The 129,426-nt window shown below is 45.6% G+C and overlaps 6 protein-coding genes, 1 long non-coding RNA gene, 1 other non-coding gene and 2 pseudogenes across 10 annotated transcripts; 3 read left to right on the top strand and 7 right to left on the bottom strand.

The window, feature by feature from the left end:
• The first annotated feature begins 9,821 nt into the window (after nucleotides 1–9,821).
• Nucleotides 9,822–26,778, top strand: LOC120661832 (187-kDa microtubule-associated protein AIR9-like). Of its 2 annotated transcripts, XM_039940822.1 has the most exons (38): nucleotides 9,827–9,963; nucleotides 10,137–10,896; nucleotides 10,989–11,054; nucleotides 11,268–11,333; nucleotides 11,453–11,524; nucleotides 11,608–11,673; nucleotides 11,764–11,826; nucleotides 11,935–12,000; nucleotides 12,475–12,574; nucleotides 12,953–13,054; nucleotides 13,481–13,704; nucleotides 13,817–13,931; nucleotides 14,275–14,395; nucleotides 14,513–14,688; nucleotides 15,217–15,349; nucleotides 16,096–16,196; nucleotides 16,286–16,333; nucleotides 16,436–16,620; nucleotides 16,747–16,864; nucleotides 17,495–17,622; nucleotides 17,723–17,891; nucleotides 21,643–21,761; nucleotides 21,933–22,101; nucleotides 22,254–22,338; nucleotides 22,411–22,484; nucleotides 22,589–22,708; nucleotides 22,979–23,165; nucleotides 23,252–23,373; nucleotides 23,459–23,666; nucleotides 23,847–23,920; nucleotides 24,040–24,178; nucleotides 24,255–24,436; nucleotides 24,988–25,143; nucleotides 25,307–25,438; nucleotides 25,550–25,608; nucleotides 25,895–25,927; nucleotides 26,011–26,142; nucleotides 26,241–26,778. In XM_039940822.1, exons 2-38 carry the CDS (start codon nucleotides 10,228–10,230, stop codon nucleotides 26,415–26,417), a joined length of 4,956 nt encoding a protein of 1,651 aa, XP_039796756.1. In that variant the 5' UTR covers nucleotides 9,827–9,963; nucleotides 10,137–10,227; the 3' UTR covers nucleotides 26,418–26,778. The 2 variants fall into 2 exon arrangements, with proteins under 2 accessions (XP_039796750.1, XP_039796756.1); XM_039940816.1 differs by having other exon boundaries at nucleotides 9,822–10,896.
• Nucleotides 26,779–27,159: 381 nt separating this feature from the next.
• LOC120661846 (photosystem I reaction center subunit psaK, chloroplastic-like) lies at nucleotides 27,160–27,926 on the top strand. Its single transcript, XM_039940832.1, has 2 exons — nucleotides 27,160–27,433; nucleotides 27,528–27,926. Exons 1-2 carry the CDS (start codon nucleotides 27,275–27,277, stop codon nucleotides 27,768–27,770), a joined length of 402 nt encoding a protein of 133 aa, XP_039796766.1. The 5' UTR covers nucleotides 27,160–27,274; the 3' UTR covers nucleotides 27,771–27,926.
• Nucleotides 27,927–27,951: 25 nt separating this feature from the next.
• LOC120661854 lies at nucleotides 27,952–28,736 on the bottom strand. The gene is made up of 2 exons (XR_005670108.1): nucleotides 28,473–28,736; nucleotides 27,952–28,368 (listed from the first exon to the last, which is right to left on the bottom strand). It is a non-coding gene; the product is annotated as an uncharacterized LOC120661854 (long non-coding RNA).
• A 6,209-nt stretch (nucleotides 28,737–34,945) lies between these two features.
• Nucleotides 34,946–35,048, bottom strand: LOC120696396. The gene has a single exon (XR_005684169.1). It is a non-coding gene; the product is annotated as a U6 spliceosomal RNA (small nuclear RNA).
• Nucleotides 35,049–43,815: 8,767 nt separating this feature from the next.
• LOC120661871 (glucan endo-1,3-beta-glucosidase 13-like) lies at nucleotides 43,816–48,609 on the bottom strand. 2 transcript variants are annotated; one of them, XM_039940863.1, is made up of 6 exons: nucleotides 46,496–48,609; nucleotides 46,221–46,339; nucleotides 44,848–44,975; nucleotides 44,397–44,738; nucleotides 44,247–44,277; nucleotides 43,816–44,146 (listed from the first exon to the last, which is right to left on the bottom strand). In XM_039940863.1, exons 3-6 carry the CDS (start codon nucleotides 44,903–44,905, stop codon nucleotides 44,053–44,055), a joined length of 525 nt encoding a protein of 174 aa, XP_039796797.1. In that variant the 5' UTR covers nucleotides 44,906–44,975; nucleotides 46,221–46,339; nucleotides 46,496–48,609; the 3' UTR covers nucleotides 43,816–44,052. The 2 variants fall into 2 exon arrangements, with proteins under 2 accessions (XP_039796797.1, XP_039796804.1); XM_039940870.1 differs by having other exon boundaries at nucleotides 43,833–44,146; nucleotides 46,221–46,671.
• On the bottom strand, nucleotides 46,547–48,565 carry LOC120661860 (annotated as a pseudogene).
• A 512-nt stretch (nucleotides 48,610–49,121) lies between the features above and the next one.
• On the bottom strand, nucleotides 49,122–53,140 carry LOC120661886 (CSC1-like protein ERD4). The gene is made up of 6 exons (XM_039940882.1): nucleotides 52,522–53,140; nucleotides 51,861–52,039; nucleotides 51,298–51,573; nucleotides 50,346–51,196; nucleotides 49,987–50,242; nucleotides 49,122–49,874 (listed from the first exon to the last, which is right to left on the bottom strand). Exons 1-6 carry the CDS (start codon nucleotides 52,793–52,795, stop codon nucleotides 49,494–49,496), a joined length of 2,217 nt encoding a protein of 738 aa, XP_039796816.1. The 5' UTR covers nucleotides 52,796–53,140; the 3' UTR covers nucleotides 49,122–49,493.
• A 20,646-nt stretch (nucleotides 53,141–73,786) lies between these two features.
• On the top strand, nucleotides 73,787–74,775 carry LOC120695853. Its single transcript, XM_039979072.1, has 2 exons — nucleotides 73,787–74,277; nucleotides 74,368–74,775. Exons 1-2 carry the CDS (start codon nucleotides 73,888–73,890, stop codon nucleotides 74,689–74,691), a joined length of 714 nt encoding a protein of 237 aa, XP_039835006.1. The 5' UTR covers nucleotides 73,787–73,887; the 3' UTR covers nucleotides 74,692–74,775.
• Nucleotides 74,776–80,189: 5,414 nt separating this feature from the next.
• LOC120694959 lies at nucleotides 80,190–86,524 on the bottom strand (annotated as a pseudogene).
• Nucleotides 86,525–117,560: 31,036 nt separating this feature from the next.
• On the bottom strand, nucleotides 117,561–118,172 carry LOC120694960 (atherin-like). The gene has a single exon (XM_039978298.1). It carries the CDS (start codon nucleotides 118,170–118,172, stop codon nucleotides 117,561–117,563), a length of 612 nt encoding a protein of 203 aa, XP_039834232.1.
• Nucleotides 118,173–129,426: the final 11,254 nt, after the last annotated feature.

The raw sequence follows: 129,426 nt of genomic DNA on the forward strand, positions 1-129,426 counted from the left end.
TCACTGCTATGCATTAAATGCTAGTGGGTTTCGTCACCATACATAATGATCTGGCATAGTTGCAGCCAGCGGCGGCGCAGACCATTAGCCTTTGCAGCTTTGCCTGCGGGCCTGTTTAGTTCTCACCCCATAAACCTCGTAAACGTAAAAAAGAAAAACCGTAACATCGAATATTTCGTTTAGTTCTCACCCCATAAACCTCATAAACGTAAAAAAGAAAAACCGTAACATCGAATATTTCGACATATGCATGGAGTACTAAATGAAGTCTATTTACAAAACTTTTTGCATAGATGGGCTGTAAATCGCGAGACGAATCTAATGAGCCTACTTAATCCATGATTTGCAACAGCGATACTACAGTAACAATCTGTTAATTATTGATTAATCATGGATTAATTAGCATCATTAGATTCGTCTCGCGATTTATAACCCATCTGTGCAAAAAAAAAATTATAAATAGACTTCATTTAGTACTTCAAATTAGTAAGATTCCAACGCAAATTTTTTTTTTTGCGCTGGAACTAAACAGGGCCTCATTCATTCTGATTTTCTGCGAGTTCAAATAAATGGGAATGATGATGGCTTTTGTACGCTAGCACTTTGTTTTGAAGGAAAGAATGTAGTTGAGCTCGCTCGTAGCGCAACGCAACTGGAAGTTGCAGATGGCGGCAGTTGCCATGAACAAAAATACAAAAACCATTGTTCTGTTTATTTTGTTGTGCATGTCCCACTATCATATCATATTGTGTCCCCTTCTCCGGCTAGCTCCAACCGCCGGAACGAGGACATGGCGAATCATATAGCTGCAGGTACCACCTGTAGGCTGTCGTCGTGTGATTCCGTAGCTAGCTAGAGACACACGGCCGGGATCGGCCAGCGTAGAGAATAGCGCTCTGCTACCGCTAGCAGCGATGCTGCATTTGGGATTGGTCCATTCAGCAACTGAATAGTACTCGTATTCAGCACAAAGATGGAAGATTGATTCGGTCGACGTTATCCTGATCCAACGCAGCACTGTGCCCCAGCGCCGCCGTGTCGGCGGCGTTCCCCACCAGCTCGCGGCGCCGCCGCCGCTGGATGACTTGCGGGGCCCGGCCGCCGGCACGTCGCTTGCTGGCCGCCCGGAACCGGCTGCGATGCGATGCGACGCCTCCGAACGGCATGCAGGGGCCAGCGCAGCATGCAGGGCCTGTTTGGTTGCTGCCTGCCAGCAGCACCGTCCGAACCTAGGCTGGCGAAATCCAACGCATAAGACTGCTGCCTAAGCCAGGCAGCTTTCCCAGGGTCCCAACCAAACAAGCTCGCATTGCACACCCGCACGATCGATCCGTAGCTGTAGGCCCGTGTGCCCCGCGTGCGACATTCGATACGTACCGTGTCCTCAACTCCTCAAGCACACGCCATACATTGATCGGCAGTCATTGGTTGGGCTGGAGCTGAGCCACCCAGGGCCTGCTCATGGTTTTCAATGGCCCCAGGGCGAGCCATGCACTATGGGCCCTTTAGGTCCTCCACGGCTCCACCATGTTGTTGTAGTGATTTGAAAACAAAAGTCTCGAAGTGAGTGAATAGTCATCGACCTTCCAGAACTGCAGTGTATAGATGATGGGTATAAAGCTATCAAATATGTTTGGAACCCACATCAAACAAAATAATATTGCTTTTAGTTTTTCTCTTCCAAGACAAGTTGTAAGCGGTAGTTGGCGAGGAGAGCTGATAAGGATAATAATTTTTTTAATGGAATTGGCACATGCGCAAATTTTTGCCTCGCTCCACATTTTCTTGGCATCGCTTGAAATAAGCATCGCCTTCCACAGTGTGTAAAGTAATGTCCCAATCCTCTCTTTCCTTTTTAAGCATCACTCAAGCCTTCATATTGTGGAAGGTCTTAGGCCATCTATTATTTATTTAAGATAGCAATTAAAAGGAACATAGAAATTTTAATAATATATGTAATTCATGCGGGAGTTTGGAAGACTGACTGGCCTCGTGCCTGATTGCTTACTCGTATACTACGAGTTGGGCTAAATATTACTACCTACTACATACTAGATATTGGGCCCCCCTACTCCATGGGCCCCGGGCCGTCTCCGTGGCTGCCCTCCCCTCTGAGCCGGCCCTGGAACCACCGAACTAGCCCTAGGCGCATTCAGCCAGCCCAGCCAGCCAGACCAGCCGAACAAGCGCATTGGATCGGCCCGGTCGGTTCGTTGTGCCTCCTGGCTGCTACGTACCGATCGGGGCGTCAACCCGTTCATGATCGCAAAGAGCGCATGAGGTGCGCTTCCTCCATACTAAATTATTAGTCGTTTTGGCATTTCTATGTGCATAAATTTTAATATAGATATATCATATCTAGATGTATGGCAAAATCAATATATCTAGAAAAGTTAAAATAATTAATAACTAGCGAGATGGCCCGCGCAAATAGCGCGGGTAGCTAGATTGTCTAAATTGACATCAAACCATCCTATAGCGCCCATATCCTGCACGAAAACTAACCACGCTAATTGCCAACCGTTGTTGAATGTCTAGCTCTAGATCCCATCTCGATGTTGTGACTATGCCAAATGAATAGAACTACCGTCCATCTTATCACCATGGTCATAGATTTGTCTATAACAAAAAAAAGTGAGAATATATGTTGAATTTGTTTGGAAGTCTATATAGTAGTTTATGTATTAATCTCTCACTAATGTAGCAGCTGCACGTCTTTAGCAGCTCTATATAGAATGACGGAGTTTACACATAAAAAATCAGAATCAGATAGAAAACCAATTTGCTATTGTTTAGTGTTGAACAAAAACACACATTGCATAGGCTGGATATATAGGTTTGTTGAAATTATTAATTGTCAATTGGTAGGCCAGCAGCTCTATAAAGCGGTCTGCAAGCCATGTCAGCCCCCTCCCTCCCCTCTGCATGTGAAATGTGATAATCTTTAGGTGCTCGAATTGTCATATATAACTCAAAAACTGTACGGAGCTATCTGTTGCACACTCAAAATTGTACAGATGAGCCATCTGTCGCTATTGTCAGCACCTAAGCATCTATTGGAATAATTGACCTGGCCTCCTAGTGGTATATTTTGTTAAAGTCAAATTTTTCATGTTATTAATTTTATTTTATTTTAATTCTAAATATTTATTTATTAGTGGTATTTTATATTGACTCTTTAGGCTAGTCTACACCATTAGATCCTTATCTATATCCACTTTCTAAATTATTGCACATAACGTTTCCACCTAAATTTTTTGTTAGGTCGTCTTGTGTTAGTGACAGGTGGATCTTAGTCCATCCCATATGCGAGTCGGACCAGCCCTCCGTCTGCTACTCGGTCACGTAGATTTCTACAAATTAACATACTATACGTATCTGATACTTATACCAGATTTGCTCGTTGCAACGCACGCGCATATTTGCCTAGTAATTTCTAATAGTGTATATTCTTCTCTTTTTGATGTGCTAACTTATTGAAGATCTTCATAAAGTGAGAAAACTCTCTAAATACCTGTGATTCAATTGACGAATCACTGTCCAAGCTATTAGAGCTATTCTAGCCAGAATAAAATGGAAAAAATCCTTGCTCCTAGAAAAGTTAGTGCAAGACAAAATTAACTGTAGCAATTGTATTTATATTCTATCGCAAGAATATATGTGTTTATGGTTGCAAGCTGCATGGGCTACGCCACCAATTCACTGAATCCTGCATACTCGTTCGCATCACATATCTGTTCTCGGCTCCTACATCGCACGACTTTGTGATCAACGGCCGTGTTGCCATGGCGATCCAAGCTATGCCGTCTTGCTCGACCGCTCAACCACTCGACCACCGCTACCTTCCGTTTCTAAATATGTTTTGTGTCCATCCTCTCCATCACCGTCTCTTATTTTCTAATTGTGATGAATACTTCATTGCCGATGCATGATTAGTGGCGCTAGCTTATCCAGACATGCATTATTCACGTGCACATGCATGCTGGCTGCCTTTTGAAACCTGGCATGAAACGGAGCATGTCGCCTCTTTCTTCTTTTTTGAGTCCAAGTCTAATATCTCATCAAACAACCGCAAGCAAAAAGGTCATTAGTCTGATCGAAATCAACAAAGACATGGGCAAGAAAATAAATTTTTACTGAATTAACGAAATATTGTCTTTGTTACTATCTTTTTCTTTTCAAAACTTATGGAGAGCTAACAAAAAATAATTAGATTGGATTTTGTTTCAAAATATCTCTCGGAATAGATCTACACGTTGTAGTTGATTGACGTGACCTTCTTTTTTTTTATCCTGGCCAGAAACGGAGCTAGCATGTTACCTTTTTTGATTCCTAGTACAACTAGACCTAGGCCGTGTTTAGTTACAAAAATCAAAATTCCAAAAAAAAATTCCGGCACCTGCATGGAGACTTAAATCTAGACGAAATAAAAAATGCATTGCGACTGCTGTCTGTAAATGGCGAGACGAATCTAATGAACCTAATTAGGCTGTAATTAGATGCTAAATTGCTACAGTAATGCTACAGTAAATAACCTCTAATGACGGATTAATTAGGGTCATTAGATTCGTCTCGCGATTTACAGACGAGTTCTGCAATTATTTTTGTGATTAGTATATGTTTAGTGCTTCAAATGTAGAAAGATGCCTTTTCAAAATTTTTACAGAGTGCAACTAAACACGGCCCTATTATGCTGCTAAAATAATGGAGTCCAACTCTAATACGAAATGCAAACTTTTTATCCAATATGGATAAATTTTTGTTATATGGTTTTGTTATATGATACAAATTTTTTAGAATAATATAGACCGTTAGATCTTCATAAAATCCAATGGTGCAAATTTTTCTTTTTTTAGATTAATATGAGAATTTATAGACCCTCTCGGCGAATGTGGTGGCTTTTTTTAACACTATTGTATTAAGATAACGGAAGATTTAAGACGGAGTTGAGGGCTCAGCTCGCCGCCACGGTACGGGTCAGCTCGGGCTTCTTTGGATTAATTTATGAGATGAATCTAATAAAAATAATTAATTTATAATTAGCGAATGTTTACTATAATATTACTGTAACAAATTAAGAATTAATCAGACTCGTTAGATTCGTCTCGCGAATTACCATCCATCCGTGCACGATACTTCATCATGCTTCCAAATCTCCAACGCAACAGTGACTGATCGAGCAATGCGGCGAACTCATGCAGTCATGCGACGTCAGGCTTGCAGCTTCCTTGGCTTGGGATAAGTCTCCTCTGCAGTACTGCAGGGAGACTCTCCCACTGACTTGTGGCTTTCTGAACCATAGAGTCCGCAGGTCAGTGGCACCGAGTCCTCTTCGATACTGCAGGGAAACCGGTTCCCTTGGCTTGTCCTGCTCGGACTTTTGTGTTTCCGTGACGGACCCGGGGATGAGGGAGGGCATCATGCCAGTACTACTGAAAACGAGGATTCGGCCGGCCGGCCTTGGCCCCCACGATGACAACAATAACACGAGCACAGCCGCCCAACCATGCAAATGTGGTGTCTAGTACCACCTGGCTCCGGTTCATTTTAATTTATTTGTCGTTTCCCGCAAGCAAATTAAACTGATCCGGCCGCAACTCATCAAAGTCTGTGTTTAGTTTCTCCAAACTTTCCAAATTTTTCGTCACATTGAAATCACATCAAAATATTAAATATAACAAATGATATATGCATGAAATACTAAATGTGGGTAAACAAAACAACTTATTGCACAGTTTAGATGTACGTTGCGAGATGAATCTTTTGAGCCTAGTTAGCCTATGATAGAACAATATTTATCACATACAAACAAAAAGTACTATAGTAATTTTCAGCTTCACTTTTCGCATCTAAACACAGCCAAAATTCCTGTCCGCAACGTCAAATAATATAATGATATGGAGTAGCAGTAGGCAGTAGCACAGCAATCTACCTCTGCCATCGCCACATAATTTCAGAAAATACATGGGCGCATACGTGAAAACAGTTGCTCAACCGGACCGGACCGATGGTCCAGCCACAAAAGCCACTCAACTAGTCGTAGGGTCTTTAAGCCAAATCTTCTGATTTTGATGACTCATCATTTTTGCCTTTATTTGCTTCCACCTTCCTTTAGTTTTGAGCGGCGCTGGAAAACTTTGGTTTTTGCACTACGTATTTATGGAATGAGTTGTCGATGGTGTATAGGAAGTTAAGGGCTTGTTTGGTTATCAGGATTTTTTTAAGTCACGTCATATCAAAAGGAATCTTAATATTTTATAGTATCAAATAAAATCTATTTATAAATGTTTTTTAACAGCTGAGTGCTAATTCGCGAGACGAATCTAATGAGCCTAATTAATCGATAATTTGCTGCAGTGATGCTACAGTAACCATCTGCTAATCATGTATTAATATACCTTATTAGATTCGTCTCGCAGTTTAGCCCTACAATTCTACAGTAAGTTTTATAATTAATTTTTATTTAATACTTCTAAATACTAAAATTCTACATGGTCTAAAGTTTAGCTCCTGGAACCAAACGACCCCTAAAGCTACCAGCAATTGTTGAGGAGGCCCTTGCAACGAATCAGCGAGATGTACGTTTACAATGAGCTAAGCACCTCGGCGCGTGTCTTCAATGGGTTTAAATTTCATGAAATCAGGTTGATCGACCCAGAAGTTCTCAAACATGAACACATTAGCTTTGGGTATCATTGTATCAATTTGGACCATGCAAGGAATATGATCTGAGGTTGGCTTTGACAGAGGAAGAAGGAGGGTATTGGGGTATTGGGAGATCCAATTTGTAGATGTGAAATACCAGCCAATTTGCTCTAGCAAAGGTTCTTGTTGCATGTTGCTCCAAGTATATTTTCTGCCTTTCAGAGGAATTTCTTGGAGACCCAGATGACTGATAAGTTCATTAAAGATAAATACATCATTAATGTCCCCTCCTGGCCTATTTCTATCAGTTAAGGATCTGTAAAAGTTGAAGTCCCCTATGAGCATCCAATTTTCATCATCCTGAATCTGCAGATCATTTAGCCAGTTGACAAAGTCATCTCTTTCAGTTCCTTGGCAAGGACCATAGACAGTAGTTAGGTTCCACGATTCATTGTTGTGAGTTGATGTAAATTTCACAGTGATTGCAAATCTGAGGTTGTGAATGATCTGTCCAGAAAATAAGGAGTTGTTCCATCCCAAGAGAATACCACCGGATGCACCTTGGGAGGGGGAATAAGCAAACTTGTCAAATCTCTTTGGTGCAAAATTTCTAATGAAAGAGTGGTCAAAATGATCTCTTTTTTTCTCTTGAATGCAATAGATAGCACAGTTGCTTTCATCTAGCTTTGATATGATGGCATTGCATTTATCTTCAGAATTAATGCCCCTAATATTCCAGTTTAGGACATTCCAACATTTTCTGTTATTTTGAGAATTCATCAGCACTGATTGAGAAGGGTTTTTTGCTGATGTACCAAAGGAAGACAGCATTGCAATGAACTGAGTATCTTCTACCATTTCCAGTTTGATCTCACTGATGTTGCCCAAATGCAGTGGGATCTCCATTATTCAGTTATGAAGTGGCAACATCTGTCTAACCTGCTGAGACGACAACGGGAAATATAGTGGCAACATTGTGTTTGTGAGGCAGTGTGCCCTTCAAATCAAATTTTTTTTCGTCTTTAATCAAATTCAAATTCTTTGATACAATCTTCTTACTTCTGAATTCATATTATCCTGCAAATGATCTCCACCACATTGCTATATCTGTGATTTACAGATCAAGAATGGTCCGTTTTCTTTTTCTCAGTTTGCTCTGACCACTGAAAACAAAGGCTTTTGCAACGTCTCCGATGCATCTCCGGCTCGAGCTCGCCATGGCAGGAAACGAGAGCTGATATGCGTTCAGGAGGGCCTGCAGAGGGAAGATCGAACAAAGCGCATCCAATTTGCAGGGAAGCAATCGCGATTTCCCGGCCAAATCGAACCCACACCGGCTCGTGCACGGCATGCTCGGGAGCTCGCCGGAGGCCGGCGGAGCGCCGCGGGAGGACGACTCGACGAGGGGGCGCGGGGAAGAGCCCCCGTCCGCTTCGCCAGAGTCCGAATCTGGTGTATTATGGCCGTCGGATGCGGATCGGACGGCCCTCAGCTGCCCGGGTGGACGGTAAATGAAATACCGTCCACCCCCGGACGGTAGTTGGGAACCGTCCGCCCCCTGGTCGCCGTGTCCGGCGGCAACGCCGCCCTCCGGCGAGCCGAGAGCACGCTCGCGAGGCCACGAAGGGGAGAATTCTCTGGAGAAACCTCTAGGAGCGCGGGAGAGGCATCCGCCGCCGCCTGCGTCGGCACCAAGCACCGCGGCCTCCGTCCGCCCAGTTGCGCGCGCGCAATGCCGTTCTGCAGTGCGTCCTGTAGCATTACTGTTGCAAATCATGGATTAAGTAAGTTCATTAGATTCGTCTCGTGATTTACAGTCTATCCATGTAAAAAGTTTTATAAATAAACTTAATTTAATACTCTATGCATGTGTCAAAACATTCGATGTTTACATGTAAAGATCTGTTTGGTCTCACGCAGTCATGCGACGTCAGGCTTGCAGCTTCCTTGGCTTGTCCTGCTCGGACTTTTGTGTTTAGCCCTAGAGTTGTGCAGTTAGTTTTATAATTAATCTTTATTTAATACTTCTAAATATTAAAATTTTACATAGTCTAAAGCTTAGCTACCGGAACCAAACGACCCCTAAAGCTACAAGCAATTGTTGAGGAGGCTCTTGCAACGAATCTGCGAGATGTTACGTTTACAATGAGCTAAGCACCTCGGCGCGTGTCTTCAATGGGTTTAAATTTCGTTACACGTTAAAAGCCCTTGTATTTCAACAAGGACAACGTTAGTTGTGGGCGCTCCAATTCTATGCCCGTTGAGTTTCTCCGACACCTTAGTTGCAGAATACTAGTAGTTCATTGAGAAAAGAAAAACCTAAAAAAATGAACAAAATGATCGTCGTTCAAACAGCGAGACCACCTAACCACGGCGATTTACTCCATTGGCATGTTGGTAAGGCTATCCACACGATAGCGAGACCACCTGCAGTATGTGATACCGTACCGATGGGCTGCAATGGGGAATAATAATTAATAAGAGAAGAAAATCTTAATGACTAAAATGAATTACATGATGAATTTAAAGTACCCTAAGCAAAATCAAACCGCGAAAGCGGGGGCGCGGGACCTCCTGGGGTCTTTTCGCGTTTATGCGCACCCCCCCTGGAAAACAAATCTATTACGCCCACACCCTCGCCCCTCGGATACTTCTCCCCCTGTGCCACGTTCCCCCTTTCCTCCCCGCCCGCTGCTGCCTGCCCGCCTGGCTCCCCCGCTCTGCCGCTGCTCCCCACCTCCCTCGCCCCCCTTTCTGAATTTTCAAGTTTTTGTTCCTGGTTGGGTTCGCCGCGGCGTTTCCTGAGCGACTGGTGCCCCGGCGGGACTGCGGCACCGGTTCCGCGGGATTTCTCCGGGTTTGGGTGGGTCGCGCCGTGGTGGCTGGTCTGGTTCCGCCGGGGAATTCTCGGTTCCACTCCCGCGGAATGCCGGAGAGGTTTATGTTATCAGCCAGTGGGCGGGCTAGGGTTTTAGAGCCGCCGGGACTCGATTTTTTGGGGGAGTGATTTGAGCTTGTATTTGACGCCTCTCGAGTTCGTTTGGTTTGGGATTTCAGTCGCCGCGCCGAAGTTTCGTTTGATTTCGATTTTGAATTCCGACCAAAGCTTGCGGTCACTGCACTGTTGTTTCTCTCTCTCTCTCTCTCTCTCTCTCTCTCTCTCCCTCCCTCCCTCCCTCTCTCTCTCTCACTGATTTTGTGCTTATTTCTGGTAAGCTTTAATGTTCCGAGTATATTTTTGTACGGGGCCATGGGCACTGACATCGTGCTTGCACCATCGTTCCGTCCAACCGGCAATAACTTCATCGAGGCGTTGAGGTGTTGACAAGTCCGTTGGCAGTTTCATGTAACAGACAACTGTTTGATTGCTGGAAGTTTGTGGTTGTTGCATAATTGTTGGGTGGACGGGCAATAATTCATCTTCATCACCCTTCAAAAAAAATCATCTTTATGTCACTAACTCAGGTGTTCCTTTTTTTTTCGGCAATCAGGTCACATATGCTTCTACCATTGAGAGATTCCGGGCTTGACTAGGACGCATTTGGGTGGATCTGTTGAGGTTTCCGTTGTTGTTGGAGGGGAATGGAAACTCCATCAGACGCCTCAAACTCAAAGGCGGCGGCTGCTAAACCAGTGAAGCCACGGCCAGTGGCACCCACTGGTAGGTTTGCGTTGGGGACCGCCTCGTCAATCAAAAAGCGGGCTGATGGTGCGGCCTCAGCGGAGGTGCCCGCTTCCCGGTCTTCCATGATGAAGTCTACTTCATCGGTGAGTACCAGTTCGGTGCAGAGAAGAAGCAGCACAGGAACGGTTGGGAAGCAACAGGACAATGGGAGCTCAGTTGTTGCTAAGAAGGCTAGTCCGACGCTGTTGGATGGGGCAAAAAAGAGTAAGCCGGTGTCCGCCACCACTGTCAGCTCAAAGCCGGCAGTGGAAAAGAAATCATCATTGACTGAGAAGGCAGCAACAGATTCGGTGAAGAAACATGCTGTTAAGGCATCCCCAACTTCAACACTGAAGAAGGTCCAGTCAAAGACAGAGAGCTCCAATGCCAGCAGTGTCAGCACGAGGAGAGTGGCATCCAATGCTTCTCTGCAATCACCACGTTCCGTTACAAGCACTGCCATGAAGAAATCGGGTTCTCTGACATCATCGTCTATGCCTAGTCGGAGGAAAAGCTCAACTGCAGATAGCCGTGATTCAAGGTTCATGATGCTGCCACAGGTGGATTTGAAGGCTAGTGATGAAGTGGTTAGTGCTGTTCTTCTGCATCTTTTTAAACAGTCCAGATAACAGCATGATTTGGTGGTTTAGTCTGTTCAACACCTTTTCCCTTACTGTAGAGACTGGATTCAAGAGGTCATAGAGTTCGTAGTCTGAAGCAGTTGAGATTATCATCTGCTCTTGAGGTAAGCTTATCCAGCTTCCTATCTTCTCTTCTATTTCCTAGTTCTCTCTGCTTTCTGTTTTTTGGTTTAAAAAATGAACAGTATAATGTGCTAATTTTATGCAAGGTTGTAAGTAGCATTCTATGAAGTATGCATTAAGAAGACAACCTGCATTAGTTATATCCATAAAATAGCAGGAACTTCTGCTGACCAAACTTTTTTTTTTGTTTCTAGTTTGTGTATCTGAGGGACAACCTTTTATCAAGTTTGGAGGGCATTGAGATTCTCAAGGGGGTAAAGGTATTCCTTGAGCTTAATTTTATTGTTTTTCGGTTTTCCCACCATGTGTCATTCCATACATAGGCTAATCGCTTGTCTGATTCTGGGATACTAGCTTATGTCTGTTGTAACACTTGCAGGTTCTTGATTTGAGCTTTAATGATTTTAAGCTCCCAGGTTTCGAGCCTCTCAGGAATTGCATTGTCCTTCAGGTTTGTGCTATCCCCGTCATATCGATTGAGATTATAGATGGGTTACACGCACTTAACTTTTTTTTGTATACTATACCATGTAGCAACTCTATCTTGCTGGAAATCAAATAACTTCACTTGCTAGCCTTCCTGAACTTCCTAACTTGGAGGTATGCCACTATTGCTGACTTGATCCTAGCAGTTAATCTTCTCTTACTTTGACATTTAACATCTTCTGCTTATCTCTCTTGCTGCATCAGTTCCTTTCTGTTGCTCAAAACAGGCTAAAGTCACTCTGTATGGCTCATCAGCCTCGACTTCAAGTGAGTATGCTAATTGTTTTTCAACTCTCTCTTGCTCGCTCGCTTCTTTTTGCCTTAACATATCAGAATCTTCCGTGATGGCATTAACTGCTGTTTCTCTTCATATAGGTGTTAGCGGCTAGCAGAAACAAAATATCAACTTTGAAGGGATTTCCACATCTGCCTTCTCTGGAGGTCTGTTTTCCTATTTGAGTCTCTGTAGTCATGACCCATGAACCATTTATATCCTTAGGTTGTTATTATTGAACCAGTATTTCCACAAATATAGAAATCTCGTTGATTCTGGCCTTTAACCACAGGCTATTTATCCACATGTTATGTAGTAAGGTGACACATGAAGACTAAAGCTTACTATTGTTGCTAACAATGCATGGAATTTTGAACGTAAATATTAGGTAGTCCACTGATTAAACTGGACAGTGACTCTTTTGTTCTTGAACTATGATGTTATGGACAACTTATATGCATGAATGGGACAACTCAAATTATCTATGAACACAAGCTACCAGTCTTTATGGGGTTCAAACACTTTGAATCATAATTTCCTGTATAAAAATTATGTGGTTGAATCACTAATATTGATATGCCTAGATGCTAGTCTGGTACAACATGCTCACCTTGGAATCTCGGATGTTGAACTGACTGCAGCATTTACGCGTTGAGGAGAATCCACTGCTTGAGATGCCACACTTGGAAGCAGCTTCTATTCTGCTTATAGGTCCTACTTTGAAAAAGTTCAATGACCGAGGTATTTCCATACATCTTGTCACTGTTTGCTTGATCGTCTGATTTCGTAGTGAGAAATATTCATCTTAATGCCCTAACAGCTTTGGGTCATTATGCACATAATCCATTCAGATTGGTACTAGTGGGGATATATCCAGATAATCCAGCTTTTTGTTTGCATAAGAAAGGTTGCACATTATTGTTGTGATTTTTTGGAAAAGCAAGGCAATTTCAATGGTCCATCTGCATATCCATGAGCATGGCATCAGTAATGTCTACTATAAAGCACCAGCTATCGACAAAATTGCTATTCACGCCCTAAGTTGTCTGTGTGCATCTCGAATGTCATATCTAATTACTTCTATACATTTCATATTTCTGAAGTGGACATCTGATGCAGATCTGAATCCCAATGAGGCAGAGCTATCGAAGCAATATCCTGCTCATACAGCTATCTGCATTCGTGATGGCTGGGAATTTTGCTCCCCTGAACTTGCTGCTGGTATGATTTACTGGAGAAGAAATACTCTTTGCTGACATTTTCTTTGTATCATCAAGAGCTCAAGGTTGATCCCGCTATTTCATTACTTCAAAACTGTGTTTTTGGTTAGAACCGTCTTCATTCTAACACAAATGGTTTGGGGAAGGCAGTAGTTAACCAGTTTTTTTCCCCTCTATGCATACAGACAATTGTGTTGTGAGATAAGAACCTCATGTCCATATAGAGATTAGCAGGCATGTTTCCTAGTTTTTCTTCTTGAAAAGTTACTGGCTGTTGTATTCCTTTACTTTTTTCCATCATGAATCAAAACAGATTGTTGCATGACAAATCTTGAAGTCATTGAATGGACCAAGGTTGTAAATATATGTCTACCTAGTTTCTATGTGTCATTGAGAGTTCTGAGTGCAAATTATGTTGCCTGGACAGATTCAACATTTTCTTTCCTAGTCGAGCAATGGAAGAATAAGTTGCCTCAAGATTACATGGTGAATAAAGCTTATGTTGACCATCCATTTGAAGAGGATCCATGCCATTGCCATTTTAGCTTCACAAATCTTGGTAGTGAGGGTGAGTTAGCCCTCAAATACCAATGGTTTCTGGGCGGCAAAACACCAACTGATTTTGTGCCTATTCCTGAAGCATTGAGCGAGGTATGATACTCCTTTAAGTGATCTGCATCAGACAAAAACATGCTTTAGACTCCATTTTGCTGTTATGCAACCTTTTTGCCAGCTCTAAACCCTTGCTATATGTAAACATAAGGTGTACTGGCCGAAGCACGAGGATGTTGGAAGATGTTTGAAAGTTGAATGCACCCCGATACTGAATGGTGCTGAATTTCCGGCCATTTTTGCTGTATCTTTACCTGTATCTCCAGGTACATTAAAGGCTCATTTTATAAGCAGTATTTGTTAAGCCAGATTTGTCAGGCTAGTTGTTTGATAGAGGCCAAGTTTGCATATAGAATTGTATATAGTAGTATAAGTCTCCTATTGTAAAATTATGAAACCCTTTCAGTAGAAGTACTCAGAAAGTTCATTTGCTGTCCTACAATATTTTGGGTTCTTGTTAGGGAGGTGATTTAGCAATCTTATGGGTGGTAATTGTTTTGCTGTCCTGCTGGCTGCTGCTAGCGGGTCACTTAGTATAATCGATGCACCTAATCACTTTGAATCAAAACTGTAAAGTGCTGCTATATCCTATATGTTCCTTAATCTCAGGTACTGGATGTCCAAAGGTCATCAATTTGACAGTCAGCGGTGAACTAGTGGAAGGAAACATACTAACTGGAGTTCCTGAAATTGCCTGGTGTGGTGGGACACCGGGAAAAGGTGTTGCAAGGTTTGTTTACCCTATTTATTCTGTATCTATCTTGGATAAATGAACAATCTAAATGTGCTCAATTCTAAAAATTTCATGTCTAAGAAAACTGATTTGTTAATCCTCTTTCGAGTCTAGTTGGTTAAGGCGAAGGTGGAACGGCAATGCTGTAGTAATTGACGGAGCGGAGGGGATGGAATATCAGCTGACAGTCAATGATATCAATTCAAGTTTGGTATTTATGTACACCCCTGTTACAGATGAAGGCGTCAAGGGGGAGCCGCAATGTACAATGACCGATTTTGTAAAGGCTGGTATAGTATTTTGTCCCTGCGATTATCCTATGTTTGTGATAATACTCTTGTAGTCTTTTAGTTTTCTAGAATTTCCCCTCTATTAAACTAACATGTATGCTACATATTTGGTTGGGTCAAAAGCTTCTCCTCCATTTGTAAAAGGGTAGCGATGCATTTTAATTAAGCCAAAAGAAATGGGTTGCTTAAATTGTTTCACGTGATATATTTTCTCGAAATCCTTCTGATGGAAGAAGTTCCTCCTTTTTCCTAGAAAAGTCTCGAGAAAGTATGTTTTCAATAATATATGTACATTTGCAGCATTGAGCATTGGCAGTTGAAAAGTGGCATCTGGTTATAGTTATCAAATCTTCAATTCTTTATAGAACTGTTTGCTTGTTTCGATATTTAATATAATTTTTTATATGGGTACTCATGTCAGTCTCAGTTTGCAAGTTCAGGAAAGCTGTTTATGCCTGTAGGGAACTGTTACCAACCGTTTATATCCTTTCTTATGTTTATAGCTGTTTGCCTATGACATTGTTTCAGCAACACCATCCGTCAGCAATGTACATGTTCTGGGAGATATTGTTGAAGATAACATTATAATAGGAAAGGGAAAATACTTTGGTGGCCGAGAGGGACTAAGCAAACTCCAGTGGTATAGAGAGAAGGAAAATGGGTATGTGCCACTACTTGTCATCTTAAAGTATTGAATAGAGGAAAAACTTATGTGTTGGCTAGAATTTTCGTCTCCAGCAAGCATCAGAGTTCTTAAAATCACTGGCATTTTATGATATACAAGGATAATCTGTTGTGGGCTGTTGATAGCACACATTTCCATGCTTCTTGAAGCATTGATCCTGCTTACACAATGAAGTATTTCCTATATTTACATTATACTTGAAAAATCTGTAATGGTTGAACAATTACAAGTTAACAACTAAGAACACTTGAACAAACAGTGCAGCTTAATACTTAGATAGAGATGTCCTTTGGAGACTTTTGTGCTGCCAAAACCAATTCATCTTCTGATCTTCATGATTGAAAGGAACCATTCGTATGATTTCACTAGAAATGATTGAAAGGAACCATTTTGTGCAGCAACTATTGTTGGAGTTGTCCAAATAGATTGGTAGACACAGCAAGCAGTATCTGTGGACTGAACCTTTTTATCTATACGCTTTTAAGGAGCAGCTTCTGACAACTAAAGTCAACTTTGGGTCTGCTGAGTACTGATTTGTAAACAAAAAAGGGGAAACAAAAAAAATCATGTGTACAAGTGGACTGGACACCATGTAAATAACATGTCTTGTAATCTGAACTGCCAGAGAACTGGATGAACACAAGTGCAAAATCCATATAGCTAAGTTGAATGAATGTGGATACATATTTTGTGCTAATGGGCAATTATTTGTTTGTATTCAGTGAATTTCTTCTTGTGCTGTCAGACAGCATGGAGTATACACTTACTAAGGATGACGTGGGCAGGCACATCAAATTTGTATATACCCCTGTCAACCTTGAAGGTCTGTTGAACTGGCAGGCATTAGCAGTAACTTGTCTACTGCTTCGCACAAAATTATTTTGCACTAACATATACTGATTACTTCTCCAGGCCAGGAAGGTGAATCTGCTTGCACGCTAACGGATGCAGTTAAGAAAGGTACTAATGTAGTGCTTGACATTTGTGCCAGTTCTGACATTTTTTCCTTTTGGGATAAGACTGAATATATGTGCAATTGCTTTATGCTCGTCATTTGGTCAGCCCCTCCAAAAGTATTCAATTTAAAGATTGTTGGGGAAGCAAGGGAAGGAAGCAAGGTATCTGCTAGTGCTACTGTTACAGGTGGAACTGAAGGGTCCAGCAGGGTTCAATGGTACAAGGCATCTTCCTCTGAATTTAAGAATGAACATGAGCTTGAAGCCCTTAGTACATCAAAAGTTTCTAAGGTAAGATCAGCTTTGTTCTCTACTACTATCATTGATGCACTGCTCAAAACTCTAGCCATTTTTGTTTGTTTTATTATGTTTAATGTGATAGAACTGAATTGCAACCTTCTTTCGATTCTACATTAGACATTCCGCATTCCTCTCGGTGCTGTTGGATATTATATCGTTGCAAAATTTACACCTGTGGCACCTGATGGTGAAATCGGTGAACCAGCCTATGCTATATCAGATGGCGTTGTGGAAAGTAAGTGCATATCAGTCAACCTTATCTTTTTTGCTAAAAGGCTTCTATTCTGTGTCCATTCTGGCAATTATGTTTATTATGTTCACATGTCGTGGCCATTCGTACTTCTTCCCATTGGTCCATATCTTCCCACACTCACTGGCTTGTCTGTGCTAAAATGCTTTGTTTGAGTGTTCATTCTGGCAATTATGTGTTCTATGTTCATAAATCATGGCCATTCATAGTTCTGACTGGTCCACTATCTGTCCACACTCAATGGCAACTATTGGGATTATTTTATCTGAATGACCTAGTAGGGGAGAAATGATAGTGCTTAACTGCTTATTCTTCTACTGGAGTATTTCCATAAATTTAGGTACCAGTAATTTTTCCTTGGATATTGCTGTTGCTGCAGCACCATTTGAACTGAAATTAAATCAAGACTTAACATTCAATGTTTTGCAATATATAGGATAAGTGAAACTCTGAAGATAGGTCAAATAATCTGCAATCCTTTTTCTGTAGAAGTGACTTGTAATCCTTTTGTTTTTAGCTGTCAAACCATCATTTGGGGAAGCACAAACTTGTGGTTTTGCAAATCGTGCTGCCATTTCTATCTTTAAACAGCATCGTTCCCTTTCCTTGTTGCAGCACTGCCACCGAGTCTGAACTTCTTAACAGTGACTGGCGAATTCTGCGAGGGTCAGATATTAACGGGATCTTATGGGTATATTGGGGGACATGAAGGAAAGAGTTTATATTGTTGGCATCTTCATGAGGTATGTTATGTATGTACTGTATTTTCTTGGTTTCTATTCAGTGCTGAGCAGCAGTGCTTGTTCTTTAGCCACCTTGCTTCACTGATATAAAATTTGACAGACTGAAGATGATGAAGGCAGTCCAGCTTCGGAGGCTTCTGGTTCACTACAGTACCATGTTTCAAAGGAAGCTATTGGAAAGTTTGTTTCTTTCAAATGCACACCTATCAGGGATGATGGTATAGTTGGTGAGGCAAGAGCATTCATAGGAAAGGACAGAGTTACTCCAGGTGCTTCTGTTTTCTATATCTGTCTTGAACAATTTCTTTGAAATGGAAGACATCATTCTATGTCATGAAAGAGATCTCTTTATTTGCTTCCTTGACCTGGATGACAGGAGATGCATATTTAGAAACTAACTACTGAATGAACTTGGATTCTCTATGAAATAGAACTCAAAGAACAACAACAACAACAACAACAACAACAACATACCTTTTTTTCCCAAGCAAGTTGGGGTAGGCTAGAGATGAAACCCGAAAGAAATAAGTTCAAGGTTCAGGCACATTGATAGCTAGTCTCCAAGCGCTCCTATGCAAAGCTATCTCTTTAGAGATATTTCAATCCTTAAGGTATCTCTTAACCGGCTCATCCCACGTCATTTTAGGTCTACCTCTACCCCTCTTTACATTATCGACCCGCTCAAGAACCCCATTACGCACCGGCGCCTCAGGAGGCCTTCGTTGAACATGTCCAAACCATCTCAGTCGATGCTGGGTAAGTTTCTTCTCAATTGGTGCCACCCCGACCCTATCCCGAATAACTTCGTTCCGGACTCTATCCCTCCTTGTGTGCCCGCAAAACTACCGCAACATCCGCATCTCTGCTACACTCAGTTGCTGGACATGTCGTCTTTTTGTAGGCCAACATTCAGCACTGTATAACATCGCCGGACGAATTGCTGTCCTATAGAATTTGCCTTTTAGCTTTTGTGGCACCCTGTTGTCACAAAGAATGCCAGAAGCTTGCCGCCATTTCAACCAGCCAGCTGAAATTCTATGCCTAACATCTTCATCAATGTCGCCATCCTTTTGTAGCACCGAACCTAAATACCGAAAAGTATCCTTCTGGACCACCACTTGCCCATCTAGACTAACGTCTCCCCCCTCATGCCTAGTTGCGCTGAAATCGCACATCATGTACTCGGTCTTTGTCCTACTAAGTCTGAACCCTTTCGACTCTAACGTGCGTCTCCACAACTCTAACTTCCTATTAACCCCTGCCCTACTCTCGTCAACTAGCACCACATCATCAGCAAAGAGCATACACCAAGGGATCTCACCTTGTATATCCCTTGTGACCTCATCCATCACTAAAGCAAATAAATAAGGGCTCAATGCTGACCCCTGGTGTAGGCCTATGTTAATAGGAAAGTCAGTGGTGTTGCCATCACATGTCCGGACAAATGTCGTCGCATCCTTGTACATATCCTTAATGAGGGTAATGTACTTAGTTAGGACTTTGTGCTTCTCCAAGGCCCACCACATGATATTTCTCGGTACTTTGTCATATGTCTTCTCAAGGTCAATGAAGACCATGTGCAAGTCCTTTTTCTGCTCCCTATATCTCTCCATCAATTGTCGTATTAAGAAAATCGCCTCCATGATTGACCTTCCAGTCATGAACCCAAATTGGTTTTGGGTCACACTTGTCACTCTTCTTAGGTGATGCTCGATAACCCTCTCCCAAAGCTTCATCGTATGGCTCATCAGCTTAATCCCACGGTAGTTAGTACAACTTTGAACATCGCCCTTGTTTTTGAAGATAGGTACTAATATATTTCTCCTCCATTCTTCCGGCATCTTGTTTGACCGAAAAATGAGATTAAAAAACTTAGTTAACCATACTATTGCTCTATCTCCTAGGCATCTCCACACCTCAATGGGGATACCATCAGGGCCCATCGCTTTACCTCCCTTCATCATCTTTAAAGCCTCCCCGATCTCTACCTCCTAAATTCTCCTCACAAAACGTCTGTTGGTATCGTCAAAAGAGTCATCTAACTCAAGGGTAGGGCCCTCACTCTCCCCATTAAACAACTTGTCGAAGTACTCTCTCCATCTATCCATGATCTCATCATCCTTCACTAGCAGTCGATCTGTCCCATTCTTAATGTATTTGATTTGGTTGATGTCCCTTGTCTTCCGCTCGCGGATCCTAGCCATCCTATAAATGTCCTTCTCCCCTTCTTTCGTGCCTAGCCGCTGATACAGGTCATCATACGTCTTACCCTTTGCTACACTCACAGCTCGCTTTGCAACGCTCTTCGCTAATTTATAGCTCTCGATGTTGGCTGCACTCTTGCCAAGGTGGAGGCGCTTGAAACACTCCTTCTCCTTAATAGCCCTTTGCACCTCGTCGTTCCACCACCAGGTGTCTTTCCCCTCCTGTTTGCCTCCACTACTCACGCCAAACACCTCTGAGGCCACCTTCCGAACACATGTTGCCATCTTTAGCCACATGTCATCTGCGTCTTCTCCTTCTTCCCAAGGCCCCTCATCTAGCATCCTTTACTTAAACGCTTGTGCCGCTTCCCCTCTAAGCTTCCACCACTTTGTTCTCGCAATCGTGGCACGTTTGTTCCGGTGGACACGTACCCGAAGACGAAAGTTCGCCACCACAAGCTTGTGTTGAGGGACAACACACTCCCCAGGTATCACCTTACAATCTAAGCAATCACGTCTATCCTCCCTCCTAGCAAGGATAAAGTCAATCTGGCTCGAGTGTTGTCCACTACGAAACGTCACAAGATGGGATTCCCTCTTCTTAAACACGGTATTCGCTATCAACAAGTCGTAGGCTAACGCGAAGTTCAACACATCCTTCCCCTCTTGACTCCTGCTACCATACCCAAAACCCCCGTGCACTCGCTCGAACCCTACATTAGTCGCACCCACATGGCCGTTGAGATCTCCTCCTATGAAGAGTTTCTCGCTGGTAGGCACGGTACTAACCATGCTATCTAGATCTTCTCAGAATTGCATCTTGGTGCTCTCACTAAGGCCTACTTGAGGGGCATAGGCACTGATTACATTCAAAACCGAATCTCCAACTACCAACCGGATTAGGATAATCTGGTCGCCTTGCCTTCTAACCTCTACGACTCCATCCTTAAGGCTCCTATCAATCAAGATGCCTACACCATTCCTACCCGGAGTTGCTCCCGTGTATCAAAGTTTGAAGCCAGTATCCTCAACCTCCTTCGCCTTCTGGCCCTTCTATTTAGTCTCCTGAACGCATAGAATATTTACACGCCTCCTAATTGCTGCATCAACTAGCTCTCGCAACTTACCCGTTAGGGACCCTACGTTCCAGCTACCTATACGAATCCTAGTTGGCTCGGTTAGCTTCCTTACCCTTCGCACCCGTCGAGGGAAGTGCGAAGATCCTTGCTCATTTTTCACTACACCCGGGCGTAGATGTAGCGCGTTATTCAGGTGACGACCCGACCCTTGCTCACTTATCATCGTACCCAGGTCACGATACGACGCGCCCTTGGGGGGATGGCGACCCGGCCCTTGCCCATTTATCACCACACCCGGGTTCCGATGTAGCGCGTCGCTAAGAGGGTTACGCCCCAACGAGTTTCTTGTGGATTTCAAATCCATTAGAGTGGCTATTTTTTATGCTGGTTTGCCAAAACCTAACGCAACCCTCCTCCTTTACCCGGGCTTGGGACCGACTATGCTGAGACGACTCAGGAGAGAGAGTCTTCCAGTCAGCATAGGCGGAGTTAGAACTCAAAGATAGAAAAATAAAAGAAATAGAAGAATGATTGTACATTGTTAAATTACTTTGTAGTTTCCTGCTTACTTCTGCTCTTTTTTGTGTTCAAGAAAAAAACTTCAGTTGTTCTATTTGTACATATGAATCCATATGTCTTTCCTTGGTTGCTGTTGCGTTACGGTCTTGACACCTACGACTGAACAAAAATTCTTCATACATAACAACTTTGTTTCAATTTCTTTGCGCTGCTGACAGGAATGCCAACATTACTTTCTCTTGAAGTAACTGGTGAGGCCATTGAAGGAAAAACTATGGCTGCAAGCAAAAGATATTGGGGAGGAGAAGAAGGGGACACAATGTTCCGCTGGATACTGGTAGGCTGCTCTTATTAAGTAGTTAAGTACTGCTTTTCCTTTTTACGTGGTAATGTATGTATTACTAATAACCAGATTATACCTTGACCAATTAAATCCTCCATATAAATTCTTCCTAGGTTTCAACTCTTAGGGTACTTTGGACTGAAAGCTTTGTTGTTGTTGTTGTAGGCAAGTTCTGATGGAACTGAGAAAGAAATTGAAGGTGCAACAAGTTCATTGTATACCTTGAAATGTGATGACATTGGCTTCTACATATTTGTGTTATGCAAGCCTGTTAGAAATGATGGAGTTCATGGTTCTTTGGTGTCGACAAAAATGATTGGTCCTATTATACCAGGTAGATAAGTTGACAACTACTGCATATTTGGAAAATATACATTTTTCTTTACTGTGTTGCTTGTGCACACGCGCACTCGCATGGGTGACTAAAATTTACACCGAGTGAACAAACTCTTCACATCTTTGTGTAATGTATGTACTTATTTACAGGGCCACCAACATGCCAATCCCTTGAACTAGCTGGCTCTATGGTTGAAGGTGGTCGTTTGACCTTCCATGCTGAGTATACTGGAGGGTGAGATATACACTGGTTTTCCAGGTTATCATCAATATTATATACTTGCTAAATTCTTTCTTCTTATTCTAGTTTGAGGGGAAGTTGCATCCAAGAATGGTTCAGACTACATGGTGATGGTCGCAAGGAAAAGTTGACTGCTGATGGTCAGTTCATTGTCTTGTTAGGACATATGCTATCACACAAGACTCCAATATTTTCTGTCCTTTTCTCTTTGCAGAACTAACAGTTAATTGTTTTCTCAAAATAGAATATTTAGATCTTGATCTAGCTGATGTCGATTGCCGGATTGAACTGGTATATACACCTATACGAGAAGACGGATTACAGGGATCACCTAGGAGTGTTATTTCGGATACCATCTTACCTGGTTCGTGTTTTTTCACAAATTGCCTTATTGTAGTTGTAAAACATGGCTTCTAACTTTGTACGGTTTGTCACAAAAGGCTTATTATTTTTTGCTTGGGGGTAGGATTACCACAAGATTGTGGCATAAGCAACCATTTTACGTGATACAGAGATATAAATTCTGTGGTCTGTGCTGTGTACATACATGATAAGAATATAAGATAAAAACAATGTGAAACAATATCCTTCTAGTCTATGTATTGATTATATGTTAACACGCCCTTTCATGCAGGGGAGCCCAAGGGTGTCAATCTTATTCTACCTGAGTGTTTTGAGGACAATGAAATTTCTCCCATCAAAACCTACTTTGGTGGCAAGGAAGGCACTGGAAAGTATACATGGTTTCGAAATAAAGAGAAACCTGATAACTTGGAATTTGATCTGATCGCTGCATCTTCAGAACTTGTTGGAGAAACCTTGTGCGTTCTTTTACTTGCTGTATCAAATTTGTAAGTGTTGGATGATTCATATAAGGAAGTAATCCCTTGATGGATTTTGTAAACAGAAAATACAAGCTTTCCTTGGATGATGTTGGTTCCTACCTGGTTCTTTATTGGGTTCCTACGCGATATGATGGAAAGACTGGTGACCCAGTGATGGCTATCACTGATGACCCAGTCATGGCAGGTTGCCCCTTGATATGTTCCTGCTTGACATTTTTGTATGTTTTTGCACTGCCTCCAGATCCTAACTCTTTTCATAATCCATGCAGCTTTTCCGTCTGTTTCGGATGTTCACTTGGAGCAGAAAAATTCAGACATATATTGTGGACTAGGCATCTATTATGGTGGATATGAGGGATCAAGCTTGTATAGGTGGTACAGGGAATCTAGTGATGGAACCAGAATTCATATAGATGGTGCTGATTCAGTCACATATGAAGTGATGGATGCAGATTACAGCTGCCGCCTATTGTTTGGGTAAATTACTTTAGTCCATGTATTGTATTTACACACTTTTTATATGACTCAGATGCATTGCTATATTCCATAGTAGTAAGGTAAAACTATCCATATATGCATTAGTTTACAATGAACACTATATAAAACAGTAGAACATTCTAACAGGGTGACTTAATAAGCGATTTTGTCATTTGGCAGATATACTCCTGTTCGCTCAGATGGGATAACTGGTGAAGAAAAGCTATCTGAACCATCTGATGTAATTTTGCCAGGCAAGTCTCTGACCACCACCACGCTTACAGCTGTATACCCCAACATAACTTCTCTGGCCCTGGGCGTCCCACATCTTTGCAGTTTCGTGTAACCACATGTATTATCAATTTCCTTTCAGAACCACTCAAAATTGAGACACTTGTTTTCAAGGGAAATCAGGTTGAGAGAGAAACACTAACTGTTATTGAGCAAATTCCAAGCAGTGAGGTCCAACAACATATATGGAATAACTATAAGAACGAGATGAAATATCAATGGTAAGAAGCAAATCTCCCTCCCTCCCTTACTTTGCTAAATGTGTATGTAGCACTTACTGTGAATCTCTGGATGCAGGTTTGTTTCCAGTGGATCAGGAGAGAATCAGTCTTTTGAACCATTGGCAACCCAGTGCTCTCGCTCATACAAAGTACGCTTTGAGGATATTGGTCGTTGCGTGAAGTGTGAATGCTTTGTTACTGATGTATTTGGAAGATCTAGTGAGCTGGTATCTGCTGTGACTGCTCCTATTTTGGCAGGTCTTTTGTTTTCCACCTATACCTCGTTTTTCTTAATACCAAAATAGCTTGCATTTTACAACTCATGAAAAATTATTTCTGTAACGAGAAAAGATTCTACCTTTGTGAAGCGTTTTACAATTCATGAAAGTTATTTTTCTAGACCAGTATGATTTGGATTTTAAAGAAGTATGACTGACTCAAAATAGGATCTGTTCTACGCTGATACCACTGCATCCTTGACTATCTGTTAGGGTTTGTATGTATTGTATTTTTTCAATCCAATATCTGTAGGTCCTGTCATCTTCACCGAAGTTCTAGTTACTCTAGCGCTTTATTTTGAACTCCGATTTTTTTGTTAGTTCAGTGTATACATGCTTCTGTCATATTTCTTGATGAATCTGAGCATACTGCAGACTAAAGAAAACACTCTTGGCTTAGTGTCTATGCAACGTTGAACTCTTACTTGAAAGTCAAATTACGGTGATTGCATTGTTTGTCACTATGTTTTATTAAAGAATGGTGGAATATGTATTATTATCATTAAACAGTTTGATATTTGGTTTTAATAGGAAGGCCTAAAATTGAAAAACTGGAGATTGAAGGAAGAGGTTTCCACACTAACTTATATGCTGTTCGGGGTACCTATAGTGGAGGCAAAGAAGGCAAGAGTAAAATACAATGGCTCAGATCGATGGTCGGAAGTCCTGATCTCATCTCTATACCTGGTATGACTTTGCTGTAAATATATAATGCTAGGGATGTGTGTACACTTTAACTGTATTGTAATGTTTAACTTTAATGTGCATGAATGTTTGCCCAAGTTTTGGTGCTTGTATGCAATATCCATGTACTTTGAAGTTAATATAACTGAACTAACTTCTTGTGCAGGAGAAATTGGAAGAATGTATGAAGCAAATGTTGACGATGTTGGGTATAGACTTGTTGCAATTTATACACCTGTGAGAGAGGATGGAGTTGAGGGACAACCTATTTCAGTTTCAACAGAGCCGATTGCAGTTGGTACAGTCAAATCACCTACCATACCGTTTCCTGTTCATGTTCATTTATTGTTGATTCCTGCAATTTTATCTGGTTTTAAGCACTAAGTGCTACTGCTGTCATCTTATGCAGAACCTGAAATTTACAAGGAAGTGAAACAGAAGCTGGACGATGGTTCAGTCAAATTTGAGGTGACACTTGATTTAATTTATAATGGTGTTATTTGCTGGTATTTTAGAGCCATCATAGTGAGCTATAAGCACTGCTGTTGGCTGTTGCTGAGAATGAGCGTTTCTTAGTCTGTTATTTCCCCTCCAAAACCTAGTGCTGATAGACTCCACTCCACAGTAGAGTGGCCATTTCTTTGAAAAGCAACAATTTCAAGCCTAATACCGCCCAGTTTGTGCTATTTCCACAACAATTCTTTACCTATCAGTTATCTTCAATGTAATTTATTCTTTGTTTCTGCCTGAACAGGTTCTGTGTGACAAGGACCGAACACCCAAAAAGGTTCGCCATGCCATAACCTGCACGCTCACCCTGGACTTAAGCTATTCCTAACAACTAACACTTCCATTTTGCAAACACAACAGGCGCAAGTAATGGGACATTTGGAGCGCAGAGTTTTGGAAGTCAACCGAAAGAGGATTAAAGTAGTAAAACCTGGATCCAAGACATCATTCCCCACTACTGAAGTACGAGGAGCATATGCTCCACCTTTCCATGTGAGTTCTTCAAGTGACTAATAAGAATCTATTACAGGTATATATTTTCTCGACTTTTAGATGTGGAGATGATGGTAAAAATCAATTGAATCTTGCAGGTCGAGCTGTATCGCAATGATCAGCACCGCTTCAAGATTGTTGTCGACGGTGAGAGCGAAGTCGACCTGATGGTGCAGACGCGGCACATGCGGGACGTCATCATCCTCACGATCAGAGGCCTCGCCCAGAAGTTCAACAGCACCTCCCTCAACACGCTTCTCAAGATCGAGGCATGAGGGAGGAGGAATAGGGATGTCTACCTGAAACACCTGACACTGTGAAACCAACTAGTACTAGGGATGTTGTACCATATTACAATTGCCGGTTAGAGTGCGTGTATTTAGTAGGATTTGAAGCGTGGCAGACTGTGTGTGTGGCCGTGTGGGATGGCTGTGCGTGTTGCCTTACAGGTTTTTGCTGGTTGATTTATGGAATCAGGAGCAGCATCAGCTGGTTGCTCCTCTGACTCGTTGTGAAATGTACATAGGAGTGTCAGAGTGAGAGAGTGGTGTTGCTTGGTGCTGTATTTATGCACAGGTTGTGTGTTGTCAGCTGCCATTTCTGACTCTAAGCATTTGATGAGGTAGTTTTGCTAAATTTTCTGCCATCTCTGTATTTGCGTACGTGTTATGCGGCGAATGTAAACTCATCTACTTCGTAGGAAAAAAAAAAGCGAACTTGTGCCGGCCAATGCGAGGTTGTACATTGAAAAGCAAGGCTTATTTTCTGTGGACGCTAATGGCATGAGACATTTTACTTTTATACTTACAACAATTCGTGTTACATCATTTTCTTGTGTCTTACTTTTATAATACTTGCATCATTTCATGGCACACAGACAGACAAAGACAGCATCAGCGAGCAATGTGAGAGCAGGATCTTATCCAATCCGACGTGGCAGCTCCCCTGTTCTAACCAGGGCGCGCCACGTCAGCGCCGAGGATCCGGAACCTATCCACCAGTGGTCGCTGCAGGCCACAAGCTGCCCCTGTGGCTCTCATCTCCCATCACCCGTGTCCAAGCTTTAAGACACGCCACTCCTGAAGTACCGCACGTTCAGTTCAGGCAACAGAGCAGCAGCACAGGCGTCGCCATGGCCTCCCAGCTCTCCGCCGCCGCTTCCATGTCCGCCGCCGTGCCGCAGTTCCACGGCCTCCGGGGCCGGTCCGTGGCGGCGCTGCCGCCGGTGAGGGCCGGCAGGAAGCGCGCGCAGGGCATGCGGTGCGACTACATCGGCTCGGCCACCAACCAGGTACCAACGACCAATCAATCCTGAGCCAGCCTTCGCTTTTAATCCGCCGGCGCGCAGCAGTGAGTTAATTAAGCTTGGTTGGTAATGGCGGCAGATCATGGTGGTGTCGACGACGCTGATGCTGGTGGCGGGGCGGTTCGGGCTGGCGCCGTCGGCGAACCGGAAGGCGACAGCGGGGCTGAAGCTCGAGTCCCGCGACTCCGGCCTGCAGACCGGCGACCCCGCCGGGTTCACGCTCGCCGACACGCTGGCCTGCGGCGCCGTCGGCCACATCATCGGCGTCGGCATCGTGCTCGGGCTCAAGAACACCGGCGCGCTCGACCAGATCATCGGCTAGGTCCAGTGTCTGCCTTTGCCGCTCTCGGCGCCGGCCCGGTGCCCATGTAACCTGCGTGTGTACATCGACTCCGCGCTCATGCATCTCGTTCCAATGGACATAGCTTGTTTGTTGCTCCTTTGGCCCCAGAGTTATCAGGTTCACGTTCTTACATTCTTTTGATCGGTGCGAGTTTACAGAATTTTTCAACAAAGCAGTTCAAAGTTTTTCAAAAAGTTATCGAACCAAAGAGTGTATTAGTGTAGAGAAGGTGCCATCCAAACAAGAAAAAAAAACGCAAATAGGTCAGGAAAATCAGAATGGAGAAGAAAGATGACACTCGTCCTATGGAAGACAATCGAGGAGTCAGAGTTGGATTGATAAGTCACCATAGCAATCCGCCATCGACACGGACCGTATGACTGGGCGTCAGTACGATTATCATCACCCTCCTCGCTGTCCTCCTCACAAATATTTTCCACTCGCAACAGACAAGTTAACACCAAGGCAAACAAAGGCCAGGAAAAAAAAAGCCGTTAAGCACAAGTGCAGAACACACGCAAAGAGAATACCTCCATTCCTTTCGAGGTATCAGAAGCTCGTTCTTCATGAACAGCAGCTGCAAGAGTCATGCCCATGGTTATGATAAATCATCAGCAGTCGTCGTCAAGAACACGAGAAAGCAAAATCCTAAAACAAAATGAAAGGAAAATTCACGGTTACTTGAGGAAAAACACTCGTTTGCCATCAAAGGACTGAAAACCGAACGAAGAAGCGCAGCTTTTGGGCTCATCTTGCACCGAAGATCATGACCGAAAAAAAAAGGACACGTGGATTAAGCCCGCAAGGCGTACGAGCTGCCGCGGCACGCACGGCGACCCGCACCTGCGCCCGTGGCCGACCCGAGCGGCTGCGGCGGTGCTGGCGGGCGCGGCAGAACCCCGGGCGGGGGAGGGGGCGCGGCCGTGAGCCGGCATCTGGCTGGGCCGGCGGCGAACAGGCAGTGCGGCGGGTTCCGCCCGGCCTCATCCGTTTTATACAGCGTCGGATCGGTTCGTGGCCATCGGATGGCAACGAACGGTCGGGATCCGCCCGCGATTAGGGCTTGCGGCAGACGGGGCATGCTGGGCCGCGTGGACTGGGCCGAGCGGCTGCACGGCAGCTTGTTCTTCATGAGCTGCAGCCGCTCAAGAACAAGGATAAAGGCCCTGTTTGGGGGCGCGGGTGACAAACGCGCGACTGAGATAAGTTAACGCGGCTCGCGGCCCGCTTCTCTCGATTCTCACCAGCGTAGTACAAATCCCGCTTAAATGGTGGACGGGCGGCCAAGAAACGCGCGGCGTTCGGCGGGCTTATTCCGTGTTTTTTGCGGATAAGCCACGCGAACGCGGCCCCAAACAGGCCCAAAGGCACACGCGTGGCGTGACAGACTCAGATCTGGACACTGTCAATCAGCAGTACACGAGTCATATGGTCATGATAAATCATGCATCACAGTCGTCATTGCCAAAACCGTCACGCCCCCAGCTCGAAATTCAGCTAACGAAGAAGCGGAATATGAATGAAAACAGGCGAAACAGAAACACGAGCAAGGAAATTTCAAAAAAGAAAGAAAGAAAAATTAATTCACGGTTATTAGAGGATCAGAGGAACTTGTTCGCCATCAAGGGACTGGAAACCGAGAAAAAGAGGATAGATGAACTAGCCCGCGAGGCGTAGTATGAGATGCTCGATGGCCATTAAATAGGAGCTACGTGCGAGCTGAGCTTTTCCGGTGGATCCATTTCGCGCGTTCTAGTAGAGCCGGTGGTGACGCCACGGCATTCTCGAATCTGGAGACTGGAGTTGTTGTTGTTTTTTTTTTGGAAACAAGTGGAGACTGGAGTTGAGTGGATTGGTTAGCAGCCGCGGCGTGTGCTGTCGGATCATGCACGCGACGGCGAGGATCCATCCATCTTTACCCATGGAGTCATGGTAGGTTCAGTACTCTGTAGTGCTCTCTCGAAGCCTGAAAAGGTGGCAGCTCGTCGCGGGCTCGCGCCTGAAAAGGTTTACAATTTCAGTGAAATTTCGGTATTTTTTCGTTTTCGCTAGTTACCGGGGAGTGGAATTTCGATATATTTCGGTAAATTTCGTTTCAAAATTTAAAAATTCAAAAAAAATTGTAAAAAATATGTAAAAAATATGATAAAAAACTAGGTGTTTTTCTGAGCAATTAGCACTTGAAATAATTGAAAAATAAGTTGATTTGGTTGGTTAAAATCACTAAATGGTTTCGGACCCGTTAACCAATAATAAACCCGTTAAGCGTTTTAACCTACCCAACTCACCTGGGTCCGGCCCGACGCAGCTCGTCACTCTTCCAGTGCCCTCCTCGCTCTCCTCTCTGTTCCCCTTCATCCCTCCGCCCTTCTACCGCCGCCAGCAGTCGATTTCGCCGCGTAGCACCGAAATTTCGGCGGAAAATCACCGGATTTCGGCCGGAATGTAGAGGATCCCGCTGCTGGGAAGGCGCGGCGGCATACCGCTGCATCCCGACCGGATTTCGCTGTCTTACCGGCGAAAAACCGCTACTTCTGTCCGGATTTCGGCGCTGGCTCCGGGAAAGAAAGGTATGAGAGGTTATTTTTGCGATGGTGATGCTTGTTGATGTTGATCTAAGTTAGTTACTGGTGATATGTGATGAACTTCATGCTAGTTAGAGGAAATGGGGAAGCTAGGGTTAGAGGAAATGTTAGGATATGTTGAATACTAATTTAGCAGCAATTGCATTGCAGGAATTTGAAATATTCAGGACGAAGCAAGGTGAGTTCTCTAGTGACATATGCTACATGAATTATTCTGGACTATGCCTTTGACTCTGTTGTATCTTTGGATTGTAATAATTCTAATGGACTTTGGATATATTGCGTTGTATGTGTGGACTTTGGACATGAGTTATGTGTTAAATGGTGTATTTGTCATTGTTTTGTGGAGTTATATATATGTTATATATTATAAACTGTCAATATACACATAATCAGGGGAAATTTTCCCAAAATTTTCAATTTTTCCATATATACACATCATTTTCTGTTAATTTGCATTATTTTCTGGTTGAAAAACCAAATTTCGGTCGAAATCACCGAAATTTCGGTCAAAATCCCCGAATTTTCGGTCGGAACGAAACGAAATTTCGTTTTTTGAATTCAAAATCGCTTTTCGTTCGGAATTAGCGAAATTTGGCCCGAAATTTCGTTTCCGCAAGATGGCGGGATTCGGTGCAAAAACGAAAAGGAGAACCCTGCGGTGGATCCATTTCGCGCGTTCTAGTAGAGCCGGTGGTGACGCCACGGCATTCTCGAATCTGGAGACTGGAGTTGTTGTTTTTTTTTTTTGGAAACAAGTGGAGACTGGAGTTGAGTGGATTGGTTAGCAGCCGCGGCGTGTGCTGTCGGATCATGCACGCGACGGCCAGGATCCATCCATCTTTACCCATGGAGTCCTGGTAGGTTCAGTACTCTGTAGTGCTCTCTCGAAGCCTGAAAAGGTGGCAGCTCGTCGCGGGCTCGCGGCTGACGCGCGTCGGTGGCAAAATCTATTCGTGCTAGGAATCAATTCTGGATTTTAGGGCAATGCAATGCAAAGAGGTTTTAGTGCATTTTTAGTGTACTAGAACGTTTGGCGCGCTTTGCGTGCCCTATCATGATCCTAATATTAGATATAAAATATCTATAACGAAATAATGTCATATCCTAAAATTATGGCAATACAGCCTCCAAAATTCTATAGCCATATGTTACATATCTATATGTTATGACCAATTCGTAGCAATCAAACAATTTAGCTATACTGATCCAAATAAGAAGAATAGTGAATCAAATTGTTTTATAGCCATGAGCTTAACAAAAGCATGTATCACTCTAGTTTTTTAAGATCATCGGACTTCAACCAGCAGATAACCAGACACATAAAAGGTTGGTTGCAACTGGTGCAGAGAAAATAAATGTGACCTTCAGCAGATGATCAAATCCACAAAAAGGCTAGCCACAACTTCTATGGGCAAACTGGATAAGACACCTCCCCCTCTAGCTACGCATCCCTGCTTGTGCTTAAAGAAAAAAGAAACTATATGAATATGTGTACAAACTAATTAATAAAGACGATGCAAGAAATACCTAGTTTTGTTATCACTATCATCAGCTCCGCCACCATCTTGATCAGTTAATAGCTTCCTGATGGTTTTTTTTCTAGAAGCTGGAGAAGATCCTGACGGTGGGATGGACAAGACCTATAAGTACATATATAAGTTTATATAAGTTTAAGTTCTATTTCTATTACACAATCTAACTTGCTGGTCAGGGGAATAAGTATGTGCAATTTGTTTTTAAGAATAACAAATGCATTATAAATACCAAGTTAATTAGGAATGTACATTATACTCTCCGTGGAAGCGAATATTCTTTAATTTAATGGCATTATACTTTCAGTGGTAGGCGACGTTCTCGTCTACAGTAAAGCATCTGTAGTGACTTTGCCAATTTTGAGGATTTGCCGTCTCAATCTTTGAAGATGCTCACAGGGATATGATTTGTGTACGTGCGTTTATAGATGTGAGTGTACGCGTGCGTTGTGAGTGTATGAGTTGTGCGGATGGGCCTCTAGCCCAGTGGTAACTCCCGAGGATGGGAGCTCACCAGCGGGGGGTTCGAGCCCCTGCCTTGCACCTGGGTACTGAGGTGTGCGTGTGTGTGCTAGTGTGCGTGCATGTGTGTGGTGGTGTGCGTAAGCCTCGGTACGACGCGTCCCGAGGCATTCTCGTCTGTGCTGAGTCCGAGCGTGGGCGCCCAAAAATTTTACATGACTCCCCGATGCTCTTGGATGCTTAAAAAAATAAGAAGTGTTGTTCTATGTAACCTAAAAAAAGTTAGTAGAAATGTGTAGTAGCTAACTTGAACCAGATACATATGGCAACGTGCGCATGTCATCTGTGGTGAGCAGCTACAGGGCTTAGCGAGGGGCCTAGCCGCCAGATCACGAGTCCCGTGAAGCGCAACACACCAGTTCCGCCAACTGAGCATAGCTTGTGGTGCAACTTGCTGATCCGGGCTTGTCGTAGACTTGACACGGATGCTCGCATTTTTAAAAGTTATTCCAATATTAGCCGGCGCTATTCTTTCAGTGGTAGGCGATGTGCTACCAAGACATCTGTGGTGACTTTATTAATCTCAGAATCTGCCGACTCAGTCTTTCAGATATGCTTGGTCGGGTTGCCAATGTATATTCATGCTCATAGTGCCCGTTTACTGGCGTTTATGTTTCGAAAAAAATGTACACCAGTTTTACATAGCGGACTGTCTCATTGCTTATGAGCAGGAAATCACCATGTGAGCCCGTTTAGTTCCAAACACAAAAATTTTTGGATGTCACGTCAATAATTTGACCAGATGTCGGGAAGGTTTTTCGGACACTAATTAAAAAACTAATTTCAGAACTCACTTGGAAATCACGAGACGAATTTTTTGAGGCCTTTGACCGCATCATTAACACATGTGGGTTACTGTAGCACTTATGGCTAATCATGTACTAATTAGGCTTAAAAGATTCGTCTCGTCGTGTACATCCAAACTGTGTAATTAGTTTTATTATTTAATTACATTTAGTGCTTTATACATGTGTTTAAAATGGAGGTGAAAATTTTAGTCTCAAGGACTCTCGTACGGTTATTGCAATAAATAAAATATGTATTTTTGTAATGGGAGTGTGCTATTCTTATTGGCTGCACTCTTTCAGTCTTGGGTAGTAGTTGCAGCGCTGGGAGCCGCGTGTAACGACCCGGCCCGAGATAACGGCTAAGATCTACTCTGCACTTTGAGTAAACCACACCTGCTAAATAACTCTCTTGTGCTTTCGTCCTCGCTTCGCGCAAAAGGCTGCAGCCGGAATTATTAGCTTCCCGCGATCCGGCTATTTAAGCTGGTCTTGCTCGCGTTCGGTTTCCCGTATGGGACTAAACTGTGAACATTGTGCCGGAGCTACAGTTTTTTTCGCGCTACAGTAGCCGTGCTACAGTAACTCGAATTCAGCCTGGCCCAACTGGCCACGGGCTGTCACAGTCACCCCCCGTTGAGGACTCGACGTCCTCGTCGAGACATCGAACCAGCTTACCCATACGGGACAAAGGAGCAGGATCCCCTCTCTTGGGCCACGTCCCATACGTCTAGTGCTACGATCCCATGTGCCACGCCTGTGGGTTCACTGCCAGCAGCCCATGTGTGTCCGTCCACATGCTGTTGGCATCTGTGTTTCCACGCGCCGACGTGCTCATGTACGCGCACTTCTGCCCGTACGTGGCGTGAAACCGCGAGAGTATGGCTCTGATACCCCTGTAACGACCCGGCCCGAAATAACGGCTAAGATCTGCTCTGCACTTTGAGTAAACCACACCTGCTAAATAATTTTCTTGCGATTTCGTCCTCGCTTCGCGCAAAAAGCTGCAGCCGGAATTATTAGCTTCTCGCGATCCAGCTATTTAAGCTGGTCTTGCTCGCATTCGGTTTCTCGTATGGGACTAAACTGGGAACACTGTGCCGGAGCTACAGTATTTTTTCGCTACAGTAGCCGTGCTACCATAACTTGAATTCAGCCTGCCCCAACTAGCCACGGGCTGTCACACCGCGGACCTCGCATGAGGCGCCACGCATTGCGTGAATTGCGGTGAGAGCTCCGAAGGGGAGTATCTTTTAAGAAACCCGATGAGAAATTACACGCCTCAAACAAAAATCAGGCAACTTGCGGAAAACATAGGAGCCGCTTTTCTGCAACAATATGGCTATGTGAAAAAAAGGATCATTTTTTTTGAAACGAAAAAAGTATAACAAGTACTTGGATGCGTCATGGCATAATAGTACTCGTACTAGCTACGTGCATGATCAATAAACACCGGATACAGAGCCATGGTACACGATAATTGCTAGCAAAAGGAGTTAAAGTAAAGATTCGAGGGCATAATTGTGATGAAGAAGTCCAACTCATGGGCTCAGGTGCAAGAAGTAAGAAGCAAGGACCTAACAGCAAAGTTATGGGGTCAAAACTGTCAGAAGTCACTCGAGGACGAAATCGTGAAGAAATGTGGAGCGGAAGGGCCTAAAAGAGAGGCCCGAGGGCATATCTGCAAGAGAAACTGGAAGCGCCAGGAACCGGCGCGCAAATCCTAAAAAAAATTGAATTATTTCTCGATTTATGCGTGTCATCCTTGTGCAGGGGCCATGCTAATTTTCTATGTATCATTCCAATTTTATCGGATGTCTCCGAAGAGACAGCCGGGTGCTAGTATCTCAGCTTATAAGCTGTGCTCTCTGATCGAGAGTCGCCGAGGTGGGACTAAACGTCGGCTTCCTGCCCCGCACCGCAGGCCGCAGCGGCCCGCCGGATGGAAGGTTTTTCTTTTTTATATTTAAAAAAATACAAAATTTCAAAAATATATGTCCGTTTCAAGAAATTTCAAAAATGGACCCCCGTCGCCCATGGGGGGGCGACAGCCCCATGTCGCCCAGGCAACGGGCGACAGGGACCTTTTTGTAATTTTTTTCCAAATTTATTTTTCCAAACTTGCAAACAGGTCCCTGGCGGGGGACGTGGTGCACGGGGGCCGGTCGCCCCACCAACGGGCGACAGGGGGGCCTGTCGCCTCCCTACCGGGCGATAGGGTCCCCCCTCTATATAATGCCTCCCTCCTCATTCCCTCCTCATTTGAGTCCAAAAATTTCACCAAAAATCTAGAAAAAAAAGAGAGGGGTGAGGAGAAGGAAGCGGCGAAGCTCTGCCGGATTGCGTACTTGTGATCTGCAGGTAATTATATTTAACTTATGTATTTTTCCATTGCTATTGTAGAGTAATTAAATTTAATTAGTGCTATAGTAGAACCATTTAAGTAGGAGTTTAAGGATATCTTAGTTATGTAGTAGTAAATTAGTTTAGAAAATTAAGATTACGCATTGATTATTACAATTGTAGTACTATTAGAGACGTGTTTATAAATTAGTTATGATTTAGACTAGAATTTCGGATATGCAGTATAGAATTTGAGTGTTATCACGTAGTTATGAATACTTATATATTGTAGTTAAAATTCGTACTTTGTTTGTACGGATGATTGAATAATGTAGTGAAGTAAAGAGTATGACTCGATAAGTATTTGGTGATGTACAGATATATCGAGCAAGATGCAGTTTCAAGTGTTTTTTTGGTAATTGTAATATTTTGTATGGACTAAATGGAGTAGACCTTTCTGCCTTTAAGTGCACATCTAGCGCCATAGATAAAATTTTAGAGAGGAGTTTTGGTTCTATATATAAGTGGCTGCAGCTTGGGTTCCGTGTTGATCCGGAGAGACATGTGATGACCGTCCATGCTCTTGTGAATTGGGAGGTAGATAGTGATTTATGGGAATTGATGATGATACACAGCACTGATGACTGGCAGAAGTACATGCAAGCAGCTTTAGAGCGTGGGTGGCCTCTGGCAATTCTTGTTCAAACTCGGGAGAAGATACGAAATGAAATCCAACATGGTGCAGATAAAGCAACTCCGAGTATTCAAAGAGATGGTGCAGATCAAGCAACTCCGAGTATTCAAAGAGGTGGTGCAGATCAAGCAACTCCGAGTATTCAAAGAGAGACAAACTATGTTGAGCAATATGAGTAAGAAGAGATAGAGAACCCAAACATCGGACCACAGAGCCTTGCTGATGAGGGAGAGAGGATATATAACATCGTGGACGAGATGGAGTCAGAAGACCATGCCGCAATGGAGATGGAAGAACATGAGGGCTCATCTGATGACGAGCAGTACTCATTGCCAAAAGAGTGGAAGAAGCATGGTTTTGGCAATCATGTCGTAGAAGACGTACGACATCAGGAGTGGGAGTACAGAGAGAATGAGGTGGTGCAAGGTGCAACATATCCAAACATTGAAGCCGTAAAAGATGCTGTGAGAATGTGGGCAATATCATTGAAGCGAGAATTTAGAGTCGTGAAGTATGACAGTAAAGAATATGAGGTGAAGTGTGTGAATGCTGGATGTCCATGGCGAGTACATGCATTCAAGGGTAGATGGAAGTCGAACTGGAAATGTTCCATTGTGACAGAGCACACTTGTTTGCTGTCAGAAGTTCAGCTATCACATCGCAATATATCATGCGACTTTGTTGCAAAGCAAATATATGGGTTGATTATGGACAACCTAAATTATGAGTAAAAAATGATTGTTCGACATATTTAGCAAATTTAGCAGTACAACATTAGTTATTTGAAGGCATGGCGGGCTAAATAAAAGGTGTTCGAGATGCGGTTCGGCACATACGAGGCATCATATGATAACCTACATCGTATGTTATCCTAGGTTGCTGCTAGAAATCCTAGACACTTTTATGGCACATACCTCGTACCAACTGTGACTAGGGGACAAAATATTCTGCAACTAGCCTTCTTTTGACTAGGTGGCTGTGTTAGGGCATTTCAGTATTGTCTTCTGGTGATCTGCATTGATGGCACATTTCTGACGGGAAGGTATAAAGGTCAGATACTCACCGCAATCGGGGTAGATTGCAACAACCAAATAATTCCGCTCGCATTTGCATTTATTGGGAATGAGAACTTAGACAGTTGGTATTGGTTTCTTGAACGTGTAAAGGTTCATATTGTTGCTGCACGTCCAGATGTGTGCCTTATTAGTGATAGGCATGCAGGTCTGCTACAATCAATACTGAAATTGCAACGCGGAACTGCGACAACGCCTCCATTATGGCCCGATGTCCACAACAGGTAGTGCATTAGGCATATGGGTGCAAACTTCTATGACCACTTTAAGAACAAGGATCTTAAGAACATGTTTAAGAGGTTGTGCATCCAAAATCAACAGAGAAAATTTAATGCTTTATGACAATGCTAGATCAGTTGACTGCAGAGCAAGTGAAGGTAAGGGCATCGGGAACCAGCACGAGTCAGGTTGCAGAGACTAGGGATTCAATTGAGAAGCCATTTTCACACTGGATTCGAGGTGCACCAAAGGAAAAATGGTCATTCCTTTATGATACCAACGGAATGAGGTATGGTATTCAGACAACAAACCATGCTGAGTGTTTCAATATGGTTATGCGTTGTTGTCGTGCCTTCTCTCTTGTGGGAATTGTTGAGTTCATTATATATGGGTGCATGAAGTATTTCAGAGAGCGCTACATAGCTGCCAGTATAAACATCAACAACCCCCAAATTCAGTTTTGCTCAAGAGTGACACAATATATGCAACAGAAAATAGCAAAGGCCAAACTGCACCGTGTCATATCGGCAGGTACAATGGAGCATAGATTTGAGGTTGTATGTAAGGATAGAACTGGTTGTGGTATCCGTAGAGATAGGGTGGTACATGAGACTTTGATTAGAGCAGATGGCAATGCCTTTTGCTCCTGCATGAAGCCAAAGTTATTGCATTTGCCATGCTCGCACCTCATTGCGGCATGTGCAGAGTCTGGGTTGCAGCCAGGAGTATTTGTTTCACCTTACTTCAACAAGGAAGCAACTGTATCCACCTGGGGCCATAAGGTCTACGGGATTAGTATAGTGGGACCTTTCATTCAGGACAATGAGGCTAAGATGTTTATTCCCGATCCAGCCACTAAGAAAGGCAAAGGCCGCCGTCAGACACGCCGTATTCGGAATGGTATGGACGAGTCCGAGGCAAGCAAGGCACAAAAGCGTTGCAGCCAATGTGCAGTATTGGGTCACAACTACAAGAAGTGTCCTCAGAATGCACTTCACGATGCTGCTGACGCAGGTCCTTCCGGAAATCCCAGAGATGGAGCACCTCCTACGTTCAGACCACCATCGGCGAGAATTGCTCGTGGAAGGCACTCGGTGTCATGATCCAACAGTGTGGGGTTTGCCTAGGTATTAATCGTGCGTTGAGTTTGTATCGAACTTATCTGTAATATGTAATAATCATTCGTAGGTAATATGATCCAACCCTTGTTATATTTTTGAATGTAGGTATGGACTCCTTGCTAGACCCAGTTATCGACTCGAGCCACATGTCTTTCTTTGCAGCAGTTGAGCACTGTTCCCTCAAAGTGCTACGTCCTCGTCCACCTGGGGAGCAGATCTCTATACACCACGATTGGGTTGGCAGGTGTGTACTGAAATATTATTGTTTATCACTTGTGTATTCGTTGGTCTTCTTTGTTTCGACATTTTTGTTTGTTGCAGGTTACGTGAGTCTGGTCTACTGACTCTGGGCCGTCTTGTCGAGGGTGGGCTTGTTCAGCTCGATCGATCCCTCCTGACGGCACTCGTTGACAGATGGAGGCCGGAGATACACACGTTCCACCTCCCGTGTGGGGAGATAGCTCCGACGCTGCTGGACGTGGCCTACCTCTCGGCCTCCCTATCGTCGGGGAGGCTGTTGGTCCGCGTGTGGTGGCGGCTTCATGGAAGGATGACCTAGAGGCCCGTTTTGCCCTGGTTCAGCGCGTGGAAGAAGCAGTTCCGATCAACCCGCACCCGCGAGCAGCAAGTCCTTCCAAGACCTGGTTGCTACAGTTTACAGTACGTATCCAATTCATATTTATGTTTAATTTTTACAATTCACATGTTGCATTGTGAGTTGAAACCATTAATCTTAATTGTTTATGCAGTCTACCCTGTTGCCTGTGGATGCCGACGAGTACAGTGTGACCAGATCGCTGGAGGCCTACCTGCTTTGGTTGTTTGGTTACATCATGTTCAACAACACTCATGGCAACTCGGTCGATAGGATTCTCCTTCCGTACGCACGGGAGATTGCGGATGCGGTCGAGGATGTACCGCCCTACAGCTGGGGTTCGGCGGTACTTGCAGCCACTTACCGTTGACTCTGCGATGGCTGCAGGAAGACACATGGGGACGCTATCCTGTCGGGGTGCCCACTACTGCTGCAACTTTGGTCGAACGAGAGGCTAGCCATTGGTCGGCCCATCGTCAGCCACGAGCCTTACCACGAGACCATGTACGGCGACGAGGAGGACGACACGCCCACTATGGGAACTCTCTGGAACTGGCGTCAGGTATGTTCGCAACAAATCTATTTTTGTTATTCATTGTTACACGATGCATTAGCGTACTCTTAATTTTACCTATTTGCTATGCCGAGGTCCTGGGCGCATTCCCAAGTTAGACGCGCATATCCTGAGTTTGTTTCGGAGCTCGACAAGCTGACGCCCGAGGACGTTGTCTGGGAGCCTTACAGCCCAGAGGCTGTGGCCACCCGTGCACCAGCAGGTCTGTCTTCGCACTGCTCCGCGAATGCGGGCCTGTGGCTTACTACAGCCGTCTTGGTTTACGACATCGCGGTTGAGGCACATTGCCCCTGTAGAGTCATGAAACAGTTTGGGCAGCGCCAGGAGTTTCCGGTGCCCTCCGCGTTGGAGCGTGTCAGTCGCCACGACCACATGTAATTATGAATGAACTTGGATCATACATTCGTGTCGAATCTAACGTAGATATCTTCGTCGTCCATTTTTGTAGGTTGTCAAGGAGTGGCATGCCGTGCTCAGCTGTTTGGCTTACCACGATGCAGACGTGGGTGGACCAATGGGACCAGGCAGACGAGCACTTGGTCGATCCAACAGGACCACACACAGACAACTCCTTTAGGGCTTACCTCACCTGGTACTTACCCCGGACTCGGTCTCATCTGGTTTATGTTGACACTCACCCGCAGGCACACCAGGCGAGTCCACAGGATGGCTATGCCCGGCACCAAGCGGAGGCACTAGCTGGCACGGTGAGTCTCTTGATCATATTTGCATATATATTAATATTCATAAGATAATTCATGTGTTACTAACTGTTTCTTTGCTAAATGGATGCAGTTTCGCCTTTGCAACATGATGGAGACGGACTGCTCGACTTACCTGACGAGGGTACGTGCCGGATCCCCAATGATCCAGTTTGAGCAGACAGAGGCATGGTCGAGGCAGCGTGACCAGTTGCGTTCAGTACTGCACAACTTGGGAAGCCGTGTGCAGTATGAAGACAGCCACGGATCGACCCAGGCCTCGTCGTCGTTCCCGTGTCCGGCGACCGCGCACCAGCCGACGTCTCAGTACTACGCAACTGCAGGTAACGTAGATATCTCTTTAAAATCATATCAATTGTTGCTATATATTTACTAATATCACAAACAGGATACGATCCCGCTACTGCGTTCGGCCATACTGGAATGTTTGGAGGGACACCACCAGTTGGCGGACCGTACTCAGGGATGGTACCGGGGCCACAGACACCGGCCTACACAGATTAGTTTATGTTTCGTATTTCGGTTTCTATATATCATGACGACAGACACGAGCGTACACTAACATACGAATTTTATGCGTAGGATTCTACCCCGATGCGGGCGCCGGACCTTCTTCCTCCTTTCCGACCTGGTACAAAACACTCTCTCAATACACTCACTAATTTACCACGCAATATATGTTGGTTTACATTTATATGTTACGCAGGGTTTGTTTCGAGTACGATGTTCCAGATAACGAGGGCGTCACCTTAGACGAACTCGGCAGCTTGACTCCAGACTCACCTGGCGAGCACGGTGACCCCGATGTCTTGGGGTATTCACAGCTAGGAGGAGCACCACTTGGGATCTCTCAGCAGCAAACACCACAGCTCTTTGCGTCCTGAGCGACAGGTGAGGTCTCCGGATTGTCACAGCTACTCCGAGGGCCATGTCCATGCCCAGCAGAGGGCTAAGAGGGTCCGACGGCGTAGGGGTGGTTAGATATATCCGATGTTTGTATCTCTGCTGTTTATTTGTAATGATATAGCTGTGGACCGCTTATTTGTACACTTCAACGTTCGCCTCTGTTCACTCTCGTATTTTCCATTACGTATGATAGATAGTATATTTATGCTTCGATGCTCCATTATGACTAACTACGATTCAAACTCGACATTATGTACATGTCCAGTGACTGAAACAAATGTTCGAAATGAACCAACAAACTTATACCAATGACCACAAAATGCAACAACAAAAAGACTATATATGCAATATGCCTCACTTTAGCGGTTTATTTAGCCACACAACCATGTGGGAGCCAATGCAAGTTAGGTACGGGACATACATACAAGCATAATACAACATTAACAATACTAAATGCGAATACATCTTAGACAATCTTCTAGGGACAATCTAGACCGATGAACATCATAAGTTATAGATCATGATATGAAATCATCTAGGTCGTCATTCCAGTTGACAAATGGTGGTGCTGCAGGTGGTGTAGTCTGGCTTGACGAACCTCTTGCCTTTCCCTTTCTCTCTTTTCTGGATCTAGGTTCATGTACAGGGGGAGGAACATCATGTGTTGGAGGCCATAGTTTGGGGGGCATGAAGTCGTCTAGGTCGTCATCCCAGTTAACACAAGTTTGTGCTGCAGGTGATGCAGGATGACTTGACGAACCTCTTGCCTTTCCCTTTCTCTCTTTTCTGGTTCTAGGTTTATGTACAAGGGGAGGAACATCATGTGTTGGAGGCCATGGTTTGGGCGGCAAGAAGTCATCCATGTCGTCATCCCAGTTAACACAAGTTGGTGCTTGAGGTGCTGCACCATGACTTGACGAACCTCCGGTCATCTGTTCTTGCGGAGGCCAAGTACTATCACCCGAAGATCTTCTCCATCTCCTTCGTCTAGTTTGCGTCATAAGTCCACCGAAGATACATACCAATTTACGAAAATTTGGTATCGATTTGTTAATCAACTCCGTGTCCTCGGGGTAATCCTAGCATATAATTAAACAACAATTTTACTATTTCATAAATATGAATTCCAAATGACGGACGGGATTAGAACTGAATGAGAGTTACCTTAATGTGCATCTCATATATCTCTGGCCGCATCCATATCTTACAAGAACTTTGTAAGAATCCAATGACATTAGGATGATTCACTAGTTCACATACTCTCATGTATATATTCCGACGTTCTAGCAGGTGTCCCTTTACATCTTGCGTTGTAATACCTCGAAATATTGTGAAATCTTTAAATTCTACTACTTTGGACAACACCATATCTATCGTATCATCCGCTAATGGATTCAACTTCTTACTGATTACAAGATGTGTCATGATATCAAGTATTATACTAGATTTTTCTTCGGTCCATGAAAATCCTCCAGAATTGGAGGCAGCCATTGCCTTATGCTGCGATATCAATAAGGTACTGTTATTATAAGTTTACAATTCTATATTGCACTATCCAAAAATTAATTCTATTCTAATTCATGATTAATTTAAAAATAAGTCTGTAATAGTATTGAAATTGTAATACGAAACGAGTATTTTGTAGCACCAAATCTAATTTCGCACTACGCAACTAAGGTATCCTCAAACTCGTACTTAAATTGTTCTACTATAGCACTAATTAAATTAAATTGCTATATAATATCAATGGATTCAAATATAATTACCTGCAGATCACAAGTGCGCAATCCGTTCTTTTTTCTGGATTTTGGTGGAATTTTGGGCTTAAATGAGGAGGAAATGAGAGGGGAGACGTTATATAGAGGGGGGACCCTGTCGCCCGGTGTGGGGGGGGGGGGGGGACAGGCCCCCTGTCGCCCGTTGGGGGGCGACCGGCCCCCCGTGCACCACGTCCCCCGCCAGGGACCTGTTTGCAAGTTTGGAAAAAAAATTACAGAAAGGTCCCTATCGCCCCCAGGGGTCCATTTTTAAAATTTCTTGAAACGACCATATATTTTTAAAATTTTGTATTTTTTTAAATATAAAAAATTAAAAAGTCCCGCCGGATAGACCCACGGCTGCTGTATGGGCTGGGCTTCGGTGCGGTGCTTCCTATTGGGCTATGGGCCGAAATTACCCGTGTCTATTATCTTTCCATGAGAAAATTTTGGCACATTTGCGGCCACGCTTAGCAAAGGGCAAGTATTGATCTCAAAAAAAAAAAAAAAAGCGCAAAGGGCAAGTACAAGAAATCCTGAGACTCAAGCTCCTACTGCATAAGTAGAGAAAGCTTAATTCCCTGAAAAAAATATAGGAAACCTAGTATCATTAAATCCTAATAACGAACTCTTGCGAACGCCGTTGTGTTTATTTCTAAAAAGACTAATATATTCGTTAACAAAATTTGTACACGAAAAAGTAGGACCGTTCCTTACAGAACCACAGAAGGAAACCCACCATAACACTGACATGTCATCACATCACATTTTGTTTTTTGTACGCATGCAGTGCCTGATCAGACCGTGTCTACATCACCAATGGAGAATTTCTAAATTATCAGCTGAAGCGCGATCAGAGATGCAGCAACCATGGCCGTCCACGCCCTTCCCAACATCGCTGAGGAAGCTGCTGCTGCAGAAGTCCTGCACCATCCATCCCATCAAAATTTACCACCCGTCACACGGATCATGGATTACCACAAGTCAGAGGTCGAAGAAAACATCTGCGGTGGATTTCACTTACTCAGATGCCAGGAACTTGCATGATCCAAAACCTGAAAACAACACGGCGAAGAGCGCGAACAATCAGAAGAATCCAGATCACTGAACAATTTATGTGATGATCAAAACGAACGCCAATCAATGGAGCACAAGGCGCAATATAGTAGCATACTCGGGTCCCGCTTGACGAGGGCTCCGGCGCCGCCGAAGTTGCAGGCGATGTCGGAGTTGCCGTTCTGCTGATAGAAGATGTTGAAGGCGTAGGAGGCGTGGGTGAGGAGCGTGTTCGGCTGGTAGCACCGGCCGCCCGGCTGCAGCTGGGAGCAGTCAGCGCCACCGGGGCCACACGCCCAGTCCAGCGCGTTCTGGAGGTCCTCCTGGGAGGCGCCCGGCCGGGCCACGCACCACGTCACGCCGTTGATGAACGTCATGTTGCCTTCCGGTGGCGACAGCGTCGGGATCGGTGTCACCGACTCCGCCTTCTCCTGTGGTGCGATGCGGCCGTCTGCAGAGGCTGAACACGCAGGAAACGGCAGAGTCATGATATGAATTCAGAGAAATGATGATTGTGTCATCAAACAATGTAGAAACAACCATTGAAGAAATCTACCAGTATTACCAACCTATGAACCATCCAAGAATCAGAAGGCCGTGCATGATCATCAGCTCCTTTCTCTTCATGGCTGAAGCAGAAGTTACAGAACTTGAGACATTTCCTGCTTTTCAGTCTCCCTCCTCCGTGTGTGAGTGTCTACGGAATATAACGAGAGTATGTGTGAAGAGCAGCTGTGTCGACAGGAAAGCATACACTGTTCATGGGAAAAAGGGCTGGATTTCACTCGGATCACTAAGCAAGACGTGCACACGGAAAGCACCCCCGGGTGCTTGCCATGGTACATATTTATGGTCATGGGAGGGAGGTGGCATGGAAAGTGGCACAAAGAGCCAGTTTGCAGAGAGAGACGCATTTTGCACCTAACAGAGGACCAGTCTATTGGATCCTCAGGCCATGTGGTCTCAGTTTGACCAACTTGGCTCTAATTAACACAATTTACTACTACTAACAGTCGATGCTCATGACATTCAATACAAGGAAATCAGTGAGCTTTATTATGTTTATTGAGAATCATGCATGCAGGTGGTTTGCTCAGGTGGTATTGCAGTTCGTGCAACATGTCTGAAGCAAAGTAGGCTAGGATCATATCAGCATCTCACTCAGTTTTTAGACTGTATAACCAGTACAGGGACCTTTATGAATACAATAGAATATTGAGGGGGAATGACTTGAAGGCCAGGAAACCATGGGATTCTTATGCTGATATGCATGCATGGGCATGATTTCTAGAAGGACAAAAGGAAACTCAGCCACTAGATTCCAGGAGATGTGAAGGGGCCAAGTGCATGTTCTCATACCTTTTCTTTGTTGTTTCATGGTAAATAAGTTGGGCTTAATGAGGGGCTTTCCTTGTGTATTAAGGGAAGAACCTTCACTTTACAAAAAACTGGAGCTAACGAAGGGGCTTCCGTGAACAAGGGAAAAAGTTAAGAATAATTGTCTCTGTGGCACTGGGAACTAAACTGGAATTCTGAAACTGGAGGATGAAAAATGATGATGAACTGTCGGTGGTGCTGGGGAAACTTCCATAAATACTACTAGATAGGAAAGTGCTGCAGTAAGTGACAAGCCTTCACTTTACAGAGACTGAACCCCAATAAAGGTGGTTCAGCGAACAGAATTACAAGGAAAAAGCTACATTTTTTTCCTGAGCTGCATCTAGAAAAAACTGGAACTCTAAAATTCAAAGAATGCCGAATAATGATATGCCAGGAAGAAAGTTTTAAAAGAAGAAGAAATGAAAGTAGTGCATCAGTGGAAATCCTAATGAGCTGAAACAACTGAAATAAAGCAATATCCATCAAACAAGGTTAAAGAGACTGTATAATATAAGCTACCCTTTGGTGCATGGTGTCATGAAGAAAGCAGTTATATTCTAACCTTGCTCACCACAAGCTTTATCAGGTTGTAAGGGTCTTCAGTCTAGCATTGATGTTGTTGGAAAGATAGTCTTGAAAGCATGGCCTCATCATTTCATGCAGACCTACCAGGATTCAGATCTGTATCGGCACAGTGGGCACAATTGTAAACATTTGTTATTTACCTACCAACATAAAGTAAGCTAGCAAGCACCTCTTTTGGACCAGAATCAAACTTAATAGGATTAGAACAGCTAGATTCCACATTTGTTCAGTGAAATGGATAAACCATATTACCATTTTACAAAGGTAGGGAACATCTTTTGTTTGAAAACTTGAGGGCAGGGATGCGTTGGATAAACCATACAACATATAATATATGAGGCTGCCTCAAAATTCCCCCTTCCAGTGCAACACAAGCTGGATGCATTGGCTGAATCCATATATCACTTTCTATCCCTGAACTTCAACAAAATTTGTGGGCTTGTGCAATCAGAATCCAGTGCAACTTATCTGATCATAGGACAGTCAATTCATGCAGTAGAGTAATCAACTACCAGTAATCTTTACATGAACATGATCCACCTTTAAAATGGTGGAACCTATTGCAATCCCGCACAATGATTTCCCGATCATAAATCTTTGATATCAGCTTAATTGCCGTATGACAATCCCCACATACCCTTAAGTTCTTCACTATCCTGATGGGAGTACTAGGGAGAGACTTCAGCAGGGCAAATGCAATGGCCAACCTCTCGCTATGGTAGTTCAAGGCAGTCTCCTTCTCTTCTTCCTCTATATCTGCCAACACATTACTTGTGCGAGGGATGTAGCCTTCACGTCTGAGTCGCTCAGCTATCTGAGCAAGCATTCTGTATATCTGTTCACTCTCAGGATGAGACCTATCACCCATAACAAACTCATACACAGAGTTGCGGAGCTCCACAAGGCTGTGCCCAGGGTTCTTCCTTACCCCATCCTTGACCATTGTTTTCCTAAGCACATGAACATCCGCCCATCTCCCAACAGCAGCATAAAGGTTTGAGAGGAGAACGTAATCTCCACTATGCCCTGGATCAAGCTCAACCAGCCTTGCCCAAGCAGCCTCCCCAAGTTCCAACTTCTTGTCTTGTGCATTGCACAAGCACCCAGCAAGGTCCTCCACACGACAGTGTTGGGCTCCAATGGCATGGTGACAATATAATCATAAGCTTTCTCGACTTTACCGGCCCTCCCCAACAGATCCACCATACATCCCAAATGCTCAATCCTTGGTGTGATGCCATACTCCTCTTTCATCCTATCAAAATACATAAACCCATCATCAACCAGCCCACAGTGGCTGCAAGCGTACAGCACTCCTACCATTGTTATTTCAGTGGGCACAAGCTTCTCCCTCTCCATCACACCGAACAGTTCTAGCGCTTCCTTCCCAAAACCATTCACTGCCAAGCCCACAATCAGTGAGGTCCACGAGACAACAGTTCTGCCCGTCCCCATCTCCTCAAACACCTTCCTTGCATCATCAACACTGCCGCATTTGGCGTACAGATCAATCAGGGCGTTGCCAACATGCGAGTTACCCACCAACCCAACCTTTGCAAGATACATGTGCACCCTCCGGCCAAGAGCAAGTGCGCCAATCTCGGCACAGGCTGTCAGTACACTCACCATAGTGAATCCATCTGGCGCGAAGTCAACGTCCATCATCGCCCGGAATACAGTGAGCACCTCGTTGGGGCGGCCATTGGCCGCGAACCCGTTGAGCATCGAGTTCCAGGAGACGAGGTTGCGCTCGCGCACGGGTATTTCATCGAACACCCTGTGCGCGCTCTCGAACAGGCCGCACGCGCCGTAGAGGTGGACGAGCGAGTTCTTGACGAAGACGAGCGTGGCGAAGCCGTTCTTGGCGGCCTCGGCGTGGATGCGCTCGCCGTCGCGGAGAGACAGGAGGCGAGCGCACGCCTGGAGCAGCGGCGGGTAGGTGTGCGTGTCGGGCGGCGGGCGTGGAGCGCGAGCGCCACGCGCGGGCGGGGCGAGGACGCGGCGATGCGGAGGACGGTGTTGAGGGAGAACGGGTCCGGGTCCGGGAGGATGCGGGTGAGGACGGCGACGGCGTAGCGGAGGGGAGGGGCGCGGAGGGAGGCGAGGTGGAAGAGGAGGTGCTTGGCGAGGAGCGGGTGGGAGGGCGGCACGCCCGCGCGGAGGGCGCGCGCGTGGAGCTGCTTGGCGGCGGCGAGGGACGGGGAGGCGAGGTGGAGGCGGAGGAGCTCGACGCAGTGGCGCAGCGCCGGGTGCGTGGACGGCGTCCGGCCACCGGCCGCGTCGAGCATGAGGCGCGCTCGGCTCCGCGCGGCTTCGGAGGGAAAGGCGCGAGGAGCTGGCCCTTCTTCACGCCTGCAGCTCAAATTGCTGTGGGCAACTCCAATTGCTTGATCAGTTCTCCATATTGGACTCTGAAATCAAAGGCTGAAATTTGGCCAAATTTGCTTACGAATTCCTCGAAGGCTAGGTAAAGACAGATTTTACCCAGCACAGTGAATATTGTCACAAGAGACGCACGCACACACACATAAAAAAAGGGAAAATTCGATTCATGCCACCACAACTCCGTGAAATTGGGTGTCATGTTGAAAATCATGCCACTCAATGGCATGATTTTCAACATGAGATCCAATTTCAAGAAATTGGAGTGGCATGGATCCAACTGACCCTAAAAAAAACGCTGGAACAGTTTCTGTACATTTGCTGCATGGTTCAAATCGGAGTCCAGCAGCAAATGATCACTCAAACAAATGACATTACTTGCGTTTTGGCAATCGAAGTTTTATTCTCATGGACATCAAACTATCACACAAACAGCACCTGGTGCAAATATTGAATCAAGGAATCAACCAAGATAGGTAGGTCACTCGACAGCATGAACTTTCACCAGTAACAGCAACTAAAAATAACTCAGAAGTAGTTCTGATAAATGTAGTTACAGAGCATTAGGCAAACCGACTCACAGATTCGTTACACAGCAATACGGAAGATTGTCTACAGTAACCATACAAGCATGGTAGAAATGAAGAGGCACTCAGAACCCCAGATATCCACAGCAGCTACCTACAGTGATCCATACATGTTCAGCACACAATAGGTCATCGAGTATGTACATTTCACACCAGATTCCTATCCTGAAACAGAAGTTCAGAGGGTTCATGCGTGGAAATTCAACGGACACCCTGCATATATTTAACATTACGGGTCTGGATTTTCTTCAGCACTCCTGTGATGGACGAGAAACCCCAAACTAAAAGGACGGCGCTCTGGAGGTGGTGTGCGACTGAGCATCTTCGAAGACATCCAAATCCTCGAGCTTGTCAGGCTTCAAGCACTGAGGGATGTATGCAGTGTAGATGGCGTCCATGTTTGGCGTTTCCTTCAACTCATGCTGCGCCACCTCCAGGGGAGTGTTGGCGAATGCCGGGTAAAAGCGCATATGACAGATGTAGGCGAAGATGAAGCTGATCGGGAGGAGTGGCACAAGGATAGGTGAATAATAGAACTTCTTCAGGCCAATGACGCCAATCATGGTGGCCTGATAAAGGAGTAGAGCTGCGATGATCCTCGTGTGCATGTGTGGCCACATTCGCCCATTGCTCTCATAGCTAGGAACATAAACTCTAAGAACCTGTATTGGAAGAAAAGTAGGATAAATCAATAACCAATGATATTATCTTGATAAAAAATAAAAATCACCATGAAGTCTCAGTATCTTTGTATATATAGAACACCAAGCTCACCTGATTTTTTGCTATAAGCCATCCCAGGGCAAAGTATGCAACACCAAATGGAATAATCAAAGGTGCCATGACTGAGTAGCACAACACTACTGTTGCGATGAGCATGTCGTTTGGAACCCTGGTGCCATAGCCCAGGTCTCCTGGAGCCCATGCTGCTTTCACTTCATCCTCAGTCTTGCACAGATACTTCCTTTTCAGGTGGAAGATGATGAGAGGAATCAGGCGAGAGAGCTCAAGCCCATAACCAACAAAGAACCTGACAATATCAATGAGAGTGTTACATTTCACAGCTGCAGCTAAACATTTTCAGGTTTTGCAAACTGGACAAAGTAATTGCAAAAGTGAGAAAGGGGAATTACTTCAGTGCAACGAATGTGAGGAAGAATGTTGCACCTCCGGGCAGGCTAGTGGCCAGCATATTTATGATCACTCCAATGTTAGCGTTGTCTAAAATAGTTCTCAAAGAGGCGAACAAGGTCTTCCCAAGTGTGTAGACAAGGAAGACGTTGAAGACAACAAAGTAGAAATACTTTCCTGATGTTGCCCTGACTACATGGCTTTGAGAAGGGATCCCTTCTGCTTTTGAGAGGAACGTAAGAAAAGCAGGCAGCAGTGCGAGGAACACAATAAGTGCAATCTGTGGCAGGTAAGCCTGCAAGACAGTCCTGATCGCTGGACGGTCCACTACCACCTTCAGAAAGGGCAGCACCTTCCTCAGATTTTCCAGAGTTGAAATAGCAGAGACAGCAGTGATAGGAACCATATAGAAAACCACCGTCAGAAAGACAATGGAATAGACCACAACCTGTCTGATTTGCCTCTCATAAATATTCCTTGAAAGATTGGGCCATATTATATCACGTGGTTCAGGAGCTTCCATAACTGTCCATTTATCAAACACCTGAGCATGGAGAGCTTGAGATGCGGAAGCTGCGGCAGATCTGCTATTGAAGAAGACAATGGCAGCCCGCTGCTGTTTGTCACGAAGGGTAGTCTTCTGTTCGGCCTCCAGTTTGGGCAGTAATTCCTTAATCTGCTCACTACAATATTCAATCGTGTCAACCTTTTTACCAATAAGACCAAGGAATCCAGTCCTGTGAGTAGGTTTATTGCCCTCAGGGTTACTTTCAGTTTTCGAGTTTGCATAGAGAACCTCAGCGCGAGCAATTTTCTTCTTGTGATCTTCGATCTCCAAGTATATTTTATCAGCCTGCAACACAATGTCATCATAACAGAAGTAAGTTCTCCTCCATTGGGGAGGGGGGTGGGGTGTTGGGGGGGGTCTCTTAACACTTTAAGAGTAGAAAGTACCTTTTTGTGGTCTGTCACAACCATTGATCTGTAGAAGGTGTTAGGATGAAGTGCTCGGAAATATGAATCAACAGAGTCCTTTATAGTTTCGTCTGGAGAGGATCTAGGGACATCTCTCACCAACACCGCGAACTCTTCTGGTTTAACATCTGGAGTTGATCTTGCAGTCGCTCTCAAATTTGAAACATGCTTGTACGATTTCCATAGGATGAAATAGGTGACAAAGGAAACCCAATAGACTGACAACAGAAATGCCCACAGCCTCATACTTCTTGGCTGCAGAGAAAGTGTATAAACATGCTGATTTCAGTAGTCCGTTTGAATATATGATGTTCAGGACACCTATTGATAATCTTAACCAGAGCATCTTCAAAAATATACTATTAATAGAAAGGTTATATGTAATGAAAGTATTTTCATGATGCATATAGTTAATTGACCTTATATTGACAACACATATACAATTTTTTTTGTTTATTGATGGTCACAGGACAAACTTAAATTTACTTACATTTGAGATTGAAGATAGTAACAAATTAAAGGGAAATAAAAAAGCAGATTACTTGGATATTGCTCAATGCTAGTCTTTGAATCTCCGGGAGTTCTGGAGCTGAGTTGTTTTTCTCATCATTTTTTGGCTTGATGCCAGCAGCAGCAGTAAGTTCCAGGCCGCGATCAGTTCCAGCAACAGGGAGGAGAACCGGAAGCAGCACAATCCCAGAATACACCAAGATGGACAGCACTGAAACATCAAGCGTCAAATACTGTTAATTGTTGGAAACTCATCCGAAGTGTGTGCCTGACCAAACCCCAACCACCAAAATGCATCCTAGTTCTGTTTTTTAACCACCTTCATCTAATGCAAATAAACTTTTCGAGGACAATCTGCAGAATAAACTTAACTCGAAAGACCCTACGCTATGTATCTATTTAATAACAAAAGTTCGTCATAAAAATGAGAAAAAAAGCAAAAGATTTTTTGTAACAAAAGAAATTTCACTACAACAAGAAATAACGTGAGAAAAATCTCGCAAAAAAGTTTCTTTTGACCAAACAAAAACACTAAACAAACGCTAAGACATCACACACATAGCCTACAAATCAAGTACCCGGGGAGCCGACTAACCGCAATTAAATCCCTCCATATACTAAAAAGAAGCTTCTGAAAGGGGGCGAAAGCGAGACAGAAGAAAGAACTGAGCAGCAGCCAGAGGTTGGCCGTACCGGAGGAGAGGAAGACGAGGTAGACGGCGGCGTCGACCCCTCCGGCGGCGATGACGTCGGTCTCCGACGCGGAGAGCGCGTCGCGGATCCACCCGACGGGGCTGCGGGTTCCGCGGCGGCGGACCTCCCACGGGTCGAGCCCGCGCAGCAGGAGGCTCGGGTAGTACACCGGCGCGTTCCCAGGGCGGCGCGACAGGAAGGTGAACACCAGCACCAGCACCACGAAGATGACGAACGACGTGAGCACCGACGTGAGGAACGACGCGAGGTCCATCTCGCCGCCGCCTGCTGCTGCTGCTGCTTCCGCTGTTTCTTGAAGCGGCCGGCCGCCGGCTCCCCGGGCTTTAAACCCCGGAGATTGTGGTTAGCGGCGGGATCCGGAAGGGGTTTAGTGGCGGCGGGAGTGGTTATTGCGGCGCATTAGGGTGGGATTAAGGAGGGAGGGAGGCAGCGAGGGAAAGCATTGGATGCTCGTTGGTGCCGTGGTGGCGAGCCGTGGAGGTTGCCTAATGAAGGAACCGGGGGTCCTGGGAGAGGAAGGGGATGGGACAAGGGGAGATGAGCAAAATGCCTGGATTGCCCCTGGATGCCTCTTTTTTTGAGTTCAAAGCGAGGTGGCAGTTTTTTTTTTTGCTATTGTTGTTCTTTTAAAAGATAAAAAATGCTCTTGTTCTTTGCGAAGGGCTGTTCGGCTTGTCCAATTTCGATCCACTTTTGACTTCTTAATCCAGTGACCATTTTACCCTCCACGCCTTGATGGTTGCTAGGTTGGTGTTCCAGTCGCTTCTCATCATATCAAACAAGCACCTTTCCGTTGGCACGTACCAAAGCACCTAGAACTGGTTTCGTGCTGAACCAGTTTTTTTTTTAAAAAAAGTTTCTGTCAAACAATCCGGCTACGAGTTTCAACTCATGCGTTCCATCTCAACATTTTTTGGTACATCAATTAAACACTAATTAAGCTAGTTTTTCTCCCAACTCTGTTGACTCCTTGCTGTACATACCAATGCAGCAGCCACACTGTGCTCTTGTCGTAACTAATTGCAGTGCTGCCACCCAGACGAGACGGCTGTTTAAAAAGCTAAACCCTGTCGCGTTCACCGGGGCCAAGCTTGGCGTCAGAAAAAGAATGTGAGAATCCTAGAGGCCGACGCCGGGCACCGGCCCACGTGGCGGCGCGCCGGCCGGCACGCGCCGCGCAGGAGGGCAGGGTGCGGCTCGGCCGACAGCCCGCGAGCCCCGCGGGGCATTTCGGTCCAACGATTTTCCGGGAGGCCCAGCGGATAAGGCGCTGCCGTGTGGGCCAGGGCGCTTTCGCTTTCGCCGGACGACGCGTGGAGGGGACGCCCCGTCCGCCTCGCTGCCGACACCCCACGTGTCTCCGCTTCGCTGTTCCCCGATGGCCGCGGCCGACGGCGGCGACGACGAGAGGGCGGAGCGCGCGCGGCTTCAACGCGGCGGCGCAGCGCTGCGGCCGCGGCCGAGCCCACGCCGGAAGCCGGGAAGGACTCGCCGTGCCAGGTGTGTGTCACAGTGACCGGCGTTCGACGTCGACGAGCCGAGAGAACGTGACATGCTTCAGGATTTTTTTTGTCAACTTGTGCTGGTATCGTTTTCGTCATCACTGTTTTGTTCAGGGAAAAAACAGACAGCGGTGAGGGGGTCGGGACACGTGCCACGTGCTGATTTGTCCACGAGAGAGATGCCAGATAATAATTGCCAAAAGGATTTACTATGTTGCAGCTAGCTACAGAAAAGAAAAGATTTTTTGATGTTGTCGTACGTGGGGAAAATTGAAACAATGGAAGATAAAGAGAAACACTACGTGCCTAACATTTATCTAGTAGTAGTAGGGCCGCATGTGCCGTGCGAGAGGTGACCATAGACCAAACACACACCCTTCGTATTGGCATTGTCGCGTTATCAAAGCATGTGTGTTGATACAGTGTGGATTCATCCAAGGGGGTTGAAAAGATTGCAAATATAAGAATTTTTGCAAATTCACCAAAAACCATACGCTTGGACTAATTATCTCACTCTAAAAGGGAGAGTGAGATAATGGAGGACGGTTTGGACGACTTGTCTTGGAAAAAAAAGGGTCTATTTTTCAAAACAAAATGAGATCCAACTAGCCCAATGTTTTTGTTCCACTGCCTACCGCTGCCAGTGGCTTGTATCCTGACACGTTCCACGACCCACTGGCCGCCACGTGGCGCCCCGCCTGCACGCGAGATGTTCCATTCGTGGCCGTTGGGGGCTGGCCTTGCCTTCAAGTGATGAAAAGTCGCCCCGGGTTCAAAGGATCACCAGCACGAGCTTCAGCAGCTTTCTTCATTCCCCCAGTAGGATCGATGCTACTGTCAGAAAAAAAAAGTAGGATCGATGCTTGCTACTGTGTACTTGTAGTAGCTTCTCCAACGCAACGCGGGATCCACACGCACGTTGATGGAAGCGTCGTGTCAGCAACTAACCAGCCAACTAATTAACGGATCATCAGGAAGTAGTAGTACGTAAAAAAACAAAGCAGTCGCCTTGCACTTGCAGCACGAGCCAGCTAGAGAAGAATGTTTTGCATAATTCCGCACGAACCATATATAGTATATATAAATGTAATTTTCTTTGTGCTAAGTTTTAGCTTTGGTAGTTTGATTTGGTCATGTGACAGATGCGAAACCGTTCGAACACACTGCATTATACTTCATCTGTTTTCAAATGCAAGGCATTTCTATTTTCTTTCAAGTCAAACTTTTTCAAACTTTTTTTTGCGAGGTATTTGGTAGTTGATACTTTTGCAAGGCATTTCTATTTGGTAGTTGATACTTTTGCAAGGCATTTCTATTTTCTTTTTTTTTCAAACTTCATCTATTTTCTTTTCAAACTTTAACTAAGACATAATATCAAACTTACTATGGGTTGGTTTTTGAGCTAGTTAGCTGTCCTAATAATTCGATGTGGACTCCACAAGTTGTATGCGCCACCTAAAAGAGATATTTTTCCTTGTTTCTTTCTTCCTTATCAACAAAGCAAAGCAATGCTAATGATCCTCATCACTAGCTCCTTTCATGCAAGTTGTCCAGATGCTAATAATTGTTTGTGTCTTGCTAGCTTTCATGTAGGGACGGTGCCTAGCTATCACATCTCGAGATTATTGTGCTTTATACTAGATAAATCAACCATTCCTTTTCTTTTACTGTACACTTACTAACATGACACCATGTCGTTTACTCCAGCCCTTATTTTTTTTTCTAAAAAAAAGGAGAAAGGCAAATATAATCTTGTTGTGTCGAGTGGCTCACACATAACCAATGGAGTGCTATCCCAAATGCAAAAAATTAAGCTAGGCACATAGCAAATGCTCTTAATTAAAAATAAGTTAGGTCAGAAAGATTAGTTGGTTAGGGTATGGACGAGATGGTAAAAAAAATTAGTTACGTGAGACCCTTGTAGATTCACACACGACATGTGTCGACCAGCGCAGGCCAATTCCACTACCTAATAATGCGGACGCTGGAAACCTTACTGCAGCTGCAATCTGCAATCTGCAATCTGCAATGCATTTATCTGAAATCGTGGGCGTAGGCAGCACAACTTCAGATCGCTCTGCATATTGTGCCCTGAAAAGTGCTTCAGTTTCACTTGGAAACGACGAGTCCCAGACTAGATCTGAACAGATACCATTTCTGTGCCGTGAACAGCAGGTACCTTGAAAGTGATTTTACTACATGGCTGACTTGAAAAACCATGACTGAAGACGAACTGATGAGGACATCGCCATGCTGGACACGCTCATGCCACGGTTTTCTCCAAGTTACAAATCGTCACCAACTCAATCATCGCGTTCGTCTCGGATTCAGCTAACATCCCTGCACGGTTTCTGCGATATCTCCCTCATACGACGTCCAAATGAGGTGATCTTGGATGCGTTGGAAAGATGATGATAAGATGCTTCTTTTGGTTCTGGTCCTAGCTCCAGAAGCCTCGTGGATCATTTTGTGTGACCACGGAAAGGTGCTGCGTCACATGTTTTGGGCCTTTTCAGGCTTTGTATCGTGTCGTGCCTTCGGCCCATGTTGTGGGCGCCCCCTCCTCAGCTCGCCCCTGGTCATTAAAACTCAGTAACCGTCGCCATTTAGACTCGAGTTTTGTTTAGTTCAAGTTTTCGGCATCGAAACTTTGATTGATTCATTGTAACTGTGGCGATAAGTCATTTTACTGTAATCCAAGGCCCCTGTTCTTGATCTCCTCCACTGTGTCGATTAGTCCTTTGGAATTGAGTTCTTGAACCCCTCTTGTGATTCGCTTCATCCATATTTGTAATATCAGATTGCGTATTTTCATCTTTTTGCTTGTGTCCTTTGATTCGCTTGCAGGAAAAGCCTTCTCGGCGAGGTCAATCAAGTTGTGCTTGGTTGATAACCAACGAAGCAGTGGTGTAGCAGTTGCAGGGTTCGAATCTTGCTGATTTGAAGCCGGATCGTCAACGTCGAGTTCTCCACCAATCGAACGTACCTTTACCTCTCGGAAGGTCGGGCCTACTCCTCATCACGAACCAAAATGCTGGGTTTTGTACTTATGCCTAACAGACTTAATCAAGAACAAATCTAACAGACACTCTGATCTATACAGAACACATTTGGATTCTTATTTATGGAAGAGAGAAATGATAAGTATGTGTAATTTGAAGATTCAGAGAAGCAGCATGCTTGTATTGATGTGAACAGAGATCCCAAAAACTTGCAATTCCGATTCAAATTTGTGGAAAGGAGAACCGACAAGTATGTATATGTTTAGTTTCCTCCTCGAAGAAGCAACATATGAAGGAAGCATCCTGAAAACTCAATAAATCTATAGTGTCGGAACTCGAAAGGATCACAAAGAAGAAAACTCAAGAAGAAACCATATAGACTTCATTAATCTGAACAGGCTGTAGGCAGCAAACTGCATGCAGGGTCATCTTGTGAAGTTGTGACTGACCTGACCTGACCTCCATTCTTTCTTTTGACCTTGCCTAGCAAACTGACTTGAACAGGCTGCAGGCAGCAAACTGAAGGATGTAAGGGCTCGTTTAATTTTTTTTAGTTGCTTTCACAATGTTCAGATGTCAACTTAATATAAAAACTAATTGCATAAGTTGCAATTAGAGTTCTAGACGAATCAATTAAGTATAATTAATACACAATTAGCGTATGGTTGCTGTAGCAATTAGTGGTCAAACCATAGATTAATTAGGCTTAATAGATTCATTTTGTGATTAAATCATGACTTATGAAATTAGTTTTGTAATAAATCTATGTTTAGTGCTCCTAATTAATGTGTAAACATGTGATGTGACACGATTTATTACTTAAACTAAAAAACTAAACAAGAAGCATTCCTTCCATTGTTTTTGCTTGTGTCTCTTCACACTATTAAAGCTTAGCCGGGCCTCCCTGTCCACGGTCCTGATCCTGCAGACATTTCCTAGCATCTCTACCGCACATGCGTTTTAGCAGCTTTCTTTTGACCCAGCCCTGACCACAGGTGGCAGTACCTACACCCGACGATAGATGGACTCGGGTGGTAACGGGCCATGGACCTAATGGATCTAATAACCTCTTCACAACCCAATATGATTCTTAAATTTTTAGATCAAAATTGTATAGAATTAGAGCCCGGCCTTTTTAAGCCCAGCTCTTAGATTCTCTAGGCTAAATTTCAAGCCCCTTTACCACCCCATGCTGATTTTTTTTAATGATGTTCCATGTTGATCCTACCGTTTAGATTCTTTTTCCGTGAGAGAATAAAGCTACCAAAAACCCTACACCTTGGGATCAAGCTCAAAGTGAAAAGAAAGCCATGGGTAAAGTGAAAACGAGGGTAAAGAGGGACCGAACAAGATCAGTAACCTACTCAAAAGTTAGCGTCCAATGGTATCTTAATTACATGTCTCTTCCCAATATACCGATGGAATGGAAGCAAGTTCTACCAGAAACGTCACTTTCAAACAATTTAGCATAAAAACATAATATAAAAAATCTATGTAAAGTTATATTTAAAAGTACTTTTACAATCTTATAAAATTATTATAGATTTCATAAATATCCTAACAAAAAATAGTCCACAAAGAGTTAAAAAAAGATACGAGAAACTTCTAACATCATTATATAACTGCACCTATGATCCTGTCAACATTCACAAAGGTCTCAAAACTTTCTTGCACAATTGCTAGTTCACTACGACACCTTATTATCCACCATGCGCGTGTGCCATTGTCACGGTTTTTTTTTCAAAAAAAGAACAACCAAATGTTGCAAACCCTCACACACATGAGACATTGGCCTAGTAGATCTTGAGATTAAGTCACCACATGCAGCATCTTGTTATCGACAAGAATACTAGCTTCCACCACAAAAAAATTATCCAAAAATAGGGGTACACATGACGAGTCTAAGACCCATACCTTGATTGAAGGTTCTACTAGAAAGAGCCTACCTAACTCAGCTTATGAATTAATAATGAACATAAACAATTAACAAAGCAGCTACGTTTGGAACTCGTATCTAACTAACCCTAGCTGATCCAGACTCTGATGCCTGACTAAGCCACATGTTCAAAAAAAATCAAAATAGTTGATTTCTTCCTCAAAGCTTTCAACCAAAGTTCAATTTCATCCATAGACTAACAACTTTGAACCAAAGTTCAATTTCATTGATAAACTAACTTAAAATTCTATAATTTGACTATTGAGCAGTCAAGATAACCGAACTAACACACATGATAGATAATATGCAAATAGATATTCATCTCCCAAGGTGCCTCTTCTCCTCCTCTACTCCTCCTCCTCCTCCCCCACCTTCTGCCAAGCAGTAGTAGTGACACAGCCGACCACTATAGCACCGATGTTGATCGCAGCAACGCCACTACCGATTATCCCAAGGATCGTAGCAGTGCCATTGCTGATGATCCCAAGGACCGCAGCAGCGCCACTGCCGATCGCTGCAGTGCCATTGCTAGCCATTCTGTAGATCGCTGAAGCCCCCTGTTTGACGACCCTGATGGTTTTGCCTACCAAACTAACCTCAACAATGTAGGCATGAACCATATCCAGCACATTTTTAATAATCTGCTTTGTCTTTTCACAATTGGATAGATCCAACATTTTGTCATGAGCTTTCTCCACGGCGAAGGATATGTCGTAGAGGACAGCCATCATTGCAATGAGGCCTAGCTCACATAGATGGATGAAGACATGGCTTGGGTGGAGCTATGTAGATGCATGTATATTCATGGGAATAACCAACAAATTTGGAAAAAAACAATTAGTATATGTATAGTATATACATGTGTCTAATTTATCTATGGCAAAATTCACTATGTTTTAGCTTCCTACTCTAGCCTAAAAGCATTCAAACTCTCAGCCAACATACAATTGTCAATTCAGCTTCAGTCTGATTGCCTAAGGAGTCTGATTGTCTAAGTCTGACGGTCACTCTGATCTGTGCAAAGCACATTCAGATTCCGATTTATGGAAGAGAGAAATGATAAGTAATTTGAAGATTCGGAGAAGCAGCATGCTTGTGTTGATGTGAACAGACATCTCAAAAAGTTGCAATTCTAATTCAAATTTGTGCAAGGGACAATCGACAAGTATGTATATGTTTAGTTTCCTCCTCGAAGAAGCAACATGTGAAGGAAGCATCCTAAAAAATTGTAGGGTGCTTTCTAGACTATACAGTGTCGGAACTCGGAAGGATCAGAAGAAAACTAGAAACCATAGAAGTGTGAAGGAATTCAGACATCTCTGTGATCTTTATTGTGGTTGTATCTATTATGGTGAGAATTCAATTCACACGATGACCAAAGTAATACAATGGCCAACAAGCCCAGCTAAGAGGATAGTAGATTGAACAAAACATAGGAATGAAGAAGGATGTACATTGCTTCAGAATTGACTGAATACAGTAGAAATGTTTCTTCAAAAAGCAGAATATACAGATATTGTCAAGAAAAAAGAGAATTTTAGAAGAGATTATGAGATGATTGCAGACAGAGAACATAGAGTAATTCAATTTTTGAAGGAAATTTAGAAGAGAATATGAGATGATTGCGGAGTCAGAATACTATTTCAGTTGTTTATGGAAATGAAGTAACATGTAAGGACAATATTTGTGGTGGAAAAGACAAACTTTCTATAATTTCATTAATTTGGAATCTGAAAATTCTGAAGATCCACACTCCACAGCATGCCAGGGGGAACTGCACCTGCGTCTGCGGTCGTCGAACTTTGCAACCGTTGATACTGATGAACAAATGTAATCTCTTTTGGGAGCAGATATATAAATCCCAAGGAAGAAGGCTCTACTCGTACCATTTGGCAAGGAGGAGGACCAGAAGGCTTGTTGAGAAGCATGCCATGCCGTCGACGTAGGTGACAGGAGGGAAGTGCTGGAGGTAGGAGGCGGTCTCGTCCTGCACCTGTCGGAGCTCGTCAGCGTGGCAACCCCATGAATAATGAAGCACCTACCCAGGTAGCTGCGGCACTGGCAGGACATGACGAACATGTACGCTCTCCGGAGCATGTCCTCCGGTTCTTCCATGGACCATGGGATACTTTGTCTCCTGCCGCCACAGCAACTACGCCGTGCCTCGGGGAGGTGGAGCTGACCGATCATGTCAACTTGCACGAACGCCATGGTCCAGTCTCAAAGTGTGTCTTCTTCTTCCCCAAAATGACAGTTCCACCATCAGGGCCCAGCATGGAGCAAAATTCTGTGGAGAGGCTGCGTTTTACATTAAATGATGCAAAGTGCCTTGTGCCATCCGGCGCTAATCTTCTACATCACTAGGTTAGCAGGACCCGAAAGACTAAGTCTGTCTATCGAAAGCTCAGTTGTTGGTTTGGTGATACTAGTGCACTGTGATCTTGTAAAAGGCCCAAGGTTATTACTAGTTAGAAGGAGGGCACATTGCTGTTTTGCGACTTTACTGAATGATGAGCCATTATTGTTTAGTGTCCTAACTGAAGGGTTGTATCGGTATTTGTTCTTGAATCAGTGACTGATAGTAAGGGCTAGTGATCAATCCATACTAGTGGACTTTTCTTATAGTAAGCAACTCTCTCTCTACTCCCCACACAAGAGACTCAGGGCCTAGCTCAGCAAAAGACAATGTCAAACCAAAATACTAGTGGACTTTTTGGGCGTGAAGCAATGTCAAACCAAAATACCCAATAAGCATAAGCATTAGCTCTCCCTGAAAAGGAGGTGATCCAGCCACACCTTCCAGTACGGCTACCTACCAGACACTCTCTATTTCTTTTTTTTATTCACTTACTGCTCTGGAAGATACATTGCATATCTTATGTATTGGTCATATGACCAGTGATTGGTCGACTCGTCGTAGGCTGGCACTGGAGATATAGAGCATGTAGGATACGGAGCAGGAGCTAGCTAGGAGCAATGTGGGATGGAGATTCCAGGAGGAGCTGAGGAAGGGGAGCGGCGGGAAGCGCCTGACGGCGAGAGGAGGAGACGGTCAGGACTCAAGACCCCGAGTGCTATTTGAAAATTTCAAAACCAAAGAAGGGGATTTCATGCAAATGTTAGGATCACGATTTAAATTAGGGGGTATTCAGCATATATTTGGATCCAAACTAGAGGGTTTTCTAAAAAACTTTAATTTAAGCGATCCTGGTCAGCAAGCCATGAGGGCGGGCGACTTGGCGCCACGTCGGCGAAAACAGCCCCGCAAACCAGCCAAGGACGACATGCAAACGATTTTGATACTTGGAGGTTGTAAGATTCCTGGTTTTGTAAATCAGGATTGAAAAGCGGACGACCGCAATAGTTGAAGGTTGTAAAATGGACTTTTTCCTTATATCTATTGTACTAAATTTAGGAGAATTGATTGATCAAGAGTAGACGTAGGAATGTGTGGATTGTGGATTGTGGATTGTGGGGTGATAATACAGGGTAATTAAAATGTAAAAGGAAATTTCAAAGAGAATGTGAGATGATTGCGGACTAATAATGCTAATTATATTGTTTACGAAAATAAGGTAACATGACAAAAAAAAGTATTTGTGGTGGGAATACACAAATAGTTTCCTGGAATCTAGTTCTGAAGGACCCAAGGATGCCAGGGAGAATGTTGTATTTGTAACTTTGCAAAAGGTTTTTTTTGGTGCAGATAAATCACCCAAGGAAGAATGTTGTATCTGTACCACTTGGCAAGGAGGACCAGAAGGCTTGTTGAGAAGCATGTCGTCAATGTAACTAGGTGACAGGAGGAAAAAGGTGGAGGTAGAATGCGGTCACACCCTGCACCTCGCGGACGCGGAGCTCATTGGCACGGCGCACCCCCATGAACTATGAAGCACCGGCACAGGTAGCCACGGCTCGTGTGCACCTGCCTGCTCGTCTCCAGCCGCTGCCGTAGCAGCGCTTCATGCACCTCGTGGTGGTGGTGGAGCTGCTGGAGAAGTTGGCCGGTCATCTCGACTTGCCTGATCGTGATGAGCAGGCAGGTGTTAGATTTATGGGCTTGACCCATATAAATAATACTAATAAATCTCAAAGGCCCATTAGCGCTAAGAGGAGGTACACCATCTATTAGTCCCGTATTGTTAATGGACGAGGGTGTAAGGGGTTTTCTCCCTTTAAATACGGACCACCTCCCTCATGGAAAAAGTGAACCATAGATCGCTATACGTGGAGTCCCCAAGGTTTGGGAATTCATAAGAAGATCTAATCTGAGTTAGGGTTTTGCCTCCTCTTGTTGCTGCGCCGCCACTGTAGTCTTCTCCATCCCGAGCGCCGGCGTGCACCGGCGAATGGGAGAGCAGGTCTCCGGAACCGTTCGCTCTTGTGATCCTGCACCGGGAGAGGGCGAATAAGGTTTTTGGGAAGCGCTAAGCATGACTGCTCATCTTCTTCGCCACGGCTCATCCTCCTTCCAAGTCAGGAGCTGCGGCGTACCGTTGTCTGCAATGCTGGTTGCTGCGCTCCGTTCGAAGGACCGTCTTCATCTCGTCTGCACCTTTCGTCTTCCCAGCGGCTCCTGCATAGTACGTATTTTGTGATCAGATCTGTTTCATAATCATGTTTTCTGAGATCATGTTTATGATATACATACTGTCTAGTATGTTAGAGTCATGCATGCTAGGTTTAATTCTCGTCATGACAAATCTAGTTCGGAATTTTAACTTACAGTTGTCTATTTTTCCAACAATCCAAAAACCTTATTATAGGCAATCTGTTGATTTAACAATGGCTGGTTTCGCTGAGTCACTAAGGCCAGAAAAGTTTACTGGCGTGAACTTTAAGATCTGGAAGTCCAATGTTCGCCTCTGGTTTACTGCTATGCACATCTGGGACATGAGACTTGGCAAGCCTGAGGGCGTACTTACTGCTGAAGAGCAGAAGAAGTACGATGAGGCCAATAATCTCTTTGTCGGATGTATCATTAGCAATCTGGCAGACGGATTAGTCCGTGTGTACATTGATGAGACAGAGGCGAAGACGCTGTGGGATGCTCTGGTTGCTAAGTATGATGCAACAGATGCGGGCAATGAACTGTACCTCATGGAGAGTTTCCATGACTACAGAATGGTGAATAACTGTTCTATGGTGGAACAGGCACATGAGGTGCAGTGCATTGTCAAGGATCTTGATCTCCTTAAGTGTCCTATTCCCGACAAGTTTGTGGCTGGATGCATTATTGCAAAGTTGCCTTCCCAGTGGAGGAACTTCGCCACAACTCTGAAACACAAGAGACAGGAGATATCAGTTGAAAATCTGATAGCGACTCTTGATGTTGAGGAGAAGGCTCGGAAGAAGGACGTGCCTGAGAAAGGAGATCAAGGCCAGTCCAGCGCCAACCTGGTCCAAAAGTTCCCATATGGCAAGAACAAAGGGAACAACAATCCTATCAAGACCACTACCTTCAAGAAGAAGAAGAACAAGGCTTTGTAAAAGTGCTATGTATGTGGTAATCTTGGACACTTCTCCAAGGAGTGCCCAGATCGGGCAGACCGCAGAGCCAAGAAAGCAAATGAGTCCAAGAATGTCAACATGGTGACCATAAGCAACACTGGAGATGGGTACGGTAATTTACCTACAGTTCTTTCAGTGTTTCAATCCACGAGTTGGTGGCTTGATACGGGTGCTAATGTTCATGTGTGTGCTGACATCTCTATGTTTTCTTCTTACCAGACCATCAAGGACTTCTCCGTGTTGATGGGGAATGGTTCACATGCTTCTGTTCATGGTGTTGGCACGGTAGATCTGAAGTTTACTTCGGGGAAGATCGTGCAGCTGAGGAACGTGCAGCATGTGCCCACTATCAACAAGAATCTGGTCAGCGGGTCAGTCCTATGCAGGGACGGGTTTAAGGTAGTGTTAGAGTCCAATAAATTTGTCGTGTCGAAACATGGACAATTCGTTGGTAAAGGCTATGATTGTGGAGGCTTGTTCCGCTTTTCTCTTGCTGAATTTTGTAATAAGTCGGTGAACCATATTTGTGGCAACGTTAGCGATGATGCGAGTGTTTGGCATTCACGTTTATGTCATGTTAATTTTGGTTTGATGTCTCAGTTTTCCAGCATGTGTTTAATTCTGAAATTCACCATTGCTAAAGGTTCTAAGTGCCATAGTTGTGTGCAATCAAAGCAACCTCGAAAGCCTCACAAGGCTGCTGAGAAGAGACACTTGGCACCTCTAGAACTCATATATTCTGATCTATGTGAGATGAATGGTGTGTTGACAAATGGTGGGAAAAGATACTTCATGATGTTAATTGACGATGCGACTAGATTTTGCTATGTTTATTTGTTACGAACTAAGGACGAAGCGTTAGACTACTTTAAAATCTATAAAGCTGAAGTTGAGAATCAACTAGAGAGAAAGATCAAGCGCCTAAGGTCAGATTGTGGTGGCGAGTATTTTCCCAAAATATTTGATGAATTCTGTGAGGAGCATGGAATTATTCATTAGAGGACGCCTCCCTATTCTCCCGAATCAAACGGGATTGCCGAGAGGAAAAACCGCACGGTGACTAACTTGGTTAACTCCATGTTAGACGCAGCTGGTCTTTCTAAGGCATGGTGGGGGGAGACTGTATTGACTTCGTGTCATGTCTTTAATAAAGTTCCAAACAAGAATCAAGATCAAACTCCATGTGAGATGTGGAATGGGAGAAAACCATCACTTTCTTATCTGCGCACGTGGGGGTGCTTAGCGAAAGTTAATGTGCCTATTCCAAAGAAGCGCAAGTTGGGACCTAAAACAGTGGATTGTGTCTTTCTAGGATATGCTCAGAGGAGCATTGCTTATAGATTCTTAGTGGTTAAATCTGAGATACCAGATGTGCATGTTGATATTATTATGGAATCTCATGATGCAACATTTTTTGAGAATATTTTTCCTATGAAAGATATGCATAGCAATTCTAGATTTTCGACAGAGATAACTCCTCAACCTGCAGTACCTATCGAGTCTTCTGAACAATCCGATGAACATGAGCATGTCCTAGAGAAAGATGACAGTGAAGCTCCTAGAAGGAGCAAGAGACACTGTGTATCTTGTGGACAATACTCCCACGTCCATTGCAGAGGCATATGCATCTTCAGATGCAGATGATTGAAAAGAAACAGTCCAAAGTGAGATGGACTCAATTCTTTCTAATGGAACATGGGAGCTCACTGAACGACCCTATGGTTGCAAGCCAGTAGGATGTAAGTGGATATTCAAGAAGAAGTTTAAGTCTGACGGTACTATTGACAAGTACAAGGCTCGGCTTGTTGCTAAAGGGTACACACAAAAGGAAGGCGAAGACTTCTTTGATACTTATTCACCTGTCGCTAGATTGACCACTATTCGAGCATTAATTTCCTTGGCTGCCTCATATGGTCTTATCATTCATCAGATGGATGTTAAGACAACTTTCCTAAATGGAGAGTTGGATGATGAGATCTACATGGATCAGCCTGATGGATTTGTAATGAAAGGTCAAGAAAACAAGGTGTGTAAGCTTTTGAAGTCTTTGTATGGGTTGAAACAAGCACCTAAGCAATGGCATGAGAAGTTCGACAGAACTTTAACTTCTGCGGGCTTTGTCATTAATAAGGCTGATAGATGTGTGTACTATCGCTATGGTGGGGGTGGAGGAGTGATATTATGCTTGTATGTGGACGACATACTGATCTTTGGCACAAACATTGATGTGATCAATGAGGTTATGTCTTTTCTTTCAAAGAGCTTTGATATGAAGGATCTAGAAGAAACTGATGTTATCCTTAACATCAAGCTTATTAAGGTTGAGAATGAGATTACTCTTTCACAATCCCATTATGTGGAAAAAGTCTTGAGCCGTTTTGACTATATCGACAGCAAGCCTTCTCCAACACCTTATGATCCTAGTGTGATGTTGAGAAAGAACAGAAAAATTGCCAAAGATCAACTGAGATATTTGCAGATTATTGTTTCACTCATGTACTTAGCTAGCGCAACGAGACCCGACATCTTTTGATGTGAGCAAATTGAGCAGGTTCATGTCAAACCCGGGTACTGATCATTGGCATGCACTTGAAAGGGTTATGCGCTATCTAGCAGGTACTATGAATTATGGGATTCACTATTCTGGGCACTCTGCTGTGCTTGAGGGATATAGTGATTCAAACTGGATATCTGACGCTGATGAGCTATATGCCACGAGCGGGTATGTGTTTACCCTTGGAGGTGGTGCGATATCATGGAGGTCTTGCAAACAGACCATTTTGACGCGGTCAAACATGAAAGCAACTTACTACTTTGGACACAGCCACTGTTGAGGCAGAGTGGCTGCGTGTGCTCTTGATGGACTTTCCTGTGGTTGAGAAACCAGTGCCGGCCATCCTTATGAACTATGACAATCAAACGGTGATAGTCAAAGTGAACAGTGCTAAGGATAATGCAAAGTCATCAAGACATGTTAAAAGACGACTGAAGTCTGTCAGGAAGTTGAGAAACTCCGCAGTGATAAGTGTGACCTTTATTCAAACAGACAAAAACCTGACAGATCCCTTTACAAAAGAATTATCACGGAATGTGATAGATAGTGCATCAAGGGAGATGGGTATGAGACCCGTATAAGTTGCCACAGTGGTAACCCAAACTATGTGATCGGAGATCTCGTGAATTAGGACTTGGGGAGAACAAGTTGATGGTGAACTGAGGACAGTAATAGTTAAACCCTCTCTAAGAAAAGATGCAATACTCTCAGTTGTTGTAAGGCAAGTTGGCTATTTGCCTTAATGTGTTTCTATTGGCTCTAATGAGCAAAGGTGATGTCCTACATAGCATTCTTGAAAGAACACACCTATATGAGTCTGACTATCTAACATCGCAATCTGTGAGATTTGGGTGATCTCTAGTAAACTCATGAAGAGACCAGGGAGTACGACGTATATGCTCCACCCGCGGAGAAGGCTACTGGCAGCCATGTACTGGTTATGACTTTGAGTGAAATTTGTTTGCACCAAACTTGCAATTCAAGGCGTAGTCTATTGTTCAAGTTGTGGATAAGTGTAGCTTGGAGCTCTAGGTGAGAGTTCAACTTAACAGTCCTCACTAAAACACTGGTATATCAAACAGTAGTGAGAAACAGACAAAATCTATAAATGGATAGTTGAGATCTGGTGGGGGATTGTTAGATTTATGGGCTTGGCCCGTATAAATAATCCTAATAAATCTCAAAGGCCCATTAGCGCTAAGAGGAGGTACACCATCTATTAGTCCCGTATTGCTAATGGACGAGGGTGTAAGGGGTTTTTCTCCCTTTAAATACGGACCACCCCCCTCATGAAAAAAGTGAACCATAGATCGCTATACGTGGAGTTCCCAAGGTTTGAGAATTCATAAGAAGATCTAATCTGAGTTAGGGTTTTGCCTCCTCTCGTTGCTGCGCCGCCACCGTAGTCTTCTCCATCCCGAGCGCCGGCGTGCACCGGCGAACGGGAGAGCAGGTCTCCGGAACCGCTCGCTCTTGTGATCCTGCACCGGGTGAGGGCGAATAAGGTTTTTGGGAAGCGCTAAGCGCGACTGCTCATCTTCTTCGCCATGGCTCATCCTCCGTCCAAGTCAGGAGCTGCGGCGTACCGTCGTCTGCAACGCCGGTTGCTACACTCCGTTCGAAGGACCGTCTTCGTCTCGTCTGCACCTTTCGTCTTCCCGGCGGGAGCGCACAGTATGTATTTTGTGATCAGATCTGTTTCATAATCATGTTTTCTGAGATCATGTTTATGATATATGTACTGTCTAGTATGTTAGAGTCATGCATGCTAGATTTAGTTTGGAATTTAAACTTACAATTATCTATTTTCTAAACAGCAGGTGGCTCAGTTGCTCCGGGCCGCGCACACGGCGTCGGCGTCCACTGGCACGATCGAGCTGCACAACAGCGGTGACCAGACAGCCGACCAGAGCCACGTTGCCTCCCCTTCCCCTGTTCCCCATGCAAGGAAGGAGCTGAGGGACATGCTGCACGTTTTTTTTTTGAGCCGTAGTATTTTTTTCAAAGTTAACTTCGGATTGACCGTATCAACATCGCGAACAACGGCACTCAGAACCATTCCCTATAAATCAACACGGATCCTGTTAGATGCTTGCATAGTCAATGCCGATGTAGCGGGCAATGCTCTCTATTATTTACAGGCAATTAGACACAGAGTTCATGGTAACTAATCCTATCATCGTCAGTTCCAGCCTATCACTTGATCATGTATAGAGATGGAGCGTGTATGTATGCTGGCCCCATGTTACAAGTTGAATTCCTGGACGTGGCTTGCCCCCTTCGCAATGCCCCTCTCAAGTACTTTGATAGCCGCTCGTTTTTATCACTCTGTCCGGCTGGTTGTGACCGGTGGTTGGTGTTAATTTGTTTATCACTCTGTTCGGTTGGTTATGGCTGGTGGCTGGTACTAATTTGTTGTGAGAGAAAAATATTATTAACTGACTAATGACTGGTGATGATTTGGTGTGAAAAAAAAAAATTGTTGGCTGGTTGCAGCCAACAACATTTGGTCAGCTTGAACGCAACCGTCGGTTGGGCACGTGATGTGTGGATGAGCACTTGAGGAGGCTACCTCCTCTCCTCCCGTCTTTTCCGGATCCCAACTCGAATGAGGAACTCATGATCAAGTGCTTGGCCGCTTTTGCCCCCTGCTGATGGTCTCCTCCGTACCTCGGTACATGCAAAGCTGCGGCTGCTGCTTGCTACGCTCCGCACTAGCTGTGATTGGGCACGTGGATTAGAGGTTAATTAGGGCTCCTTTGGCCTAGCTTCAAGAAGAGCTTCAAAAACAACTTCTTGTGAAGCTATGTCAAAAAGGTAAAACTGCAGCAGCTTCTCCTTTGAAGCAACCTGTGAAGCCATTCATGTGCTTCCACTAGTAGGGTGAAGCTAAAAAATGTGGTTTCACCCAGCTTCATTAGGAAAAAGCTATTTCGCCAAATGTTTTTCAAAACAGCTTTAGCTTTACCAGGAAAGCTGCTTCACCAGAAAAACCGCTTCACAAACTCTTTTAAGAGAAGCTAAAGTTATGCCAAACGGGGCCTTAGGATCCGACCAAGCTTCCGCAACCGCAACGCATGAATGACAAGAAGGTGTACATCAGTAACCATTGTGGCTGATCCAAGACTTGATGAGAGCCTGGGCAAAACTCAAAACAACACCCTCTCTTTCCATCTTTAGCTTGAATGGCCATTGATCATAGCCTAGCTCTTGCAAACATTGTGCTACTGCACCGGAGCCCGCGGCCGGGTGGGCGTCTCGCCGGGTCCTGGTCTACCCGTGTGTAGTACTAGTATTGGCATCATCATCATCCCGGCCACAAGTTCACTCAATTGAGCTTGTGGCCATGTCCATGTGCCCATGTACTGCGGCGTGACTGATGTGGAGTTACGGATGACTACTAGGGCAAGCTCTCGGATATGTGCGCCTAGGGATGAAAACGGATCGGATACGGACAGATATCACTGATATCGTATTTGTTTTCATATTTGTGTTCGAATACGGAGTCGGATATGGATAGTGTTAGTTTTTGTCGAATAAAATTGTAATGGATATCGATATCATAAAAATGTAACTTTTGAGCATTCGGATACGGATCGGTTACGGATAGTGGATACTCGAAATCGGATACGGACGGATAAAAACCCTTCCAGACCAGATCGAATTCGAATACGGTCGGAAAATATCCGTACCATTTACATCGTGCCAGTGCGCCACTCATAAACAAGTTGCATGCATGCTGTGGTATGGAACGATCGAGCGAGACAAGTCTACCTATACACAGCATCCACCACACAACAAAATACAAATATATAAGTAATGTACTACTCCTACAACTTCATTTTCCAAAAAAACAAAACTCTAGAAATAAAACATCTTGTAGAACGTTTTCAAATTTACCTTTCAATTATGTGGCAATTTCACGCTGAAGCATCCATTGCAGCTTTTTTTATTGGAGGGGGAGATTTTTGCTGAAAATAAAGGTCCAGTGCATTTGATACCTCATCTCACACAATGTTTTTTTTAAAGAACTGCTTGCTCGGTTGTGAAAGCTGCCAATTTGTGAAAGTACATTTAGATATCTGATGTTTGAAACATGATTGGCGCAGATTAATTTTTAACTAACCTATGTGATTAGCTAAACATGCATGTCTGTTTTTCTTTTTTATTTTGAAGGAATGAGGATTTTTTTCCTTGATTTAATACAATATAATTGAAGGCTAATTCTATCATCGTTACTTTATTTTAGATGTCTTGTTGTTAGTGTAATCCTAGTTGTGACTTTTAGAAACACTTTTTTTTTCTACCACTTACAGTGGACCCACCGCACAGACTAAAAAGGGCTGTGTTTGGTCGGGGGTGTAAAATTTTTCATGGAAACTTTTTGCCCCTTTGACAACTAATTAGGGATAGTAAATGAAGTCTAATTACAAAATCACCTCCACAATCCCCCGTGTAAATCGCGAGACGAATCTAATGAGGTCTTTGACCGCGTGATTAGAGGATGGTTACTGTAGCATCACTGTAGCAAATCATCAATTAATTACTGTCATTGGATTCGTCTCGAAAAGTTATATCCATCCCTGAAAAGGTTTTGCAAATAGAATTCATTTAGTACTCCATGCATGCGAGATTCTCTTCTCGAAAAATGTCCGCGAAAATTTCACTGTTGTATCCAAACACGGCCAAGATGTGACCAAAAGTTTGACCGGAGACTCGTAGTCAAAAATCGCGAGAAGCAAATTATTTCTGCCGAATCCGGCCGTTTTTTCTCACCACGCTCTCTGCGAGTCTGCGTACCCGCCGTCGCCACCAAACCCCGCTCCCATCGTGGCGGCGGATCGCGGCGCGGGCCCTCGCCGCCGCCGCCACGGGCTTTCCCTTCTCCGCGTCGTTGTCCCCGGACTTCACCATCTAGCTCTCGCTGCCCGCGTCGGCCAATGGTGACGCCACCGTCGCCGGGCCACTCGTTGCCGCCTCCTTCGCCCGCGAGGCCGCGACCGGGACAAGGACCCTGTACGCCGAGGCCCGCACCGCCCGGGTCACCGTCTACAGCCCGAGCTGCTCCGCCCGCGCCATCCGTGCCGCACCTCCAAACCATGCCACCTCTTCCTCCATCCTCAAACGAGAACAAGGCCCCCACGCCGGGGATGAGCGACGAGGATGTCCGGTGACGGTGGCATTCGTGATGGCGCGCCCGCGCTGCTCACCGCGGCGCTCCCGTTCACGCACATCGGCCGCGCCTTTGACGTCGCCGCCTGGGCGTCTGCCTGCCCCAGGTCCCGGTCGTGCGGGCCGACAACGGCACCCCTGCCGGTGCGGCGGCACGGGACGGACGCGGGAGGGGGCGGCGTGGAGCGGGTGCTGATCAGCGAGATCGTGGTGTGGGACAAGGACGGAGAGCCCCTGGAGCAGCCGCGCTGCAACGTGTGACGGCGTGCGTCCAAAGGGGCGACCGGTCAGGGCCCTTGATGAACGTAGCTAGAGCCTGCACTGCAGGCAGCGGTGCGCGCAGCAACGGCCCGGCCAAGCCACCAAGGGCGGGGACCCGAGCTTGCAAGTTGCGACCGGCAAGGGGAGGTCGTGAACCCCCTTGCGCGCGAAAAAACGGGCAGAACAACGGGCAGCTCTGAGGACGACCGGCGCAGGCGGGCACGGGGAGGAGGCGGCCGCCGGTCAGGGCCGGCCGGGGCGTCGCCACGCGCACGATGCAGCGCCTGCCTGGGCGGGAGGAGGCGAGCGGCGCCGAGATGAGAAAAAATTAACCTCAATCAATATTAAGCTAATACTACTACTACCAAGTGGTAGCAAGTGCGTTGTAAAAGATCTCAGGCATCAAGGCATGTGTTCAGAAAGTGTTATGGTCTGTGTAACATATATTCGAATGTTGATCTATCTACTCCACGTTGCACTTAATAATAACTTGCTGTCGTGGTAGGAAGCCGTCAGCAACTATAACTAGATTCTTCAGACTCGAGGTGAATGAATGTGAATGGTAGCTGTTTTCAAGATGTAATGTTTTGAGTTGTTTTCGGGCATTATTGTTGGTATGTTAGAAACTGCTGTTTCATTTTTGCTAGATAATCCGGTTGTTCCTGTTCATTGTGCATCGAATCCGACCTCTCTAAAGAACAAACAAAGACTAAGAATGAAACCCCAAATTCCCCTGGCCACTGGCCGCTTGCTGCGACTCGCCGCCACCCTCGACTTCCAAAGCTCCTAGTTTCAAGGTCACCATCATCAATCCGCACAGCCTTGGTGCTGCTGCTGATGGTGGCGTCCTTGCCAAGCCCTGGAGGGGTCGCGGCACACAGCCAGGGGGCACCAGCAGCCTGAGGAGATTATATATCTTCAAAGGACGGTGGAGCAAACAAAGTGATAGTATTTTTTGAAGTAAACAAACAAAGTGATAGTATGATATGATGCAAACTAAGCCAAAAGCCAAAATCAATCTTCATCAATGGGTCTAATTTCACACGGCACAAAGGAGAGATACAACAAAACAAATTTCAATAAGCTCTAATGCCATCTCTCATTTGCGAGTCGCTGGCTCGCTGCCCTCCTAATTCTTCTTCTTCTCCTCCTTCTCCTCCTCCTCTCATCTCCTCCAAACCGCAATGGTGTCCCACGCTGCAGCTGGCTCCCTGCCAACCACAGCCCCTCCCTTGGTAACAGCTCCAATTGGCCATGCAAAGACAGCTTTGGTCTTCTGCCAACAATAGTTGATAAAATAATGGGTTAATTAGATCTGTGCCATTATAATTTCCACGTTTCTGAAGGATGCCATTACTATTTGACTTACTATGCCAGTGCCATTACAATTTTGCACTTGTTTGAAGCATGCCATTTTGTACGCCCGACGCCGTCCGTGGCCCACCTGCAGGCGTACTCGAGGCCCTCGTATATTCGTATGGACGCTTATGCCCTCCCCTCCAAAGGATAAGACCGCCGACACCTTCCTGTCGTCGTCTTGCTCAGTCCTCTTGTTCCTCACTTCTCTCCCCAACCGTCGATGACTGCCGGCGGCTCTTCTCCCTTGCCCATCGCCGGCGGCTCTTCTCCCTTGCCCATCGCCGGCGGCCACTGGAGATGAAGAGCACCACATCCTCAAGGTCGACCCAGATTGGTGACCTCCCAAGGATCGAGTGCCCTAGGTGCCACATCAAGGTGATTAGAACCAAGAGCAGGAAGGATGATGTGTACTACAAGTGCCCTAATCATTTCACGACGGTATGTTGCTTGTTGTGGTTTAGATTCGTGTTGTGTTCATTATTGGGTTAATTTGTGGGTTACCCTTAATTTGTTGTTGGTTTGAAGCAGAACAAAAGCACTTGCCCATACTACTGGTATGAGCAACCCTATCTAGAGTACTTGCGCTCCAATCACCCTGAGTTGCTGAATCCGGCTAGTGCAGCAGAAGTGGAATCAGCTGCAGAAATCGTTGCAGAAGAGGTCAATGGCGACCTGAACCTCCAGATGTATCAGTTGAAGCTTGAGTTGAATGAGATGAAGGGCAAGCTTGGTGAAGTGATGCTGGAGATCCAAGAAACAAAGAAGGAGATGAAGGAAGCAAAGAACGAGATCAAGGAAGAGATTGCTAAAGGAAACAAGGCTGCACCAGTGTTTAGTTGTCAGATTAGTTAGGTCTAGGGAAGTGTCTGTTATCAGCATGTACTGAACCTATGTTAGCAGAATGGAAGTGAATGGAACCAGTGTTATAACAAGATGTGTTGTTTAAGTAGCATTTCAGTTCATTTCAGTGCATTTCAGTACAATTTCAGTTCATTTCAGTACAATTCAGTGCAGAGAAACATTTGAACTTGAACCAACCATTTTCAGGACATTTTTGGATGCATAGTTTGATGCAACATCAGGTCACTTAAAGTACTTCCCACACCAGGACTTTAGAGTACATAGCAAACCAGCACTTAAGAGTAGGGTACATCATTCCTAACAAATTCACATACCAGGACTTAAGAGTAGCAAAAGCACATTGCACAGACAACCCATCAGGTCACTGAGACCATCAAAAGTGGAGGGGTACATCACATCATCTACTCCACGCCGAGCCAGTTCTTGAGGCTTCTCACCACCCTTGCTTCAGGAGCACTTGCAGCCTTCTTTAATTTCTTCTTCAAAGGAGTCTTTTTCTTCTTCTTTGACGCCTGCTTCTTTGCACTTGGAGCTTTCTTCTGCTTCTTCTTTGGTGTCTCACTTGGCTCTTCATCTTCTTCTCTCACCTTGCAATAGATGGTTGTTAGTTCATGTTACTTGACCAAGTGATGCAAATATAGAGGCAAATATAGAGTAAGAAATGCACCTTTTCAGTGATGCTTCTGTAGATGCCTCATCAACACCATCATCATCTTCAGTTGGTTCAGCTAGCTTACAGGTCTTGGCAAAGTGCCCAAAGCCTTTGCACCTTCTGCATCTAACTTTTTTTCTGTTTGCCCTTTGTTCTGCACTCCCTCTGATCCTGACCACTCTAGGTCTGCCTGCTGCCCTCTTCTGCTTAGGTGGCAAAAGTTTGTATTCAAGTTCCACTTGAGGCCAATCAGTCCTGTCAGGCATTGGAGGAACTATGTCTGCATATGCAGCTCTGAACCTCTCAACAGAGTAGTATTCATGCACAAAACCTTTGATTTGCAAGCCTCTGTTGGATAAGATCCAAGCTACTGCATGCCTACAAGGTTTTCCTGTAACCTGCCATGCCCTACAGCTGCATTTGTGGTTGACAAGGTCCACAGTGTGCCTCTTGGTGTTGTTCCAGTCATCAAGCAGGGTTACCTCAGCAAAATCATCATCACTAGCTGCAACTTTGACTACCTTCAAATGGGTGCTAATTAGGTTGAGCTCCTTGATGACATTTGGCAGAATGCCTTCAGGCATTTCCCTTCCTACTTTTCTCCTAAGAAACCTCTTCTCCATAATCAGCTCCCTGAGCCCATCAACTAACTCATGAACTAACTGTCCTTTCAAGTGTTTCACCTGACTGTTGAAGCTCTCTGATACATTGTTTGTCAGATAGTCACATTTGCTTTCCTCTGGGAAACCACACCTATACCAAATGCGGTTGTGGTTTTCCTGCAACCACTGAATTGCATCAGGAGCAAAATCATATATCTTCTGCATATGCCACTTAAATAGCCCTTCAGTGTAGCTCCTAGCAGCTGGGTACAGATGAGTTGTGAAGACATCTCCTGTGTAGTGCTTCATGAAGTTGCTATATAGATGTCTCATACACTCTCTGTACTCAGCCTCAGCAAACACAGTGCCTACAGCAGTCTCCAAGCCCTTACATGCATTTGTACATATCACTAGTCCTTGAGGGCTGCCAACAGCCCTTTTCAACTGCTTCAGGAACCATGTCCAGTTGTCCTTATCTTCACTATCAAAAATTGCATATGCAATGTGATACAACTAGTTATGTCCATCAACTCCAGTAGCAGATGCCAGCTGTCCTGTGTATTTACCTGTTAGACTAGAGGCATCTACACCAATGAATGGTCTACAACCAGCAAGAAACCCATCCATGCATGGTTTAAGAGCTACAAATATCCTCTTAATCCTTCTTTTCTTGCCACCTTTGCCAACATCTATCTCTATAATGCTACCAGGACAAGTAATGTCTATCTGAGCTTTCCAATTGAACAACAATTTGAATGACTCTTCATATTTACCATGAATATGCTGCAGTGCCAGCTGCATACCTGAGTATGTCTTGCTGTACTTGAGCTTTATTCCATAATCTCCCTCAACCTTCCCCTTTGCTGCCTTTGGCCCCTTGTTTGGATTCTTCTTCAACCAGTCTGTCAATCTATTTGCCACCCAGCTTTGAGAAGCCATATTTCCTTCAACAAGCTTTATGGTTGGACAATTGTGAGCTGCTGGTAGAACCTTAATCTGCACAAGACATGCATGAATAAGTACTATGCACATCCAAACAGATCTAATCTGAGCAAGGCAAGCATGAACAAGCATGAAAAAGTATGTACCTGTATAGTTTTCTGATCATGAAGCCTTGAAGCATGAATCCTCCAAGGACAACTAGAGTGCTTACACTTTGCAATAAATCTGCTAGGGTCACTCTTGATGCCAGGAGCAAACTCAAAACCTGTCTTCACAGCATAGTGCCTTATAGCTTTTCTGAATGTTGTTATGTCAGGAAACAAAGCAGCCTTCTCTATTATTGGGTTCTCAGGATCATGGAGGACCCTTATCTCCTCAGGATCTGCATCAGTAACCTGTGCCTCAGGAGGAATAGCTCCTTCAGCAGCAGCATTTGCATTTGCATCATTAGTAGGTACAGATGAGTCAGTTTGTGCATTCACAGATGGTTGTGCAGGTGGAACTGGATTGTACATGTGCTCATCATCGACACCAACATACTCTTCTTCATTATCAAAGATGTCAACTGGATCAGGCTGCACTGGTGGATCAGGCTGCTTTGGTGGTTCAGGCTGCATAGGTGGATCAGGCTGCTTTGCTGGTTCAGGCTCAATTGGTGCTACGTCCATGTCGGGTGGAATGATCCACAAGGGTTCTAGGTTATCAAACTCATGCTCTTCCCACACAGATTCATTCACCACAACTAAGAGGAGTTCGCAATGCATCTCTGACTTATACATTTCAAACAAATTTTGGAACTGCACTTCATCTACAAGCATAACATCCTCACCCAGAGTCTTGTCAAAGAACCAAATTGTGGCCTTCTGGTTAGAGCTCCAACTGACCACACTGGACAGGCTAGAATGCAACAAATCATATGTAATGGTGCCTACCTCCCAAGAAAAATTAACAACCTTGCCCTTACAGTAAGTTTTTTCCCATCACTGTCCTTTGTCATAAAAGCCTGAACTTTGACCTCTAAGGAAAACATAGAAATCCTAGCACAAAACAAATGAGAATGAAAACAGTGAAAGCTGAATTGAAACACCATCCCAACAATGCAGAGACCTAACTAGGCAGGGTGCTCATATGGGTATACAACGAGCAAGGCCACAATGAGCAAGTCAACCACGTCTTAGCGTTCATCTACCAGTGAACATACCTGGAGTCCTCGGTGCCTTCAGGCACCGCGGCCGCTGCCACAGCCGGGATGTCGTCGCACTTCATGGCCGCTGCAACCCTAATCCACTACCGTCGCAGTGGTGCAGACCTTCATATTTCGCAGATCCCGACAAGCCGGACAACAAGAGCACCGCCAGCGACCACCTCGATGTCGTTGGTGAAGAAGAGAGGCGCCACCGCCAACGGGGATTAGTGTTCCGACGAGTCGGTGAGAGCGGGTGAGAGTGGGAACGGGGAGGGCGAATGGACGGGAGGATAAGGTGTCGGCGGTCTTATCCTTTGGAGGGGAGGGCATAAGCGTCCATACGAATATACGAGGGCCTCCAGTACGCCTGTAGGTGGGCCACGGACGGCGTCGGGCGTACAAAATGGCATGCTTCAAACAAGTGCAAAATTGTAATGGCACTAGCATAGTAAGTCAAATAGTAATGGCATCCTTCAGAAACGTGGAAATTATAATGACACGGATCTAATTAACCCTAAAATAATTGATCACATTGGCAACCATTTCACCTGTCTTCTCATCCTTGAATAGAGTGACCACGGTGTCACGCGCCTGCTCCACAGCGAGCGAGACACCATAAGTCAAAGCCACAAGAGCGATTGCGATCATCTCAATAGGACAATACCGCTGATCAGAAATGTTTGGGTATTACGTTGACAAATGAATTAATCACATTGGTTACTATCTCATCAAATTGCTTGCTATCTCATCGGTCTTCTCGTTCTTGGACAGTGCAACTATCTGGTCTTGTGCTTTGGTCATGGCGAGAGGAACACCGTAAATTAAGGCCAAAATAGCAATCACTATTAGTTGAAAGAGGACAATGAACTGCGTGTACCCGCGACTCATAGCTTCCTTCCTATATTATAGACATTATTTAAAATAGCGAGCTAAGACATTCAACGGTTAGTGTTTGTAGAGGCTAAGAAAGATTATAACAGGCTACAACCTAGCTAACCCATTTAGCGGTTTTATAAATACACGCATCGGCCCCTTAACCTTAGCGTCGACTTCTTATGTGGAAACTATACCCACAGTATAGCAAGAAGACATTTACCAAGATACTAATATAAGAGACCAACTCTATATAAAATCTCAACTCTTTACTCACCGTAATTCAGTACAAGACTCTTACACTCTTTATGTGGCTACTCTATCATGACACTACTACACTATATGGCAATTTTGCCATCTCCTTGAGACCTCCTATGCTATGGTATGGCAAAAGGGGAGAGGAGCACCCCTATTTATAGGACTCTATTGCTCATATGGTTTATTGCCATGTGTCCATTTTGTATATACTTCTTTACAAAACATTTAACTCTAGAATTTTTCTCGTACTTATCTAACCATATAAATATCTAATTTCTAGAGTATTTCATATTTTACCATGAAGCATACTAATCATGGTTCATACATACTCTCTAATTTTTTAAAAACTTATCACAATTATGCATTTCTACTTCAATACCATATATAAATTTATGAGCAATTTTACATAAAAAATAAAATCAAGAAAATTTCATATACTAAAGTACGTCATGAGTTTCATTCTCTGTTATATCATTGACAAATACTAAATTTTATAAATAATATAGTTCAATACTAAACTAACAATAAATATGGCCATTGCGATCAGCATATTATCATTGCTGTGTTCAAACAAACCGAATTGCTCCAGCAGACAACTATTGTATACTTGCGTCACGAACTACCTCCAAAACGACTGGCTGTTGTGAATGACCCTGTAAATCATTAGTGTATGATTTAAGTTTTAAAAATAAGTAGTATATCTATAAATGTATAAATGCCAAATTATAATAGAAAGACAGTCTAATATTTTTTCAAAAAATACATGTGTGCCGCATGTACACTTTACTAGTCTCTTATAAAAAAAACTAAACAAAGCAGAGCACTGCTCACAATTGAAACCAGTGAAAGTGAACTATAAACGCAAATAATTATCAGACTTGAATTAGAAAACGAAACTCAAAACATTCGCTCCGTAAAGTGCAAAAACTCCTAAGTGATAAGCGAAATTTTAAACCCGTACGATAAAAAAGAAAATTTAAATCCGCACAGACGCGGCCGAGTAAACGAACCCGCCGAACCCCGACGGCACGGGCACCCGCTTCCACGCGGAGCGCCGTCGGCTTCCATCACCCACGCGGAGTATACCTGCTGCCCTCCGGCGCGTCGGCCACCGTACCGAACACGAACAACGCGGCGCCGTTGCCGTTGCCGACGCCGGCCGCCTTCACACAGCCTTCATGCCCGGCGGCCCGTCGGACACCTCCCTCCACGCGCGCGCGCTGTCGCCCCATTCGCGCACGCCGCCTTTCCCGGCCCCGACGGCCCACACCTTCCCCCGTACCGAGGTTTTTTTAAAACTGTAGTAGGACCCACATATAATTGGTTTCGTGAGTGAAGCGTCCCCTCATAAGAGAAGACTTAAATGTGTTACAAACATCAGTCCCAGGAGGCTGATGACACATTTATTACATCAGATGGTTCATTAGCGTACAACTCTACGCGGTAGTGAGCAGAGAAGCGCCACTATCGCGAGGATTACAATCCATACACACGCAATGATATTAAATATAAAAGGGAGTCTTCAGAGTATTGCGCCATGCGGTGTCTCCTGCGGGTGACCCTAATCCACAGGCAAGGCTGGGTGCAGGACGGTACCCTACTCGACGTCGTCCGGAACGAAGTCGGGATCTTCTTCTGTAAAATTAAAAATGGGGTGAGTACAAACGTACTCAGTAAGTCCAACCACATCCACGGAGGGGGAATAAACAAAGTATCATGCACAGAGTAATTCAAGGATAAGGTTAGGTTTACTTTTGCAGAAAGCAACATTTCATGCAAGGGTTCATTTGAAAGAAAGGATTTTTAAAACCAGTTTTCTTATACCGAGTAACACAAAGGGTTGATCCACACTGGATCCAGGTTTTAAGCTGCTACCGGACTCCTCATCCGCCGTAGCACACGGCACAACTGCCGGACACATTTCCGAAACAACTCACGCCAACCCATCCCACAATAAACACTAGTTATGTGACCACACCGTAACTCGCCCAGTACCGTGGGCATGGCTATTCGAATAGATTCTTAACTCTGCAGAGGTGTGCAACTTTACCCACAAGCGGGGTACCGCAACTCGATCACCTTAGTGTCGGTGCAGATCCCAACAAAGCCATTACCCACCTTAGCTAGACCTGACTAGCCATCACAGGATGCACCAAGGGTCATTGACCTATCACAGAGGTATTAACCGGGGCATAAGTCACACGGGGCTTATCCCTTCTCCTTGATCACCCGTTGCTCTCAGCTCTCCTGATGGCTATCAGACTAACTAGTGGGATTTATGCTAAGCCGTTGCCCATTCAACGGTCGAGTGGTTTGCACGATAGTGGAGTTAGGTGAGATGACACACCAACTCGGTCCTTAGGGGTCACAAGATGGATATCTCCCTTCCTTGCCCCGCCACACCGGCACGAGCACACCAAACGGCAAATCACACCGAAATGCCATCCATCCCGTCTAGACTCATCTTTCGAAAATCCACTTTTATCCCTTCCCACATACTCACACATTTTCTTTATAAAACAAGTTGTATTGTGTAAAAGATCATGAGCGTTCTAGCAGCGATTAACGTCCAAACAAAATCAGACATTAATCTAGGTGGTCAAGGAATGGTTATAACAAATCAAGGGGTGGCTATCCAACCGTGTTTTCAGCAAGCAAAACATATGCAATTTTGTAAAAACAGGCCAATAGGTTGTGTTTATAAAAGCTAGGACAAAAGCATGCATTAAAGTATGGGATTGAACTTGCCGTCTTCGAATCCTTCGGGGAGGTCCTGGTCGAAGCACTGTCCTTCGGGCTCGGGGTCGCGGAACTGGTCCTTGTTCGCGGGCTCGCAGTACTGCTCGTCAATGGGCTCTCCTTCGTTCACACCGTGGTCTACGACACGTACAAACAAACACACAATCAAGAAAAAGAAATAAAAGTTTTATCGTCGAGCTCGAATTGGAAATAATTAAGATATGGAGTTCGGAGTAATATTTTCGGGCGGTTTCCTAATGACATGGACAAAATTATGTCATGAGTGGCGTGGTAAAGTTTTAGATCGATCCGAGGTCGTTTGGCGCATGAAATGATAGGTTGTATAAGGTTTTAGGGGTTAAGTAAGGGTCCAGGGACTTGTTTGTAACTAGTTTTGGATAGGGAAGGACTAGATTGTAATTTCCAAAAATGTCTGGGGCATACTAGAAAGGGCAGGGGCTTATTTTTAAATGTTTTCATAAGGTGGCGGCGGCGCTGGGGCTTGGGAGGAGGCTGTGCGGAGGCGGTTGTGGAGTGGAGGAGAGGCGCTGGGGGCCCTTTTAAAGGCGAGCTAAGGCGGTGGAGCGGGCGGGGCGGGTTGGTGCCGCAAGGCGAGCGGCGCGGCGAGCCTTAATGGCGCTCGGCCGTGTTCGCGCGTCGGGGAGCGGCGGGCGCGTCGAGGGCAGCGTCGATGCGACATCTCGGCAGTGGCACGGTGCAGGAGGGAGGCGAGCATGTGCAGGGACCCGGTGCTTAGCTCGGTGTCGCATTGCGTGGCCCGAGCGGCGAGGCGGCAGCACTCGCGCGAGCAGTGCGCGCGCGTGCGCGTATCCGGCGGTGAGAGCGGCACAGTGAGGCGGTGTTGGCGCGGGCCGGCGGGCGGCGCGGGCATGCGGAGGTGGCAGCGGCGGGTGGCACGGCGTGCGGTTTGGGCACGCGGTGCGCGTGCGCGCATGTCGCAGCTCGGCGCACCGAGGCCGCGTGCGTGTGCGCGTGCACGGGCGCACTGGCAGGCCGGGGCAGCGCGCGTGGGCTGGCGGCCGCTGGGCGCGCGCGTCCGCGTGGGCCAGGTGCGGCGGCGGGCCGAGCGTGGAGGAGGGGTGGCGCGGCTGGGCGTGCGCGACAGGGGGGAAGGGGGCCGGGGCAGGCCGGGCCGAGCCGTGCTCGGGGCAGAGAGAGGGAAGGGAGGAAGGAGAGGGAGAGAAATAGAAAAAAGAAAAGGGAGAAAAGAAAAGGAAAAGGGGAAAAAGAAATGGAGAAAAAGAGAAGAAAAATAGGGAAAAGGGGAAAAAAGGAAAAAGGGGCGAGCGCGCGCCGGCGGCGATCGCGGCGGGCGGTCGCGCGTGGCGAAAAACCGCCGAGCGGCGCGGGACAGGACGACGACGAGGGAAGAAAAAGGAAGGGGTACGGTCGACGGAAAAATGGAACGATGATAGGAATTGGATGTCAGGACAGCGGAAAAATTCAGGGAGGGGTTTAGGGTTTAGAATTAAATGAGCTCAACGATGAAAAATAAATTTTGAAAATAACTTAGCGCGTGATTTAATTAGTAAATTTCCCCGGGATGTTACAAACCGACCCCACTTAAAATGAATCTCGTCCTCGAGATTCGGCTGGCTCCTAAACAGATGGGGAATCTCCTTCTTCAGAGCGTCTTCGCGTTCCCACGTAGCTTCCTCAACCCCGTGTCTGCTCCACTGAACTCTGCAAATCCGTACTTCGGAATTTCTCGTTCTCCTTGTTACAGTATCCAGAATCTTTACCGGTATCTCCTGATATCACAAGTCCGGCTGCAGATCTATTGCTTCTATCGGCACGTGTTCCGGCTCGGGTACCTTTAAACATCTTCTTAATTGCGAGACATGAAACACCGGGTGTATATCCGACATTTCTTCCGGTAGCTCCAGACGGTACGCTACTGCTCCGACTTTCTTCAGAACTCGGTACGGTCCAATGTACCGAGGGGCCATCTTTCCTTGCACCTGAAATCTTAGGGTTCCTCGAATGGGTGACACCTTGAGATACACGAAATCTTCTGGGTTGAAACTTATTTCCCGTCTTTTCTTGTCAGTGTAGCTCTTTTGCCTTGACTAGGCTGCCTTCAGCTTTTCTCTAATCTCAGCAACTCTTTCTTCTGCTTCCTTTATGAGTGCGGGCTCGACTAGGGCTCGCTCTCCAACCTCTGACCACATCAGGAGAGTTCTGCACTTTCTCCCGTAGAGAGCTTCGAATGGTGACATACCCAAGCTTGCTTGGTAGCTGTTGTTGTATGAAAACTAGGCATAGGGTAAACTCTATTCCCAATCCTTGCCATAAGTAAGGACACATGCCCTCAACATATCCTCCATAATCTGATTCACCCTTTCTGTCTGGCCATCCGTTTGCGGGTGATAAGCGGAGCTGAAATCCAACTTGGTGCCCATGGCTTTATGCAGACTTTTCCAAAATCTAGAAGTGAATTGGGTCCCTCTATCTGAAACAATTCTGCTAGGTACACCATGTAACTTTACTATGTTTTCCACGTAGAGCTTGGCTAGTTTTTCTCCGCCGTAGTTGGTTCGTACGGGTATGAAGTGAGCCGATTTAGTGAGTCAGTCCACTATTACCCATATGGAGTCGTGACCTTTCTGGGTCCTGGGCAGACCCACTACAAAATCCATTCCTATCTCGTCCCACTTCCAAACCGGGATGGGTAGGGGTTGCAACAGCCTGCTGGCTTCTGATGTTCGGCCTTGATCCTTTGATAAGTATCACAACGGGCGACAAACCGTGCAATATCCGCCTTCATCCCATTCCACCAATATTTCTGTTTTAAGTCCGTATACATTTTGGTGGATCCTGGGTGAATGGAATATGCCGAATTGTGAGCTTCATCCATGATTATCTGTCTGAAGTCTCCTTTCTGGGGCAGACAAATTCTATCTTTATACCATAAGGTTCCCTTATTATCTACTCTAAAATCTGGTGCCTTATTTTCTCCAATCTGCCTCCGAATTTCGATCAGCCCCTTGTCCGAACTCTGTGCCTTTCTGATTCTGTCCTCTAGTGTGGATTGGAAGTTCAGCACTTGGCTAGAATCTCGAGGAACAATGTGCACATTCAATCGTGCCATTAATTCTCGCAGATGATCCTCCTTGTGTCCATAGGATTTCTGGCTTAGGGCATCAGCTACCACGTTTGCTTTTCCGGGGTGGTAATGGATTTCCAAATTATAGTCCTTAACCAATTCCAGCCATCTTCTTTGCCTTAGGTTCAAATCCGGCTGGGTGAAGATATACTTCAGGCTCTTATGGTCAGTATAAATCTCGCACTTATTTCCAATCAAATAATGCCTCCAAATCTTAAGTGCGTGCACTACGGCTGCAAGTTCCACATCATGGGTTGGATAATTCTGCTCATGAGGCTTGAGCTGACGGGAAGCATATGCAACGACTTTCCCGTCTTGCATCAGTACACAACCCAATCCTTATCGGGATGCATCACAATAGATGACAAAATCCCGATGAATATCTGGTAGGGTTAGTACTGGAGCGGTCGTCAGTCTTCGCTTCAATTCCTGGAAACTCCTTTCACACGACTCCGTCTAGGTGAATTTCTTTGCCTTCTTGAGTAGCTCTGTCATGGGCCGGGCTAACTTGGAAAATCCTTCAATGAATCTCCGATAATACCCAGCTAACCCAAATAAACTTCTGATCTCACTGACGTTGGTCGGTTGCTGCCAGTTGGAGACTGCTTCGACCTTCTTGGGGTCCACTGCTACTCCTTCTGGGGTCAGAATATGACCAAGGAAAGCTACTTTCTCCAGCCAGAATTCACATTTGATGAATTTGGCATATAGCCTGTGTACTCTTAATTTTTCCAGAACTACTCTCAGGTGTTGCTCGTGCTCCTGGACACTCTTCGAGTAAATAAGTATGTCGTCGATGAAGACTACGACAAACTTATCTAACTCATCCATAAATATCTTTTTCATGAGGTTCATGAAATAGGCAGGGGCATTTGTGAGTCCAAAGGACATCACGGTGAACTCAAATTGCCCGTATCGGGTGACAAAGGCTGTCTTCGGGATGTCGCTCTCTCTAATCTTGAGCTGAAAATATCTTGACCTCAGATCGATCTTGGAGAAGTACTTGGCCCCTTTTAACTGGTCAAAGAGGTTATCAATCCTGGGGAGGGGATACTTATTCTTGATGGTTACTTCGTTTAGCGCCCGATAATCTACTCACAACCTCATACTCCCATCTTTCTTCTTGACAAACAGGACTGGAGCTCCCCAAGGCGACGAGCTTGGTCTGATGAAGCCAATTCGTTGTAATTCTTCTAACTGCTTCTTTAGTTCTGCCAATTCGGAGGCTGCCATCCTATAGGGTCTCTTGGCTATAGGGGTGGTTCCAGGGACAAGGTCAATAACAAACTCTATGTCCCTATCTGGTGGCATTCCAGGGAGTTCCTCCGAAAAAACATCTGGGTACTCATTTACTACTGGGACTTCTTCTAAGGACTTGACTTCCATGCTAAACACCATTGGGTCTGATCCACTTACCCAGGTATGGCAGGTGACTCGTACTCCATCCGGGTTTGTCAGGTGTACCACCTTGTCCGTACAACCTATGAGGCCATTGTGTTGGCTTAACCAGTCCATTCCCAGGATCACGTCTATTCCCTTGGACTTTAGTACTACTAAGTCTGCTAAAAATTCTACCCCACTTAAATTGATCCTTACCCGTAGACAACCTAGTTGACACTTGATGTCACCTCCAGGTGTCCGGGTTATTAGGGGTGTTTTTAGTAGTACTGTAGGTATTTTGTGCTTTTCCACAAAACTCGAGGATATGAATGAGTGCGATGCTCCAGAATCAAATAACACTGTTGCAAGGGCTGAGCTGACTAGGTACTCACCGAGCACTACGCCCTGAGCTCCTTGAGCCTCATGTGCGTTGATATGGTTGACGCGGGCTCGTCCAAATGACTGTTGGGGCTGCCTCATCTGCTGACTGTTGTTGTTGGCATTGTTGTTGTTGCGGATGGGCACTCGGTTGGCACCGGTCAGGACTGGCCTTGGTCCATTCACTGTATTAGAGAAGGCTGACGTAGCTGGCTTGTTCTTGGCATAGGGGCAGTCGGCGATGAAATGTCCTGTCTCACGGCAGTTGAAGCAGGCCCTCACATTGCTGTTGTTGGTGGTGACCTGGTTTGCATTACTCTGCGGGGCCCTCATGGTGTTCTGGCTTCTGGGTTGGGTGTTAGGGGCCCGTGGTCCTGTCACTTGAGACTGAGTTCTGTACTGCATCGGGGCTTGGGACCTTGGTGCGTTGTAACTGAGGCTTCTGGAAACGATCCTGCTGGCGAGACTTGCTCTCCAGGAACTTGCGCTTGTTATCCTTTCTTTCATCAATCTTGGCCTTCCCTGTGAGGATTGCCTTGTTCATCAAAGTGTTGAAATCAGGATAGATCTAAGGGGTGAGCAGGGTCCTGAGTTCTGGGTTTAGTCCCTTCTTGAACATATCCTGCTTCTTCTCGTTGTCGTTCACTTCTTCTGGTGCATAGCGAGCCAGCTCCATAAACTGGTGGGTATACTCTTCCACCGACATACTCCCTTGCTGAAGTGCGCGGAATTCATCCGCCTTGCGCTTCATGGTGGCCGAGGGAATATGATATCATCGGAACTCCTTCACGAACTCCTTCCACGTGATGGTGGAGGCATCCTCGGCGGCGGCACAGTAGTTCTCCCACCAGGCTAAGGCAGTCCCGGTGAGTTGATGTGGTGCCAGCAGAACTTTATCTCAATCCTGGCACTCGAACGGCTCAAGCTTCCTCTGGATCACACGTAGCCAATCGTCTGCATCCAAGGGGTTGCTGGATCCGGCAAAGGTGGGCGGCTTGGTCCTCAGAAAAGCTGTCAGCTTGTCATTCATGGTCTGCTCTCGGGGCTGCTTGTTTACGAGAGCATTGGCCAGTGTTTCTAGGATGAGGGTCTGGTTGTGGATTATTTGTGCCAGGTCCCCAAGGGGGGGTGGTGGCAGTGGCATTTCTTGATTTTCTCCTCGGTTCTGGCTCACTTCTTGTTCATCCTGGGGAGGGTTCTGTCCATTAGGCTGGACTCCCGTGCCAGCGACTGCAGGGTTCCGAATGTGGGAGGCCCTCGTAACGCTTCGGGAGGCCATCTGTAAATTGGGTAGAGTTTTTGTGAGATTGGGATTAAGTGATGTTTAAGTTGTTTAATTCGTATTTTTGAAAAGGCAGAATCCACCTTCTGCCGATAAGCACACAACTAACAAGCACACAAACATGGCAAACAACAAGCACAACAACTTCATTACTGCAAGGGAGGGTACAACACGGGGACACGACTAAAACGCATACTACACGTTCAGTTACAGGTTCACACTTAAGGGTACAACTTAAGCCAGTGGGGCTGAGAGGTACAACACTAGGGTGGCGTCGGGCATTCTACTCACGGGGCGAGCCTTCTTCTGGGGCGGAGTGTGCGAGTAGTCCTTGCTCGCCGTCTTCTAGGTTTCTGTTTTCCAAGGGTTGCGTAGCAGTTCCTCCTTCACCGACGGCAGTAGACCCTTCGGGGTTCTCGGGTGGGGCTTGTGGGGTTATCACGAGTGGTCCCCATCCTATGACGGGAGTCCCGAGTAGAACATGATCTTCTCCAATTGCCGGGACTGGGGTTCCACTTCTAGTCCATTCTTGCATACGTCAGTCTCGGGCTTGCCTGAGGCTCTCCTGAGCAACTGCTTCACTGCTGACCGCGGCTGCGGCTCTCGCCTCGGCTTGTGCTGCTCGTATCTGTTGCAGTCTTACCGCGAGCTCTGCTTGCTCGGCTCGATGGGTCTGCTCCCTCAGAATATTGGCTTGTTCGTCAAAGAGCTGATCCAATGCGGCTAGGAAAGTGGCCACTTGGTACAGAGGATCTTCTTCATGGCGGTGCCGTTCCAGACTTCTCATGCGTGCTTCCCAAACTAGGGTTCTGATGGCCGGCGGAAAGAACCTCATTGGTGTGGATGCGAGGTGTCTTTCAAAAATCCGGCATAGATAACGGAGTGCCTTTCTGATGGCCAAGGGATATGTGTCTTGGTGCCTAAATCCCGTAGCGGTCACTCGCCATGGCTGGATGTCGGGGTAGCGATCACTCCTGGCGATGACTATGATCACCCTGCAGCGGAGAGTGCCATGATGCTCGTACTCTCTGCTGTAGTACCTTGGGCGTTCCGTGATGCCAAGGCTTTCCAGGGCGTTGATCAAGAGGCTGGGGAAGCCAGGTGCAGCTTGGCAATTGCCCTGGGTCCATCCTTCCTTAGCCATCTGAAAACAAGATAGGGTGAATAAACTTGCACAATTATTTGGGGTACACAAGGGAGTAGATGATATTTATTATTGCAACATGGTGGGATACAGACTTCATGGATACACGACTATTAGGGCAAAGGTTCTAGATTAGGGTGCTACTCCTATCATGGGGACTCTTCCTCGATCCTAAGAGGGCGCTTCTTCAGTGGAAGATACTGATCCATCACATCATCTTCAGTCTGAGTACCTTTATCCCAATGGGTTTCTTCGGGTTCTTCTTCTTCAGTCTGAGTGCCTACATCCCAATGCGTCTCCATGGGTTCTTCTTCTTCTTCCTCTATCCACCCACCTATTCCTCTGCGGGCCTCGTACTCTTGCATCCGGGCTTGGAGCGCGGCTAGGGAATTCTCAGCGCGTGCGGCTCTCATATGTTGTTCTTCCAGTTATGCCTCACATTCTTGCATTTGGGCTTGGAGAGTGACTAGGGAATACTCGGCGCGTGCGGCTCTTGTCCGTTGTTCATCCAGCTCTTGGGTTGCCTTTTCCACTCTGTGGACTTATTGCTTCAGTTGTGCCGCTTGTTCGGGGTAGAGCTCATCCAGGCCGGTGAGATAGATGGATAGGTGGGAGACCGTATCTTCCAGGTCTTCTTCTTCTCTTCCGAGTCCTCTCATCCGGGCAATCCATGTGCGTCCTCTTCCTTCAGTCGACGGGAAAAATCCCATAGGAGTCCGCTGAAGGTGATGCCTGTAGATCACACGCAGGCGTCAGAGGGCTTTACGGGCGGTTTTTCGGTAGGTATCAGGAAATCAAAATCTAGTGGTGGAGATGAAACAAGGGTCCACATCTGGGTAGCAGATGCTCTTTCCCACGAAGATCATCAGGTCGCACCGAAGTGTGCCCTTGGAGTCGTACTCCCGGTAGACAAACTCTAGTGGGTCCACAACTCTGATGCGTTCCAGGCTGAGTATCAATAACTTATGAAGGCCGGGCTCTGCGTGACAGATTCCACCAATCCATCCATTGTCAGCCATCTAGAATAGGGTAAGAACCAGTGGTGAGTGTTTGTGTGAAAGAAAGATTAAGGAAAGAAAAGTTCTAGTGTCAAAGGGCCAGAAAAAGGGTTTCGCTCCTAGGGTCACATCCTACGGCCAACCTACGACTCTGATACCACCTAAAGCATCCCCTCATAAGAGAAGACTTAAATGTGTTACAAACATCAGTCCCAGGAGGCTGATGACACATTTATTACATCAGATGGTTCATTACCGTACAACTCTACGCGGTAGTGAGCAGAGAAGCGCCACTATCGCGGGGATTACAATCCATACACACGCAACGATATTAAATATAAAAAGGGGGTCATCAGAGTATTGCGCCATGCGGTGTCTCCTGCGGGTGACCCTAATCCACAGGCAAGGCTGGGTGCAGGACGGTACCCTACTCGACGTCGTCCGGAACGAAGTCTGGATCTTCTTCTGTAAAAATTAAAAATGGGGTGAGTACAAATGTACTCAGCAAGTCCAACCACACCCACGGAGGGGGAATAAACAGAGTATCATGCACAGAGTAATTCAAGGATAAGGTTAGGTTTACTTTTGCGGAAAGCAACATTTCATGCAAGGGTTCATTTGAAAGAAAGGATTTTTAAAACCAGTTTTCTTATACCGAGTAACACAAAGGGTTGATCCACACTGGATCCAGGTTTTAAGATGCTACCGGACTCCTCATCCGCCGTAGCACACGGCACAACTGCTGGACACATTTCCGAAACAACTCACGCCAACCCATCCCACAATAAACACTAGTTATGTGACCACACCGTAACTCGCCCAGTACCGTTGGCATGGCTATTCGAATAGATTCTTAACTCTGCAGAGGTGTGCAACTTTACCCACAAGTGGGGTACCGCAACTCGATCACCTTAATGTCGGTGCAGATCCCAACAAAGCCATTACCCACCTTAGCTAGACCTGACTAGCCATCACAGGATGCACCAAGGGTCATTGACCTATCACAGAGGTATTAACCGGGGCATAAGTCACACGGGGCTTATCCCTTCTCCTTGATCACCCGTTGCTCTCAGCTCTCCTGATGGCTATCAGACTAACTAGTGGGATTTATGCTAAGCCGTTGCCCATTCAACGGTCGAGTGGTTTGCACGATAGTGGAGTTAGGTGAGATGACACACCAACTCGGTCCTTAGGGGTCACAAGATGGATATCTCCCTTCCTTGCCCCGCCACACCGGCACGAGCACACCAAACGGCAAATCACACCGAAATGCCATCCATCCCGTCTAGACTCATCTTTCGAAAATCCACTTTTATCCCTTCCCACACACTCACACATTTTCTTTATAAAACAAGTTGTATTGTGTAAAAGATCATGAGCGTTCTAGCAGCGATTAACGTCCAAACAAAATCAGACATTAATCTAGGTGGTCAAGGAATGGTTATAACAAATCAAGGGGTGGCTATCCAACCGTGTTTTCAGCAAGCAAAACATATGCAATTTTGTAAAAACAGGCCAATAGGTTGTGTTTATAAAAGCTAGGACAAAAGCATGCATCAAAGGATGGGATTGAACTTGCCGTCTTCGAAGCCTTCGGGGAGGTCCTGGTCGAAGCACTGTCCTTCGGGCTCGGGGTCGCGGAACTGGCCTTGTTCGCGGGCTCGCAGTACTGCTCGTCAACGGGCTCTCCTTCGTTCACACCGTGGTCTACGACATGTACAAACAAACACACAATCAAGAAAAAGAAATAAAAGTTTTATCGTCGAGCTCGAATTGGAAATAATTAAGATATGGAGTTCGGAGTAATATTTTCGGGAGGTTTCCTAATGACATGGACAAAATTATGTCATGAGTGGCGTGGTAAAGTTTTAGATCGATCCGAGGTCGTTTGGTGCATGAAATGATAGGTTGTATAAGGTTTTAGGGGTTAAGTAAGGGTCTAGGGACTTGTTTGTAACTAGTTTTGGATAGGGAAGGACTAGATTGTAATTTCCAGAAATGTCTGGGGCATACTAGAAAGGGCAGGGGCTTATTTTTAAATGTTTTCATAAGGTGGAAGGGTTTGTTTTGAATTATAATAAGAGAGGGGGTTTCATTTGCAAAATAGTTAGAAAGGTGGAAGGACTCTTAAAGAAATTGAGAGAAGGGCGGGGGCCTAAAGGCAAAACTGCCTTTCTTCCCCCTTTCCCCTCGCTGGGAAACAGGGGAGGGGGAGGCGGCTCGCTGGCGACGGCCTGGCCGGCGGCCCGGGCCTCGGGAACGGTCGGGATGAGAGGGAAAAGGGGGAGGGCAGCACGGGGGGTGGATCCCCGGCCGCGGCTCGGGCGGAGATGGCCCGAGGCGCCCTGGCCACGGCGGCCGGCGGCCAGCAGGTGGCGGCGGTCCTGGGCCGGAGCCCTGGAGGCTTGGTGGCGGTCAAGGGGAGGGGAAAAAGGGAGAGAGGGTCTCGGTAAACCTGTGCCCCACCTCGATTTGGGCCGGGGCGCAGCGAGGAGGTCGGTCCACGGCGGCGGGCGGCGAGCGACAGAGGTGAGCGTGGCGGCGGCGTTGGGGCTCGGGAGGAGGCTGTGCGGAGGCGGCTGTGGAGCGGATGAGAGGCGCTGGGGGCCCTTTTAAAGGCGAGCTAAGGCGGTGGAGCGGGCGGGGCGGGTTGGTGCCGCCCGGCGAGCGGCGCGGCGAGCCTTAATGGCGCTCGGCCGCATTCGCGTGTCGGGGAGCGGCGGGCGCGTCGAGGGCGGCGTCGACGCGACGTCTCGGCAGTGGCACGGTGCACGAGGGAGGCGAGCACGTGGAGGGACCCGGTGCTCAGCTCGGCGTCGCGTTGCGTGGCCCGAGCGGCGAGGCGGCGGCGCTCGCGCGAGCAGTGCGCGCGCGTGCGAGTGTCCGGCGGCGAGAGCGGCACAAGGAGGCGGTGTTGGCGCGGGCCGGCGGGCGGCGCGGGCACGCGGAGGTGGCAGCGGCGGGTGGCACGGCGTGCGACGCGAGCACGCGGTGCGCGTGCGCGCGTGTCGCGGCTCAGCGCGATGAGGCCGCGTGCGTGTGCGCGCGCACGGGCGCACTGGCAGGCCGGGGCGGCGCGCGTGGGCAGGCGGCTGCTGGGCGCGCGCGTCCGCGTGGGCCAGGTGCGGCGGTGGGCCGAGCGTGGAGGAGGGGCGGCACGGCTGGGCGTGCGCGACAGGGGGGAAGGGGGCCGGGGCAGGCCGGGCCGAGCCGTTCACGGGGCAGAGAGAGGGAAGGGAGGAAGGAGAGGGAGAGAAAGAGAAAAAAGAAAAGGGAGAAAAGAAAAGGAAAAAAGGAAAAAGAAATGGAGAAAAAGAGAAGAAAAATAGGGAAAAGGGGAAAAAATGAAAAAGGGGCGAGCGCGCGCCGGCGGCGATCGCGGCCGGCGGTCGCGCGTGGCGACAAACCGCCGAGCGGCGTGGGACGGGACGGCGACGAGGGAAGAAAAAGGAAGGGGTACGGTCGGCGGAAAAATGGAACGACGATAGGAATTGGATGTCAGGACAGCGGAAAAATTCAGGGAGGGGTTTAGGGTTTAGAATTAAATGAGCTCAATGATGAAAAATAAATTTTGAAAATAAATTAGCGCGTGATTTAATTAGTAAATTTCTCCGGGATGTTATAGTGGGCCCCACATACAGTGGGACCCACTTGTGGGTCCCGTGGGTCCACAGTGGGGCCCACTTGTGGGACCCACATTGTTGGTCCTACAGGGCCCACGGTGGGCCCATAACCCACTTGTGGGTCCCGTGGGTCCACAGTGGGGCCCACTTGTGGGTCCCGTGGGTCCACAGTGGGGCCCCCTTGTGGGACTCACATTTTTGGGTCCTACGGGCCCCACGGTGGGGTCCATATGTGGGACCCATATGTTGCATCAATCCGAGCCATTCACGCGCGATCCGACGACCGAGATATTTCAGCCTACGTGGCGCCACGTGGAGGCAGAAATCCACCCCTTTTATGTCTTTTAAAGATTTGATGAGTGCTAGCTTCTGTGGTCGAGTAAAAGCAACACCTTTTTGTGTATAGTAGAATAATAACAACTTTTCAAAGGAGAGTAAAAATAATTGGGGAGTGAGATATTTTAAGAGAACGAGTTTGATCCTCAAAATTGCATTTCCAATCACATTTGACGAATGATCTTTTTACTCAAATTGGTTGAAGATATTTTCAGATGGGACTAGGGTAAACAGAAGATTGATGGAACATATGAACGTAGATGTGATGGTGGCAACTAGTGAGGGTTTATAACATTTTGTGAGGTTGTTTCTTCTCTAGAATAAACTAGTGGGGATTGTTTCGATCATGTGCCTGTCCAGGATGTGTAATGGGTCATTTATGGCCTAAACTGCATGCTTAGGTGTCGTGTAGGAGTATCTATAAATTGATGCACAGACAACGAAAATGGACTTATTACTAAAATGGGTGTGCAATAGTGCACCAGTACACATTTTTCAAATTTGGCAAAACAATTTTGATATTGATGCACTAAGTTTTTGTAGAAACCAAAAGGAAGGAAGTTATTATGTAACAACTATTTTAGGTACTAAATGTACTGTACACATTTAGAATGATAGACTTCTGCTATTTAAATTTTATAAAATAGAAGATTGTATGGCATTCATAACTTTGACAAAAAAAAATCTTTAAGACACATTCAATCAACTGCAAAAGCAGGAAGTGCTAAAAATAAAGAAAATCCCACTTAGGATGGGTGCGTGGGAGCAGGGGTAGAAAAACACCCCGTAAGATATTCATGTTGAGAACAATGCTCCCGTTCGGCTGGCTCGTTGGTTGTCAGCGCCGGCTGGCGGTGCGCGCTGCGGCAGCGGTCACGGTTGGTCTGACGAGATCGTCTGCGTCACGCACTCAAGAAAAGGGCCTTTGCCTCCTGCTCGAAAGCAGCACTGGCTGCTGGCTAGTTGGATGACCAGCCAGCTGAACAGGCCGAATGACCTCTGCAGAAATAATTTCTTACAAAATAACAATGAACCTATTCATGTAGAATTTTCAGCCAGAAAAAAGTGATCCAGCAGTTGACCTAGAAATGCTTTGTTTCATATTTGCAAAATGTGTTGTGAAAGAAGTATATTTCCAGCAGTTGACCTATGTATGCAAAATGTTTGCAAAGTAGTCGGTAACAAATATCTGTCGCTGGCTTTGTTTGTGTTGGAAGGCCTCCTGTCCTGGTTCCAGAAAGACCTTCTCAACAAGAATACGTATGATGATGCCCTTTTGTGTGTGGCTAGTGATGATGGGTAAGAAAATGATTCAGGGACGCTCGTATCCTGCTTACACTACCATGTTCAATTTGGGTAAGGATGCTATGATTCTCTTCGTGCTATGAAAATGACACATGGGACACGGGACTAATACACATCTTATTGGCGGCTTTTTTTAAGGCCATGTTTAGTTCTCAAAAAAAATTCTACAGTACCCGTCACATCGAATCTTTGGATACATGCATGGAACATTAAATATAGTTAAAAAATAACTAATTACACAATATAACTGTCATACGAGATGAATCTTTTAAACCTAATTTGTCCATGATTAAATATTAATTGTCAAATAATAGAAATGTGCTACAATATCAAAATCCAAACTTTTCCAGGAACTAAATACGGAAGCCTCCGTGTCCACGGTCCTGATCTTGCAGACATTTCCTAGCATCCTACCACACATACGTTTTGGCAGCTTCCTTTTAACCCGGGCCTGACCACTGGTAGCAGTACCTACACACTGTACTTCATGATCGATCGACTCCACGCCCCATGCTGATCCTTTTTTTTTTGAACGACGTTCCCTGTCGATCCTACCATTTGGTTTCTTTTTCCGTCAGAAAGAAATAAAGCTTCCAAAACCCTACACCTTGGGATCAAGCTCAAAGTGAAAAGAAAGCCATGGGTAAAATGAAAACGAGGGTAAAGAGGGACCGAACAAGACCAGTAACCTACTCAAAAGTTAGGGTCCAATGTTAATCTTAATTACATTTATCTTCCCAATATACCCATGGAATGGAAGTAAGTTCTATAAGAAAGGTTACTTTCAAACGATTTAGTGTAAAAACATAATATAAAAAATCTGTGTAAAGTTATATTTAAAAAGTATTTTTACAATCTTATAAAATTATTAGATTTCATAAAATATCCTAACAAAAAAAAATAGTCCACAAAGAGTTAAAAAAAGATGCGAGAACTTTCTAACATCATTATATAAGTGCACCTATAATCCTATCAACATTCACAAAGGTCTTAGAACTTTCTTGCACAATTGTTAGTTCACCACGACACCTTATTATCCACCATGCGCGAGCGCCATTGTCACATTTTTCTTATAAAAAAACGGAACAGCCAAATGGTGCAAACCCTCAAACAAATTGGCCTAGTAGATCTTGAGATTAAGTCAACACATGCAGCATCTTGTTATCGACAAAAATATTGGCTTCCACCACAAAAAGGTTATCAGAAAATAGGGGTACACATGATGAGTCTAAGACCCATATCTTAGTTTAAGGTTCTACTGGAAAGAGGCTAACTAACTCGGCTTATGAATTAATAATGAACATAAACAATTAACAAAGAAGCTATCTTTGGAACTGGTATCTAATTAGCCATAGGAGATCCAGACTCTGATGCGGACCTAAACCACATGTTCCACCAAAAAAGACGGAATAGTTGATTTCTTCCTCAAAACTTTCAACTAAAGTTCAATTTCCTCCATAAACTAACTTAAAAAATCCATAATTCAGTTGTTAAGCATTTGAGACAAATGAACTAATGCAATGTCGATCACAGCAATACCACTACGACGATCGCAAGAATCGCAGCAGTGCCACTGCCCGTCACTGCAATGCTGTTGCTAACCATTCTGTAGATCGCTGAAACCCCTGTTTGACAACCCTGATGATTTGCCTACCAAACTGACCTTAGCAATGTAGGCATGAACCATATTTAGCACATTTTTAACAATTTACTTTGTCTTCTCACTCGTGAATAGATCCACCATTTTGTCATGAGCTTTCTCCATAGCGAACGATACACCATAAAGGATAGCCATCATTGCAATGAGGCCTAGCTCGAATAGATGGATGAAGGCGATGGCAAGAAGATGTGTCGTCTTCCTGCTTCTGCTGCGCTCCCAGTGCTTCAGCTGCTCTGCTGCTTACGGATGATCAAGTTACAAACACTAAGACAAGACATTTAGCTGCTCTTCTGTGCATCATGGATGATCATGTTACAAAGACCAACACGGACAAGACAGAGTAGATGCACCAAGTGTACCTGTGTTAGTCAAGAATACGCTTGACCTTGTTGATCATAACGTCTCTGTTTTCATCAGAGTAGGCCTTGAAGGCACTAAAACTTGTAGCACAGCCACAACGACACTGGTTACCCTCGCTGGTGCCATCTGTATAAGAAACGGGAATGCTACGCTAGCATGGATTCACAATTCTACCATGTTCACCAAGAATCTCATATAAGCAGATGATCATGGATCGTTACCTCTCGATGCGTAGCACAATAGAAGATGCGTTGGAGTAGATTCGATCCAATATAGTCGCGCGTCGAAGTAGAGAAAGTAGTCATTCACATTACGAATAGATGGTCTCCTCCTTGCCGATCAGCATCGCAACAGCAGCAGGGCCTCACGGATTCCATACGTATGGGCCGGGGTAGGAGCGCCCATCACCGGTGTGCTAGCACCGCGCGCTCATCTAGGGTTTTGCGGCAAGGTGGAGAGGCATGCATCAGCTAGGGTTTATGATGTGAATTAGACCTTCGCCCCCAGACCTGCCCCTCGTTATATAGACCCCACTAATGGGCCATTTTGATGAAAGCCCATTAGGGTTCTAATCTTGCAAAATTAGTATCCGACCTACACATGATTGCCTCTTGGGCATATCACCAACTCTGTCATTGTAGTCATTGTTCTCGTTCTTCTCGCCGTCCTTGCCGGGGGCCTCGGATCGCCCTTGGTGTCACGGGTAGAAGCAGCAGCGTCCTTGGCGGATTTTGGAGTTTGCGGCTTCCTGGAGGATGTTCTTGCTGGCGGCCTCGCGACAGCGGGCACCACATCCTTGCCGGGCATCTCATCGTTGAGGTTGCCGAGGATGTTGCCACCGGCGCTAGGCAACGACCTGGCGCGATCGACAAAGTTGTTGCAGGAATCATTGGTGGCGTTTCCATCGATGACGCCCGTGCAGGTGTTGAGCCGTCGAGGATGCCATTCACATGCATGGTTTTCATCACCGGCGTGGCTGGTCTTATCATCGTTGATGTGGTTGGCCTTGTTGTCAGGCTAGATGCTGGCCTTGGTGGAGAAACATATTCCTCCCAGCACCGCCAGCAGGGTCGATGCCCCGAGCAAGTGCCTCCGCGCGCACACCTAGCAGGGGGAGGCAAAAGAGATCGAGGGTCTCGCCTCGCCTAGGGAGCAACAATAGGCTTGTGTCATGTGTTGCAGTCTCGCACGACCTGTAGAGAGATGACACCTTTTAGCTGGTGGTCTGGTCAAAAAGGTGCCATTGCCAAGCTGTGGCGATGATGAAGCATCACTCCATGGGGATCACCCTTTTCCTTTCCTTTTTTCTCCTTTTATTTTAGGGTAAAGTTTGTTTTTTCAATCTTGAAGTATCACGATCGTCCAATTATAAACTTGGAACTGCAAAATCGGAAATCCTGCACCAACTGACTATTGAAACCGTGCAGATTACCCCTGAGCCGTCTGACATGACATCGTTTGCCCAGTGAGCAAGCTTCTATTGCTGACATCGCTGTCACCCCCCTCCCCCCCCCCAATTAACCGTCATCGTCGCTGCCACCTCTCACCCTTCGCTTGTCGCTTCGGTGTCGGAGATGCAGCCATTGCCCTTGTCAACTGGCAGCCGCCATGGTGGGAGCTGCGCTCCCTGAGGGAGCCCACGCCGCCAGCGCCAAGCCCTTCCTCCTTTCCGGCCTCCTCGCGTTGCATGATGCCTCCACGGGTGGGGACGGTCACAACTGTCCCTTCTCCTCCGTGCCATGGAGGGTGACGATCTTGGGGACACCACCACGAGCACCAGCAGCACGAGCTGCACCTCTAGGTCAAGTTGGTGCAGTGAGACCCGACCGGAGCACTGGCGGCGATGAGCGGAGGCTCCATGGCGGCACGTCAGCATTCCATCTACTAGGGAAACGAACGCGGAGAGAACACGAGAGCACAGTCTTTAGGAGCTCACCAACAACCGATTTTGCCACTTTGTACAAAAGAATGTGGTCGAGAAAGTGGTGGTCGGCGGTGAGGATGAAGCTTTGAGGGCAATGGCGGCCGCAAGATCTGAAATCCCCGGCGAGGGAGCGGCCCGCATGGGGTTAGGTGCGGTGTAGGTGGAAGCCAATAGAGTGGAGGAGCCATGGATGCGAGGGATTGGAGAGAGATGCCCGGAGTTGCCCGAATTGTGATCTGCAGTGGTTCCGGTTCGAGCTCAAGGGGACTGTGCGACGGTGCGGCTGGTGATGGCGGAGGAGGAAGGGAAGGTGCTCATGAGCAATGTGTGGCGAGGAGAAGCTGTGGGGCCGGGGACCAGGGCCGGAGAGGCCGCCGGCGGCAAGCTGGCCGCCATGCCCGTCAGCTGTGCCGTTGCCATGGCTGGGAACAGACTGAAGAGGTGGAAGGCCCAGCTGTCTGGGAGTGAAAGAGAGAGGAGAGGGTAGAAAAGCCAACGTGGCAACTGGCAGCACGTCGTATGGGTGATATGGACCAAAATCGGGTGGTTTTGGCTTGAGGTGGAGTAATCTGTATGATTTCGATAGTTGGCTAGTTCAAAGTTGAACAATGGATCTTTATTTTATATATAATCACTATAATTCTCATGTAAACTGGCCGGTTGGTGACCGTCTCTATCAGCATGTCAATGCTGTCAACATGTAACCTGGGCCTGGCGATTAACCTGTTTTGTGCGAACAATGTCCACTAATGAACCTCAAGGGCCATCTAAAATTGTCTTTTTCTCCCATAATAATAGTTATTGTAGTAAACCACCAGCTGCATGCTGTAGTATACTTCGAGTGAGGCAAGTCTATCTATACACAGCATTCGCCACATAACAAAATACAAAAAAATGCACTCCATGTCTCTAAACTTGTCCAGCAGTTTCATCTGGATCCCTAAACTCTCAAATCGTCCATCTGGGTCCCTAAAATAATGTGTTAAGTGTTTCATCCAAAATCCTAAACGCGCCACGCGAGCACCCGAAGCTGACATGGATGCCACATGGGTGCCATGGTGGCAAACATTTGAAAAAAAAACTCACTGCATAATCTCCTCTCTCTCTCTCGTCAAGCCCCGTGGCGGCGACGAGGGCCCAAGATGCTCTGCGCCACCACTCACGGGCGCCGATGCAGGTCAGAGAGCAGTAGATGATGAGAAGAAGCAGCTGCGGCACACGAGCCGAAGAGCTTCGCGAAAGGTGCATCAAGATTCAGTTCAACGCTCCGGCGTTCGGGGGCTTGACGGAGGTAGATCTAGGTACCCCTGCCGAGTAGGGTCCTTGAAGTCCATGTGCCTACCCTACTCGACTACTCTGCTCAAAGTACACAGCGGACATGTATTCGGCTGGACGACGGAAGGGTCCTCTATGGATCAGGACAAAAGCTCGACATATATAGATGCCCAGATATCTAGAGATCTTAACCGACCAGCTTCTCTGTAAAACAACCCGAGTAGACCTTTCCTTGTAACCCACGGCTCCTACACTATAAAGGGAACATGGGGGGATCCATAGAAAACACATCGCATTACCCCTCATTCATCCACCTCACAAATCCTAATATAACAACCAACAGGACAGAGAGTATTATGCTACTCTAATAGTTCGAACCTGTCTAATCCTTACGTCATCACATAACCATCGATCTCTTGGCTCCGAAATTCTCTGCCTGAAATCTCCCCCCGGTGGACTTGCCGGAAACACAATCCGACAGGGAGCGTCCCCTTGAGCCGGCTTCCGTGTCATCTGTTAGCATGGCTCCCCCGTAATCATGCCTTTTTACGGAAAAGTCGCGCCATCCTCAGTCTCTGCATTTACAGCGGTAATGCGGCGCAGTAAACGTGTTGATGGGTGGTTCCTTTGTTGCGAAGGGAACGCCTCCGGCTGGCGGGGTTGGTTGTTCCTGCACCCTCCTAGAGGGGCCCAATACCAATCGATCTGCTCTGACCAACGCACGCTTCGTTGTTGGGCCGGAGCGGTCTTCTGGATCTACCCAACTCTGATTTATCCAGGGCTAGGGGACCCTCACCCCGTTCGACAGGTTGGAGCTGGAGGCTGGAGCTGGAATTGTGTGAGAGAAAAATACTGTTGCCTGGCTGGTGGCTGGAGGTTGAAGTTGGAGTTGTGTGAGAGAGAAATACTATACAGACTGGAGCAGCCTCCACCAGCCGAATGGGGTGCCTATTTCCGGGGCGCTAATAGGATCCCTGTTGCCTATAATTTCGGTTCCCTTGGTTAGAACCGTAACTGACTCGAAAGAATCGAAACCGAAATTCATTGGTTCCTACATTTGAGAAGAACCGATCAGTTCTAATTTTCCATAAATCAAATTTTCAAAAAGAATCGAGGAACCGAAGCGATCAGTTCAGTTAAAATCAAACCGTCCCTTTCTGCTATTGGGAACTCATTGGGAAATAGAGAGAGAGAATGCGCACGCCCATGTGGGCGAGGCCGCGAGAGTGAATAATGATCATTTGACTTGCCACGGTCAAAGGAAACATCTTACCGACTTATTGAACCCACATTATCATGTTGCGTGGCCCTGTTTAGTTTCCAAAAAAAATTCTACAGTACCCGTCACATCAAATCTTCGGACACATGCATGGAGCATTAAATGTATTTAAAAAAATAATCAATTACACAGTCTAACTGATTAGCGCAAGATGAATCTTTTAAGCCTAATTAATCTATAATTAAACATTATTTGTCAAGTAACAACGAAATGTGCTACAGTACCAAAACTCATTTTCACCAACTAAACACACCCTTTCAGCATTTATGCATGGTACCTTGTGCTTTGTTTAATCACTATAGCAGACCAAGCGTGGCTCGGTTGGCGGAGCCTCCCATCGTGGAGCTCGCCCACCCGGGCTCTAACCCGGACATGTGCAAAAAAAAAAAAATCTCTCGCTATCGGTTTCTTTTAATGAAATACGGCGGTGACCATTATATCCTATGGAAGCCTTCAGCCCACATACAAGCCACACAGACTACTTGAGGGTACCTATCACAAGCCAGCGTTACCATATAAGTACCATGGAGACATGGTAAATGATTAGACTAGCTAGTGGTCTTAAAAAATTACACCGACAAACTCATTTTGAGGTAAAAAGTAGAGGGACTGTACAAAAAGTGCAAGTGATTGAAAAGACACATATTTATAGGCCGCTCGCACACTGGGAGTCATGTCCACTTTTTAAGGAGCAAGCAAACTCATCGCCTTAGAATTTGCGTTACGATAGAAAAACAAAGGTACAAGAGCAGAGAGAGCAACCAACGAACTAGGAGCAAAGTAAGATATACTATAATAATCATGGTTGGAAATAGCTCGCTATAGCCTCGCTATAGCACGCTAATAACTTTTTAGGAGATCTACCGCTACGCTATACAATATTTGTCCGCTATATCCGCTAAAGGAGGTTTTATGAGATTTAGCCATGCTAAATGTCCGCTAAATAGGTTTTTGTGAGACTTAACAGCGCTAAATGTCAATTGGGTACTATTGGGTAGTTAAGAGACGTGTTAGACTCAAATTTTAGGTGTTAGACCAACGATACTTATAATTTGAGATTATTTATTATTTTATCATTCCGCTAAATGATTTAGTTTTCGCTATAGCCCGCTATAGCTATTTTATAGCTTTTAGAGAAGATTGCCGTTAAACTTCATAGCCCGCTATTTCCAACCTTGATAATAATGCTTAAAAGTCAAATGCATTCACCCATTATTAGTTGATTACGGATGAATAAATGTGTGATACGTCGATGAAGAATGAAGCGAGATGATGACAGACATCTCTCCGCTTCATCCCATGGAATCTGCATATATTCATCATCACAAACAAAAAGGGACATTCAACTTCCCATGCATATTTAGCTTGACTTATCAGACCAGCTTTTCACGTGTTGCAGGATAGGAATCGTATCACTTGGCACGGAGTGTTCCTACTTTTTACAAAGAATTGGAAAACTGGCGGTACAAAACCTGATGCAGTTGAGAGCACGATAGTATGATAAGTAGAACAGACCCAGCAAAATGGCAGCATGACCAGCATGTGCAATGATACTATTAAGGATTCATGTAACTTATAAGGTTAATATATGGATGACTAAGATATTTCAAATTTTGGCACACCACCAGCATAGCCAGCGAGCAATCTAACTTTGGGTTTGGGGAAACATAAATTAAGTATCCTAAATATCCCCTAATCCTAGTAATCTAGATATCAAAAGGACAACCCATGGCACATGCCATTATAAATATTGCAGCGAATTGCATATCCTAATCTAACTCCCATTTGAACGAACAAAGAAACATGCCTTCAAACATAGTAATATAATGCTTCTATGGAAGAAAACGAGTTGACCATTTAACAAAACCATACATCACTTCCAAAGTTCCAATTCATTCAAACAGGTTCAACAAAGTACATCATAGTCCCATAGTAAGTTTCCACCACCTTTCTACAAGGCAACATCGGAAATATGGCATACCGTGTGCACAAATTGTCTGAGCATACTCTCACAAAACATACCATAAATAGAGTGCTTTAACATAACAATACTAGGAATTACTTAGATAGGCTGCGAGAGTCAAATTAATTTATTTCCTGCTGCGGATTTTTGCGTTGTCTTCAATGTAAGCAATGCCAACAGTCCAAGTTAACCACGACATGGAAAGAGAAGTAACAACAACTGCGGTTCTGATAATGTACTGCTTCCTTTGGAACTTCTTGAATTCCTCGCTGTCAAGCATTCAGGAAAAAAGGGGGCAAGGAAAACACATGAGTAATGGTACTTTTTTCTTGACCTGGAATAAAAAGGATAAGAACCATGGGCTTGTACCTAAAATCATCTTTGATGGCTCCATTCTTCTGACCAAGAGAACCTGCAATCCTTGAAGAGGTTTTGCCACAGTACTCACACTACACAAAGCGATAATTATATAGAAGATCAGTTGCATGTCCCTCTCAACATGTACTTAAATCTACCCTATAACGAATTCATGCTAGGCTGTCTTACAGCCTAGCTAAACTTGCACATGCAGTTTAAGCCATTATATATATTCATCGGGCACTAGCTGGTTTCAAAGTAAACACTGGTAATAAAAATGAAAGACATCCCTGTTGATTCACACACTGCAGTACCTAGAGTGATCATGTGAAGGCATTAACATGGGAAAATTGAACAAGTAGCTTAGCCATGACATATACGTGCATGCGCAAAAAAAGATTGATAAAAGCATATCAGTTTTTTGTGCCCTTTCAGCTTTGATAATAAATGGTAGCTAGCCCTGTACATGCATATCTGCAGCATAGTTCCACCATTACTTATTATACCAAACTTGACACATTCTTACATTCTTTTCTATTTGAGCCAAGCTAAACAAAGTGCATATTTACATTTTTCAAATTTTGGATACAGGACAATGACCCAAATTGGTACCAAAACTGATCAGGTAACCAAGGAGTAACTGAATGTGAACTCAGGGACAGATGTGCAAGTATGCTAGGATCAGGAAGCAGCTTGATGCACTTGAATGCTGCATCACCAAAGAATAAACAATATCCAGTAACATTTGGGATTTTTTTATAAAAAAGGCCAAATAATTCAGCAACAGGACACTTGAAATGCGTGACTCTTGCTGAAAGAGGCCCAAATAAGAAAGATCTTTGCACCTGAACACTAAAAAGTATTACGTTATTACACAAATTAGTGTCTTTTTAGACAGGTATATACACCAAGAACGGCAGCATCTTCTTCTAAAAAAGCGAACATTCCAGTTTGAAATATTAGCCAAATACAACTATGCATGCAACAAAGAATCAGCAAAACAATACGCAAATGTACGAGTGAGCACTTGAAGAGGCTTGTGCACAAACCATGATCTTTAATTGTTTTGTGCTAGGGTTCGAATGATTCAAGTGTCAAATTTGTAACAATATGGCAATTTAAATTACTGGAATAGGATATTTCGTATAGGATAGCCCCAGCCCAGAGGAATTTTTTTTTTGAAAGGAAAAAAAATTGAAAGGAAGAGGAATTGAGTGACAAGCCACGAGGAAATACTTGAGACTAATTGATTGACGATTGACACGCTTAGAACAGCAGACATGTATGCACTTAGATCTATGCCGCGCGAGATGAGTACAATTGGGAGGTAGAGACGTAGAGTAGGAACGAACCGTCGTGGAGAAGGCGCGAGAGGCCGCCTCAGCAGGTGCACCCCTCAGCTTGCCGATGAGAGCACGCAGCGCCATGCCGCAGGGTCACCAATGGATCGGCCGGATCTGGGGGTGACGACGTGCGCCGGCGTCTTAGGGTTTGGCTTCGTACAGGGTTTCTGCTTGCAACCGCTTGTATAAAAAAACCAACAAAAGCAACCGCGGGCCGCGGCTGGCTCGAGCAACCTGGGCCGGCTCGAGCACGTGGCGGCCGAGTGGGTCTGGCTGAACCCGGTCCAGCAAATAAAATATTTGTTGCTGCCTCTTGAGCCACATAGTATTAACTATATCTAAATACAACTACTGGACTTTGTGTAGGACAACATTGTTGTTTTCTGGACTTGGCCTTGTTTAGATGCAAAATTTAAAATTTCAAAAATATCACATCGAATGTGTGCGGCACATTCACGAAGTATTAAATCTAGATAAAATAAAAAAATTAATTGCATAGTTTACTTGTAAATTACGAGACGAATTTGTGTGCCGCCCGCTTATCTCACCGGAGAAGAAAGCCCCAGCTCATCGGAGAAGAAGCTCCTGTTCAACATTTGATTTTAGTATTTTTCAACATTTTGTGCTTCCAATTTCAATATTTTATCTTTACGGTTTCAACATTTCAAGAATTAAATGTTAAACTTGTTTAAGAAACAATTGAATTAATCTTATCAAAATGTGGAACATATTTGCAGCAACTAGTTGAGCCAAATGAGTTTTAAAAATGAATAGCTTATCTATGTTCCACAAGATATAAAGAAGCCCCCATTAGGTGTATTAGGCCCTCTTTGGGAGGGATCCAGCTCCGGCTCCTGCTGGAGCTCTCCCAAACGGGAATTTTGGGGGCGTCTTCAAGGTTGGAGCCCCTGAAATCACGCTCAATCGAGCGGATTGGGGGAGGCGGAGCCAAGAAATGGTGGCTCCATCCTGCTCCGCGTGGCTCTCCACGTCCTTTCCCAGCCCGGCCCCAGGCGCGGACTGCAAGTGGGCACAGCGGCCGCTGGCCGCCACAGGAGCGAGGCCTAGTAAGGGCGGACGGGGCGGCGGGAGGCCAGGCCAAGGCGGAGGCAGCGGGAGGCCCCAAGGCATGGCGGCAGCGAACCGTAAGGCGCGGCGGGCGGGAGGCCGACGGCGGCGGGAGCGGCCCTGAGGCGTGGGGGGCAGGAGGCTGACGGCGGCGAGAGCGACCCCGGCGCGGCTGGGCGGCGGCGGGAAACCAGGCGGGTCGAAGAGGGGAGGGATGCCGGCGGAGGATGCGGAACAGCGGGAGAAGGAAGAAAGGATATGAGGAGAGAAGGGAAGAAAAATAAATAAATAAGAAGAATGAGAAATAAAAAAGAAGAGCATTGTGGTTATTTCATATTTTCTCTGTATTTGAATAGCTAGACGAAGTCATTTTGCCAAACGTTTTTTCAAGATGGATCCAGCTTTATCAGTGACGGCGCTCCACCAGGGGAGCCAGAGCCGGAGCTGTTTTTGAGAAGCCGGAGTTCTGCCAAATGCCCAAACATGCCCTTAGGTCCGGACGGGGGCTGTGTAGGAGAGGGGCAAAATGATTCACAAGGCTCTGGCCTGAAAAGAAATGACAGTAAGTAGCAATGAAGTAGTCAATTCAGCACAGCTGCTTCATCTCTGAAGCGCATCTAGGCCGATAGATGCTAATGGTAAGTTTCGGTGATTAATGACAACCTTATGCGACTAACGTGTGTTTTGAATGAAAAATCAATGATTATATTAGTCTCATATGAAATGTGAAAAGAGACCCCTCAATTCGAAACAATCATGCGCGCCAAGGACTAAATTTCAAAGATTAAGGATCTTTCTAGTCTCAAGTGTCACAAGGAGATGAAGGACACTTGATTTAGCTAGTGTTTATAGTTTTTAGTTCTTGACCGTACTATTAAGAGGGGTTCTTCAGTTAGTAGCTTGACCAAAGATTGAGTTAGCCTTAGAAATCTTGCACACTCGCTCAAAAACAGCTCAAGATAGTCAAAAGAAGTTTATGGGATCTTAGGAGCTTGTTACTCTTGGTGTTTGATGGCACCAAGACGGTCTTTGTAATCGGGAGATTCTTGGTGAGCTCTTGGAGTTTATGGGAGCCCCAAGACAAGAAGCTTATACACGTTGTAAAGCTCGCCGTTCCGGAGATGGAGAAGGAACATTCTTATTGATCACTTGCTCCTTGGTGAAGCAAGGGAGCAATACCCTTGTGTGGGTGCTCCAACGTGGATTAGGGGGAAGTGTCAACTCCTCGATACCACGGAAAAAAATCCGGTTGTCTCGTGTCCTTCGCATTTACATTCAAACAATTAATTTCCCTTTTTATGATCTTACTCTTCTTTGCTTGTTTGTTTGACTAGGATAATAGCATGATAGTTTGATCTCTTGTTTAGAACTTTTACATGCTAGTGTGATTCCCCCTAGGCAAGATGAACATGTTAATGTATTTTTCATCTTAAGGATTCCTTTCTAGTGTGCTCTAGTCAACAGGGTTCAAATTTATTGATTAGGCAATACTAGTCTAGGTTAAGAACTCGGTAGAAATTTGAAGAAGTCCCAATTTAACTTCCTTTTTGAACCTCCATCCTTTCAATCTCAAAACAAATCAACTCGTAAACGAAGACTCCAATCCCGTCCCCAGATCAGTGGAACGAGCTTTAGCAGAAGACCATCCAGCAACTAACACACAGCCCGAGTCCAATCCGTACATTCGGCAAAACCACTTCACCACGATGTTCATTTAACAGAATTAACAAAAGACAACAATGTGGGGATCATAACATCCGATTCCCTACGAGTTCGGCACAGGTAGGTTTTTTCTTTAGCCAAACATAAATACATATAGAACACGAACTAACCATCTGAACAAAAACGATACAAATATAGTACTTTCTGGCGTTGAACAAAACACACAGCCCGAGTCCAATCCGTACACGGACCGTGGGCAGAGCCACGTGTATGTGGTGTGGACCTTTTTGCTTGCCTACGCAACACAGTTAGCACGCATGCAACGTGAATGGTCACACATACATGCATGCAACGATTATTATATATTACTCCCTCTGTTTCAAATTATAAATCATTCTAAAAATTTTGGAGAGTCAAAATTTTTTAAGTTTGACTAAATTTATATGACAAGATAATAATATTTATGATACCAATTAAGTATCATTAGATTCTTTGTTAGCTATATTTTTATAGTGCACCTATTTGATGTCATAAATCTTTATATTTCTCTTTATAATTTTGGTCAAACTTTGAGATAATTTATCTCTCCAAGATTCTTAGAATGACTTATAATTTGGAACGGAGGGAGTATAACCTAACGACCTGAATGGCCACGTGTGCATTGCATGCACGCAACGTACTAAGTATATATACTCCCTCCATACCCAAAATAATTGATATTTTGGACAAAGTTTGAGTCAAACCTTGAGAATATAAATCATGAATAACTCTCAAGTTGTTGAGTTTGGAAATATAAAAATTATATGAATAGATTTGTCTTGAAAAATATTTTTATGAAAATATACATATATTACTTTTTGATAAATATTTTTAAAGAAATAAAAAGTCAAAGTTGTGTTTTGGAGACCGTGTCGCTGTCCTAAACGTCAATTATTTTGAGTAGGGTGGGAGTACTCTCGGTAGCAACTTGCAGTAAGTAGCTAGCTTGGTCAAGTGCCATATATACGCGAATGCATGGTGGGGTAACATATGCATGCATGCTAACTTCTATAACTCTCTCCGTTCTTAATTTCTTTAAGTGCCACACATTTGTTTTGTTCTAACTCAAATTTATCCAATTAATTTGCCCGAACTTACAAAAAAAAACTAACAATATTTACAATATCATATTATTTAGACGAGCTATGCGCTGGGCGCTGCTACAGATAGCAACGCACGCACGTTGTCTAAGGATTTTATCCTGAAAATAGTCTAAAGCTGTGGTGGTTCACATCCGAAACTGCCTCCAAAAATGAGAAAATTGCAAGGCTGCTCTTGTTTTGAAGTCTAACTACATGTTTGCTTATATTTTTTTAACTTTGCATATTTGTCCTTATTTTTAATCTTCCTGTTGCAAGATTGCCCCTGAAAACGTGCAAAAACAGGAGCAATTTTGCAATAAAATAGAGACAGTCTTGCAACTGGAAACTAAAAACATGGATAAACATGCAAAGTTAAAAAAACAAGAGTAAACATAAACTTGAACCTCAAAATAAGAGCAGTTTTGCAAATGGCCCAAATTAATTCTAGAGGTGGCTTCCAGCCTTAGGGTCCACCCCGCAATTTTCTAAAGGTGATCACCTTTGTTGTCCACTGTACTGAAAGGGTAGGTTACCATGAAAAATTATAATCATAAAAGTAACTAGGTAATTCCCCGCACGTTGCTGCGGAATTTTTTTAAGATGCTTTTTTATACATGCATGATGTAAATAAAAAGTAACATAGTACCATTATATAATATAGTGGTGTATAGATCATATACAATCATTCAGAATGCACCATGTTTTAGGATGCGACAATAATGGATGGTGGGGACCAAACATCTTGAGATGATGACGAATGAGATTACAAAAACCTGCAAGTTGTGACAATAAATATGTTTTAGTTCGTGGTGTAGTTTTGACAATGGAGTCGAAAATAAATAAATAAATAAATAAATGTTGCAATATCTGAATTGATAATCTGAAGACGACTGAAACAAAGAGGCCTTGGTTTTTGGGTTATAAAAAGAGAACATAGAAAGAAGAAAGAGTTAATCCTTTTGTTCTAAACTGAGGATGACAAAATCACATGATGCATACCTGGTGGCTACCGGCTGCCAAGCTGTCGTGGAATTCCTGGTTACAGACTTCCATTATCTTCAAATGGCAGGTATACTGATGACACCTCACGAAATTATGGAGCAAAATAACCACCGGGAAATAATTGGTAGAATTTCACAAAAGGAGTCCACAGTAATCACCAAAAGCAAGTCAATGGCAAGTTTTGCCGCATCTACTAAAACTAACTTCTCCAGAGGCAGTAAAGCCGCGGCTCCAAGTAGTTATTGGAGCCCGAGCAAGTTGTCGTACTTGGGGACGAAGGCCCGGTCGAGCCCTGCACGGGGAGCGGCTTGATGTGCGGCGTGGATTCACTGACTTCCTGAAGCAAAGTCACATGTGACTTTTCCCTTCTTGGATGTCATCCGTTCTCCATCCAACGGCTGCTGCAGATTTTAGCTTACTCAATACAAGACCAATCAATCCAGGCGTCCAGCTTCACTCCTGGGCCCAGAAAAGATTTCGAAAAAAATAGCTGAATTCATGATTATTCTATTATTCTTATTTCAAAGCTTACCATTTAAGTGAAAAATAACTCCTTTTTCATTTGCTCTCTATCGCATGGGTGGAAAAGCAAAAATAAGAATTTGGGAAAAGAAATATATTGAAAAGAAAATTGACTTTTGAAACAAAATGTGTAACAAAAAAGAGTTGCGATCTCTTCTGTGATTTTAAAATGTGTAACAAAATGTGTAACAAAATAAGAAGGAGAAAGTGACCTGTGACTTTGCTTCAGGAAGTCAGTGAATCCACGCCGCTTGACGTGGTGGCCAGGGCTAGTGGGCTTGCGCTTCATGATGGTGAACATGATCGTGGTCGCCACCAGCGCTGCAATCAGCGCCACGATGCCGGTTCCTGCAGTAGCCTTGCGTGTAGTTGGACCCAATCTCCGCCGCCTCCTATCGCATTCGCCGGCGGAACGCCTAATGCTCCGTCTGCACGCCTCGCTCCAGCGTTGTTGCCGCGTTGACAGCGGCCTTTTAGCTCCTCTGCTCGGCGTCTCGAATGCGCAGCCTCTGCAGCGGCGGGTGGGCTGCTTGGGTTGGTGCGGGATTTGTATAGTTGGCCAGGTGTAGTTGGCCAGGTGAATGTGATCGGACTTATTGCTAAATAGTACTATTGTCCAATTAGCTTCTTGCAAATTGATGACGTGGTGGAGGCTGTTTCTAAAAGAGTTAATGTTAAGTGGTAGTGGCTAGTAAGTAGTAAATTATGTCTCTTCAACATGAACGGTAGATATGATGCTAGTTGCTGAGATCCAACGGGCAACACTAATTGAGATGATGTGGCTTATTATGGTTGTAGAGAATTCAAAATTAATGAGCTTTAGTGGGGATGAACTATATAAGAGTTATAGATAACACCTCATGATCTTATCGTCTTGGATGAGACATACATGTCGCAATTGTGCCATGCCATGCCACCATGGGTCCGTGGCCTTCCAACGACGAGGCACACTATCTCTAGGCGGGACTTGCAACGGGCGAACACCAGCTAATCTCCACAGCCAAGTACTAGAGATGGTAATAGATCATAGCTCTGGTGGTATCTTCACAATTCAATTTAGATCTTATATATTTTAAACTCAAAATTGTATAAATTAAATTAGAACCCTCTTTTTTTTAAGGTCTGAGCCCTTATATTATCTAGGTTAAATTTTAAGGCACGTTATTGCCACCCCTAGTCAAGGTAGTATTGACTTCCCTCACACACATCATGCCGTAGCAATGTAGTATGGTTGCGGTATGTGATCAATCACTAACAAATACTCTCTAAAAATATAAATACTCTTGACTTTGTCCTAAATCAAATTTTCTGATATTTAATTAAGTTTATAGGAAAGAGTGTCAGCATATGCCACAGCAAAGATGTAAACTATAAAACACATTCTATAATGAATCTAAAGATGATGTCGTATTTTTTTTCTAAAGCTTAATCCAACTTAGAATAGTTTGAGTTAAGACAAACAGAGAAATGCTTACATCTTAGGATGGAGAGAGTATTATGATAATAATATTATGTTTTATAATTTCAAGAAATAGGTTTATATATGTTCCTATACCCACAAAAAGATAATATATTTAGTGTGTAACTGCATAAATTGATAATCGTAAAATCAGGGAAATTAATTTGTAATGACATATTGCATTGGTTTAATTTATATCATTTTGATATGTAGCGTATTTCAAGCATACTGATTTGATTTCTATGTAAATGATGGGTATGTACGAGCAATTTCTACAAACTCGACCTACGAAGAGCAAGCCGACCCCTGAGCATTAATGTACCGTAATTCATACCGTAAACCCGTGTGAGAGCGGGTCAGGGTGGGCCGGAACTTGTTTTCATATGCTTTGATGTGTAGGTAGGCGAGGGAAATCTTTTAACCTCGGTCTCCACCAGAAATCGAACTCAAGACCAGAGGAGTGCTACTTAGGCCACCTAACCAATCTGGCTAGAAACCCGGCCCATTCACTGTATGAGCTATTTCTGACTTAAACAAAATATTACCTTGTTACCACAGTTTGCAAAACTATGAAGGTTACAAACTTTAATGAATAATGATTTGAGAAAGAATGAACAATTACCTAATTTTATGAGTTACCGCCTTGTTTGGTTATCTTCTAGAGTTTCTAGAAGACTAGAACACACAAGCCGAGAAAAAAATCTTGCATACATGAAGTATTGAATGAAGTCTATTTGCAAAACCTCTTCAGAGATGGGGGTAACTTTTCGCGATGAATCTAATAACGGTAATTAATCGATGATTGGCTACAGTGATGCTATAGTTACCTTCCTCAAATTACGCGGTCAAAGACCTCATTAGATTCGTCAGGGTTCCTAGTGCCGGGTTCTGATGTTGATTTTGTAAACTCCGTTTGTTTGACACTCCTAATTAGCGGTCAAAGTACCTTCTAGTCAATTCTATGGAAAACCAAATAAGGCCGGTTGCGATATTTGCTTGTTAAGCCAATCTCAGTGGAAGTGTTATAGGAATATCTTGGATATTAAAATTGCTAACATATACTAATAGTACGAGAAGAGAGGAGAGATAAGTGTCATAAATTGTGAGAGAAGTGTTATCATTATGACACTCCGTTAGTACAGTTCTTAAATTTCAGCTTTGACAATTATGTCCATAACACTCCACTCATACTGGCCTTACTCAATGCGTTTTAGTTTGCGCTAACACAGAACAACAGCAGGTACGGTCGTGGGTCCTAGGTACGGCCCTTTCCTATAATACTTATAATACGCTTTCCTTTTTTTATTATTCTATGCAGTGCACTGCGCCATGTCAGTTAGCTACGACTCTGCAGGCTAGGCTAGGCTAAAGGCACATAATCCCTGTGTACCTGTCAAGCTCGGTGCTGCCACCAAGACAAGGAACATTTTTTGGGTCACAGTTCCTTGTTGTCGAGGCTCATGCTCTATTTTCATCTGCTTTTCATATGTAAAAAAATATTTTATATTGATCATCAAGATTTTTTTCTCCATACTTATCATACACTATATCTCATAGTACTCTATACGACCTATCATATATTCTATTCAGCCATCTCCAATTAATATCTCATTTTTTCTCCTTTTGTTCTCCCCTCCTCTTCTTTTCCTTTTATTTTTTCTCACCTTTCCCTTTTATAATAGTTTAGTAATACAACTTTTCCATCAAAATAATAATGATTTTTCTTTTTTCTTTTTTCTTTTTTCTTTTTTCTTTTTTCTCTTTTTTCTCCTTTGTATCTTTCTCCCTTTTTCTCTTTTTTTCTAATTCCCTTTTGGTTCGGGTCCTAAAAACTTTACACTAGCATTCCTCCAATAAGTATAACATACTGTAAAATTCTCACGTGCATATCTACAGTACATCATCAAGAATAAGCACATCTAACAATCTAGAGCTTGAATCAAGATTAAATCAAAAACTATATCTCGAGACCTTGGATTTGTCTTGAAAATTTTACACAAGTTGTAAGATCTTGTAATAAGGATTGCTACAAATTTTACATTGCATTTTTAAGATTTTTCTACAATTTTCTACGGAGTTTACAGCTCAGGATTGAAACCAAAACTTGAAACATGGTTTTGCAAATGGGCCTATGGAGTTTTGCATGCATGACCCTAGAAAGATCGGAATCAAAGCAATGTGGCGCTCGGCCATGGCCGGCGGCACAGCAGCTCAAAATTTTGGTGAAGAGCTCGCTGGAGGCGGTAAGCAAAGGGTGGGGGAGTACTAGAGTGAAGAGATGAACTTGGTGGTGGCCTCGGTTGGGCGCGGGGAGGGCCGAAGTGAGCCGATGATGGGAGCAGTGCAGCATCGGCGGCGGTAGCGGCTGAGTGGCGGTGCTTTGGCCGCCGAGTGGCGGTGCTTTGGCGAGGCAGGAGGAGCGGGGCTAGGCCGGAGAGGTTCAGGAGGAGGTGGGCAAGCTGTTCGTGGGGCTTGCTCGGGTCGAGGAGGGGTAGAGGAGGGGGTTCGACGACGGAGCAGGGGCGGCGGCACTAACGGCAAGCGGAGACTGCTCAGCATGGCGGGCGGGTGGTGCGGCCTCTGGTCCAGCCAGATGGTGGGCCCGTGCCACATAGTCTGGATAGCGGAGGAACGGAGTGTACGCTGAATTTGGAGGAGCGCGTGCTTTCCGCTTGGGTAGCGGAGGAGATCCGGTACGCCGGTGCAGGAGAATTTCTGCTATAATGCTACTACAGGAAGCGGTAGCGGGCGCCGGTGCAGATAGCCTTGAGCCTGCACACTGCACAGGAGTGACATGCAAACAGGAAAGAATTTGCAAACAAGCGAGCATGCCCATGCATTTTTTTTTTCAACGGATGGAGCCGGTGATCCAAGGAAGTAGCATGATTTTGATATTATACATTTAATTGATTGCCACCATTTGAGATTGTACTCGTCCTATCTCCTTATAAGCTTTGGAGAAATTGCTTCATCTCCTTTAATCAAAACCATAAAATTGAAGCGAAAGAGGGCTCAATTAAGAGGCTCAATCCAAAACTAATGTAACATTAATAATTGGTGGAGTAACTTAGCAGATAGATTTGCAAAAAAATATATCGGATGCAAATAAACAATCTAAACTACTAGCAGTCATCCTAACAAATTGCGGTAGCTCGATCAGCTACTAATAAATGGAGTCACACGGGAAAAGCAGGTAGCCAAGCAGTTGCCTCTCCTCTAGGCCTTGGGCAAAATGATGGAACATGGAAGATTCTGGAACCCGTGGAGCCTCCCGTGGAGGAGGAGGGCGAGAATGGACAGAGGGTCTCTCTATCCGTCTGGGTCGACGCGCCTGGTTGCCTTGCCTGCTGCATCCGGGGCAGAGGAGCTGTGCATGAGATTTTTGTTCGTATGGCAAGTCAAGACATGATTGGATGTTGCTTTGTGATGATGACATCGACATGCTGGACTAATTCATGCTATGGCCTTCTCTAAGTTACAAGTCGTCACTAACTCCGTCATCACGTTCTTCTCGGATTCAGCCGACACCCCTGCACGGTTTCGGTGATATCTCCCTCATACGGCGTCCAAATGAGGTGATCTTGAATGCATTGGAATCATGACGACGCGCTTCTTTTGGTTCTGGTCCCAACTCTAGAAACCTCGTGGAACATTCTGTGTGACCACAGAAAGGTGTTGCGTCACCTGTTTTGAATCTTTTCAGGCTTTGTATCGTGTCGGGCCTTAAGCCCATGTTGTGGGCGCCCCCCTCCTGGTCGCCTCCAACCCTAGGACGCCTCCTTCTCCTTTAAACTCAGTAGCCGCCGCCATTTAGACTTGGATTTTGTTTAGTCTTGTGTTTTTCTTCGATGAACAGACATTGCATCGTTGTATCTGTGGCGACAAGTCCTTATACATTAATCTAGGATTCCCGTTCTTAATCTCCTCCACTGTATCGATTAGTCCTTTGGAATCGGGTTCTTGAACCCCTCTTTGATTTGCTTCATCCATATTTGCAATATCAGATTGCGTTGTTTACATCTTCTTGCTTGTGTCCTTCGATTCGCATGCAGGAAAAGACTTCTCGGCGAGGTCAATTAAGTTGTGCTTGGTTGATAACCAATGGAACAGTGGTGTAGCAGTTGCAGAGTTCGAATCTTGCTGGTTTGAAGCTAGATCGTCAACGTAGAGATCTCCACCAATCAAATTTACCCCTATCTCTCAGAAGATCGGACCTAATCTTCATCGCTTTGCTTCTCTGCTCTCTCTCTCTCTCAGCCCTCACGGACGAGCTTTTGCTTTTCACCGCTTGCTCGATCTACTGACAGTAGCTAGCTATAGCTAATTTTCTGATGCTATTGCCGGCTTTTAGAAATAATGATTACTAGAGCTTACTATTAGAAATATATGTGGTTGCCGCTGTAACTGATCTAAAGTAAACTAACAAGATTATTAACACGCCCTTGCCCTGTAACCAAACTAAACTAACACTGCATGCATCACGGATCGATCGAGTTAGAAGCAGATCAGATCTGTTTCAAAAAAAAAAAACAGGTCAAGTCAGGTCGTTCAAGCCAGGAAGCAGTGCAAGATCGCAGCACAACTCATGAGCCGTGGTTGAGACGGTGCTTTGCTGCCCCTTCCCTTCCTTTCTGCTCTCTCTCTCCCCATGTCCCGTGCCTGCAGCCCTGCACAGCTGCAGTGTACTCACTCCTGTCATACTCTCTCTCTCCTGCACAGCACTCCAGCAGGCTCAGCATGTTGGCGTCGCCGCCATGAGACGGCGCAACGGCCTCCTCTGATCCCTGGGGCGTGAAGCAGCGAGGTAGCCAGGGGTGGAGCCACCACTAGGGCGAGCCCGGGAGGCCGCCCTAGGTCCTCTTGGCCGAGCAGTAGAGGATATCCTCAGACCTCAGTTCTCCACGCCGCCGGGAAGGGAGCAAATCACGGCGGCGCCTGCCGGAAGTGAGGACGACGCTGAAATTTGAGAGGAAGACAGGCAACCGTATACTGGGCCGAGACTTGGTGGCTCGTGGGCAGAGTATTGGGCTGCGGGATGCTTCAGGCTTCAGCCCGGCGCAGCCTAGGGTTTGCGTGGGGTTTGGTGGCCGCTTGGCCAGCCGCCCAAGCCAGCCGCGCGACGCGATCGCACCCCCGGCCCCCGCTCGCCTGCGCCTGCCGCAGCTCGTTGCCTCGTCCTTTGGCCTTTGCGCCCGCCGCCTGGCCGACCGTCGGCCGTCGCCCCGTCCGGCCGTCCCGGCCGTCGCCCCGTCCGACCGTCCGGCCGTCTCGTGCACCGCTGCAGGCCGCCTCGGGCGGCCCTCGGCGACAGCACCTCCCGCCGGCCGCGCGCGCGGCGCACCCGCAGCCCGCCTCGGCCCTCGGCAGCGGCGCCTCCCGCCGGCCGTGCGCCTGGCCGCTTGCAGCCTGCCTCGACCGGTGGACGGAGGTGGAGGCAGCCGGCGGGGGCGTGGGGCAGCGGCCGGTGGACGGAGGGTGGAGGCGGCCGGTGCCGGCGGGGGCGTGGGGTGGAGCGGCCGGAGGCCCGGAGCGCTGGGCACCGGCGGCCAGCGAGCCTACACGCGCGCCTTTCGTGGCGCGTTGCACTTTTTCACTGGTACTGTTCCGCCCTAGGTCACTTGTCAGGCTGACTTCGCCACTGGAGGTAGCCATCAGGCTCAACAACAATTGATCAAGGAGCGTGGGAGGAGGCTAGGGTTTGTTGCTCTATTTTGGCCGGACGATAGCCAAAAGTGCACGCTAATTAAGTTAAAAAAAAAACCAAAAGTGCACGCTGCTCGACACCACCTTTACGTACGACGACGACCAGGATGTGTGGATGGATGGCTAGCTTAGGCTTAGCGGTCTGCTTTTTACTGCTCCGTAGCTAGTTTTTACCGCTCCGCTCACTCTGCCAGGCCAGCAGTATGTCCCGGCAAGTTTAATTTAATTTATTTACTGCCTCCGATTTAATAGACGAACCTCTTCTTCGGATTTCTTACATATCCACGGAGCCGCAGTTAAAAAATAACTAATTACATAGTTATATAATATAATGGTTTGATACGAGATTTTTTTAAGTCTAATTAGTCTAGAATTGGACATTAATTGTCAAATAACAACGAAATGTGACATAATATCAAAACTCAAACTTTTTCATAAACTAAACACAGCCAGATGGTATGATAATTCAAAACACAAGAAGATTATTAACACATACACTTTACGCAAAAGAAAAATTAACACGTACACTAGTATGCTATTAATGTTGCCACCGTGTCCAAACAAGGAATTAAGCACGATCGCAGCAGCATGCCATTACTCCAACCCCCAGCCCAGCGGTGTCAAAAGCGAGACACGCACACGCGCGAGAAACTAGTTAGATAGCCGTTGCGCCGCACCATCCCACTAGCACTACTAGTACTACTCGTCTATGTCTCCCTCCTTGCTTCTTTTACACCGGACCCCTCCCAACTACCACTCTGCCCACCGCAAACCAAAGTACCAAACCCAAAAACCTACCTAGTCCCCCGCACCGCCGTCGATGGCCACTGCACGGGCACTCAGCTTGGCTGCCGGGCAACTCCGGGCCGCCACCGTGTCACGGTTGGCTCCCGTTGCTCGCCCTCCTGCGGCGCCTCTGCTCGGCCAGCAGGCTCCTCAGCTCGGGTTCACCGGCCGCTTCGCTCTCACAGCGGCGCCTCTCCATGGCTAGTGGACGCCTCCGCTCGGGCTCGGCGACCGCTCCGCTCTCACGCCGCCGCTCCTATGCTCCCTCACCTTCCCACCCTCCCCATGCTCGAGGCCACGACCCTGCCCCCTCCTCACTACAAAAACGCTCTCGCTCTCCATCCCATGGCCTTCCCTATCGCTCGGGCTGCCGCCTCCTGGCACTGCGCCGCCGGGTCTGCCAACCTCGCAGCCTCGGCTCGCCTCGGGACTGCCGAGTCCTCCATGCTCGCGACCGTGAACCGCCTCGGGACTGTCGAGTCCTTCTCCCGCCCTGCTACCCTTCGCCACCGAGAAGCGCATCGGCGGGTTCCTCTTCCTTCTCGCACGCTGTCGTCTGGCCTCCCTCCTGCCGCATATCCGGATCTGTGCTGGTGCCTTCACCACCCAAGCCGTGGACGCCGCCGACGCCGTGGAGGGGTAGGGCCCCGTGAACGGCGGCAAGCAGGCCGCCGCCCACGTCGGGGACGCTGCCAAGGAGGAATAGGGCCCGGGGATCGGCAGCAAGCAGGCTGCCGGAGCCAACATCGGGGACGCCACCGACAGCGTGGAGGGACAGGTCCCGGGGAATGCCAGCTAGGCCCTGCAGAACAACCCATGCAGGTTCTACCCCGATGTTATTTCACAGCTCAAGAGCGAGTTGACCCTCCTCGTCGCTAGTTCCTTCGAGAAGAGCAAGTAGAATTCGCAAGCTACTATGCCTGAATTTGCAAGCTACTATGTCTTTGGGAGAGAAGACTAGGATATCCATCTTTTATCCCTAAAAGGCTAAATCCTCTAATAGCCCGCTATATTCCGCTATAGCCGCTAAATTAAGGACTATTTAGCCAGCAAAACTATATAATTGGTCGTTTATTGTTAGTTTAGTATTTGTTGAGAAATCATTTCCTCTAACTTGACACCGACTTCTGAGAAGTGGTACCAAATTAGCATGATACACTTCTTTTGCAGACTCTATATCCACACTATATACCAAGAAGGTCTTCACCTAGACACCAATATGGGAGATCAACTCTATTTGGAGACTCAAATCTTTATTCACCATAACTTAGTGCAACACAAGACTCTTACACTCTTTATGTGGCACCATACCATACTACTACTACTTTACATGACAACCATACCATCTTCAACTCATATGCTATAGTATGGTAAGAGGGGATGGGAGCACCAATATTAATAGAACTCCATGGCTCATATGATTTTTCCATGTGTTCATCTTCTACACACTTCTTACAAAATATCTAACTCTAGAATTTTCTTATGCTTATCTAATCATACAAATATCTAGCTTCTAAAGTATTATATATTTTACCATGAAGCATGACAACCATGGTTCATGCATTCTCTTTAATCTTCTAGAAGCTTCTCACAAGTATGCATTGCTATTTTTAATAGTATTGAACTTCATCGTTTACAAAACTTAGTATTTCATTAGTAATGAGGGAATGAAACTCTAGACATATTTTAGTGCATGATTTTTGTGACCGGTATTTCAGTGCATGATTTAATGAATTTTGTGACATGTATCTGTTTGATTTGATGTTCTGAACATATAAATTCTGAACTTAATTACTCAATTTGCAAAACTGCTAAATAAGGTTAGCGGAAGCTATATCCCACTATAGCATTCTCTTAACCTCTTGAGACTCATGGAGGTGGTTATTATGCTGGTGACTTTCAAGATTAAGGACAAGGAGACAGAGAAGTATCAAGCATGAGGTCAATACGGGCAACAGAGCGGACAAGAGTGGCAGCAAGTACGAGCCGGTGGCGCCACCGGCATCGAGAAGGGCAAGGGCAATGTCAACGACGAGGAGGCTAGCACGGTCACCGGCGCGGAGAAGGCCGAGAGTGGCCCCAAGGATAAGGCTGGTAGCGGTGCCACCAGTGTCGAGAAGGCTAAGGGCAATGTCAACGACGAGGAGGCCAGCACGGGCACAGGTGCAGAGAAGGCCAAGAGCGACCTCAAGGAGAAGGACGAGAGCGGCATCGCTGTGGAGGAGGCCAAGGGCAAGGCTGGTGGTGACATTGACACCGGCGAGAAAAGAAGGTCAAGCAAGGCTGCACCGGCACAGAGAAGGCCAAGAGCCATGAGACCGACAACAATGTTGCCATGGAGGCCAAGCATTGAGCGCCTGTTGTACTGTTGTCTATTCTTGAGTTTTTGTCTGTTTTTTTATGGTTATCAACTGTTATGATTTTTCCGGACTACTCTTGTCAAACATTAAAGAAATCCCTGCAACAAGATAAAGCTTTCCGAACCCATTTCAAGCCTAACCCCAACTCGATCAACCCTCATATTTGGGCACATGTGTGCTCAAATATGAGGGTTGATCGAATTGGGTTAGATGTTCAATACTCGTATGCCCTCTATACTGTAATTCAATACTCGTATCTAGCCTAAGCCAATTTTAAAGAACATGGCCCCATTAGGCCATTGTTTGTGATTTTGGTGATTGAGTGACAACATAATCAATGGGACCAACAAGTTTTTGAGATCACATTTGTAGAAGTTTTTAGGTTCAATAGATATAATCAAACATGTTCAATTCACCGTCGAGACGCCATGTCCAGTTCATCATAGAGACGTTGTGTCCAATGTACCGCGGAGACACCAAGTCATAGTGAAAATGCAGAGACGACTTGGACAAAGTGCAGCAGAGTATATTGTGTCGGTTAAACCGACACAAGGTTACAGATTAAATCGACGGTAGCGTGGGTGCAATGGACGGAGCATGGCTGAGTCAAGAGAAGAAACATTAGCGGGACAGGTTGAACCTACGTTCAAGATCCAAATGTCGGTGCATTAACCTTGGAATTATCCAGAGAGCATGTCAAGCAGCCAGAAGCAAGCCTTCAACACCGGTTAAACCGACGAGGCGACAGTGCAATGCGTCAGCAGAAGAAGATGAAGTGCAATGGCCATACGACAATTTAGTGAGACCGGTTAAACCGACAACAGGACACCGGTTTAACCGACGAAGGACATGTCAGCTGCAGGCAGTTGTCAGAGTCCAACATCTATCTTGATGGGTTAGTGAGACCGGTTGAACCGACACTACCCCTATCACAGCAGTCGGTTCAACTGACGCTTGGTAGTTTTTGCTAGCCGTTGGCAACGGCTCTATGGACTTGGTGGCCTATATATATGCCTCACCCCGGCCATTTTGGAGTTGCTAGAGACCAGAGACACCCCATACACTTAGTAGAACATCTCCAAGCCATTCAAGTGCAAATTAATCAAACTTTTAGGCTTAGCACAAGCTTTGTGAGTGGAAATGCTAGGATTAGCTCTTAATGGAGTGTGAGAGCAAGGTGTTATGCTTTGTGCTTGGTTCTACAGTGAACCAACATTGTATCTCGGTGTGCCGACCCCTTAGAGCATTGGTCGCTCGCTGGCAAGTCAACGACCCACCGGCTTGGTGTGGAGCGGCGTCGACAACCTTGTGCGGGGGACGTGGAGACCCCTTCCTTTGTAGGCAAGCTCCTTAGTGGAGAGCGAGATCAATGTGATCATGATTGAGTTCATGGGAGATAGACTTGATTATATTACCATAAGCAATACTCTTCGTGAGTGCTTCAACAATGTGGATGTAAGTATGCCTTCGTGGCTAACCGAACCACGAGATAAAAATCCTCGTGTCGAGAGTTTGCTTCCTCTCATCCCCTCTTTACGTTTCCGCATTTCATATTGCAACTTGTGTGCCTTTATATTTTTAGTGCAGTATCATACTAGGTTTGGTTATAGGTTGCAAAACTAGTTTGATTTAGTTTAAATTTATTTGGAAACTAGTTGGAGCCTTATGTTAAGGTTTTAGAGTGTCTAATTCATCCCCTTCCCCTTTTAGACTAGAGCACCCAATCACTTTCACCAATTTGTGCTTATATTGAAAAAGAATGACATTATGGTTAGATGTAAAACCAGTAACGGTACTGATGCTAAGACAGGGGTTGACAGACAAATTAACCTGAAATCCCTCCATGCCTGGAGGCACTGAGCGAAATAAATCCCCACGCAGCAAAACAAGGCCTACCACCCAAACACTGGTGGTAATTTGCAACCACGCACAGGGCAAGCAAACACACCAATTAGTGTAGTTTGGCGAGATTATGCAGGGAAATGCAATGTGGGGCTAGGGTTTTGTAGCTATATTTTGGGATTCTTTGAGCGGTGCTTCGGCTGCTCCCTCATCTGTTGACAATCAAAATTGACAACAAGACCAGAGAAACCGAAAACTCCATATTTAAGCCTGGATAGTGCGAACTTTTGTTCAGACGTCCAAACATTTGACCCAGATACTCTGGGATGAAGCCCGGATATTCCACAAAGACCGGTCTGACCGGTTGTGCCTACAGATATAATCCATTCTGTCCAAGTTTATATGGAGTCCGAGTGTAATTAAATAAATTCATAAATTTAGATATGTAAAAGGATTCCTTGTGGGGAAAGATCTCTTCACCCTATAAATATAAAGGGCCACGACCGATTGAGAGTGTCCAATTGATCAAAGATACAACTTTGATCTTTTTATCTTTTCTCTTTGCCCTAACTTTTCCAATTTACTATATGATGTTCATCCTTCGTCTTTACATCGATTAAAGATGTTCTAGGTGGCCCAGCTCCACTCCGCTCGCCACTGAGTGCTAACCCGCCGCCGCCCAGCTCCACTCCGCTCGCCACCGAGTGCCGCGTTGCAAGCGGCCACCTCCACTCCACCCGCCACCGAGCGCTGCGCTGCCGCCGGCAACCTCCACTCCGCCCGCCACCTAGCGTCTTTGCCCGGTGCCTGCCAGTGCTGCCGAGCGTCCTGCCGCCGCCGCCTCGGTTTCCATCCCCACGGGGCCCCATTGGGGATCGGGGATCCGCGGGGAACGGGGCCGGGGATTAGTTTTGCCCCGTTAAGCTTTTCGAGGCAGGGGCGGGGAATGTTGTTCGGGGATCGGGCGGGCCACGGGATGCGCGCCAGTGTCGCGGAGGCTGGCCGGCGGGGTCGAGCCACGGGCGGGTAGGCGGCACGCCGGTGTTGTGGGGTTGTGCGATAGTAGATGTGTTTGTACACAGTCATGTACAACTCTTGATCCGGCCCCACTTTCATATAGTATTATCTGATTTCTACCTCCCTCTAGTCTACTTTCCTGCTCGGATAGCAATTAAGGTGCGGGAGAGGGAGTTCTCGCACCGACTTCGTGAGTTTTCCTTTTCTTTGGAGGAGTGAGTTGACCGGGAGTCCGGAAAGCTAGAATGACCCGTGTCAGGATGCTTGGATGAAGTATATATGTATTTATATACTTGCTTGATGCTTGCATAGGAAACTCAGCCTCATCCTTTGGCTACTTTTATACTTTTGCATCCACCTAAAGCTTGCACACAGATGATGGCGTGAACCTATCCCATCTTTAGGGATAGTTTGGCAAGATGCAGGATCTGACCCGGAGTTCGACGTCAACGACGACGGATGGTATGATTGAAACCTGTGCTACGCTCAAGGCTACCTGTGGCGATGAAGTCCAAGATGAAAGATGGCCCGAAAACTAGCTACCACTACTGAGTTCTGTTTGTCTCGATTTAGCCCAACGGGCTTGTAATGAAAGATTGTATTACAAATACTTTGGATATTGTAATGATTAAATCCATGTTTGAAACTTTTAACTTTGACCTAATTCACTGTTTGAATAAGTTATGTATGCGATAGTTACTGATCCAGAGACTATCATGATGATATAGAGATTCTGGTTTTCCTTTCGAAAACCTGGATCGTTTTAGCTGATCATCCGATTCCTATCCAATGCAATGCATGCTAACTGGTTTTGTGTTCTTCATCATATTCCAATGCCATCCTGGTACGCGTGGATAATTTCATCAATTCAAAGGTCTCTCTCTCTCTCTCTCTCTCTCTGTGTGTGTGTTTATACTGCTTGTGTCTCTTAAAGCCTAGCCGGGCCCCCATTGCATGGCCCCATGATAAGTCTGAGGAGAAGCCTCCCTGTCCACACGGTCCTGATCCTGTAGACATTTCCTAGCATCCTACCACACGTACGTTTTAGCAGCTTCCTTTTGACCCGGCCCTGACCACAGGTGGCAGTACCTACACCCGATGATCGATCGACTCCACCGCATGCTGATCCTTTTGTTTGAATGATGTTCCATGTTGATCCTACTGTTTGGATTCTTTTTCCGTGAGAGAGAAATAAAGCTTCCAAAAACCCTACACCTTGCGATCAAGCTCAAAGTGAAAACAGGGGTAAAGAGGGACCGAACAAGACCAGTAACCTACTCAAAAGTTAGCGTCCAATGGTAATCTTAATTACATGTCTCTTCCCAATATACCCATGGAATGGAAGCAAGTTCTACAAGAAAGGTCACTTTCAAACAATTTAGCAAAAAAACATAATATCAAAAAATCTATGTAAAATTATATTTAGAAGTACTTTTACAATCTTATAAAATTATTAGATTTCATAAATATCCTAACAAAAAATAGTCCACAAAGAGTTAAAAAAAAGATACCAGAACTTTCTAACATCATTACACTACTACAAAACTCTATTTTGCGAGGCACTTAAAAATTGGCTCGGAGGCGGGCAGAAAAAAAACCGCCTCAGTTAATGCCTGCGATTAACCGAGGCAGTCATTTTTTATTAACCGAGGCGGTTACAAAAAAACTGCCTCGCAAAATCAATTAACCGAGACGGTCAGCCTTAAAATGACCGCCTCGGTTAATCTACTATTTTTCGAGGCGGGCAGGTTATAATGAACCGCCTCGGTTAATGGGCCGAGCCCAGTTTACGCCCAAATGAGCCCGATTGTTGAGAGAAGTATATAAACAGACTAAAACCCTAACTCACCCACTCACACACCCCACAACCAGCCGCCACTCCCCTTCCCCGGCCTCCCTCATTCCCTCCCCTAACTCCCCTTCCCTCCCTCCCCTCCCGCAGCTCCCCTTCCTGGCCTCCCTCCATCTTCTCCTTCCTCTACTCTCTCTCTCTCTCCCTCCACTCCTGCGGCGGCCGGCGTGCGGCGTGCGGAGGGGCGAGCGGCGGGCGCTCGGCGGCTCTCGAGGCCGTGCGCGCGGAGGTGGCGGCCCCTTGCGGTGCGTGCGGGGCAGCCTTGCGCGCTGCCCCTCGCGGGCGTGGGCGGCGGGCGATGGCCCCACGCAGGCGGCGCGGCGAGGCTCCACACGGCGCATCGAGGCGCGCGTGCGAGCAACATCGGCGGGCGGCATCCCCACACGGCCGCGGCGTACGGCGGCCCCAACCGGTGTGTACGGGGCGGCGTGCGGCGGCCCCTCGCGCTGGATCTGGCGGTGCCGAGGCCCGATCTGGCGGGGACGCGGACGTCGGCCTCGAGCTCCGCCACGCCGGCCCTCTACCTCGAGCTCCTCTATCGCGCCGCCCCTCTACCTCGAGCTCCTCTCTCAGATCCGGCGGCGGCGTCGGGATCCGGCGGTGGCGGCCAGATGGGCTCGGCGGGCCTATGATGCCCTCGAGGAGGCCAGATCCTGCCCCGGCGTGGGCGGATTCGGCGGTGGAGTGGGGGCGCGGCGGCGGCCCGGAGCGGGACGCGGCAGCTGCCCGGAGCGGGAGCGGCGCGAGAACGGGAGCAGCAGGGCGCGGCGGCAACCCGGAGCGGGACGCGGTCGAGCGGGGCGCGGCGGCGACGGCCGATGGGATCGCCGGGCCCATGATGGGCTCGCCGGGCTTTTCTCTTTTTTTTATTTACCGAGGCGGACACCAAACCGCCTCGATTAATACCCCATTTACCGTGACATCTGTTCGGAGGCGTTTCTCCTACCTGCCTCGGAAAACTGATTTTGACCGCCTCGGAAAATGTTTTCTGTAGTAGTGTTATATAACTGCACCTATAATCCTCTATCAACATTCATAAAGGTCTTAGAACTTTCTTGCACAATCGTTAGTTCACTACGACACCTTATTATCCACCATGCGCGCGTGCCATTGTCACATGTTTTTAGAAAAAAGAACAACCAAATGGTGCAAACCCTCACACACGAGACATTGGCCTAGTATATCTTGAGATTAAGTCACCACATGCACCATCTCGTTATGGACAAGAATACTAGTTTCCACCATAAAAAAAGTTATCCAAAAATAGGGGTACACATGATGAGTCTAACCCATACCTTGATTGAAGGTTCTACTGGAAAGAGCCTAACTAACTCAACTTATGAATTAATAATGAACATAAACAATAAACAAAGCAGTTACCTTTGGAACTCGTATCTAACTAGCACTAACTGATCCAGACTATGCCTAACTAAACCACATATTACTCAAAACTTGAACCAAAGTTCAATTTCATCCATAAACTAACAACTTTGAACCAAAGTTCAATTTCATCCATAAACTAACTTAAAAATCCATAATTTGGCTATTGAGCACTCGAAATAACCGAACTAACGCACATGATAGACAATCTGCAAATAGATATTCATCTCCCAAGGTGCCTCTCCTGCTCACTCTACTTCTCCTCCTTTTCATCCTCGTCCTCCTTTTCATCCCCGCGCACGCCTAGCCTCCTCGCCCCGCCCCCGTGCACGCCTGGCCATGGTCTAATGCCTGTCAAGCTACCATTTTGGCATCAATGCCATCGCGAAAACAAGGAACCAGGAGTCCGACGCCAACATCACCGCTGAGCCATGGTGGCTAACAACAGCAAGAGCGTCGACGCCGTCGGCCACGCCAAGGACTGCGACCCGGCTGGCCGTCCCAAGAATGGCACCGGGTGTGCCAAGGACTGCGAGCATGTCACCGACGCGGCCGACCGTGCCAAGGATGGCACCGGGCGCGAAAAGGACTGCGCCGCTGCCAGCGACGGCCACATCATCAAGGGCGGTGGCGGGTGCTGGAGAGAAGACCAAGACTGGAGAGGAGCCCAAGCTCGGGGAGCCCAAGGTGGTGGAAAGTGGTAAACCCGCCGGAGAGGATGGGCCAGCGACAAGGCAGGGGAGGGGGGGACCGGCGATGGTTCTGCTCTCATGCTGATGATCTTTGCTATGGTCTTGTTTTTGATGATGTGCGGGATGCTGTTCATTTGAAAAGTTAATTACTGAATGTTGAGAATGCTTTTATGGGTCTTTATCAGTTTCATGTGAATATTATCTGTCACATCTTTTTTCATCACTTATGCTCTAATCATATCCTAGATATAGTACCCATGTTTCATATAAATAGCTAAACTACGATTGTGAACTGTAAACAAATGGCAGAGGGAATTGAATCGTCTGTAGTGCCTCAAGATTTCCCATCCTGCATTTTCGATAAGGAGTCGAGCGAGCTCGAACTGAAGTGATCTCATGGTATTAGCAGCAAGTCAAGAATCATTTCATTCAATTGCACAGCTTGAGCGCTCCTGACAAGATCCTCTTCCATCTGCATCTTCTGCTCCATGTTTCGACCTTCCTCTGGTAATTTTGTAATTGGATGGCTTGTTTTTTTAGGATGGAGGGAGTAGGTATCAAAAGGGCAGCCCATGGCACATTCCATCATAAATATTGCAGCGAATTGCATATTCCTAATCTAACTCCCATTTGAATGAAAAAAGAAATATGCCTTCAAGCATAGTAATATGATGCTTCTATGGATGTAAGAGTCAAGAAAATGAGTTGACCATTTGACAAAACCATGCGTCACTTCCAAAGTTCTATCATATAAAAAGTTTCTTAATTTTGGATAGGCCATTGAAAACTTGTTTGTTGTTGAAATGAGTTAGTCACATGTTTAAAGGAAATGGCTGCCAGACTGCCTGTGCGCCGGTTGTTTTTCTTTTATTGGTGTGACATGTTTTTTTATGTTCTAATGTCATCTGAATTTTTATTCATTGTGTATATTAACCTTAGTGTAATTTCTTTTCCAAGCAGGCCATTTACTGCTTCAATGCGCTTCCTTTTGTTTTAATCCAATAAAGCAGCGCAATTTCCCAAGGTAATATTGCTGTTGCCTTTTGGCCTGTGCTTGGTAAGTCTCTTCCATTAAAAGGGGGTCTATTTTCCTAATGAGCTTGAATTTAGTATGCTTGATAATAAGAATAAGTTCAACACCCAAACTAGGCATAGATAATCTTAATGAGCCAAAGCATTAGTTGATGAGCTATAAACTTGATTAGGATTGATAGGAGTGCAATATAGGATGTTAGTGTTCCATTTTGAGTGCATTTTCACTGACAGATTCTTCA

This window comes from Panicum virgatum, chromosome 2K (genome assembly GCF_016808335.1).
Source record: "Panicum virgatum strain AP13 chromosome 2K, P.virgatum_v5, whole genome shotgun sequence".
NCBI lineage: Eukaryota > Viridiplantae > Streptophyta > Magnoliopsida > Poales > Poaceae > Panicum > Panicum virgatum.

What these genes read in the sequence shown, in the direction of transcription:
- LOC120661832 (XM_039940816.1), top strand. Translation starts at nt 10,228, where the DNA reads ATGGAAACTCCATCAGACGCCTCAAACTCAAAGGCGGCGGCTGCTAAA. An exon ending in TGAAGGCTAGTGATGAAGTG is followed by an intron (nt 10,897 to 10,988) that starts GTTAGTGCTGTT and finishes CCCTTACTGTAG; the next exon opens with AGACTGGATTCAAGAGGTCA. An exon ending in CTCCCCTGAACTTGCTGCTG is followed by an intron (nt 13,055 to 13,480) that starts GTATGATTTACT and finishes TTGCCTGGACAG; the next exon opens with ATTCAACATTTTCTTTCCTA.
- LOC120661886 (XM_039940882.1), bottom strand. Translation starts at nt 52,795, where the DNA reads ATGGACCTCGCGTCGTTCCTCACGTCGGTGCTCACGTCGTTCGTCATC. An exon ending in CCTCGTCTTCCTCTCCTCCG is followed by an intron (nt 52,040 to 52,521) that starts GTACGGCCAACC and finishes TTGATGTTTCAG; the next exon opens with TGCTGTCCATCTTGGTGTAT. An exon ending in TTGTGACAGACCACAAAAAG is followed by an intron (nt 51,197 to 51,297) that starts GTACTTTCTACT and finishes ATTGTGTTGCAG; the next exon opens with GCTGATAAAATATACTTGGA.
- LOC120695853 (XM_039979072.1), top strand. Translation starts at nt 73,888, where the DNA reads ATGCCATTTTGTACGCCCGACGCCGTCCGTGGCCCACCTGCAGGCGTA. An exon ending in GCCCTAATCATTTCACGACG is followed by an intron (nt 74,278 to 74,367) that starts GTATGTTGCTTG and finishes GGTTTGAAGCAG; the next exon opens with AACAAAAGCACTTGCCCATA.
- LOC120694960 (XM_039978298.1), bottom strand. Translation starts at nt 118,172, where the DNA reads ATGGCTACCTCCAGTGGCGAAGTCAGCCTGACAAGTGACCTAGGGCGG.
- LOC120661871 (XM_039940863.1), bottom strand. Translation starts at nt 44,905, where the DNA reads ATGAAGAGAAAGGAGCTGATGATCATGCACGGCCTTCTGATTCTTGGA. An exon ending in CCTCGTCAAGCGGGACCCGA is followed by an intron (nt 44,278 to 44,396) that starts GTATGCTACTAT and finishes TGTTGTTTTCAG; the next exon opens with GTTTTGGATCATGCAAGTTC. An exon ending in TGCAAGTTCCTGGCATCTGA is followed by an intron (nt 44,147 to 44,246) that starts GTAAGTGAAATC and finishes TGGATGGTGCAG; the next exon opens with GACTTCTGCAGCAGCAGCTT.
- LOC120661846 (XM_039940832.1), top strand. Translation starts at nt 27,275, where the DNA reads ATGGCCTCCCAGCTCTCCGCCGCCGCTTCCATGTCCGCCGCCGTGCCG. An exon ending in TCGGCTCGGCCACCAACCAG is followed by an intron (nt 27,434 to 27,527) that starts GTACCAACGACC and finishes TAATGGCGGCAG; the next exon opens with ATCATGGTGGTGTCGACGAC.